This window comes from Rissa tridactyla, chromosome 6, assembly GCF_028500815.1.
Source record: "Rissa tridactyla isolate bRisTri1 chromosome 6, bRisTri1.patW.cur.20221130, whole genome shotgun sequence".
In the NCBI taxonomy this organism is placed as follows: Eukaryota; Metazoa; Chordata; class Aves; order Charadriiformes; family Laridae; genus Rissa; species Rissa tridactyla.
The window spans coordinates 31,057,414-31,166,386 of record NC_071471.1 but is presented as its reverse complement, the minus strand read 5'-3'; the positions used below and the strand labels follow the sequence as shown (position 1 = coordinate 31,166,386).

The 108,973-nt window shown below is 39.8% G+C and overlaps 2 protein-coding genes across 2 annotated transcripts; one reads left to right on the top strand and one right to left on the bottom strand.

Annotated features, from left to right (window-relative positions):
- Positions 1-439: 439 nt before the first annotated feature.
- WWTR1 (WW domain containing transcription regulator 1) lies at positions 440-74,943 on the top strand. The gene is made up of 6 exons (XM_054205984.1): positions 440-1,055; positions 39,365-39,501; positions 58,239-58,438; positions 69,275-69,408; positions 69,947-70,059; positions 71,138-74,943. Exons 1-6 carry the CDS (start codon positions 664-666, stop codon positions 71,320-71,322), a joined length of 1,161 nt encoding a protein of 386 aa, XP_054061959.1. The 5' UTR covers positions 440-663; the 3' UTR covers positions 71,323-74,943.
- Positions 74,944-80,650: 5,707 nt separating this feature from the next.
- On the bottom strand, positions 80,651-86,310 carry TM4SF4 (transmembrane 4 L six family member 4). The gene is made up of 5 exons (XM_054207059.1): positions 85,917-86,310; positions 85,564-85,653; positions 83,279-83,412; positions 81,800-81,989; positions 80,651-81,507 (listed from the first exon to the last, which is right to left on the bottom strand). The coding sequence occupies exons 1-5, from the start codon at positions 86,088-86,090 to the stop codon at positions 81,490-81,492; spliced, it is 606 nt and encodes a 201-aa protein (XP_054063034.1). The 5' UTR covers positions 86,091-86,310; the 3' UTR covers positions 80,651-81,489.
- Between the last annotated feature and the right edge of the window lie 22,663 nt (positions 86,311-108,973).

Sequence of the window (108,973 nt, the reverse complement as noted above, 5' to 3'; positions counted from 1 at the left end):
CCGCCTTCCCCCCGCCTCCGCCGGCTTCGTGCGGGGCGGGAGGGATGTGTGGACAGACCCCGGCCGGCTCCCAGGGACGGACCCCGATCGCGGCGGGCTCTGAAGGACGCCTCGGTCCCGATCGCGGCCGGCTCTGAGGGACGCCCCGGCCCCGATCGCGGCCGGCTCTGAGGGACGCCCCGGCCCCGATCGCGGCCGGCTCTGAGGGACGCCCCGGCCCCGATCGCGGCCGGCTCTGAGGGACGCCCCGGCGGACCCGGCCCAGCCCGCGGCCCCACCGCCCCGAGGGCCCCTCAGCCGGCGGGGCTGCCACCGCCGCCCCACAGCGCTTCCGAGCACCCAAAGTTTCGGCGGCGGTTGCATAACTGCGGGCGGGGCGGGGCGGGGGCTGGGGCCGGGCCGACGGGCGGGAGGGAGGAGCCGGCGCGGCCCTCGCCCCGCCGCTGCCCGGCCCGGGGGAGGGCGCCGCGCTGCCCGGGGGCTGACCCACCCGCTCGCCCCTCCACCGGCCGCCCGGGACGCCGACACTGCTGGGGCGGGCGCAGAGGCAGTCCCCGCGCCGCCCGCCCGCTCCGGCAGAGCCCGCCCGGCTCCGAAGAGCACGTCCGCGGCGGCGGCGGCCTGAAGCGGCCGGGGGGTGACGACCCGCCGCCGGGTGTAAAAATGAACCCCGCTCCCGCCGCCCCGCCGCCGGGGCAGCAGGTGATCCACGTCACGCAGGACCTGGACACGGAGCTGGAGGCGCTTTTCAACGCGGTGATGAACCCTAAGCCCAGCTCCTGGAGGAAGAAGATCCTGCCCGAGTCCTTCTTCAAGGAGCCCGATTCGGGCTCGCACTCGCGGCAGTCCAGCACGGACTCGGGCGGCCCGCCGCCCCGGCCCGCCGCCGCCCAGCACGTCCGCTCCCACTCCTCGCCTGCCTCGCTGCTGGGCTCGGGCCCGGCGCCGCAGCACGCGCACCTCCGCCAGCGCTCCTACGACGTGACGGACGAGCTGCCGCTGCCGCCCGGCTGGGAGATGGCGCTCACGCCCATGGGACAGCGGTACTTCCTCAAGTGAGTGGGGCGGCGGGCAGGGAGGGCGGATGGCGCTCCCGCGCTCGGGACGGGCGCGGGGTCCCGGGCCAGAGGGAGGTTGCTGGGGCCCAGTCCGCACCGGGGGAGGGTTGTCGTCCACGTCTGAAGGCGGCCAGTCGGGGCCACCGCGGGGTGTGTGTGTGTGTGTGGGGGGGGTGGGTGGTGTGAGGTCGCCCTCGCTGGCCGGACGCGAGCTGCGCCGTGAGGCGGCGAGAGGCGCCTGGGCCGGGGGGGCAGCGGCGTCAGGTGAGGGGGGGCCGCCGTGGGATGGGGGGCATCGCCGTGAGGTGAGGAAGGCGGGAGTCGCCTGATGGGGGGCAGCAGCATGAGGTGAGGGCGGCGGGGGGGGGTCGGCGGAGGGTACCCGGGGGACGGGGGCCAGCGGCGTAAGGTGAGGAAGGCGGGAGCTGTCTGATGAGGGACAGTGCCGTGAGGTGAGGACGGCGGGGGCTTCCCGGGTGACGGGGGGCACAGGCGTGAGGTGAGGATGGCGGAGGAGGTCGGTGGAGGGTCCCCGGGTGACGGGGGGCACCGGAGTGAGATGAGGGCGGCGGGAGGTGCCTGATGGGGGTCACCGGCGTGAGGTGAGAGCGGCGTGAGGTGAGGGCGGCGGGGGCTCCCGGGGGACGGGGGGCAGCGGCGTGAAGCGGGGGCCGGCGAGGCTTTCCAAGCCTGAGGTGGATGCGAGAGCCCGGCGAGGAAACTCTTCCCCGCTCCCCGCAGGGAAGAGGAAGCGGAGCGAGCCGCGGGAGGGCCGCTTCCAGAGCCGGGCGGAGAAGCCCGGCCTCCAAACTATCGGCTCCGTATTTCTGCTGGGCCACACGTCCGAGATTCAGAAACTAATTTTTTGAGAATGAACTTAAGAGCCGTTGTTCCAGGGAGTTTTCCAGAACGTGGGAACAGGACACGGTGTGTCTGTGACCTGCCGGAGGTAAAACAGGCTGTGGAGGGGGGAACTGCATAACCCGCACCCCCGGCTCCAGGCGTGAACTGGGGAACCGCCGCGTTCGTATCCTGGGCGGCTTCTCACTAATGGAATGCACTGCTGCAGGACAAGTGGTGTGCATTATATTTATAGCATCCATATCTTTAGGGACACGGGAAGAGGCTTCCTTATTTTAGTGACAGATTTTGAGAAGAGGGGTAACATAACTGCCTAACCCTTCTGGCCAGAAATATCGGCCAAAGTGTTTTATTGGTGACATTTGGAATTAGATTCAAAGCAGTTTAATAGGCCCGAAAATAGTAGTAATATGTGTCGAGGTGAGAGTGCCTTATTTTGGTAGACTCTCTATCTCTGCTCCAAATTCATTGCAGATTAAGTGGCACTGTATTAACATGGTAAATACGCAGCATCAAAAAGTTTAGTAATGAAATAAAGCATTTACTGATGAAGCATCTAACTAAGGATGTTGAGGGAGTTAAACTGCCAGGGCTACAGGAGGCAATTTAATCGTTCACTAGAGCTTTCTTGGTCAGAAGAATAGTATCTTGGGTTCACCTTCAACCCTGTGTGTATATATTCAGCCATAATAAATAGCAAATAGACAATGTGTGGTAGGGCTCAGGAGAAAGATGTTTGGAAAAATGAATAAATGCATAATTTACATGATTCTGTAATGATTTCTTTGCCTTGTGGCTTTGCAATCTCTAAAGGATTACTCAAGAGCCCAGTCTTTGAATTGCTCTGCACAGAGTTTAGATTTTTGCCTCTTGTCACACTCTGAGTTACTAGCAAAGCACAAAATTATGTTTTATTTTTTTCTGCCATTCTGTATGTTACTGTACCTGGTTTATAATACCATGTGGACAGGTACAGGATCCAAACTTAGGATTTTTTTATTAATCTGTTTTATCACCTGAATGAGAAGATCTTTATGCTCTGCAATTTGCGTATATTTTTCTCAATAGAACAGGGCAGAGAAGAAGCAGCTGACTGATCGGAGGACTGTAACAGATCATTTGTAAAGAAATATTTTATATAAATTCTTGCTAGGGCTTGGCTAGCAGGCGTTTTCAGATACCTCTGGCTAAAAATTACACAACATAATCTTTGTCTGCCATTTGGCTTTTGACTAATGTCAAAATAAACTCATGTGGTTTCACCTTCCTGTCACCCATTTCTGACATAGAGACAGAGTTTTCCAAGCTGATAGATTCTTGTTGCTTAGGCCGAAATGCAAGTCCTTTACCAAAAAAAAAAAATGGATAAAACCCCAAAGGGTCTTTCATTTTTTCCAAATCCTGTCAACAGTAGTATTCTGATTAACAACATCCTTTTCTTACATAAAATACAGTTTTCTTTGTGCATGTGATTTGCTACCTGAGTTAGTCTTTGTTTTGTTTCCCCAGTTTTATTTATCTAACAGAACTTTTCTTATTTCTATAAAAATTAATTGGAATAATGTATTTCTCTATACCTGTAATGTATTTCATAATATCTCAATGCTTTTGGGAGTAATGGTTAGCTATAAAATGATCACATATGAATTACAATATTTTGCAAGCTGTGTAGTGTTTTTCAGGTGAGAATAGAATTTTCTGCAGAAATTTAAGATTGTTATGGAAGGCAGCATTTAAAACTGTGTGCAATAATATGCAGGGTTCAACTCAGATGATGTGCTTGAAAATCCTATTTGGTTAAACCAGGCATACAAGGCCACACTTTTCTATATTCAGGGCCTGTCTGTCAAAAAAAAATTGCCATCTCTTTCCAGTTTAATGATAAAGATTTGTTTATAGTCATTAGCAAAAGAAAATTAGGAAGCAAATTAAGAGCAAATCACCAGATTAGGTCCTGTTAAAGCCTCTATTACCTGTTGAAGTTTAGAATATAATTTGTTGTATTTAAACGTATTTTCAGAAATCATTAAACAAAAGTAGTGATGGGACTTTCAATGAACAGTGAGCTAACCTTGTTGACCGGGAACCAGCTCAACTTGAAGCAGTCGCACTCCTGCATGTCAGTTCCTGCAGAAATTTTCTGGCTGTGACTGGAAGAAACATAAGTAGCCTGGGGACCACTCCACCCTGTAATTAAATACCAAACCACAGAAGTGGGGGGTGGAAAACAGACTAATGAACACACGCTTATGGCAATGTTATCTAAAGCATTTTTCTGTGTGTGCATGTGTGGAAAAAAATATAAGCGTGATTTATTTCTGATAAAAGGGTTTCTGGAAAGACAGGCAAATTGTCTTGCATAGCTCTTATGTTGGTAAGTGGGAATATCAGTTGCATATCAAATCTGCATGCTGAGCTGTGTACACATATTCTGTGAAAAGAATTTTTCAAGTATTACTTTCCACCAATCTGTTTTTAAGTGGTACAGCCTCATATTTCAAATGAAGACTGAGGTTTTAATGTTTTCTCAGTGTGTGTACAGTGCTTCTTGGCCAGACTCTGATTTCATTCCAGAAGGTAAACAGAATATAGGGAGTACGGTGTTTGCACTGAACAGATTTGTGAAAATGTTGCTGCTATTATCTTTGTCACAGTGTGTTTTTTAAAATGTTACAGTGAACATTTGCCATACCAGGACATAGTTGCCATCCTGCTTGAAGGGAAAGAAGGCTAATTACTTTCAATATTTTATTTACTTGACATATTCGGATTTTCTCCTACTGGTTTCTGTTGGTGAAGAAGCTTGATTTAACACATGATCAGCTTTATATTACTGAGCATGTTCAGCAGGACAACAGGGGAAGAAAAGTAATGTTAATACTATGAAAACAGTTTTTTTCTGAAAATGGCAAAACAGTAGTATTAAGACAGTTGAAGTGCTCAGATAATTTCCAAGTACAGCCTTTCCCTGAAAGCTATTTGTGTTAATTCTGTAGAGATTGTTATTTTTTTTATATTGTGCTTGGTGCTGTATGGTATTCATAATAGAATTTTCCGCTTCAGGAATGTAGTTACATGACTAGAAATGGGGGAGGAGATGGACAATGCATGAGACAGTTACTCTGCTAAGTTCTGATAAAAATGTGGAAAGCACTAACACCTTTGTACGACACTTTTGCAGTTTGTTCCATAGTTATGACCACAATTACTCGTGGATGTGATGCATGCCCTGTAAGGTGGGGCTTTCATCAAGGCAGCTTTCTTTGGTCCTTGTAGAAAAATGGTGCAAAGCAAGAGGCCACGCAGCCTTGCTGGTTTTTTTTTGTCATGCATTAGAAAGAGACGCTTACAAAAGCATATGGCTTTTTTGAGCATTTAATCCACACTTAAAAGGGATTTGTTTTGTTCCCCATCTCCAGTGAGGAGTTGTTCATGTGGGACTTAGTGCCTGAACTGCTCCTCTTGCCAGTGTCCCTTTGTTAAAAATAAGTTATAATGTGCAAGACAGTGTCAAGATATATTACTACTAATTACTTTTGTCTGAATTAATGCATGTGTCTACTATTTTAAAGTGTTCCTAACAGACAGGAAAGCTGTGACAGAGTACCAAAGTTTAATTGGTGAAAATTCAACTATAGCTCACCTTTCTAACTAATTTTAGAGGTGCTTAGGAAGTTCTGAGATTGGAATGTATACATCAAAACTAAATTTGCAAGCTGTGATTGGCATTGAGGTCTACCTCATTGCTTTTTTAACTGGAGTCTGTATTTCAAATGCTGTTTTAATATGATATTGTAAATACAGAGAATTTCCTTAACTTCTGTGCAAACGAGAATTGGTTGTTATCTTCCTGCTTCCTGGGATTGTGATCTATAGCGTAATTTCAGCCTCTAGGTTCTGAGATTGGGTCAGATCTCACTTTGGCAAAACTTGAGTGGTTGTTCTTTGTCTAAGGGACCTGCAGTGTAATCAAATAGGAGAGAGGGTCAGCATGTGAGCTCTTCAGACATGTGCAGTTAGGTCATTTAATTCCTACAAATGAAAATACGAAATACATGACATACAAAAATAGGAAAAATAATTTTATGCTTGGAAACAAATTGTTATAGCCTCTTGATTTAATGATCTCTGGTACTACGTACAAGCAAGAAAAACAATGGAATTCCAAAGTCATGTCTCAAGAAAGTTATTTCAGTTTGCTAGTTAGTTTATTGCAGATATTAGGCCTTGATAGGATTCTTGCCCAACTGAGGATGGAATAAGAATTTCAGTAATTGACCTTATATGTTGTTCAGGAATAACTGCTTTATTTCAGTACAAAATATTGCCGAATTTCTGGTAAGGGAGAGTTATATAGATAAATTTGTACATACTGCCAAAATTGGGTGTGTAAATATTTTAAAGCACAGTAGAAACAATAGAATCATTAATCACAAGAGCATTTAATAAGTTTTATTAGAGAACTGTTGATACTGGAAGTTATTATTGGGACATACTAATAAAAGTCATAGACGCTAGTCCATATTCTTGCTGTTACGTACTTTGTAGGTTGTTTTGCTTCATTAGAATTGCATACCTATGACTCCAGTCAAAACTTGCATTAATACTGAATTCGGAATGCAATCATATTTCAGATAAATCTGTATGAGCTTAATTTAATTGCTGTACTTGGCAAACATATTAAATAATAAACACTGACAAACTATAACAGTAATTATGTCATAGTAATCTGCATACAAATTTAAAAACTTTTTTTAATATTACATGAAGGAAATGTTGTTTCCTGGTTGGTTTTATGCACCCTTTTGATTTATAACAATGTTTTCTTATCAATATGTTCCACTAAATAATGAGTAAATTCTCATGATTTATTCAGCTTGATATAAACATGTAGCTTGATAGGAATGTTCAGACAGAGCAAACAATGAGGTTCATGTGATCGCTTAAAAGTCCAGAGTGATTTTTTTTATTTTTGAGGATGTTTGCTAATTTTGTATTTTAGATGTGGGTTTTTTCCAAGTACATTTAAACAGAGCACATATTCTGCCTAGTAAAATTCTATAGCATTAGCTCTTAAGTACATCAGTATGACAGTACCAATGTGGATTTATTTATTTATTTATTTATTTACTTTTATTTCTTTTGTTGTTTTGAATGGTTTAATAGATTACCTTTCATATTCAGTGCTGCATTAGAAGTAGTGAATTGAACTAAAGCCAGACCTGCAATGGTCCCCACAAGAAAAAAAAAAAAAGTTTGACTGTAGTGATTTAATTTCTTTGTGCTTCTGTCAATGCAAATGGGTATATGGAACTAAAACATTGAGAAATAAAGTTAAGCTTAGAATTTACAGTGAAGTGAAAAGAAGTTATTCATATGTTTATTTAATTTTGTGGAAATTAAAGTGTTTTTTTTTTCCCATTGGCAATTCTAAATACTTGGAATAGATTACTTTAAAATCGGACTGATTCGCTGGAGGAAATTTTGACCTGGATAGACAAATAACTTATTTTGATATAAATTTATAAAGCACAGTTGAAAAGAAAAATCAGGCTGATTTCTACATTGATGTTGGAATCCCTCTTAAAAACTTAAAAAAACCACCAAGGATCTATGAGCTACTTCCCTCCCCCCCCCGAATTTGGTAGTAGGAATGGCTACAGAATTGCCGATGAAAGATAATAATTATTCATCTTCTGGTCCAAGATGGTGTTTTCTCATGGTTAATAGACTAACTTCTCAGAATCTAAAATTTTGTCACCTGTGGTGCGTAGTGGAAATCGGTGGTTAATATGGTGCTTCAAATGTGGTGCCTAATAAAATCTGAGGACGAAAGCAGATCTGCAGTAAAATTGCTTTAAGGACACGTTCGATTTACAGGGTGTGATCCAGTTCCCTCTCTTGTTGGGTTTTCTGAGTTAGGATATAAGCTATGTTTTTGACATAGCTGTAAAGTGTTACTGAAGAAAGCTTTAAGCAAGACTACACTGACCCTAGAAGAGTTACCAAGAAGGGTTTCCTTTGAGGAAATATTTAAGAAACTTATTGTAAAGGGCTGTGTAGACACAGAAGTTGCACTAAATCTAGGGGTATGTACTTCTAAATGATTTAAGGAAATCGATGAGCAACCCTGCTATACACACTATTGTGTTGATATAAAATTGGATATATTGGACTCATGCACTTTTAAGCCAATAAATGTATAATGTACATGCAGAGAATTTCATTAGTTTAATCAAATTTGTGTTAGTGTTAAACCCAAAGTCCAGGAGTGTTTGTGCAGAGTGTATGACAACTGTCATGCATCCATCTCATGATGTGAGCTGAAAATAAAATTTCTTTACGCATTAAGCACTAGAAAAGAATGTCATTTAGCATATTTTGGAAAGGTGTGTATAGTATAGATACAGGTGTTAATTAAGAATGCTACCATGAAAACATTTTTCTGGAACCATCTGAAAGGGTATTGGCTTTACTAATGGTTTGAGTTGCTCAAAGAAATTAAAATAAGCAGTAGGTTTCTTCTTATAATTTTTGTGAGCTGCTATAGTCAACATCTAAAAGATGGTCTGCCTGGCCAGCTTTACTCCATAGCTGGTAAAGAGATGACAGTACGCAGAGCTGTCTGCTTCCTAAGTTGATGAATGTGTTCAACTCTGAACAGGTTCGAAAACGTAGAATTCGTAAAGTCTGACCTTTCTAGTTTTTTGCTGTTTGCTCCTTCAAATCATGTTGTAAGAGTCGGAGGTTAGTCTTTGACTTGTTTCCTGTTTGGATGCTTTGGATGAAGTTGAAAATTGGTTTTACCCATAATTCCATCTCTTTGATTAATGAGGTTATTACAGGACAAGAGCTTCTTTGTAACGGCGTATTTAGTGCTCTGGGGCCTAGCGTGACTAGCAGATGCAAATTGTATGGAAGCAATTAAATCCAAAGGAAATGTCATGTGGGCTGAATTTCAACATACAGACTTGTGATATTTTTCCCCTTTCATTTTAGAGAGGGAGAGGGGTGGGCCTGATTTTGGGTGGAGGTGTTTGTTTTTTTTAGTTTGGGGATTTTTTTTTTTACATTGACTAAATCAAAGTCCAGACCTAGCATGAATACTAATACCTGTGACTGTTGTATGAACTCTTCAGGAATGTAATACTTGGGAACATTGCACTGTACTGCAGTATTTCCTACCTATGACTACTTTTAAGGCAGATGTGACTGAAGCTATGCTGAAGAGACAGATACAGGCTTGCTTAGAGAATGGAACAGAATGTGTTGTGTTTAAACTGAAATAATTGCTTAGACTGTCACTACAAATTACTACAACATCAGGGGAGGTGTGAAAGAGGAGCTGACTATCTTGCATTTCCTCATGGCTAATAGCGTGCAAGTAGGCAGTTACAGTGTAAATGCAGCAGTAGTAGAGCTGCAAGTCCAGACACAGCTTTTCCTGCAGTGACTTGTTTGTCTGCCCATACCCTATGCAACATCTGCTGGGCCCTGTTTTCTTGGTCAGAATACTCCTTTTTAATCATTGAGTATTATCTCTCCCTAATCCTTCCTTGGGTTCAATATTCTGACAGTCTTTCAGGTTTGTGAATAGAAGGACACTTCCATGGTATGTTTAAATCTTTCCCTGTACCACAAGGAATCCTTTTTTTCTATCTGTGATCAATTTTCCTAGTCTACCTACTGTTGGAGGTTCTATTAAATGTTCCATGTTCCTATTTTTCAATGACTGATTGGTGAGCAATTACATAAGCATCATAAAATGAAGTAACAGTCTTCTGTTAAGAAATTCTTAAAGGCTGTCTTAGAGTTTATTGTGTTTCTGAAATAAAAAATTGTCTCTGAACTGTGAGACTTTTGTTTATGTGAGATTCTTAAAGGCCACTGGCAGACTTAAATTCTGTTGGCTGGTTTTTGTTTTTTTTTTTGTTTGTTTTTTTTTTTTTTTTTTAAAGAAGTTCTCAAAACTTCTTGATTACGGTGTTTTCTTAGGCTTCGCCTTCACTGTGAAGCAAAAATACAGCAGCATCAGAGAAGAAGGAAGTACAAGTCATTTGGAAGCTGACCTAGGTTTAAGGAAACAGCAGTGCGGTTCCTGTTGTGCAGCAGAGTGTGACTTAGGAAATCACGTAATCTCTGTGCCTTCATTTGTGGTATGTAAAACTAGAAGAATATGTTTTCCCACTTTCTAGTAGCTTGTGAAATAGCATGTTAAAGATTGAGGCACTAGCATGAAACTCAGAAGTATCTATAGTGATGTTGATGATGTAGGGCATATACATTAAGAACCGATCAGCATCTGTTCTTGTCCATGAAAAATTCCTGTGTATTGAAGCAGATAACATACAGGAATAAACACTAAATTTTTGCTCTGTAGAAGTTGTTTCTCACAATGTAAGCTTACATCCTTTTGCAGTGTTACCATTCTAAGTGGATCTGAAGCTTGTGTTTCCATAGGGCAGCTCAGACTTCAACGACCAGAATATTGTCGTGCAGTCAGTGGTGATTCTTGACCATTCTACCAGCAGCAGGAGTTCAAAATCCCTAGAGGGGACTGCAGATTGCTCTTTAATATCCTTCTCCTCTGGTCTTGTTTGTAAAAACTAACTCTAGTTTGTGCAAACTACAGCAGCACATTTGGAGGTAGAACAGAATTTTTCAGACTTCACAGATGTAAGAGGAGGACAGCTTGCCCAACTGGAGTTTGTTAGATTTACAGGCCACATTTTCTCTCTTGACCTGATAAAGGTAGAGGTCTCTTTACCTGATAAATCATTTGGGGGATGTGGGTTTGGAGTCTCCTTTTTCAAAAAGGAAGAAAGAAGAAAAAAAACAAGCTCTTTTGTGTCATTTGTTTGCCTAAGTCGTGTTTTGTACACATTAAGGTGCAAATGTGTATGTTGTTTTCAGAATTTTCTCAAAATATGGTATTTTAAAAAGCTTCAGGAATAAAAGTAATTATCGCTTGAGAAAGGCTTTGGGTTGTCTGCTTAGTTGGACAGTTTGGACACAAGTAGCTTTTCTAATCTTAACATCCTTTCTGTATGATTTCTGTTAGAGATACATAGGAAGTTACATTGTGTGGATACACTTCTCTGCAGGCTCTTGCCAATGCCATTATTCACCTAGGTTAGATATCTGGGGACTCAAACAAAGCAGGCCTTGCATCAGTAAATGAGTACAGCCTGCACTGTGTGGTCATCATTGTACAGCTTTGTGGGGAATGGAGTAAAAGGTCAACATTTTTGAGCTTACAAGAGCAGAATTTAGTGTGGGAGTCTTTCACAAAAGGTTTTTTTTAATTCCACATTTGGTTTTGACACTACATTTTCCTACTCATGTTTGTCATTTTACTCATGCTACTGTACGTGTTTAAACAGAAGTGTAACTGCTTCTGCCTTGAGATGCTAGGAAAAATATTTTTTTGGAAATGTATATGGCTTAATTGCACAGGCACATGTCAAAAATGAGGATTTGATATGATGTGAAGTTAATGTGAAAACTGGGGGCCAGATTTTCGTGTTGAATAAATGTGTGTATATGCAATCTGCAACTCCTCTGACTGATGTGGCAGCCCTGCTAGCATGAGGGGTGTAGTGATGCCAGTGATTCTCACCATCCTTTCATACTGCAGAGGGTATACCTAATCTAATTTTTGATAGCAATTCCTTTAGTGAAGATTTTTCCAGTCGTGGGATGATCTTCTCAGAAATGTCATCACTGTCTCTCAGCCCTGATATCACCCAAATGGTAGACTATAATTTTAGACAAAACTAGTTTTTCTTAGAGGTGGCAGAGGGTTGTGCTTCTTTATTCATGTTTTATGTTTAATTTTTATCTGCTATTGAAAGACTTTATGGCAGTGGAGAATCAATGCCACTGCAAGAGAATGGACAATGTGAAATTGAATAACTAAAGTAAAAAGATTTCTAGTGAGACTATTTAAAATTTATTGAAAGTGGAACATTAAATGATTGATTTTTTTAGAGAAATTAAGGTTTTGCTAAAGATTCAGCACTGAGGGTAGTCAGTAAAGGTGTCTTGTCAAAGATAGGAAAAATCCTGTTTTGAGATTTATGAAATTCCCAGCATTAAAAAGGCATCCTTTTTAACTTCTGCCAAACTTGAAAGCAGAAAATGATGAATCAGTCATCATATTAAAAGAAAAAAAGAGGGGTATAATTGCAATTAAAAAAAAAGGCATCTTTCTATGAAAATTTCTGGAGTTACTGATTTCATGTGACTTACTTTATGTTCCGTTTAGATTTCTTTAATTAAAAAATTAAATGTTTTGCCCTAAGGTCCCTCCAAAAATAGATTAATAATATAAAAAGTTCAGTATCAAAGTTACTCTGACAGCTTTGTAAAGGCCTCTGTAGACAATAGTTGGTACAAAGATTGTGTATGTGATCAGCTGTAGTGGAGCCTCAGCTGAAGGTCACCCAGTCAACATTCTGTATGTCTTTCCATGCTTGGGAACACTTGATATTGTTCTTTTTGTCTTGCTTTTAATTTATATCTGGAGAGGGAAAATGAGGTTCTCTGGGAATTCTGAGACATTAGGCGACAGGTCATTTTTTTCAGTGTCACACTCAGCCACACATAATTGGACAAATATTTTAATTTTTAAGTAATAGTTCACTTCAGTGTTTGGTGGTTTGTTTATAATTATTTATTTATTTTAAAGACAGTTTCAGAGGGCTTTCTTCTTGTTTCAGAATGCTGTTGGGCTTGTTCTTCTATGACTGTTTGTAAGTCATCAGAAAAGAACAAGTTAATGTAATGGAAAGGCAGAAGCTTAGCTGTTTTGATATGTTTAAAAAAAAAGTCTATCACCTCTACAATCTAAAAAAACTGACTTAAAACATGTAATAAGATAATTTCCTCTTTTGGAAAAGATGCTTTGCAAAATGAAATTGGTGATTGTTACACTGTTTTTCTTTTTTGCAAATGAAAAGTTTGATCTCACAAATCCATACCTGAGATAGATTACTCTTGTGAGTAGGAAGTAATTATTTAAGCATTTTCAAGATTGAATCCAGAAGCAGAGGACCCAGACCTCCTTGTTTCATAAAGGTGTGAAACATAAGATTTGAAACATGTGCTTGGTTGCCTGGCAGGGATTTATCTGTGACAGTGACGTGACTGGGGATGGCTGCTGTGCAAGGTGGTAGCTGGAGATCGCAACACCCATTCAGCTGCAGTCCTGTTGGAGAGGCACTTGTGGCTGCAGCGTAAATATTCAGCTACGTGTTTTTCTCTCTCTAACAAAGGGCTGGTCAGACCAGGCAGTCTGACTGCCTGCATCTGCTGTGCAGGAGTCCCAGAATGACAGAGTGCATTGCTTGTGCAGGTACCTGAGCTGCTGGTGGCAGTGGAGTGTGTGTCAGGACTCTTCTAGTATGTTGCAGTTTGTGCTTGCAGCCTAAAAGTCCGTGGGAATATGTCTTTCAATGGAAAGAATTCCATCTCTTGTCTTCCTAAAGGGAAAAGAGAGTCCCAGAACTTTACACTTAGAATTGATGGGTTTGTTCTTCTCTTGTGTCCTTACTCACAAAGGATTATAGGACCCATACTTCAAGCAGAACCTGAATAAGTATGGAGAACCCTAGGGACCCAGTTACAGGATTTTGTTCCCTTTTGCACTCTGAGCAGAACGGTTTGCCATTTGGCTGGTGACTGTGATTGCATTTTGGTTCTCTCACCAAGTAGAGAGATGATGTGAAAATCAGGAGTGCTCCTAGAGAATTTGTATTCTCTGTTCCAGTCTGTTGATTCCTTAACAAAAGGCTGACATGCTGTGGTATGGGAGATGCCACCCAGATATGTTCTTGAGAATGGGAAATCTGAGTTATTGACACTTCAACAGTTTTGCCAAATTTTTTTTGCCATGAGACTACTTAATGTAACTTCGAGTTTACAGTGACTATTTTGTAGAAGCATAGGATGCAGTAGGAATCTTGTCCAGTCCCTTCTATTAGAGGTAACTCCTTCACATAATCTGCTTTACGTTTCTCTAAAACTTAAGGTTTTTTGACCCTGCTCTTCCTGTTAAGACAGTTTCAGAAACTTCTCTGATAGGCAGAAATCTTGTTTTAATATCTTGCCTTTTTATAGTGTGCAGAGTGTTATTGTTTGTGTGTAATGAGAATATTACAGTAGGAATATATATTTGTAGGCCTCTATATCTGTCTACTGTAATTCAATATACGGTAACTTCACAAATAACTTTGCGATTCAAGTCCATAAATTGTAAATAAGAAGATAGCTCTTGGCATTAACCATGCCAATACTCACCCCAATCTATGGAGAAACATTATTTTAAGCAGTTGTCTGCAGTGATTGAATTATTCACATTATTATGTTTGTTTTCTTTCCATGGTAGACTTGCTCTGAGGACAGAGGGATGATCTGACTTTAATTCCTTAAATTCTGTTTGATTATATCAAGAGCTAGTTCTACCATCTCTTGTGAGTTATTTGACAGAAGCAGACTTGCCACGATGCGGGACATTTGGATGAAGTTTGATGCTGCTGTGGCAGGGCACTGTTTTGTCTTGCAGCATGGAAGTGTACGAACAGTCTATGGCACTAGAAGTGGTTTCAGTGCTACACATTCCTGAAAGCAACTCTTGCATGATCTGGGGTTGTGCTAGATAAAAGGAGTAATTCTATTCATGTCTGATGGTCTGCTTTTTAAAAAATGCCTCAGATTTAAGAGACCTACTAGATTATCATGGAGGCTCTTGTGTTGATTTTGTTGTCAAATAATTGCCAAAACTTAGGCATTGTAATTGATTCCAATATTTGGTGCAGTATATTTATAGTCAAATACTTCTCAAAACATCTGTTACATTTTGAGGTTTTGACATACTGTTTTTTAGCAATTATCACACATCTTTCTTGTAACAGAGAATTATAAATTCAAAGGTGACACAGAATCATGCATAAGCTTGCATCTTGAGCAAATGGGGATGCAATTAAGACACAGGAGCACTGTCAGTTTCTATTCAGTGCTACTTTTCCTGTAGATACAGACATACGTTTATTTGAGTAGTTTTGGAGTACTGTCTGGTTTGCTTTACTAAAAGCATGCCTTTTGCTGAGGATATTGTCTCGTGAACATTTCCTTTTTCTGTCAGGATGGCCTCTACTAAAACAATATTTTCAGTAGTCTTTTTTTATCTTGGAGAAACAAATGTCTGATTCATTTTTTTAGAAAAAAAACAGGAAGCTGTAAAGAAGACAGAAAAAGAAATGCATGCTATTACTTACAATTTTATTTATAAAGGTATAAAGCAAACTGGAAGCTACTCGTTGTTACACGCTGATGGGATGTTACAGTTTTACTGTTTTCCTCATGTTATCTGACCCTCATGTGAACAACAATTTAAGATGAGCTTGTTAAAAAGCAAAACCAAAAAAACTCCTAGACATATGAAAACCTCAAATTAAAGCAGCTTCAGCACAGCAGCATGTATTTGAAAACATCCAGTGTGTGCACCTTTGTGAGCTGTGTTAGCTGTCACAATGTTCAGTACTACTGCTGCACTACGGCTGGTGCAGATTCTGACTATAACAAAGTGCTTTTTCAAAGCAAGAGAAAACACCAAATGGGGAAAATTGAATTTAAAGTTCTTTCTGGCCTGTATGAGTTTGAGATTTTTTTGAAATGGAATTACATGATTAATGGATAAAATGTTCCAATTAATTTTAGTAGACTGAAAAAAAATCCTGCGTATTAATAATCATGGTACTAGGCATGGCTCTTTTTGCTGTAGAAATGATTAATCCTAAAGGCAAATTCTTCCTAGATTTGCATACAGATCAGTTGTTCTGGCTTTCCTGTGTGCTGGAAGTACCCATGGACACTTTGTACCTTTAGAAAGCAGAGTGACAGCATGCTGAAAGGGGAGTATCAAAAATCACATACCACAGTGACCACTGCAGTAGGTTGATGGTTTTAAATATATGCAGTCCCAAGCAATAATGAAGTGATGAGTTGTTGATACTTTGGCATATCAATGGGACTAATCTTGTACTTACCTTGCTGTGCATAACCTGGTCCTCAGCTCTGGTACCTTTGTTACTATTCTTTATTCTTTACTGTTGCATTGTATGTTGGTGAAAAATTAATCCCTTTACGTAAGCATTGTTAAAACTTAAAGATTAAGCCTTCATGTTTTAATACCCATACCAGTAGAAGGAAGCTTAGGAATCTAACAGGAATAAATCCGAAGGAAAAGAAAAGTCAGGTTAAAAAAATCCTGTTATCCTCATGCTTTCACCTTCTGACAGGTATGCGATGAACTCCCGAAAAACTGTGGTGAATTAACTGTATTGAAAAAATGTGAAGTTCGGTTTTCACTTCTGCAGATAAATAAAATACTCTGTGGAAAGATTATGTTGACTGTATTTAAAGAGCACTTGCAAAGTGCAGGACTTAGTCAGAAATTAATCTGATGCTCTGTTGCTGAAGTCTCTGCCTTTGGGGTAGTGCTGGGAGAAAACTGTAGATTTATATCCAAATGAGGAGTGGTGCCACTTGGTTCACAGCCTTTGCAGTTTCATTGCACAAAAGAATTCTAATATATTTGATAGCTTTTAACTGCTAACAGCCTGCTTGACTGGTACCAGCTCAACTCACTTGGGCATCTTGATCCCAAACTCCAAAATTGCTTTTAGGCTTTTGATTGCAGCACACAATTTTTCTCATAATAATTAAATTTAGCTGTTTTGAAGTACTATTTTTTTTCTTTATGACTGTACTAGGAACAGCAGGGAAGAAAAAAAAGTCTTAACTAAAATTCCTCTTGGAGCCATACGGAAAGTGTATCACTGCAAAAATTCCACCTGATACAGACATGACATTTGTCCTGACATTGTGCATGTCAGTGTTGCAGCTTGCCTTTTCAGATAGTGTTTTAGATCCTGGCAGAAGGGAAATGTTCTAGTACATCAGCGTCCGTCTGTTTTACCAAAAAGCAAAGTTGCAAAGGCTGCTTTTGGTGTTTTACATTAGGGTCTTCAAGACAAAGCTTTGCCAGTCTTTAGAATCTTAATTGATACAAGAAATTTTACATAAAGCAGAGCTTTATTAAAAAAAAAAAGTTAACTGCTGAGAGATGATAGTTTACTAATGACTCATTCCTTTGAGTCCTTTGAATGAGTCTTCCTTTGATAGTGTAATTCCAGATGGGATATGCAAGAGTGTTGGCCTGCCAGATCATCTATGCTAGACCTCCATAAATCCTGCGAGCTCTTCCCTTTTACTGAATTCTCTTAAAGTCATGGCAAGATTGCCTCAGTGTAAGGCATTCAAATACAGGTATTTCAAAATAAAGATAAAAAGCTTACTGATTTGGTTTAATACTAAGACAATTTGTTTTTTACAGGGCAGAGTTTTGCTTTCATGAATATTAAAGAAGAAATACACAATGCAAACCATATGTAGGTTTGTTAAATTGCCTGTTGAGCTTGCCTGCAGTGAAATACAGCAGTAAAGGAGTTTTGTTGTCATGGCCATGCAGAACTCATGGAAGTTTAATCTTCCTTGCTGCAAGGTGTAGTGAATAACTCTTACTGATCTTCAGGTGATTACAGTGTGAAGATGCTTGCTGGCCTTTTAAGCCTTTTTTACAAACTGGATGGTGAGCAAGTCACTTCTTTCGAAATATAAGCCAGAAATGCATTCTATGTGAAAAAAAATATCAGGGGGACATGAAGTATGTGTATAGCTTGCAAGCAATTTAGTGCCTGAACAATTATGACTTCTCCAGCCATCTTTTCCCTCCCCTTCCTTTGTCATTCATGTTTATAATAACCAGTCCTATTAACCTGTTTGTTTTTTTTTTTTCTATGAAACTTCCTGCTGCTTTATTAGGTCCAGTTTTTATTTCCCTGTGCAACCTTTATTTTGACAGCTAAAGCTGTCTTTAGTTATGCTCTTGCATATTATTTCCCTGGCTTGTTAACTCACTTACTACACAGGATGAAAAGCTCAGTTAATAAACATCTAAGTGCTTGACTTCATCTCCTTTCATGTGTTTTCATACCTTACTTACTGCATGCTACTGAATTTGTTCTGAAGACAGAAATACTATCTTCTCATTGGAGTTTCTGTCATGCCCTTTAGTGAGCTGTGCCAGTCGTATGGATAGCTTTGTAAACTTTCCTGATCTGGTCAGTCCTTTTTTTAGTTATGAGAGATTGTCTGTGAAACAATGATTGGATCTGTAGTTTTCTTCCAGCTTTGAGGTTCCGAATATGTCTCCAGTAAAATAAAAAAGGAATTCATAATCTGGCTGGCTGATTTGTGGGCACAGTAAGGCAACAAATTCCTAATTTAAGATAACATTTAATTGTGGGTGACAAAAACTGCCTTGTAAATTACAGACTCAAAATAGTGCTTTATTTTTAATCTGAGTCTTTCAAAGCCAAGTTATGTAACTGGGTAACTTGCAGAATGTTTATTAAGTCTAGGGGTTTGCAGAATGTTTAAGTCTAGGGGCTCCCAGCAGAAGCTGTTACGTGTAACGCTCATTTCACATTGAATGAGAACAAAAGTCTGTTTTGGTTTTTTTCTCCATATGGTTGGATTTGGTAGAAAAACGTGCTCTTGTCTGTTTTTGAAGATGTCTGTAAGAAATGACTTGGAGTGTAATACTGTGGGGTTTTGTCTGTTTGAGTCTAGAATGGTAATACTTTTAGTATTGTTGCAGTGTTTCCAGAGAGCATACAGAAAAGCTTGAGGGGAATGATAATCATATGGAAATACTAAGGTGTTATTTGTCTCAGGTCATTTATTGACCTTCATGTCTTAGAGTCTGGAAGGTCTAGGGAAGATTGATGGCTTCATGCCTGCCCCGGATCATGAGTTTGTGGCAGCAGAAAGCAACTAGTTGCCATGAGAAAAAAAAAAAACAACAAACAAACCAGCAATTCTAGTTTCTTTCTTGTGCTTGTCTGTTTTTAATTATATGCTTTATGTCAACAAATCAGTACATATGATTGTATTATATGATGCAGTCTGTCTAACAGGAATTAGCCTAAGTACTGACACTGAACTCAATGGAAATAACAGCACAATAACATCCCTGGTAGTGGAAGATACTGTGATGTTGGAGAGTAAAAAATAAAGCATGTACAGTTGGCTGAATCCAGTAGATGAGTGAGACGAGAGCAGATTTTAAAAGGAAAGTGTAGAAAAGAATTTTACCTTCCTTTTTTGGTGGTTCAGTTGGCCTCGCAGGCTGCCCCTCAAGTTACTTATTCTCTGCCTCTTGTTTTGACTGTTTCTCAGTTCTTTCCCTTGTAGTAGCAGAGAGCTGCTCTTCTCCTGCTGCTGGCTTTACTAATGGGAGATAAGGGGCTGATAAGCAGACAGACATTGAAGTGACCTCCCACTCCTCTTGGTCTAGTATGACCCCTGATGCAGAAGCTGGTTGATGAGACAAGGCAATAGCTCCATTTTGTTCCCTGCCCCTAGCTTCATTATATGCAAGATCAAAGATGGCTACACAAAGCTATCTCTGTCAAGGACAGTAATGCCAGTACCCTCTGACTTCATCAGTGTTGTAGTTGTGGCTTTCGCGGCACATATCTGGTGTATATCTTGGGTCACAATTCTGTTGTACCCAAAGAAAAAGGCTATGATTTTGTTTTGGATGATAGAAACTGAACCGAAAACAAAAATACAGGATGATTGCTCTTACCTCTCAGTCAATAATCTGATTACTCTCATTATTGTAAATTCTGAAAGTGCCAACGTATGGTTAAATTTTACCTGATAAATTTTTAAATAGGACTGCTGTATTCCTCTCCTCTGAACTCAGTATGCCAATGAGACATCACAATTCTTCATTGAGATGACAGAGTTCCTTGCAGGTCATATCTTAATTTGAATTCTCACAAAGTTTCTTTTGCCTCCTCGTAGTTTATTTTTAGTCAAGGGTTCATTTTCATTTACTGTTTCATTGAATTCGTGTATTAGAAATTCTTTGCCTGTTTTTTTTTTTAAGGCCATGAAGGATTTTAAGGCTTTGAACTCAATAAAATACAATCTATCAAAAATATTTACAATGTGAAATTGTAAAGGAGGGCAACAAAGGTTGTGAAAGGAGTAGAGGATGTGACTTATGAGGAGCAGCTAACGTACTAGGTTTGTGCAGCTTGGAGGAGAGGAGGCTGAGGAGTGACCTCATTGCTGTCTACAGCTTCCTCATGGCGGTAGCAGAGAGGGAGGTGCTGATCTCTTCTCCCTGGTATCTGCTGGTAGGATGCAAGAGGGTGGCATAAAGCTGTGTCAGGGGAAGTTCAGATTGGATACTAGGAAAAAGCTTTTCACTGAGAGGGTAGTCAAACACTGGAACGAGCTCCCCAGGGAAGTGGTCATGGCCCCAAGCCTGTTGCCCAAGAAGGGTTTGGGTGACTCCCAGTATCTGGTTTAACTTTTAGGTTGCCCTGTGTGGAGTTAGGAGTTGGGCTTGACAATCCTCGTGGGCGCCCCTTCTAACGCAGGATATTCTATGGTTATGTGAAATAATTCCACGTTTATTTAATAAGAAGTCCAATTGAAAGATAGGGAGAATGTTTTCCAAGCAAGAAGCTGGTCTAAAATACTTCATTCTTACTAGATTTTAAAGATCAGATTTTGGATACCAGATTTTACATGGTTTATAAGGAAACTTTACAGCATTCTGTGATGCTGCCTTTAATGTTTTTTTTCAATCAATGTCAGTATCTTTCATAACTACGGTACATCATTCTAATATTAAAAACATAGTCAACACCTTTTCAGAGGATAGCAAGCCTCTTTGTCTTTCCCCCACCCCGAAATTACATTTGTTAGCCAGGTTTAATGCGTAGGCTAAATATTACATCATCAGTCACTCTCCTTTGCATTACTAAATGAATAAGCTTATGACCTGCGTCTACTAATAAAGTAGCTAATATGTGCTGCTTCAATATCACAGCATTATTACTATTAAATATGGCGCAGTATATTCCTTTGAAATGTGCACAACTTCTCATACTTGTACCAGTAATCCTTATAAAAGTGTGCACTTGTACTTCTAATTGAACAGCGCACCCCATTGAAAATTGGTGAGATGCACCTACATCATTAAATGTCTGGTATTTTCATAGATTATTCTCAGTTTAAGGGACGTCTTGCTTGCCCACATTTGTGCTTAAATTTTGAAAAGACGGATTTCCTTTCAGATAGACTACATTTAGTCAGAATATTGCTACAGTGTCAGAATTGACAGGAGTTCCTTATGTTCAGCTAGATTTTATTTGAAATTTTGACCTCATTTTAAAATTCTCAAATTAAGTACAGAGAGGACTAATGCAGAACTGTCACCCTTCCTCAGCTGAGGTCAACTGTCAGCTACCAGACATTATTTCTTTATTTTGGAAAGGTTTTGTTTGGGCAAAGACTTGGTCTTTTAACCAGATCCTGCTTTTCATCTGTTTTTCATGGCAAATGATCACATTTCCCAACCATTTGCAAACAGTGACTGTCTGGCAGGATTTCCTGGATACACAGTAGCTTGAGATTGTAAAAGGCCAACTTTCTGAACCCTAGCGATTAGTATGGTTGTTTGTACTGCCTTTTCTTCCATGGGAACTAAGCAGCTCATCATGCGGAAGGTAGAAATAAGGTCCAAGAAAAATTCATCTGCTAGCTAATCATCTCCACCATGAATTGTAAAGAAAAAAAAAAATTGAAATAGGACACCTCCCGACCTTTGTGTACTAAAACTTTCTGAAGAGCTGGCACCAATATTTTGGGAGTCAAAGTTTTTTAAGAAACTGGTGAAAAAGTTATTTATATCCTGATCCCGTTTTTGTCTAGTAGACGACTGAGGACCTCGCAGCACAGAACCCATGAGTTAAAGTTGTGCGAACAGAAGGCAGTGGATAACCAGTGCTGACTGTGAAAAGAACCATTTCTTTATTAAACTTTTTTTTAAAATATTCTAAGCTGAACTTTGAAATTAAAAGCAAGAGTGTGATAAAAACATGTAAACCCAGAGATGCTATGAGAAATTTGACCTATTTTAATTTATTTCCTGTGAGTCAATTCACTGGAAGTGGTAGGATTTTTCTCATGTGCCTTATAAGAGATCAAATTTCCCTTTGAAATTTTCCTATGTTCCAAGGGAACCCCTTAAATGGGTAATATGGAGTAATAAAGAAGATGCTGGTGTTGATGAGAAGCAGGTTTTTGTCACTATTTTCACAGAATCCATCAGATGTTTCTTCAGGTCCTGAAAGTGAGGGTGTTTTTTGAATATCAGTACTCCTAAATGGGTTTCTTCTTAATCTGATAGGGAAGAGGAGAGAGCTATGCTCCATTTTCCTTAGCATTCATCAGTTGATTTTGGTTGATTGCTTTCCTTTCCTCACCTTTCTTTATGAGGACTTAGGAAGAGAGTAACATTCTCTTCTACCTTCTGTCTATTACAAATTACATTCATCCTGAATTGTCTTTTGTCCTTACTGTATTCTCCATAGTGATAAAAATGGTCCAAATAGAGGAAGCAAGATGAAGTCCTGATCCAAGTTCGTGGGCATCTCCGTATTGGTTTAAAGGTTTAAAGGAGTCAGATTTTCTCCCATTAAATTTATTTTATGGAGGAAATGTCAAAGGTATCCTGATATCCGCTTTCTCTGCCCATGTTGTCTAGGGTCTAACTTTTTTCCGCTGTATGAATGAGATCTAAAAGTGTTGGGTTTGTAGGTTTGGAGTTGGGGCAAGTTGGTTAGTTGGTTGTTTTTTAAATATGTACAGATCCTCCACCCCTCTGGCTGTGATTGTCTGCAGGAATGTCATTTGTGGGTAGTTACCACTGACTAGGAGGCTAGTTAGTACAGACCCTGGTGTGGGAAGGGCAGGGTCTCAAACCTTGCAAAAATGCTTGGGCAGTACAAGTCTTTGAAGTAACTACATGTCCACATTCTTATGTACATATTACACATTTTAAAAGAAATTTAGAACTGTTTATTTAACTCTAGACATATAGATTTGAAAGAGTGCTTCTTATTCTACACTAGGTAACACTGAAAGGAGAGTAAGGACCGAAAAATGGAGTTTGGTGGTTAGATAAGCATGAAGCACAGATTCTTTCTTACTCCTCTAGGTGATTCCATAGTCATTGTACTAGCATTGCTCCCAGTGGAATCAGTAGATTTGCTACCACAAGCAGCAGGCAATCTTGTAACACAGCTGTGAGCTGCCCTTTTTTCAGTGCCTGCTGCTTTCATTAGATAAATCTGCAAAATAAGTGTGATGCATTACATCACTGGCAAGTTGATAAAACTTCAGCATTTACAGTAAACTGTCGCAAAGTTGTTCCTGACAATTTTTCAATAACAAAAAAATTTTTTTCAAAAACACTGCAAGATCTCAGGGGCTTGACATGTAAAATAATTCCAGTTACCTCACAGCCACTGTTACCCAAAGTAATTTTATTCACCTGGATAGTTATATGTGTGATATAATGAATGAAGCTTGTTGCCTAAATGTTATTTTTAATTTCTTATGTTGTAACTAAATCATAGGAGAAAATGCTTTTGCCAAAGGAATTTTAGCAAACTAGTTAAAGTCTAATTGAAAAAGATATAAATTTTGGTCTGAAGAATTAGGGATTTGAGGCAAACTAAAAAATGTATATTAGGATCTAGTTTGGCTCTGCATGTCTGTTGTGTTGTAGCCATTGGCATTCCTATTAAAATGTAAAGACTGCTGCCTGCAAACTTCAGAGAGCAGAAGCTATTTTGACTTTTTTTGGAGCTTAATAAATGTACTGACCTGAAAGCTGAGGTTGTGAGAATGATCTCTGAATGAGAGCTGCAGTACCAGGAACTGCTTTGCACAAACGTGTGTGTTTTGAGCCAGAACGCTGTTTCCAGTGAGGGAGAATCATCTGTTTGGGAAATATATTCCTCAAGCCAATTCATGTTATCGTTTGGAAACTCTGACCAAGCAGAAGTGGAAAAAGAGAGCTTGTCATTGGAAAAAGTTAGAACAATTGCTGTGCATTTGTGGAAAGAAATTCTAGAGGCTGTGGTAACACTATTTCGTTGTCTTTTTAAGAAATGCGGGTCCCTGTATGATATCAAAACCAAAAGGGAGACAGGATTGCAGATTTGCTTACTTTTGGAGTAGAAAATAATTTATTTCTGCAACAAAAACCTTTTACAAAACTGTGTTTGAATATATTGCAATGATCTTGACAGTTATGCTTCAAATTACAGAATAGATAAAGCATGACAGTTGTTTAAACAGCACAAATAGAAGAGTTTTATCAGTATTATGATGGGTTCAATCCTATTAGTTCTCTGATCAAAAGGACCCTGCTATTAGAAAAAAAATCCTATTTTTTTCTGCACATGCAAAATGTACAATGCTCTGGAAACATTAATGGTGATTTTTCTGACAGACTCAGAGAGCAAAATATGAAATAAAAATCTAGACTGCAGAAGAGAATCCTGGGACCAAATTCTGCAGTGTCATACATTTCTTTGCTTCTGGCCAATGCAGTGGGATACAATTTTAAAAGAGAAATTTTCTATACCTTCATAGGCATTTTATGTCCTCTTTTGTTCTGTGGTGTTTTTCTGTCGTGCTGTCTCTTGTTGCCTGGGGAAGATTTTGATTATTTCCCTATAATAAGGGGAATTCTTATTATAAGGGGATACTGCATAGTTGAAGGGGGGGGTGGTCTTGCTTGTTTGTTTATTTTTTTTTTTACTGGAATGCAGAATATGTTAAAATAATAACAGCTTGTCTAGAAATGCCAGCTTGATAGTAAAAGAATGTGTATTAGATGGGGGCTACTTTTCCCTTTCTTGTTACAAGACAGTACCATTTTATATTTCATGTATGTAAACCTTGATTTGTTCATAAATATGGTCACTTTTGACATGGCTTTCATATTGCTAAATGGAGGCATTCACAACCTGATTATAGCCCTCTAGCTCAAGTGTAGGACAGTTAATTATTTTTCATTCTGTAACCTATTTAACAATTTCTGTAGCTTCATTAGTCTGAAAACATCATGTATCTCTCACAAAGGAATACTTTGTCTTCAGATTATTAAATTTTTCCCCAAAATAAAATAAACATGGTTTTAATAGTATCATTACTATGTCTCTTTAAATATGAGCGCTACATGCACTCATCAAGTAAACAAATGCATTAATGCCATTATATATTGTATACATTAAAAAATTCCATAAGAATGTTCTATATAATAGTTTCATTCAGTATGTCGTCTTCTTTTTTCTCAAGAATTGGGATTTCATCCAAGTTCTAAAGGTTAAGTTGTCAATAGAACTCAAAGGGTGTTTTGTTTCCATTTGTATAACTAGTTTAATGTTTTTTAAGTCCTCTGCGTATACCAACAATGGAATCAGTCAGTTACAGGGAAGCTTAGCAGGACATTCTTGAAGTTCTCGTCACAGTAGTAAATAATGCTGAAACTAATTCAGGAAAAGAGCAACTCTTTTCACCGAAGAAGTTATTTTAATTAGTACTTAGCAAAGGATAATAAATATTCAAATACCTATGTAATGTTCCAGCTTCAAGATCAGAAATTACGATGAACATGCAGTAGGAGAACAAAGTCCATGGTTCAATCAGTTTAATAATTACATTGTGTCTCCTTGTTAAAGCTTCATGAAATTTTCATGAAACATTATCGGCGTCTGAAAAAGCAAGTGCCGTGAATTTTATTAGCTAAACATGCAGGTCGAAATACTGTAGACAGATGCTTGAACCTACAATGGTAATGAATGGTTGAACTATTGAACGTTAGTTATTAATTTCTGCACTTTCAAAGGAGAATTGATTGAGAGATCATGAGGTTTTTATGTGTTTATGTGCTTTTAGTGATATAATGGAAGTTAACATCTTATTCTTTCTAACTGCTGAAATGAACAGTATAAATGAAATTAATAGCTTGCAGCTTTAAGCTCCTCTGCCTAATAGGTATTTTGTCTTCATATGTATATACTGCGTACATGATCTTTTGCAAAATATTATTAACATTTTGGCTTTGAATAAGGCAAACTTTTTTGCTTTCCTGATTAACAGTGAGTAGTGTCTGCAGATAAGTAAAATGCTGAAGCTTGAAAATAATACTTAACAGCTGTTCTGGCTGCCCACCATTAGTTGTGTCAAGGATATCAGTGGGGGCCACTGGGAGTGCTTTGCAGCAGCTGTATATATGGGCTAGCTACACTAGCTTACTCTGACATGCCAGCTAGGGCTTTCAAAGTGAGTGCCCTAAGAATAGGCAAATGTCTTCCATTTAACAAAGGGAAGTTGTTACAGGTCTTCATACTAAAAATCTAGTAAAGCATGTGTTCGTCGATGTTTGGTTTTGGTATAAAATAAATATACTGCTGTAGATTTCCATTAATCTTTCCCATCCTCTCTCTTTTGTCAGAAACCACCACAACTCAACGTGAAATAGACTGACACTAACCCAGCCATCTTGCAGTTTAAGCCATTCTGGCTTCAGGGTAGTGCTGGATGGAGTGACCTGGCCCTGCCCGTGTTATTTCCAAACCTTTCTCTCCATTTTGTTTTTGACTAGCAGTCATGGGGCTGCAGGGGCAGTCAGACCAATCTGTTCATCCAGCAGCAATAATCAGCAAGGTTTGTTACCATAGGTTCAGTGAGTTGACCAAGGTGTTAATTCATTTCACCTTGCCACCGCATGGCTGTTGGGAGCGATGCAAAGGAAATGGTGAGTGTGCCATGCCCCATAAGCTACCCCTTTCAGTGGTGCAGTGGCCATGAAACCACAGGGAGGTTCTGTTAGCTAAGTGTAGGCTACCTGCTTGTGGTTTTTTAATGCAATCTGCCTGGATTGAATTGTGACCTTAAACTGCTTCATGTATTGTTTGTGATTTAGAACCACAGAAAAAATAGAACAGACTTTAAATTGGTTTTTGTTTTATTTGCAAGAGCCCTAGTGTTCCATGGTTTGCCCCAGAGGCTTGGAAACATCAAGAAGCATCACTGTTAGTCACATCACCTGTGCTAAATAGCAGGGAACACTGCAACTGTCTGATTTTCCTGCTTCAAAGTATTGTCCCGTGAAAGGAGAATCTTAGTCATTTGTCAGGTTTACCAGCACTCTGTACCATATGGCTGCAGCGGGGCCCTGGACATAGGCCAGTGCCAGACAAATACTCTGTGTCTGTACTTAGCCAACCAAACATACACCAACAGTCTAACTCATCCTGTCTAGGTTCTTCTGTAGTAGTTCCGCTATGTGGTTTGGTTTTTTTTTAAAAAGAACTCATTATTTATCACAGATCTTCTTTAGAGGAGATGGGACCTGTATAAAAATAAATGTACATTTCACTTGTGTGTATGACAAAGAAGGTAACAGCATTCTTCTTTGAGTGCCTGGAAGAGAACCCAACCTATCAACTTTTCTTTTTATGATATTGGAAAATGTCAGGCTAATGGAGAAATACTTGTTCTGCAGGTAGTATTCATTTTTAATGTGGTTGCTACAGGTGATAAAACTACAAGAGAAGGATGTGATAAATGTTGTCTGTGGGGAATGCCGTTTTTACCCATTATTTCCTAAGAATATTTTTGTGAATTATTGTTTCTTCATAAGATAGCTCAAAGAAAGGCTTTACTCCTTCATCTTCTGTTTGTCTGTTTTAGTGCTCGCTGTATAAAAATGATTTATTTTATTTTTAAATCTCCACTTAACTGCATGAAAGGGTGTATGTGTTTGGGAGAAATAACTCCCTGACCTACATTAACCCCGCTCCCACCCCATAATTTCTAAATATGCCACGCATTCACAGTGATAGCTGAAGTCACTGGGTGCTGTGTTTTGAACACAGAAGCGATACCTATTTTGTAAGGTCAGGGCCTAGATGTTTCAAACTTCTCCTGGAAATCACTGGATACTTCTAAATATGTTGTACTCTGATCTGTAAAATGGGGACAGCCTTGCAAAACTGAATGGAAATCTCTGAAGTTGCAGTGCGGTGGTTTACTTATTATCTTTTAAAGACGGGTTATTACATCTGTCACTAGAACGGAGTTTGAGAATTTTGCACTAAATACGGGATGAAGCTGCATCCTAGACAAATAAAATACTTAATAGCATGTCAATAACTGAGACTTTGAATAGTCAAACGCACTTATTAAATAAAGCAGGCACTCTCTGGAAAAATAGTGTGTGCTTATGTAATTAACAGTGGTATCGCAGTGCACAACCATGAGAGGACCAAAAGAAGCTGACACTGAGTGTGTTATTTTGGCTTATTGTATTAAACTTTTCACATTTCTTTTTGTGTGTGTAATGTAAACATAAGCTAAAAGAAAAGACTAAGACAACTGCAAACCTAATGAAATTGATGCTTTGTCTGCACAGTCTGGTGTGTAAACTGTCTATGCCAGTAAGGATTTTTCTCCAAATGTGTTCTGTGTGGGCTCATGCCAGAGTGAAGCTCAGTGTCTTTAACAAGATGTGATTCGGGTCATAATTTAACCCAGTCCCATTTCCACTTAAGTTTGCATTTAACAGAGTATGAACAAGTGATAAGCCATAAAAATTGGGCTATCCTACTGAAGGTACTGCATGAAGTGACCATCTCTTACGTGTTTGGGAGGTAGTTCCCACGCTGTGGGGACTGTTGCAGTCTACTTAATGAATTATAGTTACCAAATGCACGGGTGGGTGCATGATGTTAGGACATGGTGCTGTAGTTTCTGTAAAGCCTTTTTGTGTTGTGATGAGAGGCAGAACGTGGTTCTTGAAATTTTCTAGTCTGTGGTGAGACAAGGGGAAAAGAAGCATGGCAAAGAAAAAGGAATCCGGCTGCACGCTACAGACAGAACAGTGTGTTCTCATACAGTTATTGACCCACATCCTGCCCTTCTTTTGTGCATATAATGACCATGGAGAAGACAGAATATCTGCAAAGAAATATAAAATATTTGCATATATACATTACAATCAATCCAATATTAAAGGTTCATCTTTTGAAACTAAAGCTACTTAAAGTTGAGAAATAATTAACCCGTTAGTATTTTGTTAATAATTAAGAAGAGTGCTTAATGGAGGATTCTTACAAAGAAGCATTCCTAAATTATTTTTTAATATAGAAGGGAGCACATGTGCCGTTTTCTTACTAGAGACAATCTAAAATGTTTGTTGCTTTTTTTTAATGAACAGTAAGTTCCTCTCCCTTTCAGGATTAGAAAGATGACAGCAATACCTGAAGTGCATCCCCACGTCTGCAGAACCAGCAGGTGTTGGTGGGCAGAACAGTGCTGAGGGTGATAAGCTGTGTATGGTCTGGTGAGGAAGAATTTTAATTTTGCTAGTTGTTGTGGCACCTCCTAGCCAGTCCTCCCATCGGTTCCAGCAGCTGCCATAAACTGATGTAAAATACTGCTTAATTATAGAATTTTCTTGATCCTCTTCGTCCACTTCAGAGATTCCTGGCCCCACCCTTGATTAAACTAACGACCTTAAGGCAAGGCATTCATGGTGTTATTACAGTGGCACCACTGCTGCTGTGATCCTTAGGGAACTGTTGGTGTTTTCCTAGTGAACAGTGGGTTTGGAGGTTTCTGAACATGCTGATAAATGTAACTGCTCTTGATAAGCATTTAAAAATACTCATTTATTGATAAGTATTTAAAAATATTCATTTACGAGTTTGGTTTTTTTATCCAAAACAGTACTTTTATTTTTCTGTACACAGTGGGTCTCACTCTTCTCCTATTGAAGTTTCCTAGGAGGAAAGGCCTGGAAATGATGTTGAAGTGTGTGAGGGAAATGAGATCAAAGATTTTTGTAAGGGGGGAAAAAAAAGAAAAAAAAAAAAAAGGTTAGTTTTCTATGCACGGTAGGTTTTTTTCATCCTAACTGTTACACAGGACTAAGTACTCATGCACATTTTTTTCCATTTACCTTAGGCAGGTAAAATCATACTTCTGAAAGTTACTTCATGTGATTTTTTGGGGGATGAATTGGAATCTTGTGACTAAGTATTTTTTTTTTTTTAATAAATTAAGACTGTACTAAGTAGATTTCATTTCTTAGTATTCTGGTGATGGTTTTTGAATTCTCTGTTTAATGACAAAGAGTATTGGCTCTGTGGTCTTTCCTTTCCTGCTTACTCACTTGCACGATGTCCAAGATCCAGTATAGTGAAGGACCTTCATGGCCCTTACCCTGTTTTTTTTAGCATGATACAATAGTGTATTGCCTGTATATACACAAAAATTCCATTAATTTCTGTGGGAATTGGACATATGCATGTAGGGTAATTGTTTCTAGAGCTAAAAATCATTCCCATTCAATTAATATTTAAGATATTAAAGTTTTGCTCCCCTGTGACTCCAAGACATAGAGGTCACTTAAAAAATAATAATAGAGCTAAGATTTTTAAGAACTTGATGATAATACGCTTTTACAAATGAACAAGATTCTGTGAGGCTAGTGTAGTAGTTCTCAAGGAATATTTTTTAAAAAATCGTGACTTCACACTCCAGTTGAGTGCATTTAGCCCTTGAAAATCTCAAAGTACTATGTAGTTCAACTGGTAGAATGGGTAGATTGACTTTTCAAAATGTTGATTCCATCTACGTTACCATCAGAAATCAGTGAATTAATTTGGGTACCTTTACATTTTCATTTTTAATGCTACTGCACTTGGCAAGGAATAACTGTGACATAAAAAATAGCAAAGCTTAAAATAAAATTCACTTGAAGTGAACTGCAGGTGGAAAAATAGATTTTACAGTATCTTTAACAATGCCATATGTAGAAAAAAGGCCATAAAACTTATACCGCATGAAGGCTGGAAGAAGCATTTTTTGAAATATTCAATGATCAGTAAAATCCAGGCAGTAGAAAGAAAATGTCTTGTAAGCAGCTTTTATGCCAAAACTGTTTTGGAGCTAGAAACATATTTATGTATCTGATGTCTCTAACAGTAAGTGAAAACCAAACCAGTCTCTTCCAAACTCAGCTGTGAACAACCTGAAACAACTGTTCTCCAACTCGCTCAAATATAACAAAGATTGTGAAAAGCTAGTCAGACTTTATAGTCCAAGAAAAAGGATCTTCATCCCGACCACTGAGAATAAAGATGCACACTGCTTTTTTTTTAACCTTTCTGAAGAAATTTAGCAAGAAGCTGAGATTTTCATTGGTTTGTTTATTTCTGCTTCTTAGTAAGGCTATTGCCTTTCTCTCCAATCTACAGCACAGCTCACCAAACTCCCACATCCGCTTGGCTGTTTCCCTTTTAGTAGATCGGATCTTTAAAACAGTCTGTACTAAATGCCATCTAAAGCTGATTTTGTGCAGTTGTGAAGTCAAAGCCTAGTGAAAGGGCCTAGAGTATGAAAGAAGTTTAAAAGTAGAGCAAAGGAGAAAATGTTTAAGAATACTTAAGGATTTTGAGGGAGCTCACAAGGCAAAGACGCTTAGGATGTTTCTTTCAATGGAAAGAGTTGCAAGAAATTCCACCCCCCCCCAAAAGTCAGAGCCTTGTCTGCTTGAGACAAATTCTTAGAGAGATCAAGCAAAAGCTAGATAAGCAAAGGACATGGGGACGGGAATTAAATGATAAAGTACTGTGAAATTGGCTGGGTCGAGTGCATTGACAGTTCTATAATGAGAAGTCGTTTTGCACCGAACCCAGAATAACAGAAAACTAGTGAACTGTTTGCAGATGGGACTGATGTGGTAAAAGATGCTGTTGTGTAAAAGGTACTGGGAAAGACGAAGGCAAGCTACTGTATTTGAATACTCTCCTGTAGGAGAGGAAATGAGGGACTGTCTCAGTGGTGGTTTATTGTCTGCCCTCAGGCAGTTGACAAAAATGTACCAGGGCTGATGAGTACAATAAACAGTTGGCATTTACTGTTTGGTGCAAACAAAGATAAAGCCGGTAGGTACCACCATAATAATGAGTATGCTAACACACATTATTTTCTCAGTTGGTGTATGCAGATTGAAAGTCTTGATTTGCTCTTGATACTCACTTTTTTTTTTTTAATGTGAATATACTATGTGAATCTTTTCCCAGAATAGTAGCTGTTGAATATTTGAATTAGACTGAAGTTTTAAAATAAATTTAATTTAGAAAATAATTGGAAAGAGTTCACTCTTGGAATCATAGAATAGTTTGGGTTGGAAGGGACCTTTAAAGGTCATCTAGTCCAACCCCCATGCAATGAGCAGGGACATCTTCAACTAGATCAGGTTGTTCAAAGCCTTCAAAGGCTACAGCAGTAGGCTCCTCTCGATTGGGTGGCCTGTAGTAGACACCGCCCACCAAGGCTCCCTTTGTTGCCTCAGTCTCTAATTCTTACCCACAGGCTTTCACCCTCCTTGTGGCTATTCTCCAGAGACAACTCTTCATACTCTATTCATTTCTTGATGCAGAGGGCAATGCCTCTGCCCCTCCTTCCTTGCCTGTCCCTTCTGAACAGCCTGTAGCCATCGATAGCTGCACTCCAGTCATGGGATTTGTCCCACCATGTTTCAGTAGTGGCAACTAGGTCGTAGCTTTCTAGCAGTACAGTGGCTTCCACCTTCTCCTGTTTGTTGCCCATGCTACGTGCATTGATGTAGAGGCACTTCAGCTGGGCTGTTGTCTGTGTCACCTTCTTAGTGGAACACCCCTTAATTCCTTTGCTGCACACAAGTCTCTGCTGAAGGCCTTATCTCTGGAAAGCATGACATCTTATCGAGTCCAACATGACAGGCCATGAGGAAGTGTGTGAAGAGTTCCTGCCTTGACCAATCACTCCAACTTTTGTACCAACCCTTAAGTTGTGCTAAATTGATCCAGTATATTAATAATTCTTTTGATTAGGTCTATTTTTAATCTGTATCACTTTGCTGATTATAGTTGCTATCCATAGCCTACACCAGCTGCACCACCCGAACTGAGGAGGTAGGAGAAGATGGGAATGAGTAAGGTGCAAACACTGTGACATTGTGTTTGGCCTCATAAAGTGTACTGCAGAACAGGGGATAACTTTAAACTCCACTGAATCATTTATGTTTTGAAAGGCTGAATGCTTAGCACCCTTGTGAGTTAGGCCCCTGCACAGATGAAGGCATTAACAGAAATGAACGTGAATTTTTCTTTGTTATTTCCGCAAGTTGCCTTCAGGTTGTGGTGGAGCCGTGCTGGGCTGGTGGTGACGGTGAAGGTGGGCTGCTCATATGGGTCGGTTGTGGGTCACGGTCTCTCAAGAATCCTGGGCCAGCTGACCTGTGATAGATTTCATTAGGATCAGAGAGGGCCAAAGTGACTAGCTTCTGCTCAGGGAAGAAAAACCCCCCTGCCTTGTGAGAGGGAGCCCTGCTTGAGAGTGTGACCAAGGCCACTGTCAGGGCAGGCGGGGAGAAGCCGCTCCTGTAGTTCCTGGGAGCATCTCTGGTTTGTGCCAATAGATTGTTTTATACCAGCATGTTTTAAAATAAGTTTCTAAGGCACTGAAGGCTGATACACAATTTCTCTTTTGCTGCTAGACCCTTCATGATAATGGTTACTGAAATACTGTGTGGCTTGGCTCTGGCTGTAGTGTTACCAGAAATTGCACTGCAATACCATGAGCAAGCTCACACAATAGACTGGGATGTTGTGGCTCCAAGGTAATTTTCTTAAATATAAAAAACTTTCCATCTGTATAAAAGTATATCTGCCACATCATGCAGCATCAAAGCACTGTGTGTGGACTCTTACTTGAGACGAGCTTCCTTTTTGTCCCTCTTTTGTTTACAAGGAACAGAGGGAGAGAGAGAAAAAATTGGGCAATGATTTGGCTCTGCTTGCGGAGATGTAAACAGATTTCCCAATGTTTAGCAATGGTAGTGTAGCGGAAGTGGACGACTGGAGGTACTCCAACCCCGTGTGAGCTGTGGCCCTGTTGGAGCAGTTAATGAGTCAGAACATGAGGACTGTTGGTGCTGATGAGTCATCAGCTTCCAACTTGCCCTGAAGCAGCTTTACTTTGATGTGGCTCAGTCAGAAAATCTACTCTCTGGTCCCTATGACAAGGCCCTGACAAAAGACCCTATAAAAGTATTACAGCATTAGCCAAACTCTAAGTTTGTGTTATTTCACGTGAGAGCACACTTATGGAATAATGTATCAGTTCTTTCTCCTCAATTCCCGTTAAACCTTTGTAGATGAGTAGATCTGAATTTCCTAACACTAGAAAAAAAAAATACAGTCTGAAAATAGAATCCACTGAAATACATTTGTTGTTGGAGTTAGTACAAGCAGAAAGAGAATTACTATAGTTCATGCTGCTCCTTGCTAATTTAAACTAACTGAGCTGTCTTGGCAAGGCTGCAGTGGAAGTCAGGGATTAGAGCCTAGCAGTTAAAAAATGCGGACAGCAGTAGCTCAAATTCTGAAGAACATCGACATATTAAAGTGAGAAGCAGACACCCAAACAGGAAGCATTTAACAAAAGCCTAAGGTACAACAGGTGGAACAGAATAAAAAAGTCCTACTAAAATACTGCGTTGTTTAGAGCTGAGCTTTGCTTTAATTTTGTTCTGATGAGGGGCCACCATTAAGATACAGCTTTACCACTTTTACCACTTTGCATCACAGGACCTTATGGGTGTGAATGCCGTGACTGGGGCAGTTTGGGGGTGGCATTTATAATAGCATGTTCTGTGTCATATGTGACAGATACTTGGTGTATCTCATTTAATTTGTAAATATTTAACTTTGCATTATTTCAGTGGGAACAGTATTAGCCCCCAGCTAAGTATTCTTGAAAATCTTGTTTTCAAAATTTCTTGTTTGCCTATGAAGGCCCCTCATTAGTCTCATCTGTGATGCAGAAACAGAAGTTAAAATGAGTGTCTCTTCTTTCCTATCCTGCTTACTTATGAATTAAGACCTTGTTGAGAGATGGCCTGCTCTGGTACTAGGATTTATAATAATAAGAAATGCAAAGATTGCTTCTGAAAAACTTGAAAGTGAGAATTTGAATATGTATTTCGGGGCTACTTTGTCATGTGTTTGAATATTTCTCAAATACCAATCTTATAAAAACAAGTCTGAAAAGTTCATTATGTTTCTACATAGCAGTTCTCTACTTCACAGTGAAGCTTCAACATTATAGATTAGGCAAGATATCTTTAAAGCTTGGGGCTCCTCCTTTTTGGGTTCATACACATGTAATGGAGACACTTATCTTCAAAATTTATAGCAAAGAACTGTTTCACTGATTCTTTCCCAAACTCTTAGGCTGTCTCTTTGGATAATGTGTGTAGATGATGAACAGAAAATTGCATGCAATGACAGAGGTAATAACAAAAGAGCAAATAATTAGAGGTTTAGAACACTCAAAAATTATTTTTCAGAATTGTTCTGACACTGAGTTTCAGCTTAATCTTCATTAACAATCAGTGTAGTAATACTTGTTACAGAAAATGTATTTAAATGTGATCAGCACTTTTTATTCAAATGTATTTTTAAACAAAAATTGTGTTACTGTTCCATCTCTTATTTTTCTCTCCCCATGCCTTTTAGGGTAAAAAGGAAAGTAAAAATAACAAGTGAAACTGAAAGGAAACTGAAAAAATACTCTTTACATAACTTTGGAGCTATTCCAGGAAAAATTTATAAAAGTGAAAATCTTACTATAATTTGCAGGAAATTATGCAAAAACTAAAAGCATGAACTAGCAATACTGTTTTCTTAAGGGAAGAGGAAACTTCTTACAAGTTAGAGAAACAGGATATAGCTTTTAGGACTGAAGGAAGGACGTTTTTGTGGTATTTACGAAGTATTAATTTAGACAGATTTGGTGTAACAGGTTGTCTTTCTGTATAGATGCTGCTACACCAGAATTAAGTGTGTAAGGTGATGTATAAGAATATAATTCAATTGATAAAGCAGGTAAAACTAGCATACAAGTCAGTGCCTTAGGGGACACTTAGTCTAGGGGTCTAAGAAGTAAAAATTTTACTGTCTTCCAAGCAGGTCACCCGTGTAGTACAGTTTAGCAATGAAGGCAAGATTTCTAGCCTGTGTTACTTGCCTTTGTCTGGAGCTTTGTTTTCTGTCTCATTGTTGTAGGTTATGTGATGTATGCTGAGGAAAAAAAAAAATGCTTCTGGGATTGGTAGTTCTGGAAATAATAAAACAAGGAACAGATGGATTGATACAATCCCAGATAAGGATATTTAGGGGTTCTCTCCGTAGTGTTTTTCTTTCTTGTGTACGGGTACACATTTCAGAGCTGAATAAATGGTCTTCCTTACAATGACATTTCACACATATGAGAGAAATTATTTTTTTTTTCCAGAGCTGAAATAAACAGTGGTAAAAGGGTGTGGTTTCACAATCAGAAATGCTGCTCTTCTGCCGCTAAGCCTCTGAATTGCCTCTCCCTTCCTCATGCAACCGTACAGCTGGGTGGATGAGAGTCCAGCAAAAACAGAATCGGCAAAACAGAAAAGAATGAGAAATTAGTATTAGGCTTAAGGGTTTGCGTAGCCTGATCTAGCAGACTGCACAACTGTGGAATCACTGCTGTCAGCCCAAGAATAGGGATAAGAACACATGGCTGGGGACATGGGACTTTCCCTCCCAGTCCAGCATTTAGTCCAGAGCTAAAGGCTACTCTTGCATCTGCTCATGGTGACTGAATCTGATCTGGCTGCTCGACACGTTACTAACTGTTTTTAAGAGGCTTGTGGATGGGAGCCACCTGTCATGTGGTGATTGTAGACTGATAACTGCCTTTGGGTTGATTTTTGGTAGTGAAGGTCATGAATTTTAGGACAGCATTCTTCATTTTGGTGTTTGAAATCCACCTGTAATGTTTAATGTTTTAACCATTGGTCTTTAAGGAAAAAGAGGCTGTTGTGAATTGAATTTTGTCAGTTCTGATACCCAGGAGGCTATAAGAATCTAAAAAAGGCTGATTTCTGTCAGTGCTACATGTTCTTTTATTCTGCTGTATAAATAAGAAGATACTGGGCCAAAATCAGTTATCCCAGTATAAATCCAATACATTTCAAGTGGAATTAACTGGTAGCTGTTTCTGCAAAGGTTTAACATAACCTTTTCTGATACCTATGTAGAAATAAAGGGGGGGTATTTACATAAACAATGGAAATCATGAGGGGGAGGCTTCTCTGGCTTGAAACCAAGCCCTTTATTTTAGAATGTTAGTGCTGTTTTTAGGGAATTGTGGATTTTCAGTTCTACTATCTTAAATTGTTAAATCAGCTTTGTCTAATGTTTAAAAGCCTTTTCTTTAATAACTGGATAAAACCAAACCGCTTTAGTGGTCATAGTAATAAATTCCAGTAACAGCCAGCCATTGAATCACAATATCAATGCCATATTTGAGGGTTCTGTTTCAGACACTCTGTCTGCGTGTTTTTTAATGAAGAAGACATGTTTGTACACTGCCAGAGTGGCACCAAGAAGGGCAAGCAAGGCCACTCGTGGGTCCTGGCTATGGCTGCTGAGAAGTTATCATGTTTACACAAAAAATTCCTGTGGTTTGTTTTGTTTTGTTTTAAATGCAGTTGGATTCTTGAACATCTATGATCTTTACATATTTTTTTTGATCAATTTTTCAGTTCTTCTGTAAGTTAGGAAGCATTGCTAAATGGTTGTCATTGCCCTGCTTCTCACACGTGTAACTGAAGTACAGATTGTTTTCTTTATAAAAAGGATAAAACAGAATTTGAACAAAAGCAGTATTACTTTTCAGCTACGGTTTCATGACTGGTTGCTTTGCATAGCAATTTGCAGAACATTTTTATCTTTTCTCATGAGAACTTCTATGTGAGAAGAGGCTTTATGAATTTATCAAAACTTGATTGAGTATTTTTAATTTGCAACTCTTATTTCAAATGAAAAAGGAGAAAATCTGCAAGCCAATAAAGATACATCCTAGAAAGATGTTAACTTAGAAAATAATTCCTTGATTTTTGGTTCTAGATTATGTGTTTCTTCATGTTTGGTACTGGCTTAATGCTGACTGCCTCACTGCCTAACTAAGAAAAGAAACATACTTCAGGGAAAGTAAATGGCAGAGCTCTTCCTTATAATGCTTTCCTGCTTGTAACTGGCATTATTTTTGGTAATATCAGAGACTTACTGTAAAGAGTTTGGATGTGGTAACATCACAATAGACAGAAACTTGCTTGTGAAATACTACTGGTGATAGAGTCTGAAGGTGTGGAGTGGTCACAGCACTAATGGCAATGCTGATAACGTAGGTGAAAGTAGCAACGAGGAGTTTGAGACTGAGTTCAGTGAAGATGGTGGTAGACTGTGCTTTTATGAAAGACGTATTGAAATGGTTTTCCAGACATAGAATATTTAAATCTTTATCTTCTTTACATGTTCTTCTTAGAGACTTGCCTCTTTAAAGTTTTCTAGCAAAAAACTAATAGAGGACAACCCTTCACAAGTCCAGCCAGTAACCAGTAGCCTGGTTAGTTGGGCAGAAAGCTGGACATGGAACCAGGCAGTCCCTAGATAGACACCAGACTATTGATTGCTGTAAGACAGTTCCTTTTTCTTGTTTCAAATAGAATTATATGCTGGTCCTTAAAATCTTTGTCCTGTTAAGTTTCTTTCAAAACTGATGCATTTCAGTGAAAACCTTCAGTTGCAACAAAAGCACAGTTCCTTCACCACTGTATTCTGTGGCAAAAAATATTTACAAAGATCTCACTGTAATATCTCATGCAGTTTTATGCGGTACTTTGTAGTTTTCAGGGTAATAGAAATACAGGAGGGTTCACATACTAAGGTGGTAGATACATTGACTACATTGCAATATAAACTGTTAGTGCTTTTACAGAGAAATTGGTATTGCATGTGAGCCATGAGGACATAATCTGCCCCTCTTGGTAATGACAATATATTCTGATATTCTTGGAGACATACAGACAGATTAGTTTTCATGGTGTGATAAGAAACAAAGCAGCTGGATTTGGCAAGACAAACACTTGCTTTTCAGAATTCAGCAAAATAACCATATATTGCTGAAAAGAATGGCCGTGTATTTGAGTATGTAGAAAAAGACTGGCAGGACAAGAGTAAACAACTTGTGGACAATTAAATAATCTGAAGATGAATGTGTATCACAGGTTTTTCAATGTCATAACAGAATTCACCAATCGTTCAAGTAAAAGCAATTATTCAACAGTAGTGCATTAAAAGTTAGAACAGCAGGGGCAGAAGATCCAAATTAAAAATAAATGACAAGATGATAGGTAATTTCAAGTAGGTTAGGGTGAGATGAGAAGGGTAGAAAAACATGGGATAAGAAAAGCAAATAGAACTTTCATGACAGTGTGCCTAAACGTGTATATAATATGCTCAGGTATTTAGTGTTAAGCTTGCATTTTGTCTTTTCTTTCTCAGTCACATAGAAAAAATTACAACATGGCAAGATCCTCGAAAAACTATGAACCAACCGCTGAACCACATGAGCCACCATCCTGCAGCTACTTCCACACCAGTGCCACAGAGGTCTATGGCAATGTCTCAGCCAAATCTCGGTGAGTACTGGATGTCGTCTCTGTGGTGAAAATACAGGAAAGGAGAACCACCTTTTACTAATTTGTTTGCAACCATAGTTTTTGTTTCAATAAGGGTAGCTCTGATTCTGCTATCAGGCCTAACAGCATGTTTTCCACTTCCGTTTCTTATTTTTCCCCTCTGTAGGGTTGGCAGCAAGTGAATTTGTACTGATTGAGGTGAAGTTCTAACATCTCATGTGTTTTATTTTAGAGCCTCTGTGATAGACTTTTGATGTAGTATTGAACGGAGAAAAACAAGCTCTTCCTGTACTTTTTCATTGAGAGGTGGTATAAAGCCTCTGCCAGCCCACCATGTAATTTTCAAAGCTTACTGCGCAAAGTGCTGTTAGGTAATTTGTCTGCAGTCCTTCATGAGTTTCTTCAGGTCAGAGGCTAAAGCTGGTTTCCTTGCTTGTTTTGTTTTTTTTTTTTTATGGTGGTGGGTTTTTTTTTGCGTAGTTAGGTTCTGCACTGGAAGCTACATGCAAAATACTAAAATGTCTATTTTGCAGTATGTATTACCCAAAGACTTTCTATAAATAGTGTGGTTTCATTGCTGTTCCTTTTTAGCACTTCAAACTTAAATTTAAGCATCCATTTATGTTCCTCTGATTTTGCCAGATATGAGCCTTAGTGAAAATAAAGCTGTGAAAACTCTGAAAATTGTAAAGAAAAGATGTAAATGGAAGAAAACACTTTCGTGTATAATTGAGAACTACAAATAATCCCTAATATTTTAGTTCCACAGCTTTAATTTTTCTACTGCTCAAGAAAATGAGGAACAGATAGGTCAGCTTACAGGCTCAAGATCACAAAATTATGTCAAAACACAGACCAGATTCTTGTTCAGGTTAATATTTGATAAGTTGGTCGCATGATTTCATTGTTATTCATTTGCAGTGTGGTGCATCAGGGCTGTCTCTTCACGTACCAAGAAAATGGTAAACATTTGTCTGCCAATGGTCACCAATAGCAGTAATGCAATATACCTATTTACTTTTGTCTTGAATTTATAATAAACACCTAGGCTGTCCCATGAGGTAACTAACTTCAGTTCTTCTACCTTTCACTCAACAGCTGTCCTGCTTGAGTATATTCGGTAGAAGGTATTGGTTGTGTTATGTGTTTTAGTGGACAGTAGCAAATTGTATCATGAGAGTGGATATCGGAAGAAGAAACCTGAGTAAAATCCAGAAGGCTAGGGTATACTGCAGTGTGTTGTACTACGTGGTAAAACTAACAATTGCTCTGTGTCTGTTACTTCAAACCACAGCTGCATTTAGGTCAATCTGTTTATAGGAATTCTGAAATGGCCAAGAGGTAAGAATAGGACAATGGGGTTTTTTGTTCATACCAACTCCTCAGCTTATGGTGACATCTGTTACATTCTCTCTAATTAAAAAACAAAGGAGGTATCATAAACCAGGACAGTGTACGGCAAGCTTTTTCCCCCAGGTTGTCAGTAGAAGTGAATCAAAGCCAAATTCTGTATTGAAATACTTACATACTGAATTTTAGAGGAAGGTCTTTCTCGAGATACAAAGGATAAGAAATAAAAGCATACACCTAGTTAAGAGTCTTTTTCTTGAAGGGCCTTCAGGTGCCCAACAGGGGCATTCCCCCAGACTTCAAATCTGTCACATCAAATACAGACTATAGTTCATTCAGTACCCTTCACATTTACAGACGAGGTTCCACTTTTTCTTAGGTATTTATACAGTGCTTGGCATAGTGGTTCAGTTCCGTGACTGAATTTCCTAAACGTTAGACCACTAGAAATAGTATGTGAAAACATCCACAGTGTCCATATTTATTTAATTGAGAAAATATTTTGTCAAAAATGTTTTGGTGAACTTTTGCTCATTCTGGTGGCTTTCGAAATGTATGCTGTGATAGTTTGGGAGCAAGCAAATCTGTTTGCACAGCTGACTAGCGCTTTCAGCACCATATTATTAAATGCAGCATCACAGTCCCTGATTTTCCAATCCACTTGTTTGAACACACCAAGTGTGACACTATTTTATTTTAAAATATATTAAAAAGATTTAATCTAGAAACTGCATATATATACCCAGAGAAATTACAAGTTTGTAATAATCTGAGCAGAACACAGTAGCTTTTGAATACTTCATTTTGACAGTTTAAAATACAGTTTCCAGTACTAAAGTAGAATGTCTCTATTTTGAAATTGTCTTGGCCAAAAGGAAGGGCCTCGCTGCTCTTGTGTGTTAACTGCTAAACCTGCTTTCTTGGGTCAGCTCAGACATTGAAGTGAGCAATTAGTTGGTCTGGCAGTCACATCTCTAAGCCAGAAGTGATTGTGCCAACATCTTACAGACATCAGAGGAGAAATGGAAACTGGATACCAAGTTAAGCCGCTCTTCTGGACATAATTTTGTAACTTTTTAGCAAATGAAGTCTATGCATCTGTCTTTTGCCTTAGTGTTTTTTGGTACTGTAAGGATTGAAAGAAGTTTTTCTTTTGAAGATGTGCCACTTAAAAGAAAAGGATTTAAGTATTCCAGGTCTGCATACTGGTCTGCACTTCCAATTACTAACACATGTGTTTTCCTTGCTATGCTTCTTATGAAGAGGTGGAAAATATGGTCTGTTCAGTACAGCTTGTTGCTTTGGTTTATAAACTCCTTTCAGCAATAGTTGCTGGGAAGTATACAAAGGCACTTAGAAACATTCTATCAAAAGCACAGAGTGTGACTACGTGATACCAACTCATAGTATGCCTATGCCTGAGACACAGAGAAACAAATAGTGGAAGTTGATTAAATTAGTAGACATAGATTAAAAATCTGCTGTATTTTTCTACCTTTTTTCTTATTGTGGTTTTATATTGTCTGCTCATGAGCTACACATACTGGTTTTCTCACTAACATTTAAAGCATTGCTTTTTAAATGTTACATAACAGAGGCATCTGAAGGTATTTCTTTCTTTGATGCATCTTGTTGAATTCACAGAAAACTAATACGTGCTAGGCAGGTTTCTGTGCTCATTTATACACCACCACTTAATTCAGTGAAGTTTCATGAATGGAAAAGGAAATTTGTCCCAGAGTTTGAAAGCATATTGTTGCAGGTTAGCATATATATTCAGACTTGTTCAGTCCGCTTTTTCTAAATATTTTACCTTTATTGTTATTCTAAGGCTGTTTGTAGATCAATATACTAAGGAAAGTACAACATTATCAGGAATCTTTTAACTCTATATTTTGTTGTTGGAATGTAACAGGGAAACTGATCAGCCTCTGACTGAAGACAACAAGAAACACTGTATTTCTTGCATTTTCATAAGTGCTTCATAAATCCTGTTTACTTTGCTGAATGTGCACATGTATTAGTTTTCTGCCCATTCTGAAACATAGCTTTTTATAGTATTTTTAATAGTATTAACTATCTATTGACGGTCAACTCCATTATTGTGGTAGAATCAAAGACCGTATGTGGAAGAAGGGGTATTTGTACACTCTTATTTTAGGCATCTAACCTGTATTAGGAGACTGAGCTCCATGAACTTCCTGTGAAGGAAAGAAAAGAGAGACCAGTTGTAGTGCACCTAAGCTAATGGTCAAACTACTGCCTGACTTAAATGACTAAATTGTTCTTTGGAAGGGCCTGAGTCCAAGCTAGCGAAGCTCTTCTGCCTTAATGGCAGTCACTGGTGTAAGAAGATTGTGGAGGGTTGGTTTTGGCTGTGCGTAGCAAAATATAGGGGGAAAATTAGATCCTTATAAAAGTTTCTTTTGCAACAATTTTTAATTAAATGCTGCTTGGTTTGTAGTCTTTCTCTATTCTACATTATGCAACACTCAAAACCATTGTTATTTTCATCCTGCTTCCTTCAAACTGTTTTAAAGAGATTTCTTCTGTGATGGTACTCTTCATCCAGTTGGTGAGCACAATCTGGTCTTCATTTAAATGTTTTTCAAATTTTACAGTTTGCAACTTATTTTGACTTAAAATAGTCAAACACCCTCTGATAGTATTTATGTTTTCTATATAAATTACCTTGAATTTATATGCGTGAGTTCCTTAAAAAGCTCGTATGGAAAGAACAGACTCTATCTACAAAAAAAATCTGAGAGGACCTTCTGGGCAAAGTGGCATACGTCATGGTACAGTCCGTTGTAGAATTTAGGCCTTACAGCAAATACCAGTTGCAGACTGCAAGGCACAGTTATTCCAGGTCCTGTGTGAGTGACTAAGCTGTGTGTTAAGTAGTACCCAGAATTGGGTAGTTTGAGAGTTTTGGACGCTCTGCTGCTTTGTAAAATGCCTTTGAGTTTATTTGGGCATGGATAGGGGTTTTCAGTTTACCTAACTAGAAACTGTGGGTAAAACGCGTGTTTGGTCAAACTAAACTCACCAAAGTCCAACCAGGCTTGAATGTTCCTGATGCTCCCTAGTGCCTGGCTACCACTGTCATCTTTGCCTCTCTTCTCAGAGTGGACATTCCAGCATCAGAAATAACAGAAATGCATACCTCGTTTACCACTTTGCATTTTCCACTTCTGGTACACAAGAGAACTTGTGTTACTCATAACATCATTACTTGCCTTCTAGCAGCTGTCCCTCAATTCAGTACATCTGAATGAGTTCAGTTTCTTGTAATGCCCTTTTGAGGATGCCACTAGCAGATTACTGATGAAAAAACAACAGCGTAGAGATAGATTAAAACAATCTGGTCCAGATGCAGATAGAATATGGGAACATTGGAAACATCAGGAATAATGATATTAAGCACCTTCAACAGCTCGATGTCCAAGTGGTGACCAGTGATGAGTGGCGTTCCTCAGGGGTTGGTATCGGGACCGGCGCTGTTTAACATCTTTGTTGGTGACATGGGCAGTGGGATTGAGTGCACCCTCATCAAGTTTGCCGACAGCACCAAGCTGCGTGGTGGCATCAGCATGCTGGAGGGAAGGGATGCCATTCAGAGGGACCTGGACAGGGTTGAGAGGTGGGCTCCTGTGAACCTCATGAAGTTCAACAAGGCCAAGTCTGGCACATGGGTCAGGGCAATCCCAAGCACAAATTCAGGCTGGGTGGGGAATGAATTGAGAGCAGCCCTGAGGAGAAGGACCTGGGAGTGTTCGTTAGTGAGAAGTATCATTTTTTCCCTACTGAAGAAGAGAAAGCTCCTTACCTTAGAAGCTTACTCTGTCAAGATCCACCAGCAGGCATGACCCAAGTGACAAAAGCAGAATAGTTTAAACTATTAAATACACTGGTTCTCTAAGGTGAAAGACATTATGTATTGCACAACAGAGTTTAATGTGGAGAGCCTCTTACACTGACAGCTGTTTGTGTTATAGAAATTCATCCCTGAATCTGAAAAGTTTAGCTTTCAGCTGTATTTAATTGGGTCTGGATACAACTGGGGGTTATGGCACTTTGCCTCTGCTTTCATTTTTTTTAATCAGCCAGGAAATCCAACCAATAAAACAATGCAATAATCCTGTCTTAAGAGCAATAAACACATGAACCAAAGTTTCCATATCCTGCCATGATAAAAGAGGTGTAACTACTATTGTTTGAGGATGATAAAATGCAGTTTTGGTTACTGTGACAAAGTGAGTCTCTGGAGATAGGAATGCAGAAACTTGCAAAGTGTTTAAAAACAGGTGGTATGTATTTGCGTATTAACTAACATACATGAAATGATCTAGAATTTGCAAGGCTTGGTTTGCATTGGCTGGAAATTTGACTACAAATATGTAACATTAAGAGGGACATGGGTTTTTTCTTGTTGTAGCCCATACCCTCGCACCACCTGCACAGTGGAAAGGCTTCCTGTTCCAGGTCATTTTTAATTACTGGATATCCTGAAAGAGGTAGACACAATTCAGTTGTGGTCAATGTGAATAATTTTGGCACCTCCTTCTGGTTAATGAAATGATGCTTGCAGGAGAGTGGAAAGCATTGTAGAGGACTTGCACATTCTGTGGGAATGAGAGTTTTATGACATGGCCCTGGAAAAGAACAGGGTGGGGTTTTTTTGTTATTTGCAATTAAAACCTCTAAGAAGTAATTTATCAGGCAGTTTTCAAATGGAGTAATTTACTTATGGGCATTTATTAAGAACAGGGACTAATAGTTCCAGGGACTAATAGGAATTAACTTCAGTATCAGGTAAATTAAATGCAGATATCTCAAAGGATGCACACCTTTAAACCAGCAACTGACTATCCAGTAAATCTGAAATGTTAAAGATTGATGTGTTCAAAAGAGATGTTGGTATTCTTCCAAAATCTATTAATTTTTAATTTTAACAAACACAAAGAAATTCCTGTTGGTGTAAGCATTTCCCTTCAAGGTTAGTAATCCAAGCATGTGCCAGTGCAGGAGTGGAGTGTCATTTTCATAGTTTCAAAGTGAGTGAAATGCAAAAGCTGAAGATTGCATTAAACAAAAGCAAAAATAATTTAATAAATATTTTAAATAATAATGGTCATTGGTAATTGATCATTAGCATTAAAGCTGTCTCTCCAGTCAAGCAGCCCCCATTGTTATTTGTTGTTACTGAGGTATTGTTAAAAGTGCTTACGGAGTAAATCTCTAATCTTTTAAATAACTTCCTGCTAACTTGTAGCTTTGATGCTGCACCTGCAGGTAGTTCATTTGTGTTCTTTTAAGCTTGAATCATTGAAGACAGGAAAGATTAGTTAAACGTGAATATCACAGAACTTAACAGTTTAAACTGTTGAGAAATTTCTGTATAGCTATTTTCAGCCCAGAAATCTGAATAAAGGAGTCTCTGTGCACTGGGGTAGTACAACTTTTTGGTTTAATACTTTACAGATTTTTGGAACAAAATGCACCAGAACTGAAAAGCAGCATTTTTTGCTGACCTTGTTGGAAGGCTAGTGCTGTTTCTGGGAAATAAATGAAACAAGCAGTTCTTTGTTGGCAGAAGCGGAGAGAGAAAAGGAGGGGAGCCTAGTCTTTTATTCTTCACAATGTCGTGACTAAGTCAAAACTGTAATATGGCTGGGTTCATTTTTTTTTTTTTTTTAAACCTCTATAGACATTTGTTTTTCATCAGACTGTGTTGCGTGACACCTGACACTGGCCAGTTCATATGAATTAGGCTCTGGGCTGCCTATAAACAGAGTAGAGAAAAAGATCCACAGTTGCATCCAGACACTTCTGACACTGAAATAATAAAAGTTGGTATGGTACAATCAGTTCAATGCATACGTCAGAAACAATTTACACTTGCGTGTTTTGGCTTCTGCAACTTGCAGAGTCTCTTGCCAACAAAATAATCCTTGCTTAGTATATATCCAGCAAAGCCATCAATGGAAAGGTTTCCTACAATGTCAGAAAATCTAATTCACTAGAATGTCATTATTAATTTAAAAGCAAACAAAGGGAATAAAATACTTTTTTAATTTTTCATGAACTGGAAAAAGAAAATTACATAGGTCTAACTTGAGATGTGAACGAAATAGTTGCAATTCCATGGACTGCAGTGAAACTGTGGCCACATAGTCCAGGTTTGGAACTTAGCTCCGCATTTTTACTTGCTTTCCTTTGAGCTGGAAGATTGTGTAATGGCTGTTTATTGAAGAGACTTACTTCATTTTGCAAAATAAACTTGTTTTTCCCCCGAGAGAACTGAATTCAAGGCCACCCTGAGTCTGTCTGCTAGAATGGTGAACGCTTTTCACCTGCTGTGTTATATTCAATCTCCTTTATCATAGAGTGTAGAGTGGTAGATTTGAGCTTTTTATATTTTACCCTTGTTTGCAGAACCTTAGAAATGTTAGGCTGGGAATGCAAATCCTGCCTAGTGAATTTAAGCTTGCTGAAGACCAGCTGATTTTCCTTAGTTACCTTTTGACCTCTCAGAAACAGTCCGGAGGTCCGAAGGCCTCTGGAAAAGAGTTGTTAAAGTGTCACTGATTTATTAGATGAGCATCAATTGTACTAAAATCAGTATTCCTATTTGGTAGTCTAGTTGGACTATGACCTGCAGGTTGTTTTGTTTGTTTTTTTTAACCCAAACTCCATTATGTTTCTCATAACATTCAAATACAAATTCAGAATTCAAATATAAATAATAACTGGCATTAATAAAATTGCGTAAATAGCACAAGTGTGCCATGTGATTATATCATAAGAAATGTCATTGTATTGTTAAGTTGCTCACTGGAGCTGACACAAGACTTTCCTTTGACTTCACTGCGCTCAGTCAAACCTTTAGTGACAAAGAATTATCAACTATATTCGAAGACAGTGTTACTGAACTGTTCAGTACAGGAGTTCAGCTCTGGTTCAGTTGACTAGTTCCAGGAAAAGCAGTTAGGTAGAAGACTTTTCTCAAACTAAGCTTATGTACAGACCACAGGGGTAATTTTTCCATTGTTGGATTTCTTTTCATGCCAACTAGTGTATTTAAAGATTCACTATTAATTGAAATCTAGACAATATCAGACATACCAAACATGGTATATCTGGTACCATGATAAACTGATAAAGGTTTTCCAGGTACTATATTTTTGTTTTCCTCATGCATATCATTGTAGCTCTGCCCTTAAGAAAAGCAACATACTGTTTATTACAAAATATTTTTTTCTTGTTGTTTGAAGAACTCAAGCAGTGGAAAATGCAAAAGCAGTGAGAAGTCTTGGTCCTGTAATAACTATATAATCAGACTTCTGTGCACTGCTTTTGAGGAGACTGGAGTTCTGCCTGAATGCTGGGTTTTGCCCAAGTAGATAGTGTTGCAGGATAAAACCTACCTGATATTAGGTATTGTGTTGTGGATAGAAAATACGGAGTGGGAGGGGTATAGGGAAAAAAGAGGGAAATAGTTTTAAGTGATCATAAGTGTTGGCACAATTACATGGGAGACAGATGTGACCACAGATTTTAATGGTGTTGATTCTGTGAAGAAAATGTCTAGAAAGATGCAGGTAACTACGTGTAAAAGCAAGCTTTGTTATCAATTGATGTGTAAACTAGAGGTTGATAATAGCGAGAATCAGATACTCTATTGAGACTTACTTTTGGAATTATCCTGTCTAGGGTGGTGTTTTAATTTGTACAGATTTGTGAACTTCAGGGTCAGTTGGCAAGCGTAGATTAGGTAAAAATATGTAACGATTTTCAACAAAAAACAGGTCACAAAAAAGGTCTCCGGCAAATCTGAACCTTGGTTTTAATTTATTTTGTGGAAGGTCTGGTCATATTAATTGTATCATTCCAGGACCACGCACATTGGAAACTTAAGTATTTTTTGCCACAGTGAAAGGAAATAATCCTATTTCCTGTCACAAAATGTGGAGAGCCGTACACAGGCCAATATGAGCAGATCCTTCGACTCTACAATGTGTAAAGGTGTTTTCTGTAATAAGATTGGTGTGGGATGAAGTTATTTTTCATATGTAGCAGAACACAAATCACTCGCTAGTGTATTCTGGTTTATTCCCAGATGTACCCTGCCGTAGTCTCCCTGTGCAGTCAGAAAGTTTGAGACCTTAGAAAACATCTGCAATCTCTTCTCCAGCAGAGGACCCAGCTCAGTGGAACCACAGTATGTCCAGTTGCCTCCAGATGTGGTTTCCTTTTTTACCCAGACCTGAATTCAGGTAGAGCTTAACGATGTTTTTAATATGCCTTTTGAATTACTAGTTTCCAGCAACCTGACTGAAAGGTACTGTGGAGTACATCAGATCATTTGCACGGCATCTGAACAGAAAGTTATTTTCCAGAACCATTTAGTTTATATCTAAGTGCTATGCACTCGTCATGCATTTGTACTGGGTTTTGAGAGATATTAGTTGTTTAGCTTAAATAAGTAAGTTTTAATTAGAATAAATTACTTAAGCTTATAATATGGTGTGATTTATGCTGTTTGCCTAGCCTTACTTAGCATGAGTAGCTAGATTTGCGGAAGCCTTTAGACCACAATAGAGTTAATTTTCTTAGTAATTTTTCTAGCAGCTGGTACAGTGCTTTGTTTAGTCTTTTAGTATGAGGAAAATATCGATAACGCACCGATGTTTTGGTAGTGTTTTCCCTAAGTCTGGGACTTTTCGGTTCCTCACGTTCTGCCAGCGAGTGCAGGTGCGCAAGAAGCCTAAACCAGAAGGTAAGGACGCAACAACCCTCAGCAGAGACTGCAAATTAACAAGATAAGAGCAGTCAATGTCCAGCCTGGGCACAGAGAGACAATCCATCCAATAAGGTGTTAGAAGACCCCAGACCAAAAATCACCATTGCACAAAAAGATGAGTGAAGAGTGCGTGAGGGGTGTGTGGAGATGGCAAGTGTATCATTGCCCAGGGATTTCTTTATTTGGGGTCCCTCTCCGGAAGTACCCATCCCAGGCTGACCCTCCTGCTGTACCTTTTGGTTAAATGATTTATTTTTATAAAATCCAACCCCTGAGACTCCGCTGTGGGAAACCGAGGGTTGAGCCTGAAGAAGGAGGGAGCACACCCAAGAGTAAGAGAAGAGTGTGTGTGTGTGTAGAGTGGGCATCCGTTGGCTCACAGGGGTTGCCCGCTGCGAGGGGACTCTGGTCCCAGCAATGACAGACTCGGGTCGGGTATGTGGGACTCCTTGGATGGGTGTGAGTGATTGGACAGCAGCTGCTCCTCCAACACTGGGCTTGGTTGGGATGGAGTTAATTTGATGGCAGCCCCTATGGCGCTGTGTTTTGGACTGGCACCAAAACAGTGTTGATAACACCCCAGTGTTTTGCCTATGCCTGAGCAGAGCTCACAGAATGTTGAGTCTTTCTGGTTTTTCCCACTGTTTCCCTTCCACACTGCAAGTAGGCTGGGGGTTTGCAAGAAACTGGGAGGTGGCACTGCCGAGACAGCTGATGTGAGGTGCCAAGAGGATATTCCACAGCATATGATGCCATGCTCAGCAGTAGAAGGTCAAGGAAAGGGGGAGGAAGGGGAGATGTTCATGGTTACAGCCTTTGTCTTCTCAAGTAACCTGTAGATGTGCTGAGTACCTGCTTTCCAGGGAGCAGCTAAACATCTGCCGGCTGATGGGAAGTTGTGAATGAATTCTTTATTTTGCTTTGGTTGTGTGCACAGCTTTGCCTTACTTATTAAACTGCCTTCATCTCAGCCCTTGCTGCATTTTCCTCGCTTTTGTTCTTCCAGTTCTCTCCCCGATCCTGCTACCAGGGGGAGGAACTGAGTGTCTGCCTGCACAGGGGCTTAGTTGCTGGCTGGGGGAGCCCAATCTGCCACAGAAGGGCAGCCGCAGTTTTCAAAAACTGCAGATAGACTTACTGCACGTTTGCACTGTATTGAACCACCTATGCCCTGTAAGCCCCAAATTGTTGGATTAGCTTTGCGTGCTCGCACTTGCTGTACAGCACGTGCAGATTTCTGCCAAACATCTCAAAGCCTTGTAGCCTGCTGTCTTCCTAGTGGAGCTGTTCAGTTCACCAAGGAGTCCCTTTTTCCTAGCCCTCAGAACTTCAATGGCAGATGCTTTTGGTTGCAGCTTGTGCAGCAGTACTGCATGAGGTTTTCTGAAGCATCATTCAGTAGCTTTAACTGCTCTGCCAAGCTGCAGGATTTCTGGGCTGATAGTTCATGTAGAAGGATTCCGAGTGCTGCAGGTTTCACGTTAGTACTATGGGTGCCTGTCTCTGTGCCTCTGGCTTTGTGTGTAACATCATTACCTTTCCTTCCTGTGCATCATTTGTCTCAAGTACTCCAGCAACCACTAGGTTTGCAGGAAACATGGCAAGATTACTTGATAGACTTTATGTTCTGTGACCTGGACATTTCTTTAGGTCTTCTGATTTTCTTGGGTTAGAATTTCTCAGAGATAATACCTGTTGATATAGGAAGCTACAGTTTTCAGTATAAGCCTGTCTGCATTCCAGTAGTATAGTCATCTGTCTTTCTCTTGAGAACATTATGCAGAGAATCCCAAATCTGAAATGGTCTGATAATGATCCTCTCAAAGCTGGTGCTAATACAATTCCACAAGATGAAGCCTCTGCACTGCAGTCTGGGGGTTCCAGGAGACTTCTGGAGAAGTCATGTTGGATGGCACTCTGTCATCTCTGTGCGGTTTTCTCCAGAACACCCAATTCTGAAAACGTTGCAAAGAGGGTTCAGATATGCCCGCATGCCTTCCACAAGGTCCAGAAGGATTTATTAGCGTGGGCTTTGCACCACCTACAGGTAATGAAGCTGCCTCTAGATCCGAAGTGGCCCTGGATATAGCACGGGATTAATCCACGCCTATTTGATGCAGCTAGTACTGATCTGCATAAGTAATAAAACTAATCTGTACTCTGAACAATCTATATAGCTACTGCTTTGAAAATCCACAGTATTTCACTCCTGGCTTCTCTGGAGCATATCAATGCTGGATGCTATTCATAGCACCATAAACAGGAAGAATTTTTGTCTTGGGTAAATCAGGAGCCTATACAGTGTCTTTGGATCACTTAATATCAGAAGTTCTGGACTTGCTTGTGCAATTGCAGATTTCTTCACTGAAAATGAGTGATACCAACAATCACTACATTTACACGCTATGAGCTCAAGTGTATCTCTGGCACCAAAATTTTTAAAGTTGTTCTGTTTGTCACGGTCTTTGGACTGTTGCGTACAATCTGGGAATTTTCACTATTTTCTTCTGTGCTCACCAAACTACATTCTCAGTCACCCTGTGTCTCTCTTAATTCACAGCTCCTTTAGTTGGAGCCGATACACTTGTTCAGCGCTACTGGTTGTTACTGTTTTCATTTTCCTGGATGTTTTGGTTAGATTCTCCCTGGTTCTTGAAGACATTTTGCGATCAGCTATCTTGTTTTCCTGAAAGACATGGTCATGTTTTTTATCAGTGTTTCCTGTCTTGAATCAGGGACTCCTTATGTACATAAGACTACCCATAACGTACTGTCTCTGCAGTGTATCTACTACATCTGTATTGCTCCTGGTGATTATTCCCGGTAATACTGTCCCATTAATTTTTGTACCCTTTTCCCAGTGAGATAATAAAATCTTTCCACCCTTTTCTCCTCTTTATCTTCTGTGGGCAGTTCTGTATACAAAGTGAGATCTCTCTACTGCTGCGCCTTTTTTTTTTTTTTTTTCTTCAGAGTATTAGTTAGCACAGCTGCAGGAGGGGTGTTTTTCTTCAGGCAACAGCTCTTTGCCCCTTTTTTCTTGTCCTCTGCTTCCTTAGGAGTATGTTCTGCACCCCTCCTCTCTTGTCCTGGACAATGTGTTGCTTAGTGTGACGCCCTGTGTGTGCATGTTCACGCACAACCTCAGGCTCAAGAATTTCTGAGTGTGAGCCCAGTGAATCAGCTGGTTTCCTGCACAACAAAGAGGGTGACAGGGAACTGAGCAAGTAGGGAAGCATGGCACACATGGAGGATTTATCTGCTGCCTATGGGTATTTGCTAGTGCACAAACTGCGTGCATTTTTTTAGTGCCCAAATCACCTAACACGGGTCAAGAACTGTGCTGAGGAGAGGGGGGGTTGCTGCAGGGTGACTGAAGGGAAAAGGAGAAAACACTTCATCTTCCGTGCACAGCGTGTCTTTAGCCTTGTGGGTTATCCTGTGGGAGTGTTTCAAACTGGAGATGATTTGCTGCATTTCATATGGCCCAGGCTTCAGGAAGGTGATGGGCAGTGCTTATCAAAAGGCTGGAGGGCCATTTGGACAGGCTGTTTTGCAGAGGACACGTTGCATGTGCCATCATATGGGAACTGCTGGTGCAGGAAAGCCCTAAAACTTAGCACATTAACTGAAGGCTTGCTCATAATAATTTCAGTGCCTCTCAGTGGAACCAATGCAAAAGAGTACTTGCAAATCTGCCGTGATTTAATTACTCTTCAGCTAGTTCCCTGTCAGCTGTTTTATTACTGTACCTGTAACATTTTGACCCTTAGGATATATTTTTAGAGCAGCTGAATGCAGCAGTTGTTGGTGGGAAGTGCTGTGGAACGCCCCAGTTTTTGGTTTCATTTTGTCTTCTGTAATAGATATAAAAAAAGAATTGCCTAACAATCTTGTGGTTTATACTATTCTTATTTCCAGTTAATACCTGTTTTGAGCGAGGTTTGATTAACTTAATGTACATTATGTGTGTGCATGCACACACCCAAAATCTAGATTTGACTACACAAAAGTAGACCATGTATGTCCTAAATTTGTTTATGGGACGTTGTCGTGATTGCACTCAAGCATAATTCAAGTGGAATGATGCAGTTGGTAGGACCAAAACCTGGGCCTTAGCATCTGTATATTTATAAACTGGTTTTGAATTATATTAAAAAAAGAGAATTTATGTTATCACTGTGTCAATTTAATGCTGCATTTTAAGTTAGACTTTGTCGTAAACGTACTCTATCTAGATACCTTGACAAACTATCTGTTCTTGTTTGAAGGCACAGATACATGACTCCTCTATACTTAATGTTTCTGAGTCTGTCCAGCTCGGGCTGCTGTGAAAGTAGGTGTCTGGTATTCAAACTGAATCGAGAGTTGCCCAAATCCCATTTTTTTCTTGAAGCAGTGTATGCTGGAGAAAAATGTGGCATCAGCGGGTTCAAGTGACCTTCAGTAAGTTTGTGTCTGTTACCCAAATCAATGCATCTTTAAAGACCATTCCAATTAGTGGTAGTTTTGAACAGATTTATTTTTCTGCAGACCTGTGTCCAGAGATATAGGTCTCCAAACCTCTGAGGAGAAAGGCACTGACTGAAAGAGGAGCAGAGCCAAATAATGCAGGTTGTGGGATTGTCTGAGGATGGCTACTACCTTTGCCTTCTGTGTGTCTCCTGTACTGAAAGTTGTAAAATTCTGCTGTAGCTATAGCTTTATCTAACCCATGTGATGTAAACAACTTTTTTTGGAAGTAGAATGGATTTTTGTTGTTTCTTAGAAATACAATAACATACTTAAGGCATACTTGACTTGTAGGAGATTCAGTGTGGTGTAACTTCTGTACTCCTAATGTCAAGGTGTGGGAATGCTTACTTTACTGATTGTACTGACCCTTCCAGTAGTTCCTTGATGGTGTGTAACAATGGATGGTATTACTTGAGGGAAAAGTAGCTTAATCCAAGGTACAGAGTTCATTGGACCAAAATATTTGCTGTCCCCATGAGAAGAAATGACTTGGAGGGGACCATAGCTCAGGAAGAAGTTCTCCTCAGTGTTTTCGTATTGTCTTGTTCTTTGCCTTCTTGCGTGTATAATTTCAGCTGTGATACAACATGCGGGCAGATCAGCTGATGAAGAAGGGAGTATTTTATATAGCAAAGGCAACAAATAGCCATGACAAATAGTACTACAACTGACACTCTGGCCCTGCGTGTATCCCAGAGACACGTTACAGGCTATTAATCTTTACTTAACCTTACCTGGTTCTATCGTTTGCGTGTGCTGCTTAGATGAAAGCAATTTTCTTATGGAGAATTTACTACATTGTGTTAATCCTTCAGCCAGCCTGAATTGTTAGCATGGTTGCTCTGTAAAATTTAAGCCCATGCTTATACATACAAGAAGAGTTAAATTCCTGCCTAAGTGCTTATGGTCCTGGCAGTTTAACACCAGATTTACACTTGATGTAATTTGTATGATTGTACTTACAATATTTCTTACGTATTTTAATATGAATAAGACCAGATTCACTGCATCTTAAAATGTGGTTCCATGTATTGTTTTCCCATTATGATTTCTGCACCCAGCTCTCATTCCAACCTTTTCCCTCTTGGTACCGCAGCTTGCTAACCTTTCTGGGTTTTCACCACTGAAAAGTTACTGATCAGTGCTGGCTTTGTTCTGTCTTTCTTGCAACCAGCTTATTTTTCCCACCTGGACTCCTATGTTGGTTGCACGTAAGCATTTTCATGGCTACCAGTTACTTTTGCTGAGAGCTGATCTAGCCAGAAAATATCTTCTTTTTATCCCTGGGAAATTTTTAGTTTGCTGTGTGGCCACAAAAATGCTTTTGCCAGCTCAGTGAAGGGGTAGCATGTGGGCAGGAACAAGCAGCCTGGGTGTGGACGAGGTGATAAATGGCAACACTCTGGTTTGATGTGGAAGCATGATGTCATTTGTGTGGATACAGCTGTTTGTGGACCACACATAAACTGAATCTGTGAAAAGGTTATATTACTGTAGGGCTGCTTTTAAATAGGATTATTTCTTGAGATGGATTTGCCACTGAAGCTAAAATATCATGCAGCTGCACTCTCAAATGATTCCATAGTCTTTACGTGCTGGACCTGGGTGATACTGGATCACTCAGTAGAAAAACTTTGATTCAGGTCTGACCTGAGCACATGTAAATATTCTATGTCAAACACAGTAGGGCAAAGTTTATGCTGGGCTAGTGCTTGTGTACCTGCCTTACTCCGGTTGCAGAAAAACAAGACAGTACCTGATCTGGCAGAAAGCTGACAAGCATAAAGTCAACCTTTCAAAAAATTTTTAACTTGGAACTAGCAGAGTCAGTTAAGTTCAGCATTTTGCTTTGCATGGGTATCATACGTTTGATCCAGGCTGTAAAATCATTAACCCATTTCTTTCAATGCATTTTCCAACAGTGCTTACTGTACTGTGTCCTTCAAGGTCAGACATGTACACACCACAAACGCGTTCAGGTCTGAGAAGCATGGAACTGAGTTGAGATTTCAGTTCTCCTGTGGTAAGAACAATGAGTGAAAGATAAAAAAGAAGATACAAATCTTAGTCCTTTGGGCAGAAAAATATTTTATCTCTTCTAGAGAGTATTTTAGTATCTGGAGTGTTCCTCCTAAAAGAGAAGAGCTTAATTATGCTGTTGCCCCATTAGTGAAAGAATCCTTGTAAAAAATGTCAATTAACTTTTAAAGCAGTGCATGGCTTGTAGTCCACTTGTAGTCCACATTGGCTTTAGGTATTGCATGTTTTTTTTTACTGGAAATGTGAAGGTGGGGAAGGAAAACAAGGAACTCTTCACTCCGCGTTTAACAAAAGGTATTAGGTTGCATTGCTGGGAACTGATACATTTTACTCAAAAATAAAAAGGAAGTACAAGTAGAGGTTATGCAGTTTCCCCTCTTTGTCTCATTTTTGTCCTGTTTTGTCCAAGCCTATTACTAAGAGGGAAACATTTCTAGAAAGGAGGGGGGGCTCTGTTTCCATGGCCAAGTGATACCTGCTGTCAGAGGTCCCAAATGATTATTTTAGCTTTGTGGCATGATTACCAGAGGGCTACTCAAAGACTTGCAGTTTCTTTCGTAACAGTTCTCTGAATAAAAATGCACATCCAACAGGGAATTCTTAATCTCTAATTTATTAGACCTTTTTCATTTGCAAATGAAACCATGAATTGTAAATTCAGCCTTACCTGATTTATGTAACTCCTGGGAGGAGTTATGCCAGACCTGAACTTGGCATCTTTTTTGAATTAATTTTATACAGGCTTTTGCATTTAAGAACTTGTTAAACTTGATTCTTGCCTGATGTAGCTGTTTAAAGCAGCAGTGAATTTAGGCACTTCTTTCTGTACAAGATTGCTAAAGACTTTTGCTGAATTTGATAATGAAACTGGTATAATGTATTAGTAACTTGCAGTTACAGTCTTTTGCTATTGATAATTCTTATTCTCATAATGTGCACTCAGCCAACTTTGCACTCACCGCATCCTGAAACACGGAATGACTGAGGCCATTTGGAAAAAAGGGCAGTGTTTGTTCAAAAGAGACTAAGTCATCTGTCAAGAACAGTTAGCAGTGGTTCTCCCTGCTTTGCTTTTTATTTATGAATGAGGTACAGATTCAATTTAATTATCTTTTCCTTACATTTCACCTGTTTTGAAAAAGTAAGTGATAGTATGTTAAGGATATTAGTGGAAAGATGTAGTTCTGATAGTTCTTCTGATAGTTCTGTTCTTCTGATAGTTTCTGGTGTCTTTTTACTGCACCGCTTTTGTGACTTCTGACAGTCCAGCTTGTCGCTGGATCTCGTTAGATGCACTTTATCTCTTCAGTTACAGTTCTCAAGCTGCTTTTCATTACTGTAATGTGTGAGTGCCTGTGAGGTAAAGAGCGCTTAAAATACTTCTAAGAGGTATAAGAATAATATTAACCCTCATTTATAGATAAGTACACAGAGCCTGTGACTCATCCATGGTAATACAGGAAAGCTACAGCAGGCCAGGGAAGAGGACTTCCAACGAGGTTTGCTTCTTAACCAGAACTGCAACATCTCTCATCTGCATGTCATTGAAAAAAGTGTGTATCTCCTTCATAGTAGTAGAAGACACACAGTGCTCGTTATTTATGTTGGTAATTTTTCTTACAATAATTATTTTAGATGTGTCAATAAAGAAAATGTAAAGAACGAAACAATTTTTACTAGCTTACTGCGTATTATAGGCACACATTTGTAGAGGAATTTTCAATTAAAAAAATTTGCATGTCATTTACCACGTACCATTAGGTAAACATTTGAACATACCAAGATGAATATAAATACTTACTGTATTATAAGTATTCATGTTTTATACACATATGAAATATTAAAAATAATTTATTAAGCAATTACTAGTACCAGATTTTGCCAGATGGAGTATTTATCTCAGTCATTTGAAATACAGTAATTCTAATAACTCTATGCTGTAAATGCACAATATGTGTCCTAGGCTCTCTGTTATCTTAAAGTACAAATCTATTTAACCATCCACAATTTATTTTCTTTACCACAGTCATGAATCACCAGCACCAAATAACACCCAGCACAGCCATGTCGCAGCAGAGCCGTCCTCCCCAGGCTCCGCAGGCAGGGCTGTTGAACCTACCCAGTGCGCTGACCACACAGCAACAGCAGCAGCAGAAGTTGAGGCTCCAGAGAATCCAGATGGAGAGGGAGCGAATTAGGATGCGTCAGGAGGAGCTACTGCGACAGGTAACACTGAGGATGCTCTTTTCTTGTGTTCAAGAGCCTTTAGTTTAATGCTTCCAAGTTTTTACCAGGTTCATTTAGTAGCTCTGTTACTTTATGTCAGGATTAAGAGTTCTTTTAGGTAAGGGTAACAAAAAAGCTAATACAAATAGAACATTTCATTTTTTTTGCTCTAGCGTGTAACAGAACACAAAATGGCCATCTGTCAGGAGTTACAGACCTAGTGTGTCTTTCTTACCAGTTATAATAGAGTTCAGTTCTGCATCTGTTTATAAATCTAGAGCATCTATCATTGATTAATTCCTAGTTTAACTTGTTTTGCATAGTAGACTATGTTTATGTTTCACTGAAGGTAAAGGCAGAACATATGGAATTGTTCTTGACTCTGATCCCAGCTCTGTAACTTGCACCTTTTGCCTTTGAATTAAAATAAAATCACATTCACATCTTACATGAATACCTCTGATTTGAAAACTTTCCAGAGATGGTTCTTTGTGGATATTTTGTTTATTGTTCTAGTTCTTAAGTTTCATCTCTGTATAATGACTCATACTGTACAAAATAGATTTGTAACTTCCTTTACACTGCCTTAAGGAAATGAAAAGTTTTAACTATTGTGTTTCTTCTGTTACGGACAACTCTACTGGTGGTGGTGTGTTTTGCCTGGCATATTAATCAGCTTACTTAGAGAAAATAAATAACCTGTTTCTCTCAGGAACAGTGTGAACAAAGTACATTTTATCAAGAATAGCACCATTGGTGGCATTACAAATGCTGCAGTTACAGTTCTAAGTACCTTTAAAAAAATCACAGAATCACAGACTGGTTGAGGTTGGCAGGGACCTCTGGAGGTCGTCATCTCCAACCCCCTGCTCAAGCAGGGCCACCCCGAGCCAGTTGCCCAGGACCACGTCTCCGTGGCTTTTGAGTGTCTCCAAGGATGGAGACTCCACCACCTCCCTGGGCAACCTGTGCCAGTGCTCTGTCACCCTCACAGTGACAAAGTGTTTCCTGATGTCCAGAGGGACCCTCCTGTGTGTCACTGTGTGCCTGTGGCCTCTGGTCCTATCAGTGGCCACCACTGGGAAGAGCCTGGCTCTGTCCTCTTTGCCCCCTCCCTGCAGGGGTTCATGCACATTGATGGGATCCCCCTGAGCCTTCTCCTCCCCAGGCTGAGCAGCCCCAGCTCTCTCAGGTGTTTCCTCACAGGAAAAGCAGTGGGACCCCATTGTCCCTAGTCTTCCTGTTGTCACCTAGGTGCTCATAGAAGCCCTTCTTGTTCACTTTGATTCCCCTGGCTGGATTCAGTTCCAGCTGGGCTTTAGCTTTCCTAACCTTGTCCCATACAGTGTCTCTGTATTCCTCCCAAGTTACCCATCCTTATGTCCATCCTCTGTGGAAATAATAATTTTGTGGAATTAATATTTCATGCTTTCAGTCCTTTTGCCTTTGGGATTGTATCATAATTCCTGGTTATTTTAGGGTAACATTTGTTTATACTGTATTTAGAAATACAGTGTGGCATTTCTTTGCAGCAGGCAGGAGCATGTTTGTGACTGGGCTAATGACACCAATTGGCTGAACTCTTCTGATGATTTATTAGAGAACCATAAGTTGCTGTAATGTTTTGAAATGTTAGTGTAAAATGCAAAAAGAAGCCTAAGAAAAATCCTCACACTTAGATGCTCTCTCAGAAGGAGTAGCAGAGTATATGTCATAGGTTGACTAGCCGCAAGTAAGTGAGGAGTGATGCACTTTTTCTTTCAAGTCTGGAGGAGAATGACTAAGAGAAAACACATTAGTGATGAAAACAGACTGGAACATCTCAATGACCTCTGGAAGACTTTGTGGGCAGCAAAGAAAGAGACGCATACATCTTTAAAACCCTTAGGCCTGAAATAGAGATCAGAGCAGATTTACCAGAAGGGAGATGTGCCTACAAAGGCATTGTCATCGTTTAGAGGTGGCAGTCATGAAAACCTCAAATTAATGGCCAGCTTTTTGGTTTTCTCTCTGCAGCCTTTGAATGTTGGTTTTGCCTAAATATTTTGGGGTTTGTGTTTTTTGTTTGTTTGTTGTTTTTGTTTTTTTTAAACATACTATCCCAGTAAAATTCATAGAAGAAAAGGTCTTTAATGTTTGTAATGATTGAGAATTTGAGGTGCTTCTTTTCCATGCTTTTATTTCAGAACAAATAATTTTTAATTGCATTTTACCAAAACATCACTTTTTGAAAAGTAATATAATTATTACAATCACTCACCAAATCAAAGGTTAGTAGACTTTTATTGGAAGTGCTTTTTTTTTCTTCATATACAGAAAATGCAGTTTGATGTGGGTCTTTATACTTTTGCAGACTTCTGACAATAAGAATATAACTGTACTTTTCTTCCCATGTACAAACTATATATAAGTCAAATTTCTGTCCAGTTACGCCATTGGAACCTTAATAACTTCATCTTGTGCGGACAGAAAGACCAAATATAGGGTGAATGTACATAATGCCATATAGTAGGCTTTTGTGAAAGACAGATTGATAATGAAATGAAAATGAATATATGGTGAGTAGAATCGCAAAACCATTAGTGAGAATATTTGTAAAAACACTTTACAAGAATATGTTTGCTTCATTTATATTTTTACTCCTTTAGGTCCTTACTCTAAATACGTGTTTAAGAACTTAAAAAGATACTTGCTTAACAAAAGTAATTAACAAAAATTCATTAATACATTTTGAAACTGTAGAGCAACATCTAGCTGCATGTGAAAAAAAAAATAAATTAAAATTATGTGCTTTTATAGCTCCTGCAGCAGCATTGGCTGTCTTTGCATGTGATTATTCCCATTGTCTTTGGTGACTATGTGTACGTGCTCAAAGATAAGCAAGTGCTCAGTGCTCTTGCTGAACAGGGGTGAAAGGCAGATATGATTCCACTAAAGTTTCTAAATTTTTTTACCTGCTCATGTCAGGGCGGAATTAGATTTTCACAGTTCGGACCTGAGTCTGGAAGCTGTACAGACACCAACAGCTTGTGCCCATGTTCAATTTCTATTGCCCTTAATTTTCGGGAGTTACATTATGATACCTTAGCTGTGTGTGCAGAACTATGTTCAAGGTGGTGGTCTCTGACCCGAGCAGTGATCTCAAGTCTTCTGCATACTTTCTCCTTTGCTATCAGGAGCTCAGAACATAATAGAGGTGGGTGTGGGAAGAGAGTGGAGATATCTGGTATGAGCTTAGTCATAACTGTCGTCGTGCCAATAATGTGTTTAGCTATTTTTACTCTCTTTGGCTCTGTTCTTGCTTCAGGACAAGAGCAAATTAAGCTTCAAAACAGTTGTGCCATTAACACAAGGTTTCCCTGCTCTGCTGACTGTGTTTTACTTTGAAACTAATACGTGCACAACACTCTGCAGCTGTGCTGTACTTAATCAAGCTTCCAATTTATTACACCCAGTACCACCCTGCACCTATGGTGCTTTTTTGAGCTCCACATTGTATAAAGCGGGACAGTATCACTTTGCGTTACTGAAGTTTGCAGAACTGCTGTAGCTCATGGGGAGCAACCTATTTCCCACCCAGGGAAAGCAAGATGCAAAATCCATCCTTCCTAAGAGAACTTCATGAACTTCCTGCCAGTAACCTGAGTAGCCCTGAGCCCTGGCAGCTGGGAACAGGGGACAAATCACTCTGGAGCTGTCAGTGTTCAAGTACAGCTACTCCTGCCCTGACCCTTCGCTGCTGCTTCTGCTTTTCTAGCATAACCTATCTAAGGGAAAAATGCTGAGTAAGTGTGCACACTGCTGCTAGCAGCTGCGAGGAGGTGCAGAGCATTTGAGTGAGAGGGGGGGAATTCTTCTGGTAGGTCACAAACCTCCTCCCTTCAGCCTGGCAGCAGCTGCTGGCTCCCCACCTCCGTTCCTGGCTGCAGCTGCTGAGCTGGAGCAGCACACCCAGCAGGGAGGAACACGCACTTCTGGAAGCTCCCTGCTTAGGGAATTCGTTTCCTTTGTCCTTCTCTTCGTTTAGTTGGTAAAGCCTCTAGAACTGCAGACTGAGTACATGCAAGAAGGGCTGTATTTCAGAAAACCAGTGTGACAGCTTCTATTTAAATGTTTCCTTTCTCAGCTTTGTCATTCTGAAAAGAATTTTCCTTCTTACCGATCTGTTTTTGTCAGCTTTCCTAAGGAAAAGGGAGGATCTGCTTGCTGCTCACAAGCTTCTTGGAAATGGAAGTAGTTAGAGGTGATGTCGGTAAGAAATCTCTGGAAAGGTCCTACAGGGAAGACATCCCAGCACTTCTCAGTGTGCACAAGTGCCATCTTGCACCTTCTTTGTAAGGGTACAAACAGGCACAAAAGGCAATGCTTCTAAGAAGCTCCTTTCTGATCCCCTGATCCTATTCCATAAATACGTGCACAGACAGATACAGGGGCTGTAGGAGTGGTATATGGGGATGTAGAGGAAAACTTGTCACTGTTTTGTCCTCGTAGAGTAAAACCTTACTGTCATACTCTGGCCTGAACAGAAAAATGCCCTGCTGTGCTCCTTCTGCGGCACAGCCTGGCCCATAGTCAGAATTATTGATGGCATGGGCAATATCTAGATGTCTCACTTTCCACCCTAAGTATGAGGACTGGCAGAAAAGGAATTACAGTGACTAGCAATGTAAACTCAGTATGAAAATTACATCACTCATCTCCCCCGGCTGGAAATGACTGACTAGCAACGCAGCACGGAGCTCAATTCAGTTCTGCCAAGGAGCATTCCAGGAAACATGACAATGAATTTCTGTATCTGGCATACAGCTAAAAAGGTGTTTACATTAGAATTGTATTCAGATACAGCGAATAATTCAACTCACTGTAGTGCTTTGAAGCTTTTAAAGAATTTTGCAAATAACCACTGATGAAGCTTTTTGATATGCCTTTGTGATGTCAGAGTACTGTGGGGTTTTTTTTAAATTTATTTTGTTTTGTTATTTATTTTAAAAATCACCTTTGGGTTTTTAAAATAGCATATGCTGTAGTGCCAAGCAGATCATTATTTTTGAACTAAATGCTGAGGATTGTCTCTGCTGGCCAACAAGAGGCACTCTTCCATATGAGGGCTAAGAGCTAATTAGAAGACCTAACGCTGTTCTTGTAGTTTGCAACTGTAATATTGCCATTCACAGGGCTGCGAGAGGTCTCTGGTGTTTTTTGCCAGACGTTTTAACCTAGGGTAGGAGATTCTTGAATATTCTTCTTAAGAACCCTTGTAATCATGCTTAGAATAGAGAACAGGATGTAACAGGCTATCACAGAGCTTTTGTGGCTGTGTCATTGATTCATTACTACTGGCCGTTGCTGTAATAACATCAAATAAGCAAGTAGTGAAGAAGTCTCACATCTGTAGCTGTACTAAAATCGGAATCTAACTTCTGAACAAATCAGCTGCATCAGGCAGCAGCAGAGGAGGAGCACACTTTAATGTGTGGTAGAGCCAGTACTCTGCTTGCTTCCCCAGCCTAATGCAGTAGTCTGTTCGTCCATATTATACAGGACACATTGAATTAGTATTACAAGCAACATGCTTGTAATAAATAAAGACACAGGAGGTGCCATGACATGCCCCGAGTGAGTGTAGATCAACTAACTTTATTATAAATGTAGTGTTTCTTGCAACAAAGAAGAGACAGGAACTTAAATTTTGTAAATGCCAATGTGAGTCCTTTTTTAGGGTGCTGGAGGCTTTTCAGCTCACAAATTGTCTCACTTTGCAAGACCTGTCTAAATCACATAGTAGATTAAACGTTCCTGGAATGGATTGTTGGCCCTGCTGCAGTTAGCAGTTAGGAAGGCCAAGTACTGTATCTGGGGACATGATTAATAAACCTGGGAATGAATCTCTCCTTGTTGGACCAAGCAGTAGTTGGCACCATGTTTTCCAAAGAGATCACTGTCTGAATTCCCTGATTATGTAGGTCAGATGCAGGACAGAAAACAGCCACTCAGCATTAAGGTCTGCAAATACATGTGAAATTCATAGTACCTTGTGCAGGAGCAGTAATTCCAGTGCCCTGGAAAAAATGGACATTTTGCAATGCTTTCCTATTTGGAAGGCAGTTCAGTGGAAACCTTCAAGCTTAACAAAAATTCTTCTCAAATGGCTGACTGTTCATCTTACTGACCGTAGGATAAACAGCCTGAAGCATTGCAGTAATGTAGTCTCTGAGCCCTTGTTCTTACTTTAACAGTCTATTCTGAACTACTTTTGGAAATTAAGTTACCATGGAAATGGGGAGTAAGTTATGGAAGTTACCAATGTTTTAGGCTTTTCCCCTTGCAATATGATACAGAAAAATCTTTGTGTCTTTCTGGAGGAAGGCAATGCCTCTGCCTATTCTGTAAAAAGAAGGTATGGTTGCAGCAAGTATAGGCAAACCAGTAGTTAGAAGGCCAGTAACTGTGACATTGAAGTAGCACAGGTTTCGGCATGGGCTGTGTAAGCTGGCCCTTGGCACTTACTTGGGCATCTAGCCTACAATAAAACCTGTTCTGTTGTCACTTGGATCCTGTTAGCTACGATTAGTTGTCCCAAGTACAGGCATAGCTGTTTATTGAAGTGGCACAGACATTGCATTATCAGAAAGTTGTTCTTCTAGAGTAACATGGAACAACTAGAGGTTACAATTGGGCTTGCTAAGCACATTCATGCCGTTCTCCTGCATATGCAATAAAGAGTTTGGACATTGTGCCCAGGGCTTTTGCCCTCGGGAAAACGTACTGACCTTGGCAGTTGAGTGGTTTACTCCATGTTAGATAAACCTCATCTTGGAACTTAAGCTGTGCTGGGAGGAGTGTCCTTCAAACACAGCCTCTGTATCTGTATTAATCTAAATTTATGTAATACAGGTGCAGTTTTGGCTGGTTGTTTTTGCCAGATGGAACAAGCCAGCAACAGTAGATGTAAGAAATTATCTTCTCTTTTCAATGTTGTTTATTTGGCTGGGCATTTTTGGAGTCAGTCTGTAAGAGAAATGAAAAGCTATAAGGAAATTCTTGCCTATTTCTGTGCATATCAGTGGGAGAGGAAGAATATTTATTTCATGGAGGGTTAAAGATGTGAAACTCCCTTTGTGAACACAATGTTTTCTGCAATGTACTTTGGTTTTATGTGCAACTGCATTTTATAATTAGTTGGAGGTTCAGAAATCTCTATTACTGCTTTTTGTTGCGCTGTTTTGGAAAGCTACCAGAGGAATTACAGACTTAAGGGAGGAGTGGTGTGTTTGTGCTTCTGTAATGAGCCCAAAGAAGGCCCGACATGAAGAATGAGAAAAGCCTCATATTTCTTGTAGTCAGTTAGTTAAATGTGTTTCATAAAGAAGAGATTTACCTCTGTTTATGTTTAAAAACAATTCCATGGAATTCTACAGATTTTTCAGTGTTGTTTGGAAGCCTTTCCTCACTTTCTTTGTACACATCTTTTGCCTGAAGTACAGCGCTTCTACACTGGCTGTGGAAAACAGTGAAGTGAATACAAGTCTTTCAGGGTAGTAGAGTTCACTAGTCTCAGAAATGAGCTGTCTTTGGCTGTATAATGAGAACAATTATGTAAAATTAATTACTCTGCTAGAACTTCAGGCTGTCAATACGTCATTACCTGTTTCGGAAACACAAGGCACTAGAATATCGTCCCTGCTAGGCATCTGGCACTTTTATTCAAAAGAGTTTCAAAACTCTTGCTTTGAATCCACCTACAACAACACACATCTTCACCTTCAACAAATACACGCTTAAATAATGGCCTTTCTTCTCTAAAGGTGCATGACTTCTCCTTCATAGATTTTTCTTTGGCATCGCTGTCTGATAGAACAGTTGGTTGTTAGCCTTCGTCATCTCTGGCTAACTGTTATTATCAACTTTTCAGCTTTAATATTTTTCTGGGCAGCATATTTTTAGTTCAGTTTTTCTTTCATGAGCAGGGAGCTTGGCAAGCTCTCCCCTAGCTCCTCAACACGCATATACACAGTCCCCAACAAGTCGACACGCTGGTTTATACTGTATGATCCATTGGGAAGCTGCTGAACAGAAAAAAATTTCCACCATATCCTACAGGCAGGAAATTTTCAGGGTTATGTTTGATATAGTGCAGTTGTTTTGAGCAATACAAATTAGTTTAAATCTGATAATTGAAAAAAAAAAAGTCATGACAGCTGGCAAGAAATTATTAAAAAGATTGTCCAAAACAGAAAAGCAAAATCTTGTACAGAAAGGTGTATGTATGCATGTCGTCATTCTTTGATTCGTAGAGTGACAGGATAGTTGAGGTTGGAAGGGACTGCTAGAGATTGTCTGGTTCAACTCCCCTGCTTAAAGCCAGGTCAACTACAGCAGGTTGCTCAGGGCTGCATCCAGTCAGGTTTTGAATAGCTCCAAGGATGGAGATTCCACAGCCTCTCTGGGAGACCTGTTCCAATGTTCCATCACCCTTACAGTATAAAAGGGTGGTATTGGGGCAGTATCTTCAGGGCAGTATCTTCAGTGCACTAACACGTGTAAAGTAGCAAAGAGAAATCATTGCCATCAAATTAGGACTTAGCCACAATATTCTGAAAGAGGCAAATACCTGGATCTTCAACAGGATGTTCTCAGTTATTTTATTTTTAGTAATAGCAATTAATTTTTAGAAATGGCAGCAACTGGAATGATAACCAACATGTATTTGGCAAACTAGGGGAAAGGCGTTTCTTTTTCTTCTCCCCCGCCCCTTCTGATCCTGTCTTTAGTAGTGGAGAACAATGTCTGGTGAGGTTTGAAAATGTACTTCCCAAGTATCAGGAACATGACCTTCATTGCTGGATTGGACTTAAAAAAAAAAAAAAAAAATTCTAGCTAAGTGTATCCTGCCTCATTTTATCTGTCTTCCTTTTTTTCCCTCTTTCTCTTTCTGTATTTCTTTCTTTCTGGCTGTCTCTTTTTCTTTTGTGTTGTCTTTCTAGTATTAGCCTTGCTTGTGTTGCTGCAGTTGCTATTCTTATATTTAAAAAAATGCTTTCAGTATCTTCAAGTAGACAGTTAAAAAAGCTGGTCTGCCCATTTTCTGAGGTTTGTACATTTTCACAGACTCCAGCTGATTTAATTATAAATAGAAACATCACCATTAGAATTGTCACTTGGCAAATGTAGTGACATGCATGAGCTATCATACATAAGCTATTAAAAATCTTTATGTGATTCTTAAGACTAACTAAATAATTACACTATCTAATGTAAATTATTATTTATCAGTGAATATATTGATAATTTATTATAAAGGAAACATTGCATTAGTGGGCACCAATATATGTTAATTCTCGCTGAGCAACTGTTACATTCCTCACGAAGAGACTAGACCTGTCCTCCTCAATGAAGAAATCAATTGAAAACATAGTAAAGCATCATATCCTAGCTTCAAAAACATGTTAATCTTATCTGTACTTGGGAGAATGAATGACTGATTCAGTGGAGAAAAGTTTTCTACTAGAATTGAAATTAAATATTTCCTTTGCTTATTTAGTAAAAAAAAAAAAAAGCTTGAGTAAAGTAGGTAAAAAACAGATTCAGCTTTATTATTTTAATGTCTTAGGGTATTGGTTTGGCACATCCCCATGAAGCCAAACAACCTTTGTATAGACCTCTGTACCACTAGATGTCATGGTTGTTTCACAGAAATAGTGCTAGAAGAATTCATTTTTCAGGAAGAGTTCTGAAACAAGTTTCCTTTGGCTCTCACTGCTCGTTTGTCATCCTAAGGACAGTGTACATGAGACAGGTCACTAAGGCAGATGCTTCTTACTAGGCAGAGGGTTCATTCTAAAGATTATTGGGTCAAAGTCTTGTTTCCAGTGGTGTTTTTTTTTTTCTAACATGTTAAGTACTTTATGGTTGCGAGTGATATTCTATATAGCAAATTATGTCATCTTGTAGCATCTCACATAGTTTCAGTGCCTGATTTGACTCTCTTGCACTAGTTTAAACTGTGAGCAATTTCACTTAAGGTAACCTGTTAGATACATGGGAGATTGAATTTGAGTCTGTATGTTTTAAACTGCTTTATCATTGCTACTCCAGGTCTCACAGAACTTGGCCTCACTGAACAGTCAAATGCAATTGTAATTTGAGCATTACACAGCTCTAGTTTGCATGTGCAAACCCTCGGCTAGAGTGAGCTGGCCCAGGAAACGTGGACAGGCTGCTGGTAATCAGTTGCAATGTGCAGGGCTGTCGGTGTTTTATGATGAGGTGACACACGAGTTATAGGTAGTTAGATTTCGTGGGGATTATCTCCGCGGCCAGCAAGGCTGTAGAGGTGCAGCGATTCTGTGGGCACTTGTGGCTGTTCAAGGTGTGACCTGCCCCTGGCTGCCTGCCACTGCCCTCTCTGGGGCTGCAGACATGACAGTTCTGCTGGTAAAGCCAGTTGTATGTGCATTTCATGACTGGCATCACGCAGAAAGCGTGAGGCTAGTTTAAACAGGCAAACAGGCTCTGGTTTAACGTGAAGCTGATTAGGAAGTCCTCAAATGCATTTGCCTGCTGGCTGAGCTGTGGGACTGGCTTCCAGCTGTGGCAGTAACCCAGAGGTAGCTTCTGCAGCATTTTGAGCCAGCACGGGTAGATATGAAAGATGTCATCTATCTACACGATGATTTTCTTCACACAGTCATCAGTAAACAGTCATCAGTTATGTTGCTTAGAACTACTTTCATAAATAAGAAGACCTGTATATATTACATGTTCGCTTGTTACAAGGCTGCACTATTTCTGAGCTGTTGGAATTAACCCTTCACTTGTATTTATTTGTGTTTTCAGGAAGCTGCTCTGTGCAGACAACTTCCCATGGACTCAGAAAGCATGGCCCCTGTTCAGACAGCTGTGAATACCCCTGCCATGACACAAGACATGAGGCCTATTACAAATAACGGGTCTGATCCTTTCTTGAACAGGCAAGTGCATGTCCCCTTCATTAGGCAATTGGTTCCGTTGCCTTCTCTATGCTTTTAAAGTCGTCTCTCTGAAGTAGTTCCCTATATCATCTTCTTTTGTACTTACTGTGAACAGGGGGTATGGCCAAGGGGCTGACCCAAAATCTTTCAGTTTATGCTTCAAGAGGTAATCTTAGAAAAATCAAACAAATGGTAACAGGCGGTTTTAATTGTACTGTAGGTGTATGTAGGAGACTCTAAGTAGAATAAGTACGTTACCTAAGGATAAATAAGCTCAATTTGTTTTAGGCTGTCCAAACTGTTTTTGTGTAGAGTTATGTATTCATGTGTATATATCAAAATTTAAGAGAGGCCTCACTTCAGTTGTCTTATATTTGGACTGATGTTGGACACATTAGTGGCCAACTGTTGAAAATGTGGCTTAATGACTTGGTATTTAATATGTAACTTACTGTGCTGTCTATTTTCAAATACCATGATCAGGGACTATGTCTAACAGAACACCTTTACTGAGGCTTTTTCATGTTTTAATTTATAGTGGGCCATACCATTCCAGGGAACAGAGTACAGACAGTGGCTTGGGATTAGGATGCTACAGTATACCAACGACACCTGAAGATTTCCTCAGCAACGTAGATGAGATGGATACAGGTAGGATACTCTGATTTAGCATAAAGTATAATGATATTGATAACTTCGTGTTATAACCAGTAATGTTTTATAACTGCATAACTGAACAATAATCTCCCACTCTCCCATGCGAGAGACTGAGACTGGGAGGGGAAAATGCCTAAAAGGTACTTGGTACCTAGAAGGTTCTCAGCTTTTACTAGGGTCCAGATTCTACCCTTTTACCTTAGATTGATATTAATCAAAATAAGCAAAAGATGGAAAATGGGAGCCTTAATTTGTGTTTTCATACCATAGTGGAAGGTAGGAGGAGTAAAATTCGGTCTTGGCTTGCATTCTTGGTACAAATCACTGCATTTTCTAACTCTGGGAAACCAATCTCATTAGTAAGTCTCTTACAATGGCAAAGTTGGATTTGCCTTCAAACAGAATGTATTTAGCTAGTTCAGGTATGTATTTATTTTTATATCAGTGTATTTAAAATGCTGAAATAAATTACTAGGAAATCAACAAGTTTTTTTCCAGATAGTGAAATTCTCAGCACTTTCTCACCTAAACTTCCTTTTGAAGCCATCAGAAGCTGCAGAGTGAAAGGTTTCTCCATTAAAGATTTTTATGCTTGTTCTCATTAATTTGTGAAAAAATAATATAATACTGCAGAGCTAGATTGCTGTAAATTTATTTTTTTTTAAGTTTTCAAATTTCACTTTGTTCAATTCTGCCCCATGGACAGCATTCACCCTTGTGCAGAGAGCAGGATAGAGGGTTTACATAAGACTTGATTGCTTTGCACCCTGTGCAGACTAGCGAACTTTGAACAATCATGTTTCCCAAGGGGAAGGTCAGAGGCTGATTACTTTGAGCACTGCTAGAAAGGGCCTTTTGTGCTTTTGAGAGCAAGGCAAGGATGTGAAATTAACTCTTACAAGAATATGCATTCTGCAAGCAAATACAGTTTTGAGGTAACGTTTGTAGAGGGTAGGAATGCTCACAAGTGCTTATGGGAAAGGGGCAATCTAATTTTTATATCAGTTGTGTTGTTTTAAATTACCCATACGAAGAGTTTGCTATTTCAAAAGTTCTTCTTTTCTTTTCCTAGGAGAAACTATAGCACAGACAGCAATGAACGTAAATCCACAACAAACACGTTTCCCTGATTTCCTCGACTGTCTTCCAGGAACAAATGTTGATCTCGGGACTCTAGAGTCAGAAGACTTGATCCCTATTCTCAATGATGTGGAGTCAGTACTCAACAAAAATGAGCCCTTCCTTACCTGGCTGTAATCATTCAATGCTGATTTGGCCTACAATGCAATTCAACATTTCTTTTTCCTCTTGAGATAGAGGTAGAATATCTGAAAATCCTCAAGAGATACAATTTACTGCCTTAATGACTTTTGTTACATCATCTTTATGGTCAGTTTAATCTCTGCCTGGATTTGACTGACACTAACTTAAATATAAAATACATATATATATATTTATATATATAAAAAAACCCCATATATGCATATATATTTCTTCCTCTTTAAAAAAAAAAAGCACACTACTTTACATATCCATATACTTTACATATCTGTATATTTCTTTACCTTTTCATACCAGGCAGAAATGTTTCACTTTAAGGACAGAAAGTGGGTGGTGTTTGTGCATGTCCCTGACCAATCTCCTAGGTATTGATTAACATCACAAACCTTTTATGAATCACAAAATCTAACTACTAGGTCACTTTTTTCCAAACACTGCACAGCATCAGACCATGAGAGCAGCTTTATTACTATTTTTATGACAATAGTATCAGAATCTTTTTTTATCAACTTACTTAAGCTTTAAAAATCTTTTTTTTTTTCTTAGTAAAACTGTGCTGGATGGAATATAGATTAAATCTGATCCATATCAGCCATAATAATTCTCATTACATATTTTTAAAGGCACAAACAGTACTATTGCAATTTACTTTTTCAGTATATTACTGTATAGTTTTTGGAAAAGAAATACTTCCAGTCTGAAAGTACCAGAAGTGTTTAGGAACACTTTTACACTACAATATTGTTGCAAAATAAACCAGACTGGTACTGACTGCTGTCTTTTAAAAATAAAGCAATGTATTATAAACAAGCATTTTTTTAAAAATTCTTAGATTTTGGTGTTTATTATATTAAGCACTACAATTTTGTAACTTAACACATGAACAAACAACTTTTTATATATAGAAAATCTGTGGCAAATATCTTAAATGCAAAAATATGCTTTTAAAATCAGGTCTGAAAAATGTGGCACTACTCGGTAATGTCATATGTAGTGGGAAAACCCCCTTGCTCATACTGTTTTCAGTAATGTTTTTAACTGACAATGTCAAAATACATGTAGTTGTATACATGAAAAAAGATGGTAACTTTATCAGGGCAATGCTAAGGTAGTATTGTAACTTGTCTGATAAAGTTGCTTAGTTCTTTAGTCTTTCGTTTATTGTAGGCGGTGTACAGGACACAGGGCATGTTCTGTGCATCGCTACCTATTGTATATCCTACAAATGCTTCTTTGTCAGAGGTTTGGGACTGAGAAGGCATCAAGGACATTAAGCTTGCAGTTCCCCTAAATGCAAATGAAGTCCTAAAATTCTTAAATATTTTGAAATTATATTATTTATAATCTATGAATTTAAGCTTTTTATATTGAAAAATATGTCTTTTTATGAAAGGCATTAAAACTTTTCTCTAAGCTTAACCCAAGCTATGTAGAGAGAGGAGGAGATGTAACTCAGTGTTAATGTGTGTTTGCCAGGTTTAATGACACTTAACCAGATCTTACCGATGCAGCAGAATATTGATCACTACAGACTTTTTTTCATCTGGTTGGGTGAAGGTAGGTGAAAAGGTCAGAGATGAGGTGATGGGGATATGGAGTAGGTTTGGAAGGCATATGATTAAGTGACAAATGTAGATCCTTGCCGGGAGGGGAGGCTGCAGATAGGGATACACAGAAAACAAATCGCCAGTGTTCAGTAAAAAAGGTAATAGAAGAACCTGATACAATAAAATACCTTGTAAATGATGAACCACTGGGTGTACATGATATCTGAAGATGGAAAATAAAAAGCACACACACCGGAAATTTTGAAAAAAGAGATGGAAGGCAAAGACCTACCATCATGAAGTTGTGTTACATAGGGGACAGTAGCTCTTTTTATGTTTGTTTGTGGGGTTTTTTAATAGAAAATGAGATGTGAGAGCAGAGTTGTGTCTGCACAGAATTGAATTACTGAATGGGCATTGTGTTCCTTTTATTCATTTGAAGGGGTTATTTGTTGGGGGGGTTAATTATTTTTGCTAGCACTAACTGTTGAGATAGAAACTTCTTTTCAACAAACAGGGGACCGGGCAGGGCTGACCAATATTACTGTAATTATGATTAATCTCTCTCTTTTAAGGACTTCTTCAGGTTGTCAGCCTAAATGAAAAATAGGTGGTCCTAAGGCTTTGTTCTTTAGTGACATGACTGACTTTGGTAAAAGAATTGGAGAATTTTTTGGCATCTGATTGTGATGCCAACTTGTAAGGCCAGCTCGTCTGTACTGTGTGCTTGGCCTAACGAACTGAAAGCCATTGGTGCTAGAATAATTCACAGTAGCTGCAGGTCTGAGCTGTAGTATGATTCAGTTGATATTGCTCATCATTAGAAAATGCAGTTTGTTCATTTGCTAGTAATTCTGTACTTCTGTACATTTAAGTTTTTGTCATAAAAAGGATATTCCAAGCAGGTCAGGTTCTCAGCTGGCGTGAATTAGCTAACCTGTGTTGGCTTCTGTTTGGTTACACTGATTTTCGTTGACTGAAGGCTGTACGTCTTTCAATGAAAATTGATGCAGTTTTCTAGTAAAGTCACGTAAGTCGTTTATCAGAATTGTGAAGCTACAAACTTGATTCCTCTTTCCTTGGTGTTTTAGGTGGTAAAGTGTCTTGGTTCAAAGGGCTTAAAGAGGTAAAAAAATCAGGAACTGTGTTTCCATGTTACTTCCATAATAAACCAGCAGCAGATTTGGAACAGGAAGGTGCTATATGAAACTTTACTTCCAGTGTAAAACAACTGCCAAAATCTTAGGTGAGATCTTTGCTCAGTCATGAACTAAATCATTGTTAAGTTAAAAGTGATCCTTTACGCTGTAAGGATTTCATTTTTGTAATGGAGAGTATGTATCAGATAAAGTGCAGCAAATCTATTTTTTTAAAGTTCTCTTTTTTTAAAAAAAATTACTGGCTTTAAACACACTTATGGCAGAACTTTTAAGCACTCAAAGCCTATGTAATTCTTCTGAAACTAAATTTATTGCTGACAATGTTTCCCTGTACTGTTTCAGGTTTTGAACATTTACTTTACTAAATGTACGCTGTCTACGTGTAGTATAAATACAATAAATGTGCCAACTGGACAGTTTTACTGTTGACCATTAATGAGGGTGGCATACATAAGTCTCGGTGATACAGAGGTAATGGGCTGTTGTTAATTACAGTTTGTATTCTGGTAATACTGTTAGAATGTACCTTGGGGGAGGGATTGGGTTTCAGTTTTTGAGAACAAATGCTGTTTGGGGAAGGGAAGGATTAAAATATCTATTTTAAATACAGAAAAATATGGGTGTTCAAATAAACTTGTTTCGTAATACACTACAGCCATGTACTTGCTACTACTTTAACTTTTTTATTTACTTTTTTAATTTTGTTATATGATACGTGTGAGCATTTGTTTTTGATTTCGAATACCTTGCAACAGATTGTATGTATTAAAAGCAATCAGATCAAACTGTTGTATCCGGGGTTTGGTTCTGTTTTGTTTTGGTTTTTTTATTATTTCATTGATCTTGTACATGAAAAACAAATATAAATGAGCTTAAAAATTTTGGATGCATATTGCTTTATTAAATTGTCTCTTTTTTTTCTTCAGAGGATTTTAGTATGTGCTTCCCAGGGAACTGTATAACACTGCTTGGAGTAAAGGTACAGACATACTATTCCGTGCAAAAGGCATACATGTTGAGTGTAAATGATTAGCACTTAGCAAATGAAATGGGTTATTTTACCATTATGTTCCACTTTATTAGTAGTTGTTATGGCCACTAGCGATGGGTACAGTTTTACTCATAGTGCTTACAACATACTCCCCAGTACCACTATTACTTGTTTAGTGGCACCTTGTAATTCCTAATTCACTAACACAAATGTTCTGTTACGATATTTGTTTAATACAGTTACCTGTAAACAGAAGAGTTAGCATCAAGTCCATTTGCTGTTAAGTTCTGTTTTGGGGACTTAGTGCTTTTTTTTCTGTCTGATCACTTATTCAAGACGCTTCTTAAATTAAGAAATAATATATTAAGAAAATACCCGTCGTCTTTCCTAGGAGCAAGCCATGAAACCTAAACATCCTCGGCTTGTATTTGAATATTTGGTCTTTACTGTCATGGTATGTAACATGGGTGATTTAAGATCCAGTGCAATTTTAATACTCTTCCTTTAATCATTCCCTTACATAATTTATTCTAATTAATTGTTAGAGTGCTTCTAACAATATCTTGCATTAACAGAAAAAAGCTCTGGAACCTCCAGCAAGCAGAAATGCAAAGTGTATTAGCTTCTGATCCTGTTTTGAGAAATGTGTTTGTTAATTCATGATGTATTTACTGAGGAATATTAATCAAGTTTCTTTGGCAGAAACACTGAATGTGTGTTTGTTTATAAAGGTCTTTCAGTTTGTTTCTAAAGATGCCAGCTGACATCTTGGAAGGTGTGTCTCTCTCTCTCCCTCCAAGCTGGTCGGCAGTGCTCTGTGTGGATGGCTGCCCCTGTGAATTGTTACCTGAGAGCTGTAATTAAAACATCGGGGGGGGGGGGGGATTTCCTGAGATTGTGGTGTGCTGAAAACCCTCAGCCGTTTCAGAGGAAGTACACAAATACTCTGCCTTTCCCAGAAAACAAGGTAACGTAGCAGTCCCACTTATGGGCCTTCTCATTTCTCTGCTGGAGTTCAGAAAGCCAGTTCAGGCTGCACCAACAATAACACACCTGCAAAGGATTCCCGTGACGGTGTTTTCTTCTGGGTGAGTGGTGTGCGCATCACTGCTGGGAGTCTCACCTCTCACACCTCTTTCCATAGAGTTCTGTCAGGAGGACATCCCGACAGTGTTATTTTCAGTGTGGTACTGCAGTTAAAATCTTTCTTATGCTTTTTTTTCTAGCTGGTCCTCAGAGCTTCCTCTTCCCTATGTCATTAGCAATGCCTGTCTCCCTGTCATGGTTTAGCCCCAGCTGGCAACTAGGACAATGCAGCCACTTGCTCACTCCCTCCCCCTGAGAAGGGCAGGGAGAAGAGGGGAACGGGAAGAAACATTGTGGGCTGAGATAAAGACAGTTTAATAGGACAATAACGGAAAATAATAATAATAGTAGTAATAGTAACGGTGAAGAATATACAAGGACGCAAGTCATTCTCACTGCACAGTGAACTGGTTGCCCAGCCCAACCCTAGCAGAGATCGCAGATTCCCTCTCCCCAGGCCAACCCCCATTTCTATACTGAGCATAACATCTATGATATGGAATATTCCATTGGCCGTTCCCTTGTTCTGTCTATGCTCCTTCTCAGCTTCTATGGGAAGCTGAAAAGAGTCCTTGAAAAGCATAAACATCACCTAACAACAACTGAAACAATATGCATTATTTACATTCCTTTCACAGGAATCACTAGAAAGGAAATTAACGCTTTCCCGGATGAAACCACGACACAGTTAAACTGCGCGTCCTCTCCCAGTGAAAAAGTAATTTGGCAAGAAAAAACTTCAGAGGTGTTTTATCTGGGGTTTTATTCAAGTCCATCCCTGTGATACCAACGTCTGCCCTCCGAGGTAATTACCCCACCTGTACCAATGTGACAGAAAAAGGCAGCCTCCCCAGCCCCAGGCGGGAGAGGCTGTTCCAGTTTGTCGTCGTTTGTCTTGTTGCTGATTTCACTGTGAGTATCTAGAAGCTGTGAAGGGGCAGCTGTGGTTGAACTGCGGGCAGGGGATGAAGGTTCAAGATTAGAACGATGTCAGAAAACATCCTTTGCACTTCGCTGAACAAATGTCTCTTTACTTTGTGTATGTTACTTGCTGATTTTAGAAACGAACCTTTTGCAAACAGTTGCCAGCTAAATAACGCATCATTCCCTGACAGGTGACACTGTGCTGTGGTTTATGTATCATCTTGTTGCAGTCTATTTATTGGAGACAATCCATAAAGAGACCTCCAACTGTATAAAGTGTAGCCATGCAGGGACACCAGTCTTGTTAGGCTGAAATTGAAGTGTGCGGGCTCAAAATCACGCACACACACGTTCCACATATTGTAATCTGAGTTGTTAAATAACCTGTGTGCTTGGTTTTAGGTAAACTCGCAGCTGAAACGATGCCACACAATGTCAGAATTGCCGTGCTCTCAGCAGCATAGTTGACCAGTCACTGAGCAGCCAGTTTATATGGGTGAATAATGAAGCATCAGATAACATGTGCATCTCTGAGATTTTATGAACGGTACTAATATTTTTCCTTTAGGCTACTAGGATTTCTACATCTGTGTAACAGTTGATATTTGTACATAGTAAAACTGAGCGCGGGGGGTGTCCAAGTTGGCCAGGACTAGCAAGGTCTGTTGTAACACTTTCAGTTCTCCCTGTTTGTGGTCCCTCTCTTGCCATCATCTTTCTGTCCCTGTCTCTCTGTACCTGTGACTTCTCTCCTGGGAGTACCACTGGCCTGTTATGTCTTCCTCTGTTACAACAATCTATGATCAGTCCCTCTCCTTGGTTTTACTGGACACCTCAGTCAGTAAAAACACAGAGAGCAATCTCCGATTACTGCAGAACTGACGCTGGAGATAAGTGTGATTCCCTTGAAATTAAATGCTAGGGGAGAGCCTCAGATGTTAACCATAGCTAAATAGATTTATGAACACTGTTGTTGGCACTTAAAAATGCTAGACCAGCTGAGCTGCTGGTTCAAGTTCGTTTACACTTGTTCAACACACCTCAAGGCCGCGGTGCAAGTGCGGCCTAGATCACAAGATGAAACATGTGTGCCTTCTCTCAGTATCTGCTATGTATTAGCTATGTTAGAAACCACCATGCAGTTGGGCATCTTAGAAGCATTGCCTCATGAAGCACCCGTTGGTTTTGGTTTTAGGTATCCCAGCTTCCTGTCTGTTATTTCTTATCACAAGTCTCCCACAAAGATTTATTAATACATCAAAATTGTACACTATGCAGCTACCCGTCCCTTTGTTGAATGCTGATGAGAAACATTCCATGTCCCAGAGGCTTCATATAAATAAAACAAGACAAATGCGAGATGAGGTGCAGGACAGCTGGTAACCACTGATGAAAGAATAGATGGGCGATGGTTGCATCAGTGGGTGGTGATATAAAGGGTGCTCTCAAATTCCCTAGCAATGCAGGAGAACAGGTGGGAGAGACAGCTGCTTCTAAAGAGGTTTTTTTTAATCATTTCTTTTATCATCTTGCACAATGTATCGCTGAGACTGCTTTGCTTTTATTAATGTAACTCTTAGTACCTAAATCTAGCTATTTAACATTTTTGTATATTGCTCACCAGCTTTTAGTGCTTATGAATAAAGTTCTTCAGATATCGCTAGTGTAGGTACAGACTACATGAAATACATTTTCTGAAAGCACAGGCCACAGAATCAGTATTGCAGGGGGAAAATTTTAGGGAAGAGATGTGGCAAATGCGTTGATGATCTACAAGTCTTAAGACATCCAGGCTGGCAAGCTGGTTTGTGAAAATTTGTTTGAGGAATTTATTAAGAGTCATATCAGTTGATCTGAATCCCTCAAACCTATCCAATCCCTCTTATTTCCTCCTTGATTTCCTTGTGAAATAGTTTTTTCTTTTTAAGTTTTAAAAAACTGTTGTTTTCTAAAAAGTATTTTTGCCTTTCAGCTTTCTTTTGCTTTTCATATATCTTTCATAACACTGTGCCAAACATAACTAAAAAAAGATGAATAAATAGCTTGTGCAGTCATGTATAGATTGGAAGCTTTAAGAAGAGGAGTTATGAGCTACTCGATTCAACTGAATAGAAATTGTAACCTGTGTTGAAGTCACAAGTCCAGTGTTCAGCGTCTGGAAAGTGGTAGGAGAAGCTTGCAGGGGGACAAGATGAATACTGAGCTGTGAAAGAACATCAGCTATAATGAAGGAAAATTTTTTGTTTCGTCAGAGGTTAGGACTGAAATGTGATAGGACCTCCAAATATGTAGAAGTTTGCTGTGAAAAGGAAGACTTTTCTGTAAGCCCACCAGGAATAGAACAGTGTTGTACTGGGCGTGCATGATTACATATTAAGAAAGCCTTCCTAACTTTCAGAACAGTTAGCAGTGTTATAAAATGCTAAAAAGATGCTGGATCTCTGAACTTAGAGATTTTTAAGAACAGGTTACGTAGGTGTCTTACAAATCATTTAAGTGTTGTTTGCACTGCCTTTGCATACAAAGGTAGGCTCCAGAGATGCCTCTCAGACCTGTTTATCTAAGTCACTGCATCACCTTTGTTAGACAAGAGATCACAGTTGGTCAGTTAGTGCCATGAACAGGGGGTTAAAAGTCCTTTTACTTCACTAGTAGAAACATATTTGGTTACTTACTGTGAATATTTCTACATTATTAAATTATACAGGCTGCGCAGTTTCTGTACGAGAGAGACTCAAGACAAGGATTACTCGTATGGGACATATTTTAGAAATAATAAATAAATAAAAGTAAGTAGAAAATTGAGAGGGAACTGAGAGAGGAATTGAGAGAAAATTGAGTTTTCTCATCACATAGCTGGATTTAAATAGGGTATGTCCCTCTCCTTTCCATAAGTACTAATTTTATGTTGTATCAGAGGTGTGGAAATTTATTTGATTTTCCTAGAAACAAGGCGTCATTTACTATTTGTTTGGAGCCAGTGTTTGACGATGATGTTCTGTATGAGAAATTGTCTTGCTCTCTAACAAGACCAGACCTGTGGGATTCACAGCAGTGACCGTTCAGGTTGTGGTTCATCCTTGTCTTTGTAGATAATGAACTTTGCTGTTAGAATAAATGGCTAAGGCAGTGTGGCTGTACCTGGAACACTGATGCTCTGTCCCTCCCATCTCGGAGTGTAATGGGAAAAGTTGAAAAACCTTCAAATAAAGGTGAAACAACTTCTGTATGAGGAATGTCTAAATATACTAATGCTCTTCAGGCTAAAAAAAGAGACAACTGAGAGGAGATATGAGAGAACCTATGAAATTAGGTATCATGGGGAAGGGGGCATAGGACTGGCTGTATACTCTTTCTTGCAGGCAAGAACTAGGAGGCATCAAACAAAAGGAGTTGGTGGCAGGGTCAGAACAAAGGAGCTTCTTCCCACAGCTTGAAGTTAGACTATGGAAGGCATATTGTGATCCAAGAAACAACTTGGACAGCTTTGTGGAGAAGGAATCCCTCAAGAACAGTGAAATGCAGAGATAGAACCTTTGACTCAGGAGGTCCCTGGAGTGCAAAAATTGTAGGGTGGGAAGGTTTCTCTACAAGCCTTCCGTACTCTTCTACTTTCTTTTTAGGTTTCATCCTCTACAGCCATACTGTGTTGTTACATTCCCTCTGGTGAGAGTGACTGGAGGAAATTGATTACAGATGAGTGAAGAAGCCAGATCCCCATTGTGCTGAGAAATGTCTGTGAATTGGCCTTTCTCATGAAATTCCTGGTGTGAAGTAGAGTATTGTGGTGTCCAAGATGACTCATAACACCTCAGACTAGGGATCCGCAGCACTCTGTGCTTTTGCCTGTTACTTTCACCCTCCACTTACCTGCACAGCAGTGCTGCTGAATGCACCCGTCAGGCGCACAGTCAAAAAAAGAGACCCCACCATGAGATCCATTAATCTCTTTTGCAACAGAGACTCTCTTCGTAGAGAACATTTTAATCATAGCAGGTCTCGAAGAGAGAAGTCCTCACTTTTCCACCTAACATAAACATGTACTCAAAAAGGTTAGGCTTGTGATATTTCCGTCTGATAAACCACAAAATAAAGTAGACACAGCTACGTTACAGCTGAGCTTGTAACAGCAGCATTTGGTGATCCTCAGTTGGAAGGCTGACTCAGGAGAGAAAATATTTTTCCTGAGAAGGCCCTCTTTTTCAAAGGAAGCTGTTTCACAAAGTAAATATGAATGTGAGAGTTGAATTTCACTTATTTTATTCCATGATGAGGGGTTTCAGGAAGGCTAGAAGGGGAGTCAGGGCTTCATAATGTTAGTGAGGGCAAGTGCCCTTCATTCTCATCTTCTTAGCTAGAGGCAATGCATTCGAGGGCTGCTTTACGGAATGGTTGCAAAAGGGAGCCTCCCAAGATAAGGGAATATTCATATTCTTTAGACAGTTCCATCTCCCTGTAAGAATAAAAAAATGGAGGTAATTCAGTGGCTATTATTCCCGTGCCTTTCAAAGGCTTTTATTATTTCCCAGTGTCTATGGGCTAAGCTGTCAGATAAACCCCATAAGATGGGCTGAGATTTTATTTTCAGCACCTGGCAACACTGTAGGGTTTCAGCTGTTCTTTAGAAATCATGATCACAATGCTGAGTGAAGGCTAGTTCAGTTTTTCAGACTGTTACATAGTCAGGTGTATACAGAACTGTCATCAGTACACAAAATAATGAAAGAAAACCATCAGTTGCTCACCCCACAGCAGCCGCAACATTGGCAGTCCCCACACAGTGTTCCAAAGAGGCCATTCACCACCTGAATGCTGCAGAGCACTGCCTGGATCCCACTCATGACGAGCAGCAAGGAGAAGAGGGTCAGGTTCCATGGGACAATGTTTTCAGGTGACTGACACATGTCCCACAGTGTGTGGTTACTGAGGTAATTCCTGGGGGGAACAAAAGAGTTATGAAGAAGAAGCCATTAGCTCATGGTGGGGGGGGTAGGGAGGGGGGGGCAGTGTGTGGGTCTGTCACAGCTGGCAAGTTGTCACTGCTGTGATGTTCCCTTTGCTTCAGTACTGCGAGAAGGAGTTCACATTATCGCACTGGTGCTACTTATCTAGAATGCAGTTCTGTTTGAGTTTCTAGATCGAGTGATTTGTAAAGCCAACGCACCAGAAGGGAACAATTGTAGGCAAGTATGTGTTAGATACAATTCAACAGTTTCTGTTGGGAAGAAGAAACCTTAGCCAGCCTTAGACCTTTTGGGAAGAAGAGACCTTAGCCAGTCGTGCCAAACCGATGTTTGTTGGTGCCAGTGTCTTCTGGTGAAGGCATGGATGGAGCAGTGCTGACACCAGGTGGTATGTCATACACTCACCAAGCGCACCCCCCAGCGACAGCGTGGGTGTCTACACCTAAATATTTGTCTTAATTTACTGTATTACGTTGTGATAAAGCCAAAACAAGTGAATTATCAAAACACTATGATAAAAGATTAATAAACTCAGTTTTCCTAACCAAACAAATAATGTGTAACATACAACATTCTTCCTCTTTTTTTTTTTTCTTTTTAACCTGGACTATAATTTTGTGCTGTTTTATGCAAGAAACACTGCTAGGTCACTCTTGACTGAGGAATACTGCTTTAAAGACTCTCAGGCTTTGCTGCATGCCTCATCGATCTGTCCTGCTCTCCTTAGTAACGCATCGCATCCTGTTTTCAGTCGTGCCTTTGCTGGCTTCAGCCCTGAGCAGTTGGATCACCGGGGTTTCATGTCCTTCACACTACCTCTCCTGAAGTGGTAAATATACATGAGGCAAACATGTCTGAGTTGCAGTGTGAGGAACAGACAACTTAGAAATTCCATAACCAAGGTAAAGTGACATGTAGATACTAATTATTTGAATACCATCAGATTTTAATATAAGATGTCACTGCTATTTATCTGGGTGGAATTTATCCCTGTACACTGCTTATCATCCAAGGAATAACCTAGAAGGCTGTGCATTTCTCTTTACTGGCTCCTTTGAAACTCAGTAGGTTTGACTGTACTTGCTAGTCTTTACATCCGTGCTCTTGAATGGATATTGCTGTGCATTGCTGGCTCTTCTAAGAGCGTCTGTGTTTTAGACAAACAGTATAATTCCCATTTTTAGACAATGGATTTGGAAGTTAAATCATATCACAAGGTTAAAGCATGTGTAACTTTTTTTTCTGATTGTCTTGTCTTACCCATCATGGAAAGGATAGGTCCACTCTGTTCCAGTGTTACATTTAGGGCCCCTGTTGAGGGCTATTGCTGACAAAATAAAGCAGTATCCAGCTCCCAGAAGTCCAACTGCAGCAAATATTATAGAAGAAAACATCTGATGAAGAGAAAAATAATGTTATTTTTGTTCTCATTCAAACGATGAAATGTACCCTATTGATGTGAATGTACATCCCCCACATTCAGCTCTTAACAGTGAAAATAGTCAGCTCCTGAACAGCTAAAATATATTAGTTTGCAGTTACATAGTAAATGTATGAGGCAGACCTGCACTGGTATTTAGGAGCTTTAAAAGAATTACACCATTTGCCTGAAGACGAAAGGGTTGATGCTGATACAGTAGGTGGCACTCCTCCCCTTTGGACAGTATTTGTCCACTAGACTCGTTGTACAGGGTCCTGTGTTTAACCGGAGTGGATGCCTTTCTCCAGAGACTGTAAGCCAGACTGAAGCCTTGGACCACTCAAGGCGTTAAAAAAAAAATCCACAGTACCCTTTACAAGTTAGCTTTGGTATCTTGGTCATATTTGGACCAAGCAATTATATTTTTTTCTTCCTGAGACTCCACTTCAGGTTTCACATTAGTGTATTTTATCTTCTCACAGGTACTTGTCGTCATTAGCTCTAATAGTGCAATTGGAATGGCGTGGAAAGGATGTCTTTGTTTTTCTGGCTTTCCATTAGAGCCTTTTCACATACTCTAATATGTAAGTAAATCATGCAATAACTGATGCTCTGCTTGAATTCTTAAGCATTTGTAGCCATAATAGTTTGTAGGTAGAGGTAGTTATTGGATCAAAGTAATAAAGGTAGAGGACAAAAAGAAACGTACTTTCAGGTCTGTGAGCTTTTATTCAGACCTCATCACAAGACTCTTGCCTTGAGTATTGACATGCATTTTTACATTGATATAGCTAATGGGGCTGACAAACATATTTATGTAGTAGACATCATAATAATGGTGTTTCTGCTAACATACAAGAACAAATTCAGTTTTCAGTCATGCTGTGGTAAGGCCACCTGGACTTTTTTAGTGTGGTGTACTTAGTACTGTGACTGTATTAATATTCCCAGTCTCTCAGCTAGCTAAGATGAGTTGTCACCAGGGACGGCACAACAGGAGGTGGGTTGCTTTGTGGGCAGCACCACGCACACAAGGTTTAGCTTTTGTACACCAGCAGGAGCCTGGGCAGCAGCGCTCACCCTGGTGGGTCACCCCTCCAGTGGGTGACCCCCAGGTAGAACCTTGTGCCCCTAGTTCTGCTACCTTGCAGGGCAAAATGGTAGTAGTTTGGTAGTTGCTGAACTAAGCTACGTTCACTGCTACCTTAAAATTGATAATACAGAGAAAGACATAAGAAAGAATTGATAATACAGTGAAGAGAAATATGTGGCTCCATTTCCGCGCCCCCCCCCCCCCCCCCCCCCCAAAGTTCCACCTGCTTTGTTGGTATTGCGTGAAGACAGCTTCAGAGACAGGGGATTTAGGGAAGGCTCCGTGTTAACCTTACAGCCATGGTTCTTTCCCTGTTTGTTTTTTCCTTTTTATTTCAATTGAAAACCTGTTCCTCTATAAAAAAGTGTAATGACCTACTCGAGCCAAGCAATTTCAAAAGGACGGACCTTCCTAGTAGAAATATATTTATTTTTTCTCTAATTTTTAAATGAAAATGCTTGAAATGTTTACTAGTGTCTGAAGGTATCCATTTGAAACTTTTCACTCCTAATGCGATAAGAAGATATAAATTCAAACTGGAGCCTGCTCTAAGCAAGGTTGGATTCGGTGGCCTCCTGAGGTCTCTCTCAAGGTTCCTATGAACCTAGTGAGATACTCACAGCCTATTGCGTGGGTCTGCAGTGAGTTGTGAATGTAATGCCCAACCATCAGAATAATTTTAAAAACTGCCAACAAAAAATGGCTAGAGGGAGATCTGTTATGCGCTGCAAAACAAAGTGCAGATCTGTCAGAAATTAGTTTTAATTGCGAAAGCGACCATAAGTATCTTGTGACAGCAAAATACAGCAAGGCAGTACAGTTGTGATACCTGTGGCACAACATCAAAGACATAACACAATTTTATACAGCCTGATATTTCTACCTTTCAGCACTCAGGCAAATGGCAAGGCTTTGTGTCCTACACTCTGGACAGCATCTGTCTAGTCTCCCAGCAACTGTGAGTAGAAGATACATATATCATATTGGTAACAATTTAGCTTTTACTTTTCTGCCATGTTTCTTCTCACTTACCGCAAACCTCTTTCCACAGCTCTCATTGCCACAGCATCCACAGCAATCATTATTCTTAAGGCCCAAAAATACCAAGGCAGGAAAGATCATCTACCAATAACAGAAATACAGTTTGAATTGGAATGAATTCAAGTTACATTTGCTTTTAAATATGACAGTTCTATGCCTTTTTTTTTCTTATCACTAAATTAAGTTACTTATTGCAAAATTGTTGGATGACTTGTAACTTATTTGTTTATCCAAGAAGAATTTGCACTGTTGGAACCTGCATTTGAGGTTCTGAGGAAATTCAGCAATGCAAAGTCATGGTGTGGGTGGAGGGAAAGTGGGAATGTCTGCATTTGTATACTCACCAATAGACCAGATCCCAAGATCCCTCCGAAGTACCAAACCTCATCTGTAATGTGTGCATTGTTTTCAACCACTTTTCCTCCAGGGAAAAACAACAAGATGTTAGCGAGGGTACATAGCACAGCCAGGGGGATGAGAGTAGTTCCCAGGCACTTGGCACAACCTCCCATGCACATCGTTGTTTAAAGAAATGGCAAACACAATTAAAGGCAGAAGCAAAAATCTCTCAGACGTTCTCAGAACTGTTTTACAAAAAGGAGATCCTCGGTTACTTCAGAAAATCCAGTTTCTGCTGTGCCTTTGGAGGAGCTGAGCCTGTAGAATGCTTCCTTCAGGGTTGCTGCTGCAGCTGATCAGAAACGCAGTGTGCTGGTTATTTATATGTTCTAGCGGCCGTGATGTCAATTTTCTGAACGTCCGTAAATGAAGTTACGTTCAGTGCAGCCTCTCATTTTACTATGACAACCAATAACCTCTGTTAATATTTTACTAACGAGGATGAGACATTACATTATCTGGGCTTAGGTCATGGGTAGATATCCTTTTTAGTTCTGCATCATCATTTTTACAACACAACAATCCTTCGTCGCACTACAAAATACTTCTTTGTAAAGACTGACATGAAAACACATAACAAATCAGCTGATGTTAATAACAGCTCTGTGCAATGGAGAAGTTTTAGTGAATTTTCTTTTCTTTGAGAAAGTTGAGCTAGTCATTTGTTATTTGGAAGCACTCAAGCAATTTATGGATTTGCAATAGGCAGAGAATTATTCTGGAGGCAGTGCTTTGCAGCTGGTATCACTGAATAAAGGTGAATGATCAAAAAAAAGTTTCAGCAGACTTGCTCCTTAAGCTGTGTCATTTTGTGTTCTCTAAGGGAAATGTGTTCCCTCAAAGTCCAGAATTTCATTCGCGCTCAGGCAAAATTTCCACTTAAAATGACGCTGTACAGACTCCTGAGCTCCATCAGAGCCTCACTGGCTTAGCATGTGACATTCTATTTGAGCAAACGCCTCTTTTTAAAGCAGGCTCTGCAGAGATACCTTCTCTTTCATATGTAGACTTGGTGTGTTGTTCTGTAGAATTTGTGTTAGAATGATTATTGCACCAATCTTCATTCCTACCAAATAGCGATAGATGTAATTCCATTGCCATCCCTGTGTGGACATAAGAATTCCATGTATTTTGAGATGGACAACAGTTTCCACTTTGCTTAGGAAGTTTTCATTCAAATTTGAAATAACCCTTCTTTTAAAAATGTTTGAGGCTTTGCTTTGATCTATATAGTGGATCTCTGCTGCATCTTCAAAGACAAAGCACCCAGAAACATCTAAAATTTTACCTTTTATGACCACAAAATCCCATGAAGTACATCATATCGAACTGTCCAAAGCTGTCTTGAACTGTTTAAAGCTATGGCTTCAGGTTAGGTGGCCAAGCTGAATAAACTGGTTTTCGCAGCCACCCTCCTTATAGAAATGGCACAGCTGAAAGAAACCCAACTCTGTGTTCATCTAGAGTAATTCCCTGATCTGGTTCATCACAAGCCACTTCAACAATTGTGCAGACACAAGGGAGCTGGCAGAGTGGGGACGGGGACATCTTGAACCACCACTGGTGCTCAGAAGTTTATTTGGAACCAGAACCTCGGCCTGTCAGCTTCAGGCTTCTCTGCAGAAACGGAAGGATATAAAGCACTTTTATCAATCTGGAGGGCCAGACCGAATGATTTTAGGCAAGTATCTTTTTAAGGTGACGGTAGTAACGCTAGAAATCCTATTTAAGTATATATGCAATTCTTGTAGTTGTGAGGTGCAACTGGAAGGGTTGTCGGTTTGTGAGAGGGCTCTCAAATGCCTTTTTCCCTGAAGGTACCAATAGGATTAAACACAGACTGGTACTGCCTCTGGCAGATAGTGTGTTTGGGGTTCTGCTGTAAAATATGAGTCAAACTTAAAGAAAATTAGTTACTACTATTTTAGGTACCTCAGTGAGTACGCTCCTATTGTTTTCAATAGCTAAATTCTGTCTAACTTCAGGAAGAAAGGATCATGGTCTTGCTTTTTTGATTAAAAGATGAAACTATGAAACCCATTTTCATGTCAGACTTAAGACTAGATTTTTGACCTCCATGTTTACTTCAGGGAGCCTGCTCTTAGACTAAGAAAATTATCACAGTAGGAAATAATCTTTGCAGGTAAAAAAATCTGCTCATTTATTTACTATGCACTCACTTGACCTTGAGTGGAGCAATTTCTACAATGAAATCTTACTTTTTCCAAAATGTTCTTCTCTATACAGTAGGAACCAACTGGGAAAATGCTAAAGGCTGTCAGGTTCTTTGGTGGGTTAATTGATAATCACATCTTTATGATATTTCTTTTATTGCTTTAATCAAAGTAAGCATTTGCATAGATCAAGAGAAGTAGGAAATGCTCACTGAAAGTTTTTATTATTGAGAATTATGGAATTCCCAATACCAGTCACTAAAGCAGTTTTTAATGGCTTGGGGAGTAAAAATGGTGCTTCATTTACAGAAGGACCACTAAGGAAAAATAACACTGTGATTCAGATGCCCGTGTGATATATGCTAACTTCTCTGTTAAGGAGTCCCTCTAGAGCACGTGTCTCAGAACAAGGCTGCGAGCAAAGACTATGTTGCAAGAAACAAGCGAAATAGTAAATCTGGACTGAGGTCAAATTGTGTAAAAGCAAAGGAACTAACTTATATTTATGTGTTGATGCTGAATTTTTGAAATGAGCCCCAGATGCTCATAGAAAAGATAGGGGATCAAAAGCCAGTAGGGCTGCCCAGCAATGATGTTGATGTCCCAAAATCATCTCTAGTAGGAGATGTTGGGTAGATGAGATTTATTCATTAAAATAGTGAGTAGAGCCAAAGAAATAAATCTGACTCACCATTTACATTTACCTAGCCTTGTCTGGGTATGACTGCTTAAGGAACAGTATTTTGACGTAATTTGTGAATGATTTAAGATGGGTGGAAGTAGGCGGGCTTGGTCCGAAGTATCAAGCTATCAAGACTGAGTGAAAACATGGGTAATGTATCTGGATTATTTGTCACCTATTGCCAGGACGCCGTGCTTTACAGCAGTACAATAGCTATATTTAGCTTCTCTTCCTGTTTTATGCTCTGTAGAAGACTCTGCTTCTGTATTCTGGAAACCCAGCTGAAAAGCTACAGGGTAGTCAGTAAATCTTTTCTGGCCTCAATATCTAACAAAATCACAGTGAAGCTAGTAAGCTCTTACTTAGAAAGTTTATACTCTGCATAACTCATGTCTCTCTTCTCAAAGGTTAGTAATACTGCAGTGACGTCGCTCAGCGACACTATTACTGATTCTGTTCTCTGATAACTGTGACAACCATTATGATGAGGTGGAAGTATTGGTATTGATCAGAAGATGCAGAGCCTGGTGGGGGCGAACAGGAAAAAAAGACATATCTAGAGACATGAGCTTTTGGAGGTTACCCCCTTTTACCTGGTTTGGGATTTTTAATTCTTAACTTACAAAACACTGTCAAAAATCTAAGACACTGAAAAAGCCTGGAAGGTTGGACAATATTTGTAAAAATAAGTGAAGCACCAGGTGGGGACTACAGTAAGTCCTAGAATCACTAGAACTGCAGAATGCTGAAATCATCTCTTTGGCCTTTTAAAATTGGGGGGAGGGGGAGACGACACACGGGACCAGTCATGGGGTCAAATCCATCTCTTTTCCACCCAGATTTATCTAGAACCACAGCACTGATTTCAGTAGAAGTAGATCAGGATCACAGAGGGATGTATTTCACATCAGAGTACATCAGATTTATTCAGCTTGTGACACACACAGTTAAGATGGCCCATTTATAAAAACACAAAGCAAAAAAACCAAACCAACTAAACTCTCCAAAACTGCTCTTAGGGAATTTTTCCTTCACATAGGTAGGGATTTATTTGCTCTTGTAGGCAGCATGTCCTCTTGTTTTATGATCTGCCTGCTGTTACATTAACTTTGTACAGTGGCATTGTACTTTGGCATGAAAGACCTTTTATGAATCACATATGACAATGAGAGGTGCACATTTTATCATTCATTTAGCTGCGGCACATGGAGTTTTCCAAGTGACTTCTGTGGAAGTTTTCATGTCTTAAAATTTGCCATTAAGCTCAGTTCAGTGGCAGTACCTCTCATTTGGCGTTCTGCCTTTAACAAGAACCTGACTGAAAGGTCTTGCAGGAGGCAACATTCTTTTAGATGCATACCTATTAGAGAATAAAGACAGTTTGGTTTTTTCATTATTAACTAGTTGATAAGTTAATTCTGTTACAATTGCATGTTCATAGTCCAAATTCTTACATGTCATGAGGTGGTTCTGTAATTGAAATAGTAGATAAACCAGCTGATACAAAGATAAGACATTATAGACTGATAAAGATATACATATACATCCACAAATCTGAAAAAGTTCTTGGATTGCAGCAAAATGAGAAACACCCAGCTATTGATGTTAAGCCTGTAGAAACAAAGGTGGAATAAATGAGCCTGTTTAATAGGAGATTGGGAGCTTTATGCAGCAGCATGCAGGGAACTGTATCCTGTGTAGTACAGCAGAGACGGAACTACAGTGATATAACTTAAATGCAAACAACTAATAGCAAAGATACCATGGAGTCTGTCTTATATTGTACTAATCAAGAAATAATCCAAAAAAGCCCTAATGAAATCCAGCTTTTGTCCCATTCCTTATGCTGTCACAGCCTCTGCCATTTCTCCTTTAACTTTTTTCCAGTTTTGCAAGGAAGCTCTATCATCTAAGTGACACAGAAATAAAACGTCATACCTTTAAATCTTGGATGGAAGGAGCACTGCCACAAGTTATAATCAATATTGAAGGAGAAGATGGCAGTATCACCCTCTATACCTTTTGTCTCACTGGTGTAAAATGTTAATAACAATAAAAGCAAACTCTGAATTGCAATTTTGAACAATCCACCTGAACGCTGTAAAATGAGGTTAGCAGACCAATTAGCAATGTGGAAGGGGATCTGGTTCATAGTTTGTTTAGTGCTGGAGGTGCCATGGACAGAATGTTATCCTTCACTGTTGCCGTATGACTGTTGCTCACACAAGACACCATGGGTCCCACCTTGCAAAAAAGAGTGAATGACTGAATACATGGTGTGGTTCACATCAGCTCCATATCTCTGGCACCAGGAATTCCCATGGTGCTAGGAAACTAAGAACTTACTTAAACAACTCCCCTTCCCCTAAGAGTATCAGAAGCCCCTGGGATAATACTAGATACTCTTTTTAGTTGACCTTTTCTCTGGCAGACTAGTCTGTGTAGATGACTTGCCATTGATCAGAAACCTGCAGACTTTTTCTCTTGGACTGTGACACAGAGTATGTGTTTCTCTGTATTCGGGATTAAAAGGTTGACCTTATAGCCCCTTCCACTACCTAAAGGGGGCCTACAGGAAAGATGGGGAGGTGATTAGGGAGAGTAGCTATAGGACAAGGGGTAATGGTTTTAAACTGAAAGAGGGAAGATTTAGACTAGATATAAGGAAGATACTTTCCACAATAAGGGCAATGGAACACTGGAGCAGGTTGCCCAGAGAGGTGGTAGATGCCCCATCCTGGGAAACATTCCAGGTCAGGTTGGCTGGGGCATTAAGCAACCTGGTCTCGTTGAAGATGTTCCCTCCCATGGCAGGGGGGTTGGACTAGATGACCTCTAAAGGTCCCTCCCAACCAAAACCATTCTGTGATTCTGTGGCTCTATGATGAAGACGAATCAAAACCTGAATGTATCTTCCATAGATCGTATTTTGAAATTATGGCATGTGCCACATTTTAGGATAATGCACGCAGTTTTTTGCTTAAAAGGAGAATGCTTCACATCATATATACTTAAGCCCATTCAGTAAAGGATGGCAAGAAATTATTGTCACCACTGCCAAAATAATCATATGCATTCTTCTGTGTATTAAGAAGACCAGAAGATGGTTCCTTTGTGAGGACCGCTCCTAGGAAAGAACGAGTCTGCAATGCAGATGTTTGTAGTGCTGAGCAGTCTCATGATTCCTGAGAAAATCACACTAGTTTACTTTATAAAAGGAATTTTATTCAGGTATTTCGTAAGACAAATTTTGGGTGACTTTTCAAGTTTGTATATAAGGCAACATGAATGAAGTCCCCAGGTTCTTGGTGGAAGAGCAGATCTAGTAGAATAGCCTGGACAGTGACAGTGGTTGTTCCCAGCGGACTGGAAGATCCCTATCAAGCACGGTGCATTCAGTGCTGTTGACACAGATGGTTTTAGGAGGAGCCTGTAACTGATGATTCATTGAACAGTTTCTGGGAGTTGTGCTGTATTTGTTTTTCTTGCTCTGCCATTGTGATTCCTCTCGTAGCCATTTTGCTAGGAGTAGTGGAGGCCGTGAACAACATAAGCTGTTTGGTACCCTTTTGGAAAGCATGGCCCTTTACATCCCACTCCACTCAGCTGCTGGCTGCGTGCTGCTTTGGCCTGTGTCATATCTGCCTGAGGAGCTGGATCTACCTGTCCTCCTCCTCATGGAACAGACACTGTTGGACACATCACCACTGATTGTTAGTTGGGCCCCTCAAGGAGAGAGGAGCCTCTGGTCCTGTGTGTGTAAAAGCAATGTGGGCGTGATCACTGAGGAGTGCGTTTTGAAAGGCTCATGCTCATAAATTTAGCATTTCATGCCAAGAAGCACAGCTATTATGCAACAGAAAAGCAGACAGAGAAACAAATGAAGAAGTCCTGACTGACAGCACAATCTACATGTGGTGTTCATTAGGATGTCAGCATTAGGCCAATATAAGCAGTTGTCATGGCTTTCTACAGCCTGCTATTGCTTCGGTGGCAAAGATTCAGAACTTGAAAACTCTCCATACTTCACCTGATTTGTTAAACAGACTTTCAAGACATTCCCAGTGGGTAGAAAGCATCTGTAATTTGTCTCCCAGTTACAGCATAGTGACTCAGTAACAGGTATAGGGGAAATACCTGCTGTAGCTGGAACATAAATCTGACTTCTTTTTTTCCCCACCTTCCCTATCAGACTAGAATGTGGCTTTTTTTTTGCAGTTGTGAATCCTGGCTTGCAGTAAGAGGAAAAGGTTTAAATTGTGTTGCATCCACCACCCTGCCATCCTGATTTACTGAAAGTGGCTCAAAGGCAGGTGCTTCTACCAGGACCTTGCCAGGCTTTCAAGCTGAGCTTCACAACAGTCCTGCTCTTTCCCTCTCACTCCATTGTCAGTACCATGGAAGACTAGCCAGACTCCTCCCTTCAACTAGATTCTTATTTATGCACGGCCTTTTTAAACTATGGCCAACGTTCATGTGAGGGTTTAAGTTACACTGACTTATTGGCAGGGTTGGCTTAAGGGGCAGTGGCATCCAGCCTGAGCTGTAAAACAAAACTCAGATTGACTCAAATCTCTTTCCAGGGAAAAACCAAGTGACTTGAACACTCAGTTCCTCTCAGAGGGGTTCTTCCCTTCCGTTCTAGCCCACATTTTCCAACTCTGGTCATCTATCTGGGAGGAGAACCAGTGAGCCCATTGTCAAGCATTAGCCACAACTGCTTGTCCTGGAATAAATACTCCATTGTGGAGACTCTGAGGGCTGATAGCTGGGGTGGAGTTGGTCTTTGAATGTTGTGTCATCCTGTCCTGTTTAACAGCATTTTCCTAGCAATTGTGGAGTCACGATGGAAGGCACTCCTTTTCTGGCATGCTTTGGGAGGCTGTTTCCTCCTCTCCTCATCTCCTAAGTCACACAGAGTCCGTGCTATGCAGAGAAAGGTGAAATGACATGTTTTCCTATGGAAAAACAATAGGAATGGAAGGCCACTCAGTTTTGGTAGTTTCACAAGGATGTAAGCAGTGATGATACTTTATCAGTTCTTTGCCTGGTTTCTTAAAACACAGACAGGAAATGATCTGCAAACTACATAGAGGCTGAGAAATGACAGGAACTGATAATTTGATAGATATAAAGGATAAATATAAATACAGCTACGTGCCCTGTGGCTATATATAAACCTGCAGAGTGCAGGTTTACCAGTAGCTGGTAAATGAAAAAGTTCAGTAGTCATAAGCAGTGATTCTGAAACAGAACCAGGTGTAGCATAGATGGTAACCTGAAAAGTAGAGTAAATTATCCTGGATGCAGCATACACTAGTTCACCATCCTTTTCTGGGTTAGCCCTCCGAGATACCACCAGTTCTATTATCACAAGAAGTTCCATTTTTTTGGTGCCATGGATTTCTTGCTAACCTTGGTAATCAGATTTTGATTTTGTTCAGATAGATGAATATGGCTTAACATGTATTTTGATGTATCTGTTCCTTTTTAATTGTAGATAGGTGCGTCTTGATCAGTTCTTGTGTCAATGACTGAACTCATTAGACAATTACGACCCAAGGTCACAAGTTCTTGCTCTTGTGATTTGTGTAGCTGCTTCCATATTCTAAATGTAGTTTGGATATCTGGAGCTTCATAAGCTTCTGTGAGAAATACTGATCCTGCCTCCAATTAAGCCAGGGAGGGTTTTGCTACGAATTTATGGGTAGGATTGGATTTGCAGTAGCATAGCTGAAAACAGGTTTGTTCAAGCCTCTGCTGCTGCAAGTAAATTTGTGTGTATATGTGTTTGTATGTATCATATATATGGTGACACACTGATCTCAAGCAAGAAATAGAGAAGGAAGTTCCTATATAAAATCCCTCTGAACACACTTAACACGGTGGTGTATTTCTTGTTGTGTTGTGCCATTCCATTGAGGACGGGAGGGGCTGGTAAACTGTGGACCAAGTTCCTTTTCTTTGGAGAGAGAACAAAGAATAATGACCTGAAAAATGTCTCCCTTCCTGCTACCCCAGTCTTCATTGCAGTGAAGGATCACATTAGTACAAGGTCTCTTTTGGAGAATACAGGAAAGCCCCTGGCTCTGACACCAGTGTAAGGAACCCAGGCAGACAGACAGAGGAGACAGACCCACTCCTCTTCGCTAGTAATTCAGACAAGCCAGTCCTGCTCTGTGAAATCCATGGGTATGCCACGTGTATCGGTGAGATGCTAAAACAGCAGGACTGCATAAGGGGGGCTGTGTTTGTGCAAAGTAAAAGCCACAATCACACCCATATCCACAGCCTTGACACAGGAGCAATTCATTCCCTCTTCACTTCTCTGTTAGACCTGGGGGCTAGCTGTGTGGTGAGGCATGTGAACCCAGAGAAGGGAAAAATGTCTAAGAGGCAGCTAGGTATCCTGAGCTTCCCTGTGACGGTGTTTTACTGTCCCAGCCCCAGCTACCGGACTTCCCCTGGGCTCTGAGGTTGGACTGGTAACATCCACAGTTTCCCTAGTACCTTGTTTGACCTTTGTTCTCTTCCTGACGTTTCTGTTCAGATAAGAGCTTGTGACAGACGCAGCTTGGCCGAGGTGGTATTTTAAGTTGCACATTGATATCATTGCAAATACAGGAAAGCAAAGTATGCTAATGAAGAGTATTGAAGAGAAGTGGGCTGGAAGGTATGTTAGAACTAAAACAAGCCTGGATTCGTGTCCTGTATAGGCAGTTCTGCTATCGATAGTCAGGACTTAGATATGATTTCAGCTTCCAAGAAAGATCAAATTAATTAGGTCCTAAACTGAGTTTCTGCTACAGGTAGATAATTGCCAGCTTAGAGTGGGAGATTCCTCTGCCTCTCTTGAGAATGAAAATAGGTCAGATGAAGAAGCCTCAATTTTAATGTCCTATTCCAAGTCAAGTTTTTATTCCATGACATCACTCTGATATCTGATAGCCCAGTCCTTTCTTATTATAAACAAATATTTGAAAAAAAGTTTTGATTTCTGTTGTTGTCAGACATATGCTTAAGGTACTGACATTTTCATTCAAAGGGAAATTACACAGGAATTTATTTTTCTAATTGAATTTTTACAGCTTTACTGTAACTTAGCTTTATATTTCTTTGATGTTTTGCTGTTCTGCTGTTCTGTAGTCATGTTCTGTTACTTTACATTTTACCCACCCCCACTACCCATTCACCAACTTTCCCACAAATGCCCTTTGCTATGTGGAACATCCTCTGTTAAGGTTTTAATAATCCCATTCCTTCATTCTCCTCAAGGCATACTCTAACCATGGGGACAAAAGTAACTGCCAACCAGTAGCAAAAAGGCGTGTGGCCCCTAAGCATTCTCTGATGCTTCTCTGATTTATTTTACTTTTAAGCCAGTAAAAATTATGTAACTATGTGTATGTAATGCCTCTTTTTACTACTATTTGTTGAGTCTTGTGATATTTATTTTTAGTCCTTTGCAGAAAATGTGTTTCATTAGGTATTAATCAAAATTGGTTTTTTTATAAACCACAATGCCTGTAGCAGAAAACAAAGGAACTTCAATACTGCTGCGGGCCATCTAAGCACCACTGAAATACTTTCAATAATCAGCACTGAGGTATTTTCCAAAATGGGAGAACAAAGGAGCTATTTCCTTTAGGACTACCTATTTCTGTGTGGGGGTGTATGTACTTTACAGTTTTGCTGTAATTTTTTGTCAAGCCCCCAAAATTAAAATGCTCAGAATCATTTACAGAGGTCATGCAGAGTTTACAGTTGCATATTCTTCCTGTTACCCTGAGTGATGAAGTGCACAACTCTATCAGGCACCATTATTCTCTTGTTGAGTATAATTTAGTTTTTTTTCTTCTTCCTCTTGACCTTTCAGAAGTAGGGAAACAGGCAAGCCATGCCTGGGAAAGCATGCCAGTTTCTTCAAGTTTGAGAAACAGATGAATCTGCCTCATGGTTTTACAGCTTTTGTTCTTCCAATGGATGAACGGGTTCTCCTGCCTTGCGGGGGAAGCATCACCAGATGCTTGGCTGTCCGTAACTCCTGTAACTTCTTTCTCAGAGTGTCCATTTGTCGCTCACTTATCATATGTCTTCAGAGCCTGGTAGTGTTCATATTGACTAAGGATTATTTCTGAAGAGTGCAGCGATATACAGTGTGCCTCCATGTGTGTTATCCCCGCCAAAAACAGTGTTCTTCATGCTTTGGTCTGCTTCTAGTTTCTCCTTCTAGCAGTCAGCACAAGAAAATTTTAGTTGTAAGTATCATTTATACAGGTTCTGTGAAGCTTTTGAAAACATGAGAAATTGAAATTGCTGTTGCTTGGGTGAAATCTTGGCTACAGCCTGAAGTACGTAGTTCCCACCAAATTCAGTGGGGGCAGATTTTAATCCTTGTATTGTTGTTTCTGTCAGTTTTTTATGTCGACCTTTTTAATTTGTCATACTTCTGTGTCTTCTGCAACAACAAACATCTTTAAACTAAGAATATTTCACATCTTCCTTCTTTGCATCTGTAAGCACTCAGATCCTTATTATCTGGCCATGTAGTGGCTGGCCAGTTTTGCTGTTTTTCTTTCCCTTCCACTCTCCTTTCAAGGGGACTTTCAGACTGCCCAGATTTTGATCGACCTCTCTAGTGCCAACATCTGGAAGACCGGTAATGATGCTACTGTGGCTGCTGCCCTCAGTGCCACCAGACCTGTCGGTGCTGGCATAGGGGGAGATTGCTTTTGTCTTACTCGGATGCAAACATCAAGTGCAGGCATGGTCTTAAAGGAAGGTTCCAGAGACCAAGTCCGGGCATTCTTACCCCTTGCTAGATACCAGTGCTATTAGAGAAAAATCCTCCTGTGGATTCATTAACTCACTTTACCTAGGAACAAATTGTGGCCTAAGTGGCCCCAAATGTAAAGCAGGAAAAACACTACAAATTTATATGGAGTTGCTTTGCTTTTACCCTGGGAGAGAATACCTGTATCTTTCTCATCTTTCTAGACTTAGAGGAGGTGGGACCAAAGGAGAACTGGTTCTTTGTTTCTGCTGCTTGTATTGCTGACAAACAACATGCCCCCTATGCTAGCTCTTCAGCACCATGTGTGCTCCTCTGGCAATGAGGAGGTGGGAGCCGCACATCAATCGAACCGAGTATCTCTCCAGTTGCATCCCCACTGCTTGGCTTCATACTTGTGTTGTCCAGGCGAATTGTTCACATGCTCCATGGAAATGACACGGTTGTGGCCCATTGGGTCTTTCGCTTCTCCCACCCATCTTCCTGTAAGGGGTGTGTCTGCCTTAAAGGTGTCTTTGCTCAAAAATCCCTTACGTGGAAATGGTTCATGTGTCTCAGAGGAAAATAATGGACCCTGGTTTGCAGAAAAGAATTCCTATCGTTTAAAAGATGTTAATCTTATGTTAGGATATTGGTACTTGGGATATCTGGATGGTTTGGTTAGGTTCAGTTTTACTTACAGATCACCTGAGCAAAAGGAAGGCACTTCTCATTATGGATCATAAATTGCTGATTGCATAGGGAGGCAGACTGAAGAAAGACAAGAAGGCTGTCTTTTCTGTGGAGGTGGAACTGGATCGTTCCTATTTCCATTTTGGATCAAATTTGAAAGACTGTTATTGTTTTGAATTTGTTCAAATTTAAGAATTGCCATGGATCATATCTGCCGAGCTGTACGTCTCAGGTACTTAGATGGGATTCTGTACAGCATTTGATTGACAATAAGAATGCTATTATGTATTGCATTCATTTTAATCCAGTTGGTGTGAGACTGGGATGCTTAATGCCTCATATTTACCTTACTCATAACTACAAACATGCTTGCAGCTGGCATGTCCATCTCCCATGCTGATTTCACTGGCGACGCTTGTTAAGAATGGGGTCAGAGTCCATGTTTACACTTCATTTCCTCTTCAGTTGCCTGTTTAACTATCTGCTGCTTGAATTCTGTTCAAAAGAGAGATTTTCATGACCAAATAGTATTTTCTTCCATGCCACGCTCCACTTCCAAGCCATAACAAGAATCAAGAAGTTCTAAAGGAAGCAGCCAGTTGGGTTTTTAGCTTTGGGATGCCTAGAAATCACGATTGTGACTTCTATCTTTGTTTTCCAGAATAAAGACTACATTTAATTTTTAGTTACACATTAAGGATCTAGTACCATACCCTGTATGTATCCATGGTTCCCACTGACTTCTGTGGGAAGCCTTTTTGGAGAAGAAATGCAGAGTTGAGTTGTCTTACCAAAATCTTTCTTCATCCACAATGAAGGCACTGCGTTGCCCAACATGTCTCAAATTGCTGGTGGCTTGACCTTGCAGTCTCTGTTCTTCCAGTTGTTGGCATTAGGCTCCACAGACTCTAGTAGCGCTCATCCTTATGGGCAATATGTGACTACATGTTTGTGGCCTTCCCTGCAGTGGATTTATTCCTTAGTCACTGCTGGAGTGGAGAGCAGAATCTGAGCATTTTGCCTTTGCACTGTCGTAGTTGTTCATCGATTTCTCAGTTAACAAATAAATTACAAAAATGAGGCAGATCATACAATGGTAAGTCTAATTTCTTACCAATTCTGTGAAAGTCTATTCCTTTTAAGAACCAGTCGAAAATGTATAAAATCTTGGGTGTTTCATGAATTGCATGCTGTTCGTTGACAGCCCCATGCTATCCAAAGAAAAGCCCATGGAGGCAAGGACGTGAGGCGCTATTGCGGTTATAAGACTATTACTACTTTTTTTTAGCTTGTATTTCTTAGCTAGAGTTTTGGAGGGAGAAGAGGACGTACCCCACACCTTCTCCCAACGTCTTTGCCCCTTCTGTTCTTCCTTTGCTGTTGCAGCTTTGAGAAGCTTACTGTGTTCCTCTTCTCAGAGTGTTCATATGAGGGGTGGGGTGTTTTTCACCCTCCACCAAATCACCTTGTAATCACGAAATTTGCATTAGGTACAGCAACAAATTGGTTGCTTTGCAAACAGGTCTAAGGCATATGAACTGTTTTGTATTACATACTGTTTGTGCCTGGTAATTATTGATTTGTTGTTATCAAATTTGCCAAGCTAGGAGTAGATTTATACTGCTGGTAAAAGCATCCACGTTAAACTTCAAATGGTCCTTGGCACTGAAAATCTTGCCTCGGGGTATGCTCTGTCCCTCCTTGTAGCATAATTCTTGTCATTGTCACTATGCAGTATCTGTTTAGACAGGGCTCTGTTGCTGAATTGTTACTAAACAAAAGGATATTCTACCTGTTCCTTCATCTAGTTACACCTTCCTTTTTTTTCAGGCAAAGTTTGTCCCAGCTTGAAACTGAATTTAGTGTTACTCTCTCACTGAAAGCCCATGTGCTTCTCAGGTATCCTGTCAAGAGTAGAGTTGGAATATGTTAACTATTTCACAGATTTGTCTTTTCTTATACTGTAAAGTTTCTTTTATTTCCTGAGATTTCACATGGACCATCTCATTTTGTCAACATAGTTATTGAAAATGTTGAAGGTACCTTTTTCTGAAGGAATGTGACCGTCTGGGTTTCAAAAGTGAAAACAAATTTTAAACTTATATTTTAAATCAGATCTTTTTGTTTCAAAAGACGCAAGACAAATCTTTATTGCTTTTTTCAGGAACAGGTTATATCCAGTTTTATAGATAGACCTTCACTTGTGTGCTCAAAGTCGACACAAATCGTGAATTCCTTTTCACTCCTTTAGTTTAAACTCTACCATGAAGTATAAAAAGATGGTGCAACACTGTGTGCTGATGCATTTCCCACTGAAGTGTGGAATATACAAAAAGTGAAGAGCATCTGTATTTTTCTTTTTGTATCATTGAAACAACACCAACTACATTTAATGAGAGGAGAAATGGTTTTACCGTAAATAGGTTAATTAATGGAGGTTTTGCAGAAGCCTCTGTTAAATTGGTTTTATTTCCATGGCAACCCTTTCTGCTTCCTGGATAACTTCGTTTCAGTAAATGCAAGACTGAAGTGAGTGGAAGATAGGCCTTTCTGTGTAGTAATAAGTGGGCAACTACAATAAATTTCCGTATCATGAGCGGATAAATATAGGCACTTAACCTTGTTGTGTAGGGAATGTAATGTTACAGGTTGCTGAGAACCAAATGTCAGCAAAAATAAAGAGGTAATTGAGAGTGAGAGCCTATTGATAGTGCCAGTTCATCCATGCTAAAAGCACATACAGGATCTCAGCTGTAGGAAACATAGTGCATTGGGTTTTGTTTCCTTTCTTTCTGCTGTGAAATTTTATTGTGTTTACTAGTGTGACCAGAGCCAGGTAACTGTTAATCTATTCTATAAAAAACCCTCTTGCTCCTGTTTCTGCTTCAAATTGGAAGTTGGCTACCGTGCGATTAGAAGGTCCAGAGAGAAGTCTACCTGGACACTGTTTATTTCAGAGATATATCATGTATGTGTTTAGGGATTTGTTTTGTTTTTCTGAAGGAATGGAAGCAATCCAGTTTGAATGCAAAAGACTGGGTTGTTCCATGAAACTGTAAGAATGGCAAGGTTAGGGTTGGTTACAAATCTTTTTTTTTTTTTCCAAACAGCAAAATAAAATTTTGATCTTTTTTGCACATGCCTTTCCTCTCAAAACTATAATGTAGCATGTCTTACAATAATTTATGTGCTCAGACTCCATTTGTTAAACTATTTTTGTAAATGGTTAAAACTGTGGTCACAGGTGACTCACCTTCAGCAGATTAGTTATCGCTTGTGTTAATATTTAATGGTATGGTACCAGGCTGTACCCTGTTACTTTCAGAACACTCCATATTGTTTTGAGAGATAATTCATCTCCTGCCTCAATACCAGGTACCTGGGATAGAGCTTGCTGTGTGGTCTCAAAGATCTGGTGCTTCTGTTGCATTCGTCTTTGTGTAAAGGCTGTGATGGATCCTGACAGTGCAAATGTTAAGATTCCAAAAGCCTAATTCTGGTCTTGCTCATAGTGATTAGGAAGAAGTTAGAAATCAATTAGGTGAGAAAAAAAAATAAATAAATTAGAAATAATTCTAGTTAGTTATCTGTAACTCATTGTGAAAAATATGCTGACGCTTTCGAAGCTGGCCTGAGTTCAAGGGACTGTAGCAGCCCTTAGATTTCGTATTTAACTTTTTTCATATCTCTGTTTTAAGCTGTCTTTTTCCTACATCTCCTTCTGCCCACAGTGCCTGAGACCAGCTGCACTGCTGAGACGGGCTGCTTTCTGCCACTGCTGCCCAGCGTGGGTCACCACTCTGCCTCGCCTCCCACTCCTCTGGCCATCACCCATGTCCCTGCTCGCTCGACACACCATAATCTTTCTGCTGGTGAGAGACATCGACAAGAGAAATACTTAAGAAGGTACCTCTGTGCTGCAGAAACAGGGATCTGAAAAAACACCCTAATAATTTATACACTCTTACCCTCTTTGGCAGTTAGGTAAGCTTCTTCGGTTTCTCCCCCTTCTCCCTCTGTTAATGTTTTTAACACTTTCGCAAGAGGACAGAAAATGCATTCCCTGTTGAGAGGATCGCCCTGGCCGTCCCCCTCTGCCGTGGCCGGCTGCCAGCTGCCATGGCTGGTGTGTGGGCAGCCAGAGCTCAGCCTCCTTGCTGGGACCACCAGCAGCACAGTGTGGCAACCGGCCAGGGTCTGCCTGGGCATCCACCACCCCCAGAGGAGGAGGCATGGCACTGACTTGCTGGCAGCAACGATTGTGTGTCTGTGCAGAGGATCAAGGGGCTGATCTGCCCAAAAAGTAGTTGTTTGTTGGCTGTGTTTTAATTTCCTCCCTTGGGCTAGTTTTTATCCACTTTAGTTCTCTGATCTGGTCGAAGCAAGGCCACAGGAATGCCAGGACCAGTATCAGGGAAGAAGCAGGAATACATAGCTGCAAGTAGAGAACGGGACTGAATCCCCAGGAACAATTTATGGTTAGATCAGTTTAACTCAATCGTTAAATTGCACCTTGAGACTGTGAAGCTAACTGCTGTGGTACTGTGCCTTTCAATGCAGTAACATTAGTCAGTAATCAGTAATATTAAAGTTTTATGGATGGCTATTTTCATTAAGGTAACTTTTGCCAATCATATGCACTTAGTCTCATATTCACTTAGCCTAAAACAAGGCAATGCTGGCTGCAGCTCGTTCTGCACAGGAGGTCTGAGTCTGGCCTAATTAGCAAGATGCTTCGTCAGGAGGATGTTGCTGACCTTGGTGGAATTCAGCTATTTTAAAATGAGTGTGGATGATGGGCAGGTGGATGCAGTGGTGTGCTGTGGTGGTCCCGGTTCTTACAAGAGAAATCCCTGGATGTGTTCAGTGCAAATTGTTCCCTCTGCTGTTCTGGAAGGTGGGTGTGAAATCCAGTGTTTGTGCTGATGGGGAAAATGTGTAAGTTATGGTGCTCTTGAGGTGCTCTTTCTATTTCTTTGCTGTTGTGCCTGTCCCTGTATGCTGTGCAGTGTGCCCCAGGTAAAAATCCACGAGCAGCCCCTTTTCCTGCTGTCCCCCCAGCTCAGCTGGGAGGCAAACACAGAGCAAACAAGGCCAGGGCAGGCTTTTCCCTTTGTTCTTGCCGAAGGGATGGCAGTGGGGGTCCAGCATGGGGTGGCAGGCTACCCTGGAAGCGGGTCTCCCCAAAATGCTGTTTGACGTTCCCTGCCCTAGGGAAGGACAGCCTCAAGCCATGGCTCAGAGAGGTTGTACCTCAGCTTGGGTTCCATAGTCAGACTTTGCTCACGGTTAGAATGTGTATCAGCATTGGGTTTAACAAAATTTGCGTGAGGTGTGGGTTAACAGCAGGATACTGCTTTGGAAGCTGGCAAAAACTTACTGTGGTGCGGTCTCATGCCTTGGTTTGCCTAATGTAGAGGTGTTGTTTTGCTTTAATTCTTTTTGAGCTATCTCTGTTTCTATTTTCCCTTTTGGACTGCTGGCAGTCTGGGCTGATTGTAGGAACCAAGAATGGACTTACATATCTGGTACTAAGGGTTTCTCTTAATAGGTTCAAGTTCAGTGTGTGTGAATTGATTGTATGTTTGTTAATTTGTTGGCAGCTAACCCTTACATCATTTAGAGCTGCTGGAATAACTGTTTTCAAACTTATCTTTCTCTTCTTTTCACTGAGGGGGATTAAATTTTTTTTTTAAATGATGGATGTATTTCAAAAACCTCAGTAAACCTTGTAGGTTAGTTGTAGCGAAGTAAGTTATTTTAGATCATCACCAGTCTGTGTCATAATACCGTGGCAGGTTGTGCCTAATTGACCTGACAGGGGATTCTCCTTGGTTCCTCTGACAGTCATTACTGTGTGACCTCATGCGAGTGCTTCAGCTGCTGTCACACCCTTGCCTTTTTGAGCAAAAGTATTGTGTACTCTTGCAATGTAATTATCTGTAATAACTCAAAGCTACCTAACCTGCTATATGAAGTGTCATCTTAATACAATGAGGTTTCTATACCCAGATTCATCTGTATTCTGCTGGTTTTACTGACTTACCATTCTCTTTAATTTGAGCGTAGAGCTCACCCTGTAAACTTGACAACAGCACTGAAACGTGCTAAGCCGTTTTGTATGTGCCTGTATATGGGGTAAAATCGCCATTTCTCTGAACTCAAGAGCAGGAGGAGCTCTGGTTACATAGCTGCTCACATGCTCAGAACCACGCTTTGACTTTGTCAAAGCTTGTGTCTTTTAATGGCATGCTTTTCTTATTTATTTTTTTTGTCTGTCTTTAAATGGAAGTCACTAATGTTCGTGATTTTTTTTTTCCCCTTGGTGTTTTAAGAAACCATTTAACTTCATAGCATGCCATTTGTCAAAGCATCACAAACTAGCGTAAACTTTAAATCTCCTCACCTTTCTGTGATATAGGCTGCATTCCTTCTTTATAACCAGGTACAGTTTAAGGACAAGGCTGTAAAACTTGGATTTCTAAAGCTAGTGATTCTGTTGAATCACTATGATTTCTACTGAGGCAACAGAGCAAGTGACCTAAATTTCAAGGTGCTGAATATCCCAATACACTAATTGAAATCTTTGGGATGTGAACTGCAACCATGTCTCAGTATGAACAGCAATTGCAGTAGTTACATGTTTTTCAAGAAACACTTGTAGCCCTCAAGCAGAATCATAGAATTGCCTAGGTTGGAAGGAACCTTTCAGATCATCTAGTCCCCAGCCATCAGAAATCTTTCTCTCGTGCCCACTACCTCTGCAGGTAGTGATGTTAGTAACCTGTTGGTACCTCGTCTGGTTCTGCATTCTCTCGCTGTTTTTGTGCAGTCACTATGCTGCACTGCTCACACAAGAAAGTTCTGTTTCCTTCTGAAAACACTGCTGGTTTCATCTGGCTGTAAAGAGTCACCTTTCCCAAAGCAAAGGGAGAAGTGACACACAGCTCATCCAGTTCTGAGAAACCCTACTCTCTTCAGGAGAAGCTCAGGTGATGACTTTCTGTCTGAAGCTTTAACCTGCCAGATGACTTTACGTATCTGCCCTGACTTTGGCACTGTGGAGGCCACAGAGTTCACCGAGGGATTCCTGTGCTTGTTCAGCCCTGTTACGCTGACAGTGGTCATTAAGAACACAAGGGGGTTTGGTTTATAGATTCAAATGGTGAGAAATCGCCATCCGGCCTTGATGCCGTGTGCTCAGTGGTCATCTTCCCCCTGTTCCACTTGAAAACAAGAGATCTCTTTAATACTGCTGATGGACCCTAGAAACAATACTTCCCTAGTGGTGGTACATTTTGGAGATACCTGTAACGAAGTGGAGACAGATGTTCTGAGAAATGCTGTTAGTCTTTCAAAAGTAACAAATGTGGAAGATTTAAGACAAAGACTTTTTAAAAAATGGTCTCTGTTTTCTTGACTGTCCCGATCGTTATCCCGGACAACATGCATTTCTGTGACATATACAGCAATTTTTACAATGTAGTGAGAATAATGGAAAAAACAAAAAATAAGACAATAGTATGTTTAGTTCTACATGATGTTCTAGGGTGTATGATACAAAGGGTTTTCTCCAAAGTTATTTTTCAGTTGGAGTGCTTCTACTCAAAGGTATAGATATGATCATATATATAGGTATACCTCCTAAGTATTATGCATAGAAAAGCAAAGTTGCATTGTGAATTTCTTGCTGATTAGATATTTGAGCTTTGCCTAGTTATACTGCCTAATATTCCTCCTACTTCTGAAAAATTGTGTAGCTCTGTTTTATACTTAGGCTATATAGTAAAATGATAGTTGGGTTGCAAAATGTGTAGGAAAATGGAAGGTTTGTATTCTTGCTGTAGAAGCAGTTACTACTTGTGTTGTCTTGGCAGGTAGGTCAGCATACTCTGCACGCCCACCTGCTAGGCACGGTATCCTGCAACACCATAATGCTTCTTGTTCCCAAGAGGAATCATTCCTTCTAATCCAGGCTTGCAGGAAAAAGTTATTAGTCATTCATTCAGAGCACACCCATTGCCTATTAAGAAATATTTTTAGAAAGAAGCTGAAGTCCACAGCATGGCTCACAGAGACTATTTTGAAATATGTGGCTATGTGCACACCCGTGCCTGTAGCCTTTACTCGAGGAAACTTTGTAATTACATCAATGGGAGTTGTGGCCAAGTTGAGCAACAGAGGACAGACGCTTAGGACTAATGGGTTACCTGTCGGGCTAGTGAACTTCCTATTTTCAAAGCAGGAAAATCCATGTACTAATACTGAAACCAAAACATCCAGATACATGGCAGCTTTGGAAGCAGGTGTAAAGCTTTACAAGACCTTTGTAGACTTAGCAAGATAATTTGGGTCAGCTCAGTGTTAAAGGAGGTGTTTGCTCATTAATGCTCAGCAGGAGTGTGTGTGTGTGGCATCTGAATCATTGGATAGGTTTATAGGTGTGCTGTGCGGAGCCAGAGCGTGGCCTGCCAGGAGGATGTGTGCTGGAAGAGGCATGAGAAATGCTTCACCTGTCTTGACGTGGGCTATGGCGGGACCTGCAAAGGGGCCTCAGAGCTGGCACTGATTCCAACAGGTGTTGGGACACCTGCACTGGAGCCTTGTGGTGGGGGAAGATGGGATTCCTCACACTTGGGTGGATTTTGCAGCAGCAGGTGGCTGCAAACCTGGCTGTTGGAATATGTTGTTGGCCAGGAGGAGGAGTGGGTCATGCCTTGATCCTGTTAAAGGGAAGAGGGAGTTTTGGAGGCTGTGTCAAATCAGCGTGCAGAGGCACATTTTAAAAGTGGCGCAAATATTGCTGCTTTAGGAGCACAGCTGTAGAAGTTGGCGTGCCAGCTCTTAACAACAGGTCATTAAAACGCCTTGCTGACATGAGGAAAGCCACAGGCTTTTCTCAGCCTGAGGGGACTTTAAACCACATTTCTTAATCCATGGTGCAACCCCTTATCAGTAGGCTGGTCTTGCTGGGAGTGCCGCCTTCTTGTCTTAGGTGCAACCTCAAGTAACAAAAGGGCTTGAGAGTTATGAGGCTGCAGCCTGGGAAGCTGCACCTTGGGGATCAGGACTATGGCAGCAGTTGTCCAACAAAGCACAAGTTTAGGTACATGCATATTTGGCGGGATTTACGAAGTATCTTACTTTTACTGATGTCCTCTTTCAAGCAAGCAGATTTGCAGTCTAGGCTTTTATTCTTTGACAGGTAGTTTACAGGTCCAGCACTGAAAGCACAAGAGGGCTCTTCATCGCTTTATGTGCTTCTCACAAATGGTTTTGACAGGGACATTTCTGCTAAAGGTGGGTTCTGAGCTTTTTTGCCTCTTGGGAATACTAAGCAAAACCAAAGGCCACAATCTGACCCGAATGCACCAAGTATTAAGTAAAGTTCAAGTGTGCATTGTGAAAAATACATATCTGTAATTAATCTGCAGTTGAAATCTATTCTGTGTGAAGGCCCGAGATTTCCCCTCATGTAGCAATAATGATAGTATTAGCACTTTCTTACACTGGATTGAGACAACGGATTGGGTTACTGCTGCAGAACACTGTGATAATTTGTAATGCTTATCTCTTATTCTAAAAGATTGAGTTGGAGAAGCAGGGAAAGCCTCTGCCTTGCTGCTGGGAGTTTGTATGTTTGTGTTATGAAGAAATACCTTTACTGATTTGAATATAAATATCTAATAATGCTCTTCTTGTTGTTGTTTAAAGCAGGGAAAAAAGTTTTTTTTTCTCCCACCGCCCCAGTGTGTGAATGTTTGGGAAATACGTCCAAGTGGAGAAGGAATCATAGCTTTGATCCTAAACATTTTGGAGAATTCTATCATAAAGGTATGGCTTCTATATCCAGTAAGAGACTTGAGAGGCGTGTGTTTGTTTCGCGAGTCTGTCCAACTCTGAAAGTATGATTTGGACAGAGAATAATGAATCTGTAAAAACTTTCAGCCATTTACAGTACAGGTTCATTGAAGCCCAGTCAGAAGGCATGACTTCAAGTAAACTGTACAGTGGGTAGTTTTCTACTACTAAATAAAATGTGACTTTATTTGAGAGAGGTTCTTAGTATGAAACTGTTCTAACTTTTATGTTGAAAATATTACGTTTTGCAAGCTACAATATAAACTTCAAAGAAAATCTCCAGTGTGATTTAACCTATTTTTACAAACAACTTTATACTATTTCAGAATTCCTCATAGCTAACTACTGCACAATGCTGTGAACAATATGATTAAATTAATACCTCATTTAAGTTATGTGAATAATGTCTGCATACGCAGTGCTCTTCATGCAGTAACAGTGGACACTTTAAAACGTGGTAAATCTAATGCAATTGTACTTTTTATTGTTTCTGCTTTCAGATACGGGTCATAACACAGCTGAGTCTCTGCATGTGCTGAATGAGGCCGTGAAACGCAGCTTCACTGATGCATTCTCAGTCTGTGCTGACGCTGACAAATGTCTGGTACCTAGGAAAAAAAGCCTGTCCGGATCCTATGCTAAGGAGCATTCTCAACTAACTAATTTTAAAAAGGTTTTTTTTTTTCTCTCCCCTTGCATTTATGGATTAGACATGCAAGTATGCTCTCTAGTATGAGGAGGAATTCTGTTACTGGACACTTTAATCTGTTTCTGTATATGTGATGGTCATAAGGCTTCCTTCAGAATTATTTAGTTTGAAGT

Coding starts and splice junctions, on each gene's coding strand:
- WWTR1 (XM_054205984.1), top strand. CDS start 664: ATGAACCCCGCTCCCGCCGCCCCGCCGCCGGGGCAGCAGGTGATCCAC. Junction 39,502..58,238: donor AATGTCTCAGCCAAATCTCG/GTGAGTACTGGA, acceptor TCTTTACCACAG/TCATGAATCACCAGCACCAA. Junction 58,439..69,274: donor AGGAGGAGCTACTGCGACAG/GTAACACTGAGG, acceptor TTGTGTTTTCAG/GAAGCTGCTCTGTGCAGACA.
- TM4SF4 (XM_054207059.1), bottom strand. CDS start 86,090: ATGTGCATGGGAGGTTGTGCCAAGTGCCTGGGAACTACTCTCATCCCC. Junction 85,654..85,916: donor TCTTGGGATCTGGTCTATTG/GTGAGTATACAA, acceptor TGTTATTGGTAG/ATGATCTTTCCTGCCTTGGT. Junction 83,413..85,563: donor GCTGTGGAAAGAGGTTTGCG/GTAAGTGAGAAG, acceptor TCTCTTCATCAG/ATGTTTTCTTCTATAATATT.